Source organism: Ptychodera flava, chromosome 8 (assembly GCF_041260155.1).
Source record: "Ptychodera flava strain L36383 chromosome 8, AS_Pfla_20210202, whole genome shotgun sequence".
Taxonomy (NCBI): domain Eukaryota; kingdom Metazoa; phylum Hemichordata; class Enteropneusta; family Ptychoderidae; genus Ptychodera; species Ptychodera flava.
In genome coordinates, this window is record NC_091935.1 from 12,669,832 (window position 1) to 12,774,071 (window position 104,240).

The following is a 104,240-nucleotide window of genomic DNA, read 5'->3' on the forward strand; positions in this document are numbered from 1 at the left end:
AATATCAGACTCAATGCCTCAATTATCATAACAGTACTTTCGCGACGTTGAGACCATCTTTCCATCAGCCTCGGGCACGGAATAAAGGCCAACATGCAAGTACAAACATAAAGAGGTTGATGGATGGCGCACACATGTTTACTCGTTCATCTGATCACTCTTACGTTAACATAGTGTTTGCGGTTTCAGCTTTTCAAACATTAGTGTCGAAGGGGGTTTTAACCATTAAAACACTGGACGTCCCCCCTCTACTATCTATATTTAAACGAAAGCAAAACTAACTGGTTGACCGTTAGAATCAATACCGTTGGGATACCATCATAAAATCACAGCGATAAAAATAAGCAGCGAATAGCGCACAAGGTCTCTAAACACTCTGTTTTGCGACGATCTGTAAGATCACTTTCCCTTCGTGTAATAATCGTTTCAATAACGATTTGAATTTTACCCACCGATCGACTACTCTAAAACGGTATTAGCAAATTAGGGAACTGCTCCATACCTCTATCAAATTCAAGGCCACCTTCAACCGAATAACATTGCATATTTCGAAGCAAGTTAATAATGTTCCTCTGAAAAACACGTGGCAGTACAAATTGGTAATTTCATTCTTAACAGCAACACTAGATGGTGGAGAGAGGCAATGGGGTACTATATTATGATACTTTCAGAGCCTATATGTCGTGAATGAATGATTTCAACGCTGAGAAGTTACTGCACGACGTATCGGTCACATTTTGCGGTCACATTTTGTGAGGCAGAGCATTGTTGGCTTCCTTTAGTGCATCCGCTGTGCCAGTACTCAGAAAACTCGCTTGTACCTTTCACGGTAAAGATGGCGTGAAAACATGGCACGATTCATTTGCGTGCACGGGACACACATAAACCAAGTATTTTAAATGACTGTATGGTACACGCTTTCGTCCGACATGAGATTCTGATAGCTCCTTTGCTATGGACTATTATGTTTAAGCCCGGAAGCCAACTGCACGGAAACTTACTAAAGTTGCTAGATGCTTGCAGTCTGGCAACCCGTCCGAACATGCAGTTGACAGGTACACTAAGCTTATGCATGGGGTTCTACCTCCATGATTGGAGCAAACATTAAAATAGAGCGCAGCGTGGCAAGAGCAAAACGCCGATGCCAGCTAATGCCACTAGTAAACTTACAGTTTCTATGCCCGTTGGAAGAGGGAGTCACCGTCCGTTCAAAACTGGCTTTACTTACCCTGCTGTTCAACAAACTCGAGATTTGAATCAACTTCCAGCTATTCCAAGGCCCAGACGCGTTCTGGTCTACGCCTGATAAACAAAGCGTTGTTTTGCTTCGCTCGATTCACACATTCGAAATGGTCTTCGGACATGAAGGACAGTGCGCGGCAGCTTGAATAATAATCGCGTTCGGTCTTTGTAGTTTCGAAGAATGCGATTGAAAACTGTTGCATAACCGGTGTGCATAATTTAGAGTGAAAGCGAAAGGTTCAAAGGTCGACGCCCCGACTTTGTCAAATCATGGAGATAAAGAGAGAGTTTTTACAAATGCTAAAATGTTATAGCGCCTAGATAAAGATTAATGCTAATTCTTTTCATTGTTTGTAGGGTTAATATTGACCAAGACAGTTTGGTGTTACATTGAAAAGCGGCAATATAAGTATTTACGACTGACTTGGGACGAATACTACCATCCCCTTAGAGATATGACTCGGTGGCCATGCTTCATAACTTTTTGGTACTTTGAGCTAAGGCGTGGCGGAAGACATCCCCAATGTTAAAGGGACAGTTCTCAATCCCTGGTTCTGGCATTAGTCGATGTTAATATTGAGTATTTACATGGTGTAAACCAATTGTTTTCCTTGGAATTGTTTATCAAATTGGCCAGTTTGCTTTTACATAAAGCTAGTAAATGACCTACCCCTTTAAGGCACAATTGGCCTCGGGGTAGCCGACGTTCAAATTATAACAATACATAATGCCTTGTGTATGGACTTATCTCAAGGTCTATGGAGTATATAGTTTTGACCACTTTTATGAACTCAAAATTTAATTTCTTATCCAAGTATGGCTCCGGGACCTTTAAATGTTAGGTAGATTATTTCTCCAGTGCCACATTCTCACGGTGACCGCTAACTGTTGTTCTTATACTTGTGAAAGAGGTAGGTTTACGCATGGAGGTAGGCCATGGTTTACGTGAGACAGTTTAAAAACTGTAAGTTTGGAGGACCGCACTGTCTGAACGTTTCAACAAACAGTTTTTGCCGTCAACAGTGACATGTCTTGCACCTTCAGTGCATATACAGTATACATGTAACATGGAAAAATATATGCGTAGGATGAAGTCACTTTGACGCATTACAATGGACGGCCTTCATGGGTGGATGTCAATGATCTACTAAAACGTACTTCCCCAAGGAAAAAAAACATTTATGAGAGCTACCGTTGGTGCATCGATGAAATCACAGAGATAGTCTGTATACCTCCACGGTGAGAGCAATGCAACACCACCGAATCTAACCAACAAATAAAAAAAACATGGGCGTGATAATGTTTTCGCGGAACCCAAGAAGACCAGTCCGCCATATGATTCATGCAAGCTAACCTAAATTTTCTTTCTAAACTTATGGATTTTTACAAATGTTTTATCTTCTTGGATCAAAGTCGCGAGACAGAGCAAAGAAAATTCGCCAAATGTCAGTGAGTGTTATTCGAGATACTGAGATTGTCAATGGAAATTATTTGTGCATTTTTTGAGGGTCTTATCAAACGAAACCGACCACACCTAAAACGTTTGACAACTGGCATGGCGTGCTCACAAAACGACGTTTTTGCTTGTGTGTGACACGTACTGTTGCAAGGACTATCGACCTGTAATTGATAGTAAAAGTGGTAAACTCGTACTTTTTTTTCTTACCTTTATCTTGACCAAGAAAGCTGTTTACGACGGATCAACTATGTCAGACAGTGTGGATGTACCTGGGCAGGACTACGTTGTGCGACGCACTATGTACACCCGAACAAAACTCGACAGATAATGTAATCTGGACCCGATGAATGCGAGAAACGCGCGTCAATACCTTTTGAATGGCTACACAAAAGACAGGCAAGAATTAACCATTGTCTTGTCACTCTAATTAAATCCACAAACGATTCCCACACTGCGATGCAATTAACTCAAGTTCCCTCGCTTCCTAGCACTTTTGCCAGCAAACGCAAAGTTATGTTGCAACAGACACGAACTGTGAAAGACAACCACAAGTGCTGCTGTCCAATTTTGCAGATGGCCGTTCGTCAGTGTGTATGTGTGTTTAGTTTGCTTTTGTCATTCGCCAAGAAATCGATTTCAACTGGTGATATAATTGATTGCAAGGCGGGTTTGTGGCCATTGTAGCTTGAATTTTCAAAACCATGATTTCAAACATTGTAGTTATTTTGGTTGCCTTGTTCACATTATTGGAGTGCTAAAACATGAATTCTTCAGAAACAGAGGGGCTGATATAAGATTCACCATTGATATACCCAAGCTGACCTTCAAACACTCCCTTACACCCTGTAAAATACCCGTCGTCAAAGTGAGGTTACTGGTGACGCAACGAGGAATGGCCCGTATACCACTGCAGACGAACAGACTAACCAACCGTATAAGGTATCGATCGCATTCCGGACAAAACCGTTAAAACGATTTGTTCAATCAAAGTCAACGAGCGTTTCAGTGCGCAACACAAAATATTGCTATAAGTGAAGCAGATAGGATGCAAACATTGCTATATGCGCACTTTCACTTTTTTGACATTTTGGTTTTGGCGGGAAGATGAATATCTCGGTCGTTGCAGGGCAAGCGAAAGAAAAGCAAATCGTTAATCATGAATCACAGCTACTTATCGAAGCTTTAGACAATATCATGACGATGGAATCACCTTATGTTAATGGATTGCTCATGATTAGCACAAATTCCAAATCTTTCAAACTCCACCCAACTCTGTAAAAAAAACTAGTGCAAATTTATGTTAATGATTTCAAATTTATGCCGATTCATGAAAATATATGCAAGGACATTGTCTTTCCAGTCACAGTCTGCCGGCCTGTCGTGGTCAGATAATCGAGCACCCGTTTGCTGTTTAGAGGTGTTCACTGTTTTCTCTGCATGTTCACCGATGGAGATAATTTCTGCCCCTTTCTTTAAATTAGGGGGCAGACTTGACACTTTATGGGGCAGAAATACTAGTTTACTATGCGCTTGGGTCACCATTATATGGACGTATTTTCTTGCTGTGTATTGTGCGCGATTTTCGCGCTGTTAGTAACTTTTAAAGGACAGAAAGTGGCTCAAAATGCGCAATTTGCGCAATTGCACAGTCGAGAGAAAACCCTGGGTGTTTCGCATCTACCTACACAGAATTTTCAATGCGGTCTGACGTTTCGCATCTACCTCAACAGAATTTTCTAGGCGGTCTGACGTTTCTTGTTGAACAACTTTGCTGATTGTTTACAAACACACTCACGCAAACTCCAAAGTGTCACTGGGGATACTTTAGGCAGGTATGTACTGTCCTTGTTCCGGAAATCATAAATGCCACTAGACCAGCATTTAATGAGGTTACGACTCTCTTCCGACTATATAGGCCTGCGAAAAAACAATGCCGAAATCTGACCTACTTTTAAGGAAATAAACGTACTCCTGCCCTCTTCAAAACTTTGACGCGCGAACTACTAAGGGAAGCACCATGGGCCAAAGTGATAAAAAAAGATCAGCTCGGTCGGTATATGCCGACTCACAAAAGTTAATTGGCTTGGGAAGCTGCTTTCCAGTCTTCGCATACACTGAACATTGGTCTAGAAGACTGTTTGTTGAAATACTTGAAATCATTATTTAGTGTCAGTGACGTCAGTCCCTTTGTATGTTTACAATCCGAGGGGACAACAAAGCGAAAGTAACGTTTCTTTTTTACACAAACTGCGCAAATATAAATCGCTTTCTAATGTACACATATTTATCATAGCGCCAGGAATCTCTTTTCGTTATTTGTTGTATCCTGTGCGTCATAGATTTGAGTCTATATGACAATTGTTGACGATCCTTTTCATGGATCGAAATACTTCTTTTGTTCAAAATAAAAATAGTTTTATATGTGACGACTCGTTTGTATAACGTGTTATCACTCGAATTTGACAGAGAAAGGAGGGGGGGACTTTGTGAGTGCAGTAAACAAGGAGACAGGCGCAAGTTGGTTTTGGAGAACTTATTTATTTTCATTTGTCTACCTATAGGACGTTACGATTTCAGCTATATGGTGGATAATCATTATGACATATCGTCAGTTTATTTTAGCAAATTCTACACTCTGTGAATTTATCAAGAAAATAAGTATTCCCACGAATGATTGTCTGTCAAATCCTGCATTATATTCATGAAAACCGGTCACACCTCTACAAGTTATTGAGACGAAAACTATTTTAGGGTAGTATGATTACTTAAACAAAATGGCGGAAAGATGCAGTTGTAACCTTTAACCTCAGAAGGAAATGAATGAGGTATATATCAGTGTACCGATCATGTCGACAGACGCTGGATGCCAGAGATCACACACCTTTTTGCATTTCTCAATGGAAATATTTAAATTACTAAGTCATGAGTTTGGATACGTATGGAAAACATATAATGTTCTAATATCTGACCATCGAGGATGGCGCGACATTGGCAATGTAGGCACTATCGAATAATAATGTTTGACTAAGAGTCTAATATTACCAGAGGGGATGATAGATGCCAGACATGCTGTTTTATAGGATAATTTGGATAATGTCGATAATATTGTCTAGTAACTTCTGGGTTAGATTCTAATGTAGAAGGATTGGTAAGTTGGAGATGCCCGGCATGCTCTTCAATCAGACAATGGTAATACAGCATGTGCGGCGTCCGCCACACTCTCACCCGTCTTACATGAGACTATGCCAGAAATTATGTCTTTATGTGATATTTTCCTACAAACTATCTACTTCAACCTCTGTTATCTAACATAAGACTTTATTTTAGAAGTCAAAATTTGATATTAGAAGTGAGCTTTATCGGGTGATATCGGATCAAATCGAAAATATCGTCCAACTTTTTAGAGTCTAATATTTGAAGCGCGATGGGGTAATAGATATACGATTGTCAGATCTCATCGGATAAAAATCCATAATGTCGTCCAACTTCGAAATTACGGTTTAGCATTAAAAGGATGAGGACGGTCGTTTTCTCGACCTGCCTTCATGTTTACGATAGATTAGAAAAAAAAACAGACACTTTCATCTGGCGATGCTGCTGCCCTCAAGTGACGAACATCAACTGGGGCGCATTTATTTCAGAGTCGTATCTTCATTCTCTGCGGGGTTTTCCTGCATTTTGTATTGTAAAAACTTCACTTAAACTGAAATTACCGTGTCAATAAAATATTTCATTAGGAAGATTTTCTAAGACAAGTCTGATGAAAAGTCCAGATTTGTAAATTATAGGCCTACACGCGTTGTGTCGGTTTCTAGGGTTGTCCAATTATTGTTCTGACGATGATCATGTGTTCATATTTCCTCTAATTTCCAATTTAAAATGAAAATCCATTAATTTTTATTTTTTGTATATGTGATTGGAAACATAGACGCTACATGAGGTACGCATCCGATGACAGACTAGATTCCAGCTGTCCGAGTTTTAAAAGTTTGAAGGGAGCTTGCCCATTACATTGCGTCACACGACTTCAAATTGGTTCACATCGACGCAGTAATGCATGTCAGTGCCACTGTAATTCCCACCACACCAACAGAGTGTAGCCCTAGTAGAAATATTGCCATCCTCGAACTCTATCGATGAAATGTGAAGAAAGAGAACAGAGGAAGTATGTAAGATGGAGAAAAGTGACAAGGAATTGATAAACTCAATCAACTCTTCATGTCCAGTCAAAGTTCATTATCGGGTTATGCGGTCAGACCCCGGGAATTGAAATATAGATTATGCGCTCAAGACACTAAGATTATCGAGACATGGAATTGGAGGACTGGTGTGAAGCAATTTGTACATGACGTTTTGTGGGCCATTCTACAACTTCCCCAATTACTTTCGCATCCAATGCGACAATTGAATTTCCTTGCGACCACTACCCCACTTAAACGTTAGAACACTTACGGGAGGAGTAACTTTCTCATCTCCGACCAGTTGGTTTCTTGATCCAATTGGCCCGGTCCGATCCTGCAGTTCGTAGTGTTCTCCCTGTTTCCTGGCAACTGTGCAGAGAGTAAATTGTTGTTGAGTCAATGACGTCGGCTTCAAATTGAGTAAAAGTGTCTGTGCCGAGCTTTATCTGCTATGTAGAAATCGTCGTCATTATGTCTGTAATGGGCCACTATATGCCAGTTTCTTATTGCACATACACAAAATAATTCAATGTCAAAGTCATGCATAACAGCTCTCTCTCTTTGGCTCTGTTATATGCTTTGTTTGTTGTCTGCACGCAACGTTTACGTTTTCTGCATGCCCAAAACCGACACACAAAGGCTCTCTCTCTCTCTCTCCAGGTGCAGCCAACGAACAATGCACTTTTAAAGGGGTCCTTATTATGATAAAATATATTGTGCATGACAAGTAATGTTAACTGACTAATTTTAAGTCAAGAGGGTAATTAATTAGCTGTTCATAATTTGCCCTCCAACTGAAAATTTTTCGACTTACCCTCCCGCACTCAAACTTCATTTTTACCCACTCCCACTTATTTTTGCCTGTTTCCCCTCCCCACTGAATTTTTGAAGCTCCCCTGCCCTGTGGCGAAAAAAACTTGCCGATTTCCCCTGCCCTGGAAAAAAGTATCCTCAAAATTTTGTCATTCCATTTCCCCTGCAGACATGAAAAGTTATAAGTACTTGCCCTGTGTCCCCATCCCGGCCCGGAAACACCATGGCTCAACTTCCCCTGTCCCCGTTTTAAAAGTAGCTTACCCTCTCCTCGTTTTTCGCAAAGCCCTGTCCCCAGGACAATCAACCGATATCTGCCCTGCCCGACAATAAATCTAAAATTTGCTCCCCTGCCATTTTAAAACATGTCCCCTGCCCGAGCAAAATTAAAATTTCCCCTGCCCTCAAAAATTGCTCCTGGAACAGCTTTTTCGATGAATAGCTCCGTTGGCTGCACCTGTTTCTCGCTCTCTCTCTCTCTCTCTCTCTCTCTCTCTCTCTCTCTCTCTCTCTACACACACACACACACACACACACCTACCTCCATTGTCAGCGACTCCTATGACGAGCTTTAGGAGGATGTAGGTAACTGCATTTAACAACACGTATCCAACCATGATCCAAAATGTGTACTCTGGAAGGTCCAGCATTTCCAGATCAATTCCAGTAAACACACATGCAACTGTAAAAAGTTGAAATTTCGTTACTCAGTTACTATTTAGGGAGCCTCAAAGTATGCAGGAGATGTTAGAACTTGCCGAAATACAGCAATATGGGTTTCGGATTGGGTTCAACTTTACTTGATGAGAATTCACACCCCATAGATCGACCACGGTTAAAATCGGGATCCAGTACAATTAACTAGGGAAGCTGAAGGCCCGACCGCTTGAGGGCCCCACTCGGCAAGGTGGATGCCTGTCGTTTATGTCTACGCGAACAACGTACTTTTGTAATTCTTAACGGATTTCGCGGACGATTAGACATAGCCATATACGTACTTGCCAAAATGAACGATGACATGCCAAGAAACCAATGTGCCCAGTTGAAGTATGGACGTCTGTAAACAGGTAGAGATTACAAGGTTATACAACTGTATATCAAGGTTGCAGATAACAATTAATTTGCACTTGAAGTAATGATATCCTCTTTTGTATTGAGCATTCTAATTTCCTGCGAAGACATCTTAACACTAAGATGTGATTGAAGATATTCATTAATAGATGTACACAAAGGTTGAAGAAAATGCAAAAAAAGATTTATGTCCATCATATGGATGGATGGATGGACAGATTATAACTTCGTCGCTGACTGCGGTTACGGTTATTTTGAATAGGATATCGACATTTGTTATTTATTGAGAGAGCAAACGCCTGATTTCTTGCTGTGTTGTTAAAAATTCGCCAATGCTTTAAGGGATACAGTCGTCGGGACTGAGCTCAAAGGTCTTATGGGACCAATACACCCAATGAAATCACTATATCCAAAGTACGATGGTGATTGATGAAAGTTAAAACATGTCTGTCATAATCTACATCGTATAATTTAAATGTTGCAGCCATGATGATTAGGTGCATCTAGATATTGCACACAAAATTTATCGTTTGTAAACAAGAAAATCGCACAGGCACAGTTCTGATGACTGTTTCCCTTTATCATTGGATGGTGAAAGTCTTTGCCATGTAATAATTATATCATTGGCCTCACTTCTCGGTTCCCGTATGTGGTCGAAACAGCGCCATCACCGACGTGATCAAACTCAAGGCCGTCGCCGCTATACCACAACAAGTGTGCACAAAGATTGGCTAAATAAAGGCACAAGAAAAATATTTGGTGAGGCAAAAATCAAAATGGTGTGTATCGATTAATCAAATCAAAACAAACAAAAGGGATATTTTGGCATGGTAGTTTTGCTACAACAAACTACAGCAGACGCAGAGACACGACTAACCTGGTACATTTTCTTGTAGTGAACAAACCCACCGACATAGATGAAGACAGTGACGAAACCAGCAACTGTGCATATGACGTTCGTCAGCATCAGAAAGCCGTGCATCTGTAGAAGCACAAGGAGCACTAAACGTTACAACGAGAAAATTAGAATTTAGGATCTTTCTGCTCCTCATTTTTGTCTGAACACAATGTGCTTACACAGGATGTTTAAAATTTTGGTCACCATGGATTTTGAAGAAATAGATGGAGTACATCCTTTTGGATGAGAAACTGAGCTACTTATGTAACACGGGTTCCATTGATATTATTCAATCTATGAGTACACTTGTTGCGATATCCATGATACATCCCGTCTCTACCCTTCACGAATTGAGCTTCACGTTTATTACGCAACACTTGTAAATAGACGATCATGGTTACACGCGTCACAAACTGGACTTTCACTAGAGAGAGATGGGATAAAGCTGTCGGTAAATCGTCGCTTTTTATTTAGAATCGAAGATTAGCATTTAATTTACATAGCTTGTCTGTCGATGATATGTATCTGCACTACACTCACCGCAAACCAAACCTTGTGCCCACAGAGTGTGGAATTGGCCAGCTTCCTTTGAAGTACTTGGCAAAGAAGATGGCTATGCTGGCACAGCAAACCCATCCGGCAAGCATCGTCACAGCTGGCAATAATACAAAAATATCATAATAGAACATTTATAATACCAATTAAACCTATACTGGGTATGTATAACTATCATGGTTGATAATTTATGCGTGTCTGGGCGCGCATTTGCGCGCGCATTGTTAATAGTCGCGCCAGCGGCTTACTGACTACGCATGCGCTTATTCATAATATACTATGCGAGTAACCGGAAGTGTACCCTTCTTTCTCATTGGGCGCCGCCATGATTTTTTTTTGAGTACTCGTAAATAAACAAATACGAAACAAATTATTATGATATAACATGCCTTTTATAAAATATACCTCTTTTATTAGCCAGTAAATGTTATTATACACCTTGTCGCTGATACAAAGTATCGTTGATACAGATAAACGGAGAAAACTGTCGTGCATATGAACGGGGGCATACGCAAAGAATGCTGGGATTGAATTATAGAAGAGCGCCCCCTGTGTCAATAATTAGATTAAAAAATTGCAAGTTTTTGGACGGAACGCTGTAGTTTTCAGCTTGCAAGTGGAAGGTGGGCAGTGCGGTTATCATTGCAATGATAATTATTGCATAATACGTCCCTTGTTTAACGCCATAGGCTGTTATCATTGTAAAAATTGCCAATTTTTGTCCAAAATTTTTACACGCTACAGAAAATCTATACCTGCCCTGCTGCAGGGTTTGACGTCGTGTAAGTACGTGAACTGCTTTCATCAGAGGGAAACTGGGCATAGTTGTCATATAAACGTTTATGAAGTAACAATTACAGTTAATCATGAATCAATACAAATAACATTACCAATCTTAACCCCTGGCGCGACACCAAGGGCTGAGCCCTATATAATAATACAGTGAACAACATGGAAGCGTCTCTTCAAAGGTGGTGTAACGTTCTTACATATTTTTCGCGTCACTTTTTGAAAATATTCGCGTCGGTCAAATGCCTTGCTTACCGTGACATTTCAGAAGAAACGGTCGCTTGGCAACGCTGGTTTCGACAGCAACGGAGTTGAAGTCCATCTTGTTGGCGGAGATAATCGGCAGGACCCGATGTTTGGCTAAATAAATCGCGCCTACAAAGATTGAACAGAACAACATGCACCATTAACGTGTACGACTCTCGACTGGAGACCTTCTCACTTCAAATTTGATGTGGCCACAGTGAGCTAAGGAAACTGCAAAACGTAGGAAGTCTGTTTCTCAAGAGCCAAAATTTGTATGGTGACCTCCCCCCCCCCCCACCCCGATGTTTATTCTTTCTTTTCAAAGAGAATGGTTGAAAGTTTTCCTGAGAAAAAGTTTCAGCAAAAGTTTGTCTTTTAAGTTTCGAGGGGCACACTGCTTTAATCGACACAAAAGATGAGAACTTGCAGACAAAAGTGGCAGCTTCACACGTGCCATTATCGTGTTCGCTAAGAGTAGACATAAAACTGACGTTTTGATACATCACAGATCGTCTATTGCTTTTTCCTACGTGATCAGTATCCTCGTTTCATCGGGGTCCTATGGTAAAACCAATAGTATCTCTGCTAACCTGCTCGTTTCATGGCGAAGGCTCGAACGATGAAAATGTAGTAACCGTCGCCAAGGTTAAAGGTCATGTTTTTCAACGCACCCTCTTCTATAACAATCGATCTAATCAGGGTAAAGCGACACTGCATAACGGAGTCAACCACAGCACCGGTGAAGTTCGTTACTGTTCCCTGGGAGTGAAAGAAATGCAAATTGATTATTTCTTTCTCGATTCCACGTTTTCATTTTCAGTAACTGAAAATTCTCGTCTGCTCCTACTTCGTTGGAAGTCTGTGCAACCATAATAACCATCGGCGAATCGAAAGAAGGATTAGATAGAGGGCGCAATTTAGACTTTGCACCTTCTACAACTTGTTCTGAGGACGTATGGGAAGATGGCGGATTTCGAATCGTTACGTATTTTGTGTGCGTACTGAGTACCGAGGAAATTTCTGAAGGAAGATTATCGTCAGTGCTTGAAACCTTCATAAAATTTCGTAAGCACCGGAGTCCGATTCATCATAGAACATTTAAAGCTTCTATGTAGTAAAATTATGATGTTTTGTTTTTGTCCGGTCTCTAAAATACATTTCCTTGTTCTACTATCAAAGTCATGTCGAAGTGCCCTGTCTACATCACGTCAAGGGCAGCAATATTTGTGAAATATTGGATGTTTTTGTGTACAACTGAAGTTCGTCTGATCAGAATTCACGTGGACCACAGTCCCTCCTGTTGACCAATAGCCCTGTGATCTTGTGTACTGTACACAACGTCTTGTGTTTGCCACATCACACAATATAATTTAACACCAGAAGAACATGAGAATATCTTTGAACGCCCAGAACAAAAACTAATGAAAGTTTTATACACATTTACAATTAAGCTTTCTGTCCCTGTACACTGCCTGTAATGTTTCGTACAGCATATGTACTCACAGATTTTAATTCCAGTGCATCGTTATGCAGTCCATTCTTAATTGAATGATCCAGCAAGACTTCATCCCTGTACTGTACACACGACCAAACATCATCGTCACCCTATAGAGAATTGAGTCAATTCTGTCAGAAACTTTCGTTTTATATTTTCCACTAGAGATTGTGGATTTCAGGATAAAATGTAGAGTATTTCTGAGATGATGTTGGTGAAAAAGCGAAAGTTATCTCAGTGTTCACTAAGCATTTTTTAATAAATGGCTATCCGTTTTATTGTCAGAATGTCTTCAACTTTGGTTCTACTTTGATAATTGTGCGTTAACTTTCGAAATGTCTTACTTATGAGAGAGTTCTTCTCCACAAGACTTGGCCAAACAGGGTATCTGCAGTGAAGTCTCCGATAAAAGTATACAGTATAAAGTATTCTGTATATGAAAGCTTTCTGGAAACGAGTACGAGCATCAATCAATCAATCAATCAATCAATCAATCAGCAAAGTTTTACATCGCCAAAACAGTGTATTGCTCTTTGACGCTAAATGTCTATCTTCGAAGACAACAACAAGCTGAGAGGAAGACGGGAAGACGGAAAGAGATAGGTTGGAGAGAGAGAGAGAGAGAGAGAGAGAGAGAGAGAGAGAGAGAGAGAGAGAGAGAGAGAGAAGAGAGAGAGATCATGTTATGCTGCAGCTATACTTTAAATAGTAAAAATGAATATTGATACAATAATTACCATATATTTATCATGAGAAAACCCAATCCCAACGTAAGCTTGATCGGGATTCATCTTGCCGACGATCTCAAAAGTAATCAACGATTCAGAACCAGTAGCAGGTGCCCACGTGACTATTACGTCACATTCATCAACTCCACTGCATTTTGGTGGATTCTTGAAGCACCCTTTTGTTGTCCCACAGCCAACTGACGTCACCAAAGTTTCCTGTTATTTGAAAGATGCAAGCGAATCTTATGAAGACGTGCATTTATGAAAGAGCCGTGGCATGATCAGATGTAAGCATGCTAGTGCACGCCCTAACTGTATGTATGTATGTATGTATGTATGTATGTATGTATGTATGTATGTATGTATGTATGTATGTATGTACGTACGTACGTATGTATGTATGTATGTATGTATGTATGTTGTATGTATGTGCGTGTGTCCGTTTGTCTGTATATGAGTGTATTATGTTGTTTTTTGTTTTTTACGTTTATATCAGTACACTGAATTTGTGTCTTTGGAAAACTAATCGAAAATGATAGTCTCGTGAGAGTCGAGTAAAACGTAAACATTAAGGCTTCCACCCTCTGCTACCAGTAAAATCAACCAAACTTAAACAGAATGCAATAGACGATTCAAAATATCTAACTTTACCTTTGCAAACACGAATCGGTGTAACAGCAGCAAAGCTATAACTCTGAGCATTGTGTCCCGTCTGGGCTTTCTGTGAAATACAGTGAGCATAAATTGGGAACAATGACAATATCAATCCAAATTGAATATTAAGACTTTGCATGTCGGTGAAATGTTAAGATTTCATGCTTTCCTCCTTCAGATTAATGGCATTTTCAATGCCTACTGTGATAAAGGATGTTTTAACACGACCTGACTCCAAAGCTTGGATACCATGGTGGGTCAGAGTAAACTAAAACTTGATCTAATCGTATGATAACTTTCTGCCCTCGCTTCCAATATAAACATAAGAGTGCGCTGAATGTTGCTGTACAGATCTTGTTCTTACCTTAGTTGTCCATACGTAAAAGACTGGTGATGCTCGTGAAAGTCCGTCGTCAGGGTTTTGCGTGTGTCCAAAACGCAGAATGGTTGACCGAACTGAGGTTACCGAACACACAACCGTCGTTATGTTTTGACGTACACTGAAAAAAGCATTGCAAACAATAAGTTTACCCTGCAGAGAAGGAGAGTAGATCTTCCCTTCTGTGACAGATTGCTGGTTCGAGAGGAACCATTCATCGTCTGTATGACTCGGCCGCAGGGATGGTAAACGCAAAAATGTAAAGCTCTTTCATTCGCGTTGAAGCTGATCCCTGTTCAGTACACACAACTTTGCAGTGCCAACCTTTCCCCGGGGCAACACGTATAAAATACAAATCACTCAAGTTTCACATGTTGAATCGAATCTATTTTACCGTACCTGCACCATTGCGATTGTGTTTCCTGAATGTTAAAGGAAGACTGCGCCTCGGGTACGGATTTTCGGACATTCGCATTCTTGGTTCCCGCTGGTCTGTGATCTTGACAAGTTTCAACTCACTTTGAAGCTTGGTAGATGTTTTAGATTGAACTTGTTTTGTGAAATTCGAAAATACCAATTTTTTCCAAAGGGGTTAACATGAAGGAAGGCGGCCATTTTGAATGTAAAATATTTGTGAAAATTTGCAATACAACGTGAAAACTGTTTATTGCCTCAGAGGTCGTGCTTTTCGTACGCATCTTGTAACGCCATCCGAGAACACGGATCCAGGAACACGTCCAGCGAGAACGTGGACTTGTCATCGAAACAATGACTGAATAGGCCATGGGAGAAAGTATGTACACGTACGTGACACACATGCTTGTGAATAAGTTGAAGGACTATCAATAAAGACAGACAAGAAAACTTTTCGTCGTGCAATTTATTCGCACCAATATTACTTTACTCTGATCCTGTGACCTTGCCGTAGGCGGCGCTTTTTATCTCACTGTGGGATGTAATGTATGGGAACTGCCAAAGTGAGATATATTGAGGCTATTAAACACAAGTGAATCTAAACCAGGCTCCGGACTCGCTAAATCTAGAGGCTATTGTTGTAGCCTTTTTACTCATTGTCACAACTGAGCCGAATGGAATAATGCATTACCTTAATGCGCGACAAGCCTTCAAGGCAAAAACTAGCATTAAAGCTCATTTACACAGGCTAACAGCGAAGAACAATAACCTCAAAGCTGTCTCGACGTAACTCGACGAGAACAATTTTAAAATTGTGATGTAAAATTGCTTTACATATAGCTGTCATTACTCCTTTGTGTGTGTGTCTCTATATTTCTGTCTCTGTCTGTCTTTATGTCTGCCCGTGGCAACTGCGGGAGTATGGACATTTCATCTATTTACAACCTCTGTCTTCCTGTCTGTCTGTCTCTCTCTCTCTCTCTCTCTCTCTCTCTCTCTCTCTCTCTCTCTCTCTCTCTCTCTCTCTCTCTCTCTCTCTCTCTCTCTCTCTCTCTCTCTCTCTCTCTCTCTCTCTCTCTCTCTTATAGAAAAGGCCCACGCGACTGATGTTATCATGATGTTTCGGACGCTGTTTTGGTGCGGCAAGCTATAAAGGAGGTGTTCAAAATAATTTCGCAAAACTAGTAAAAAAAATCATCAAAAGTTACAGTTACTGGCCCTTTAAAGTGAGTATACCCTGATGACAAGAAACGTGGGTCTTAATTCATCTTTGTCGTCACTGTTATGGCCAAGTTCTAACTTTTGCAAAAGAAAAAAGTGTATTGGAAATTCCAAACGGAGCTTCCATCTCGATAAGAGTAAGATAACACAGTTAAAGGGACAAAGTCGCCCATTTTGTCATGAATTTTGTTTGATACGAGATACTACTTATATTGTTTGACATGATGAAAGATACTGAATGAATGGGTGATCATGCATATATTCGACCCCGGTTTTAGACACGATACATGAAACCATCGCGAAAATGAATTAATGGTCATGACCATTAATTCATTTTCGCCATGGTTTCATTTAATTTGTCTAAAACCGGGGTCGAATATGAAGCAGTCGAGAAGTCTGCGTTGGACTTGTGAGCCGGGGTGAAATTGAGCTCAGCTGAGGTTGAAAACGTGGCAAAACGTCACCTCTGGATTTTGAGATGACTGAAAACAAACGTGAAAAACAAATTAGACTTGCTTCACCTTGCTCTTTATAAAGACATTCGGAATCTTTGAATGTTAAACTAAAGGGGTAGCGAGAGTGTCCACGTTTGCTTTTTTTAATCACATGATCAAAGAATAACAAATGAGTGCAATATTTCACTGGTTTGTTTATTCTTGTTCGTTTTCTGATGGCTATCGCATCCCACCTTAGCATCAAAGCTAGATTGTTCACTGGCTTACCTTTATTGTAACCGAACAGTCAGGTACTACGGCATAAAGTTTGTTCCCGGAATGCCCTTTCACGCGAAGAACACAATATATGGTAAACTAGAAAACCTAAATTGACTGAAGGCATCATAAGACATGTTCGAGGTACCATCGAACGTTTTGTTTTCCGTGTCTTCATCTTTCTCGCTACTTTGCAAGTATTTGTATTATTTCAGTAAAGACCACTTCTGCACGTAAGACGATGGAGCCCGGTTTGGCAATATCTGTGTTACTACGCGTGTAATTGTTTGTTTGTGCTCTTTGCTCACTTCAACCGTGTGATTACTCACTTGTGTCTCTGTTCATGCGTTCACATGATTGCTCATTGTATTTCACTGACGGTGACCATTGGAATCGAGCGAGCTGTCGAGTAAGTAATCTCTTCATTGCCGCGGAATATGCTTCTAGCCACGCCCGCCCCATTATCGACTTACGGAAGAACACTCAACAAGCCCTGAGGATTTGAGTGATCGTGGGAGCAGGGAGTTGATCAAGGTTATACGTGCACCTGAATGATCTCGTAATGAATAGTCTGTTTTAGTAGTCAATGGATGTTCAGTTTCTTAAAACATTTTAAATGCAGTTCACCAATATTACAGTGACATTGGCTGTGAACGTTGTTCTTCACGAAATAAGTTAATTTTCAATTGTTCTCTCAATCAGAACGGTGATTGAATACACATTATCGACCGTGCGCATGCCGTACTAAAAGTAAGACCTCAACGTTTGCACAGGGTGAAATGGCAGATTTAACACTTGAAAATTTCCACGGGGTTTTGGGAGTAGCACAAGAAACAAACGAAACGAAAATAAAGGGAATCACATCAAAAGGTACAGACAATGGAGTTGAGATAATGTTGTTGTTGTAATTTAGTAGAAACTGATAGAAAAAATACGCTAACGATTCAGAGGTGGTCCTTGTGGTTATTCTGTCACTTAGACATATTCCTGTCCTGATTATCAAGAAATACATATATACACACACTTACGGAGAATGTTTAATAAAAATTTAATGAAAAAAAATCCTAATACGTAATATCTTACATCGATATAAAATGTTTACAGTCACTGTAAGAGGTAAAGACATTCAAAACTTGCGGCGTCAACTCAATATTCTACTACGTTGTTAAAATTCTTTTTGAGTAGGTTTGTTTTCACTGACACGTTAAATCTCGAGTGGACCCCGGGTGTGTCAATAGATGTGTGGCATCGTGCGTTACCCGTGACTGTTTCATACTTCAAAGGCGGACGATCAATAAGTTATTTTAAAATGTGAACCCTAACAAATCGTGATGATGTAATATTTATACTTTTGAAGACAACAGACAAAAAGATCAGACTACAAAATATTTCGAAACGGTCAGAAATTCTATATGTTCGATGTTAGATTTTAAAAATCTCATGGTAACGTTTATGGTTGTCCTTTACTTGTTTGTTCGTCTGATCTGAACCGAAACCCTAAATTAAAACCGTTCTTATGGTAAATCTTAACAGATTTGCTGACAAGAAATTGTTAGTTAGTTCTTTGGACTCGTGAAGACGACCATCTTCATGGTATCGTGTAATAAAACAAAGATAGTTGTTATAATTTCTATTGCTATGGTTAAAAATTGTAATGATTTTAAATCTTGAATGAGAAATTCAATTTTATCCTTGATGACAAAAATGCTATGGTCAAAAATTGTAATGATTTTAAATCTTGAATGAGAAATTCAATTTCATCCTTGATGACAGAAATGCCGCAGGACTTGTTATGATCTTACCTACATTTGTTATGAACTTTGTTCGCCCTATCGAACAAGAATAAGTGAGTCCTAAAAGTCCGAGGTCAGGCAGTCGACTATATTTTCAATATGGCGGATTTCAACAGGTAAAACACATAAATACTATAGCAAAAGTAAAGTTTCAGTTATAGTATACAGGAATTTAATGGCAGAAATGCGTAAAATGATGAAAGCGGTTAGCTAGTCTCATGAACAAACAGAACTTTTTGCCGTGATGGAGTGTTAAAGTGGAGTGTTAAAGTGTTAAATGTATTTATACGAAAACTTTCTCAAACTCTTGCTGTTGTGATAAGTCGACTTTTTACCAACAATGCATTCTAATATCATGTAGTTTGCCCCCCCCCCCTTCCCAACACAAGAAGAAAACAGTATATAGGTACCAAGATTTACAGCCGTATTATAATTATTTTAGAGAGAAGTTAAGACGTTCATCGTAGTTTCCCGTGGTCGCATCATGAATCTGGTTTGAAACTAGAACGATGACACAGTTCAGGTGGTGTAATCTTGATGACGTCAAACGGTTACACTTGTGACTCGGTTACATCAGAGCGATGATGATGACTAACGCCGACGCGACTCCCATAACACCAATTGCGTGGATGGACAGAATAAAAGTGGCGACACTCGACCCCTGTGGACAAAATCATGTAAAGAGAGAAAAATATGAATTGATGAACTACTCATTGGTAAGGATCTTTTGAGGGTTTTGCATCGAGTTGGCTGAATGTCTTTACTTAATTCCAGCAAGTATGTATCTTACGTCACTATCGTATTACGTTTAAGCGAAAAGGTAGATCTATATAAATTCAAATGTACGACGTATAAACTATGTGATCCTCTAAACAGCCTCGCTAAAGGTGCAGACTGAACCGGAGAAAACATGAAGCAGCCAAAACCTTTAAAAGATTCATAACCTTTGTAAATTTCAGCTAATGCTGTTAAAATGATTTGTTTTCTGGATAAAATGTAGTTCATCAATTAACAGCACGCCCATTCTCCGACCACTTACCGGCGGTGTCGGTTCCTCGTCGCTGATCAGCTGACGAACTGATTCCCGTTTGTTCTGCTGCATTTCGTACTGCTCTATACGTTTTTTACGAGCAACTGCCGAGAACAAGAGAAGAAAAGTCCTGCATTTTAGAAAATATGCCCCTGACAAGCGCTACCATGGCACGCCTGAAAGTCAGCGTGTTCCGATAAGACTGTTGAATACCAGGCCAATATTCCGCTGTGGTAAAATTTAATTTTGTCTCAGAGATATATTGGTATTTATTCGCATCCTCTGACGAGATTTATTTCTCTTGTGACGTTTGTTCAAAGTAAAAGTAACATGACTGCAATCTTTTGCTTGTTTGATATCTCATTTTGGCGCTATGGTTTAGCTGCCCAGTTACCCTTCTACCCGTGTCCAAGCATTTTCTTATTCAATAAATGTTTCTTCTTCCTTCTATGCTTCGGTCACTATGTAATATTTTAAAGTACGACTTTACCGTTTTTCGGTTGTTTATTTATGTGTTTTGTTTGGTGTCTCTCTCTCTCTCTCTCTCTCTCTCTCTCTCTCTCTCTCTCTCTCTCTCTCTCTCTCTCTCTCTCTCTCTCTCTCTCTCTCTCTCCTACCTCCGTTTTCAGCGACTCCTATGACGAGCTTCAGAAGGATGTAGGTAACTGCATTTAATAACACGTATCCAACCATGATCCAAAATGCATACTCTGGCAGGTCCATCAATGTCAGGTCGATTCCCAGAAATACGCAGGCAACTGACAAGGGCGAGAGCAAGGACGTGATTAACTATGATCTGATCAAATCATGGTGATTAACTTTTGATAATATTATTATTTTTGTCACATATGAGGAGCTCATGATTTATTCGTCTCACGTACGTAGGGGTAAAAGTCCTAGCCGTGCCATCGCAACGCGTCGTATACAAACTGTACAAATGACAAATGAATGTTATTCCGGACTAATCGTCTGCTGTCATTTGTATATTATTAAAAATCACACATATCAGTCGGAACGTTGGCACTTTTTATTTAATTTTGGAAGTTGTACGAAAAAAGTCGACAAAAAGGGCACGGGGAGATGTGAAAAGTTACAGCTAACGAAACTTTGATGTTTTAGAGAGGAATGAAGGAGACCATTGGATCAATTTATCAAGTTTCTATACAGGGCATGTGACCTGAACATAAGACATCAATGCGCCATGAGCGGCCAAGCCGCGAGAAGCGCACAGCCGCGACTATGTTGCTTTTGTGCAGTGGGTATAGTACCAATGCAAGTGATGACCTTGTTATCGGCCTGTCGACATACATTGTGGATAATGGAAAGGCAGATTCGAGGTTTGTCTGCGAGATTATAATTTATCTTGATAAAACCAGAATAAAGTAACTTGAAATGCGACCGACCGTGGCATTCTCTCTATGTACTCGGTGCTACAGACCCTACACAGGCCATTCCTATGTATTCGATTCATGATCGGAAAGGATCTAGAACTTCGGCTACAATTAAAAACAGTTGGCCCTTACCAAGCACAAATGGACAACAAATGATCTATATTGCTGAGAGGCGGTTTGTACCAAAATATACCGTTCAGCCTATGTATCTAAGAAAACGTGACTTTTGTTGTAGAATTAGGCCTATGTGATTTTGAACATAAAAGTTCAAATAAATCTGAAAACACGAACAGGATGAGTATTTTATCACTTTCAACCCGTCAATCGAGAAACTTACCTGCTAAGATATACGCTGAAGTTCCAATAGCCCAGTGAGCCCAATTGAAGTATGGACGACTGTGAGAAATAATCAGAATACATACAGCACAGGTAAGCTCATATAGGCTGTACAACAGCCCTTACTCAGAAACAAAATTCATTTCCGATTACAGTATGGCTTTTACACTGAGGAAAAAAAACCGTTATGAACAATGATTCGTCAACTCGATACACAAGAGGCCAGTTGTGTTTGAAAGAACCGAAAAAGGCGAGACCGAACATTTTACACTCCCTACACAAACTCACCTAATCTTTTAAAAAAAAAGTATCAAGCATGTAATAAGTAAATGCAGAGAACGAACATTACACATATATTGCTCGCCATGTAAAATTAACTTACACCCAATCATGGCCACTATTTCTGGCAATAAAGTTTATGTTTTGAAATTATGACATTAAACTCAGAACTTGTCTGAGTTTTAAAAGACCAAAATGAATGGACCAGGACAATTGGATATTAATGATGTCGGAGCAGCTATTTATCATAGCAACCAGACAGACAAACAGACAGACAAACAGACAGACAAACATGCAGTCAGTAAAAATTTTCTCAGTACATCTACAAGGTATGGATTGATGTTACTTACAAACATATCGGAATCGATCAATTAATTTACTTACCGAGCAGTTTTACAAGACCGACAAAAATACTGCCTTGTTTTCATTGATATTACTATCATGATTCTTACTTCTTGGTTCCCGGATGCGGTCTGAAAACGGCCAATAGTGGATTAGTAATACCGAGGGCGGTTGCCGATATGCCACAGGCAGCGTGTATAAAGACCGGCTGCGAAAGAGAGATAGGAAGATGGTATAAGGAATGCATATTTGGAGTAATAGCTATATGTAAACGAGTTTCTGTATTCAGATTGTGCGCATAAACACGAAAAACTGTTGGATAAGATTTCCCTTTATGTAAGAACACGTTTCTTACTTGATGCCATGATACAGTGAAGAAACCGTCACACTGAACACTTAACAAGAGAGTCGTTGTTCCCCCCTCCTCCCCCCCCCCCAACGAGTGAACTTGATGAACACATGCTACGTACCTGGGTCATTAATCGATAATGAACAAAACCGCCGACGAAGACAAATATCACCACAAAGCCAGCCACGAAACAAAGAACGTTTATGATCATGAAGAAACGATGCATCTGTGAGAGAGTAAAATATAAATAAATAAATAAATAGATCGTTTATACTCCGTAGCCATCTTTTAAGTTCGCTTTTTCCTTCATACAACATTCATCATCTGTTTATTTTTACTTCGTTTCGGCATGTGACGCAATTAGAAGTAACAGAGGGACAAACCTTTCCACTTTTTGTATAAACATAAATATCAATTTCTAATATTGCAAGTACATCTTACTGTAGTAATGTTACAATGTAGTATGGCAAGTGTTATCATTGTATGAACAAACGATACAAAACACGGTCTAAAACAGCAGTAACAATTTCCATTCTATGTATGAAACATGGCCAATTAGTACTAATTTGCATGCATAAAATTATCTACGCATTCTGCCAATCCACGCAAAAGTATTTGCAAAGTCTCCTTTGTCGTTTTGTTTGCTTTGTTTTTCTTTTTTTGTTAAAACTTACGGCAAACCACACTTTTTCTCCACAGAGTTTAGAATTCGGCCACATTATTTTGAAGTACTTCGCTAGGATAATGGCGATGCTGGCACAACCTATCCATCCGAATATCATCAGACTTGCTGCAAAGGAGAAATAAAAGTTATCATAATGATGATACGCAGGATTTGGTGAAACGATTTTTCTTTGGTACACAAATATCACGACGATAAGAAATTATGGGAACTTGACAGAAGCTTTGTGTCAGTGTGAAAAAATTTTCGGAGATGCGATTGAGTAAGGTGAAATGTGTTTTGATTTCAGTTATTAAAGCACATGGAAATCACGATGGATGGATTAATGCTCTTTCTTATATAGAGAGGGGAATTTTGTTTTAATCATACGAAATTGCCCGTAATGGGTCACATTATGGGCTTGGTACCCTTATAGTTCTATATTACTCGTGAACCCTTTGATCCAGTTGAGCAAAGAGTTCTCTCTATAAACAAAATTATTTCACTTGTAGGAAATGCATGGTGTTACTATGTATGAGCAGTTTAGAATAGAACTCGTTAAAGAACCATTTAATCTGTATCCAACAAATTATGATAAGTGTGTGGCATTTAGCATATAAAAAACTACATTCAGTATAAATTATCACTTTCTGTGTATAGATCTTTAAGTTAATAAAAAGTTTATCTCTTTTTAGATCAGATTAATTTGATGTAAAATGTACTGTTTTGTCTCTCGGTGGAAACTGAGCACGTAACACTTTGCGTAGCTGAAATAAAGCAAGAAATATCCATTGCCAAATGTTTTATATTTCAATTCAGGTAGTTCGATCCTCGACTCTGAAAGACTTAAACTTCTGCTCAAAAATCATGGTAAGGAACCATTCACTTTCGAAATCAAAAATGAAATTCAGGGGTCACCATATGAAAATTGGTACTGGAGGAACAAATTGCCAAATATTTAGCGACACTTGACATTCAAAATGGTCGCCATCCCTGTGCTAAAACTACGTGAGTGAAAACTCTCTTTACTCCGTGAGCATAAAAATGAACCACAACAAGCGGCAGACCAAAAGAGTATTGTAAAAGTGAGGCACATTCTCGCTTAGGGCAGTTTGCGCCTCAAAAGTGAAGACTTAAACTTTTGCTTAAACTTTCCTTAATGAAACTTTTGACCATTCTCTTACCAAATAAAAAAAATCAGGGGTCACCATCGTGTAAAGATTGGAATTAGAGAAAAAAGTACCTAACATTTACCGATATTTGAAATTAAAAGTGACCGTCATCCCTGTTACATGTATTAACTCTATGGGGTAAAATAAAAAAAGTCGATTTTTTCAAAAACTAAGATGGTGAAAATTTAGTCTTACTGCAAGAGCTTTAAAATGAGACCCCCGTAAGTGATAGATCATAAAATATTTAAAAAATCGAGTCCATTATCTATCTCAGGGGCGCATTTTACTGACCTTAAGGTAGTTCGCGCCTCGAAAGTGAAAGACTTGAACTTTTGCTCAAACTTTCCTTGAGGAATCGAGGAATCTTTCCACCATTCTCTTTCAAAATCAGAATAAAAATCGGGGGTCACCCTGCAAATTTGGATATTAGGGAAACAAATAACCCAATATTTACCGATATTTAAAATTCAAAATGACCGCCATCACTGTGTTGACTCTATGGAGAAAAATATTGTTTTCGAATTTCGAAAAAACTAGCAGGTGAAAAGTTTTCTAACACCAAGCGCTTTAAAATGAACCCCTACAAGTGGTATATCAGAAAAGAATTGTAAAAGTTTCAGAGTCCAAATTGTGTCCCCGAGCTCATCTTTGTCAGTCTGAGTAAGAATGGGTCCTTGCCACACATTAAACAGCATTAGTTGCTTTTAACGCTTTTGCCAAGTTGTGTAACATTATAAAGACAATATATTTGCTTATTTGCTCAGTCAACTTCTTTATCGTAAGGCAGTCTAAATCTTAATCGATACTCACCGTGGCATTTCAGCAAAATTGGTCGCTTAGCAACACCAGTCACGATAGAAGCGACGTTGAAGTCAATCTTGTCAGGTGAGATGTACGGCAAATTCATGTGTTTAGTTACACGAACCACATCTTTAAAAAAATGTTACACATTTGTCATTTGTCTACCTATAGTTCATTCATTCATTCATTCATTCATTTATCCAGCTATCTATCTGAATATCTGCAATTTGGATACAAAGATATCCTTGTTTGATATTGACAACAAGCTTTTGATCGGCATCAGAAAAAGGCATCTTCGCAAAGAGTGTGAGGCCACGAATACGTATGGAAATTACAACAATAGCGCTCGTGTGACTTTGAAGCAAGGAAGTGTTTACATGGGTCGGTCATCACTATCACAAAACGCCTTTAGGCTGAATCCCGCTGTCGTAGCATGACAGCTTGAGAGAGATGGTCAAAAACGAGGGTTTCAAGAAATCATGACCTGCTGCTTTGCAAAAGATTAATCAAGCGATTAAAAAGGAAAAAAAACGAATGGTCTTTTTCTGCCTGTACATGTAATGCATTCATCTAAATAAGATTCGAATCTCCGACGGGGAAAAGAACATTTTCAGTAGGTTTCTCCCAAAGAATTAAGGTCTATCTCGAAACTGCTACCGAAAAGTTGTAGTCAGCAACTCATAGTAAGAATGGTTGTGATAGGCCTACTCCAAAATGCATGTGTCTGCACGTTATTTCTTTATATGTACAGACTCTAAACTCTAGGCGAGGTTAGAGAAGTATGGAGACAAAGTAAATACTACGAAGAGACTTACCGCCCATTTTTATAGCGCCGGTCAGGGGAATAAGTAGATAATAATCTTCGTCAAGATCAAACTCTTTCTGATCAGCGCCCTCTTCTCCTATTAAGATGGTTTTGGGCAGAGTAAAGCGGCATTGGACCACGGAGTTGTAGAAGGAAGTCACCTCGTCTGTTACGTCTGGTCCCTACGGGATAAAGATACATTCAGTGTTATTACTGTGTCCCGTTTCCTCTCTAACCATGCAAACGCGACAAAATTGTTGCACACTAATATGCGGTGCTAGTAAAACAAATTACCTGACATATACCGATCTTTGAAATTCAAAATGGCCGCCATCCCTGTGTTGACTCAATGAGGAAAATGCAATTTTCGAAAAACTAACAAGGTGGAAATTTTTTCTCACCCAAGAGCTTTAAAGGTATACAGTCACCTGTAATCTAAATATGCCCATTTGTGGTCAAAGGGGCGTTCCTTGGTATCCAAAATGCCCATGTGAGTCCGCTTAAAATCTGTGATTGGTTAGATTTTCTCTTTCCATGGTAACTGTGGCAAAATTGGAACAGGTGACAGTATACTTTTAAAGTGAGATGCCACAAGCGGTAGTTTGGAAAAGATTTTTTCAAAAAAGGATCCGAGTATCTATCTACATTTTGGAGGGAGTGGATTCAGTATTGCATGGGATCCAGTCGCCAGTTGAGTGAACTTTACATATCATGAATAACAGTTTCACAGAGAAAACATGTCGACCAGTCCCCAAATTACAACCAACGTGCCGAATGCAAAGATTTGTGTACTCACTGTCGGTGCCGCAACAGGATTGTTGTGTTTGCCTTCATTGTATGAATGGGCAACGTAAAGATCACCTCCAACATACGAACATGACCACACGTCATCGTCTCCCTAAAGACAGGGAAATGAACAAAAAATACAAAATATGGGTCATAATGTTGAAATTAGGCCAGAGTAAGTAAATTCTTTGTTTCGCGTCCACTCAAACTTGTTAAAGTTATGCGGGGTAAGGGTTTAAAACACATGACGAAATTTACAAAAAATCGATTCGCCATCATTACTACTTATCTCTGCTTATCCTACTTAGCCTGCTTATCTCTTTACGGTGCACTGTTGGAGGATAAAATTTTGCTCGACCACAGGCTTAATAGTTGCAATTGAAATGTGACTGCTATAAGGAAGCATTTCATCACTGCGTTGTTTAGCGGCAGAAGATCATCAAGAATGGACAATTCTGCCAGAAAAGTTTGTGTTTTGTTCGTTTTTTCCCCTGTGAAACTCCGAAAACCTATGCGCGCGGACGCGAAACATATAATTAATTGATCTGGCCTCGTGAACAAATATATATATATATATATATATATATATATATATATATATATATATATATATATATACTTATACTTATATATATATATATATATATATAATATATATATATATATATATATATATATATATATATATATATATATATATATATATATATATATATTGATATTTTGCTTTGTTATTCCGGCAAACTTAAGGTTTCAAGTTTCAAGTGACTACTAGGGAAAGTAAAGTGTTCAGTGCAAAGGTCCATAATGTTATAAAGATGATTTACTTTTAAGTGTAAGTATGTCTGTAACTAAAGTATGACTCATCATAACTATCATTTGACGGTAGTAAACCACCCAGAGAGAGGGGACAGACAGACTGACAGGCAGACAGAGAGACAGACAAATGAAAAACGAAAAAGTGCATGTGAACTTGAACTTTCCGCCGGGAAACGATACTTAACTAATTCCCCGTTAAACTTACAAACTTACCAGCCCCGAACAAGTCGCTTTTCGAAAAGACAGACGAGACGGCTCAAAATATAATATAGACAGATGTTCAACTTGTGCTCAAGAACGAATGACCCACATTACATGCACACTACGATAAAAATTTGAATTAGGCCATACCATGTACTCGTCTTTGGAAAATCCAATTGCAACGCTGGAAACTTTGGGTAGCGCCACTTTACCAAGTATTTCAAAGGTGAACGAGTTTGAACCACTGACAGGCTTCCACGTGACCATGATGTCACAGTCGTCTGCATCCTTGCAATTGGCTGGCATCTGGTAACAACCTTTAGAGGTCCCACATTCTGTTGACGTCACAAGTTTGTCCTACAGTTGTCGATAAATAGAAAAGGGAAATTTGCTGCATAATTTAGCTTGTATGTCGGTCCGACATCGGCAAATGCGACAAGACTGTCGGGACAAAATCAAGAATTCAGAAAATTAATATTATATACTGTAGAAAATAATTTTTATCCATTCTTGGAAAGCCTTGAAATTCAAAGAGTTACCGCGGCGATGTGATGACTTTTGGCGGGAAAGGACGATGGGTAGTGTAGAGACAGTGGAGGGTCATGAAATCTCCGTGTGTAGAGGCTATAAACATCACGTGACATTCCAGGACGTCAATACGTTTTAAGTTCCTGTCGCCCTCTAAATTTAGGCATTTTGCACCAACTCTACGGAATACTAATTTTTTCGGAGAGGAACTTTTGGATGTCATAACTTGCAACTCTGTTTATCGCTTCTTTGTCAGAGATGAATGATCCTGCAACGTAAAATTAACCGCCCTCTACAGTTAGCATCCGGCGAGGAGAGAGAGAAAGAGCTTGTCGCAACAGAACCTCAATGAAACTGCAACTAAATTTTCATCTATATGAAAAAGAACCTTATCTTTATATACTTTAAATACGTAAGACTTTATTTTAAAGGGTAAAAACTCGTTAACGATGACTCGACGATGTCGATAATTTTCACCGTGACAATTTCTCTATCGATATTGGATAAACAAACTGCAAAATAACTGAGAAACAAATATTTAATCTAATTCGAGATAATGTCTGACTATTGCGTGGTGATGGAAGGTGAAAGTAAGCTACTAGTTTACTTTTCCTTGATGACAGTATAGAAATGAAAAATGTTCTGTACCACGAGTATTGTTTTTTTCTTAGCTACTATGAATGCAATATAATACATTTCAACTCATACAATTATCCCAAAATACATTTGTAGTTACAACCATGTCACATATTGCTGACAGCCGTTCATAACATGAGCTTTGAAACTTCACTCAATTTTAAAAGAAAGATGGAGTAATTTGTACTGACCTGTGCACACACCAATCCATGCAAAATCAGGAATGTTATGATCCTGATCATCGCGACTTGTAGGTTTTCTGTGAACGGTGAAAATGTGTTTGGTAAATATTAATGACTATTCAAGGGAACAAGAGATGCAGCGCACTATGTGAATGTTGTAATGTTAGAAACACTATCAAACGTCGTTACTTTGATCGTATAATTGTTTGCAAAGTCTGGAAAATGACAGAATGTGTTGTCCGTGCTATCAACAGAATGTTTTCTTTACTTGGAATATTGTCATTTAGGGTGCTCAAGTCGAATGGATGTGACTATCAGGGTGCTCGTGTCGTATGGATGACACTATCAATAAATGAATTTATGTAACAGTGCTGATTGTAGACTTGGTTGAAGTCTGTGATTTGTGAATGTTTGAGTGGGATAAACGCGATGATTTGTGTTCTGTTTTCGTGTGAAACGCGTGAGTGAACGCAATGAGTGGCGTGAACACTATACAGGGGAGTTTCTCCCATGCAGAATCCGGCGGAAACTAACTCACGACTGCGCAGACTCAAATGTAACGCGTTCAATCGCTACGAAATACCTGGCCTGGGCTGCCAAATTCCAAAGAGGTTTGTATGAAAAAGGAGAGACACATAAGAAACTACTGCAAATGATTTATTTTAAAATTCACCGACTTGAATCAAGTCTATGCTGATTGCAGAATGATTAATCCAAAAATGTCGATCATTATGTCTTCATGTAATACAAGTACCGAATTTTTTGGTGTTTTTTTCCCAAAAATATCCTCCATTGAGTTTTGTCTATATTAAATTTTTTATGCCTTATTTTGCGAATTTCAAACTTCAAAATAACTTCTTTAGTATAAGTTATTAATTTGATCACACTGTGGTCCAGGCTCTTTCTTTACATTTACGAAACATACTATACACTTTCCGATGCAGGCAAGTCCTGTAGCAGATCACGTATTTCTTGCTGTGGTGTGGGGATTTTAATGTATACATATTTTGGAATCTCTGATAGTATGCATTCATGCAGCAGTCCCGGGTCACAGATCGCATTAGTTGTGGATAAGTCCATACTGTGGCACTGAATTCGGGAGTAAAACCAAAATGGCATTCCTAGTCGCTGTCTTCGGTATGCACCGAATATAGTCCGATAAGCTGACGCCCTTATAATGATAGGGAGGATTTCAGTGTTGACAATCTCCTATCAGAGTAGCATTTTTTGTGTGGCCAACATTTGATCAATTTGAACTGTCAATTCACTGCAGCTTCCATTTTGTTTTACGAAGAAGCTTCTGAAAACAATAACAATGTTTAATGGTAAGCACTCAAGGATGAGTTTGTTATATTATAGTTGTGTCATTTTTTCTAAACGTATAGAAAACGTCTGAATATCTACGCCGCTGTACGGTGGCTACAGCAGCTTTTTTATCATGACCAAAACTATCATTTTTCCCCTCAAACCCCTCTAAAAGATTCTTGATACAGCCATAGATAGACATCTCTCATTTAATATAATATCATCACTGAATATGTTATTTAAAAAATTGACAATCGTAGGGGTCACTACCCGCTCTAATTAACATGGATAACATTCGTTGAAACAACTATGCGATATTATATATATATATATATATATATATATATATATATATATATATATATATATATATATATATATATATATAAATATATATATGACAGCATACAGCGCGAAACTCAGAGTCACAACTCAGATGCTTTGTCACTCCAGTCAACCCTGAAGTACAAATCGCTCTGCGGAATGACCGCATCGAGCACTTTCTCAACCAGCGCGTACAACCTAACCTACCTACCTATATATATATATATATATATATATATAATATATATATATATATATATATATAATATATATATATATATATATATATATATATATATATATATATATATATAGATATATAGATAGATAGATAGATAGATAGATAGATAGATAGATAGATAGATAGATAGATAGATAGATAGATAGATAGATAGATAGATAGATAGATAGATAGATAGATGAGGAAAACCATCGAGAACAAACTTTTTGTCACACACACATATACATGGAGTGACAACAGGCACACAGCCAAAAAGGCGACTACAACATTTGAAGCAAAGTTTACAAAAGACATCAAATCACGCGATAGAAAAAATATGAAGGCCTTCTGTAAATCATCATCAACTCAATGTTTTGGCAAACGTATTTATAGACATTTTAAATTAAGAAAGTCCTTTATGCCTGTTATGTATTTTAAAAAACTTAAGAAATCATGAAGTTCTGCGCTTGTATAAGCCATCAGTATTCGAGTTTCTGTCCCATAAGAGTATATGGAATAGCACAAACACACAGCAGGAAAAACTAGATCAATAAAAGTAATGATAAAACAGTATGTATCTGCGACACGCTGTGGTATTAAGGTTCATCTATTTTGTTTGTCTTCGTATATCTGGGGAAAGCTGGCATTCCATCTGTCTTCAACAACACATGAAAGGAGGTTGTACCACGACTTTCCCACAACCGACTGAGTGAAGTGACGTGTGAAAAGGGAAAGAAAGTGAGTGGCAAAACGAGGTCAAGGTTCAATACAAAGAATGGGTCAACACAAAGGGCTGGCGCAGCTTGCAAAAAAAAATAAAAATAAAAAACAACATCTTCCTCGCCTATCTGGCGACACTGAATGCACGACCAGCCAAGGTAAAAGGGGCATGTGAAAAGGCACTGAGGTCAATAAAGTGAGTTCTGCTGCCATGGGATCTTAAGAAATGGTACAGATGGGCGGAGACATCCCTGCTTGAGTAATCTTTTACACTCAAGGACAAATCGTTCGTACTGCCGGTGTTTGAAGGTATGCTCAGTGAGGCTGTGAACCTTGCCACAGCTCAACACACTATTTCAGTTGTCAAGAGACATTACATCGCCTGGAGTACATCGCACGTGTTATGAAAACACTATATGGTGTCAACCCCGTTAGAGAAAGGGTATAGCTAGACATTTTATGCATAATTCAGCGTCAACCAAGCAATTGTAACATGATTGCAATATAGTCATTCTTTGATGTGGGCGACACTGAGACTGTAACAAAGAAAAACATGCAAATTCGAGTGATGACGTCAGTATCTTTGATGAGAAAAATTTCGAGGTCATAAATCACCAAATAAAAGTTACCGAAACGTCCGCCATTAAGTTATTCCTTTTCTATTTTATATATGGGTGTAAGCACGTGTTCAAAGTGCAAGAAGTGGCTACCAGTAAATAAATTGTTAATCATTGCGAACCAGTAAACAAATGAATCACCAGTCTTTATCGTTGTGAAAGGTAATAACTGTACACGCTATGATGACATACGTTGCTGTAAGAACAGCAGGTGCTGCCAACTAAACTGTTCGTGCAAAAAGGTGTTCGTGCGAAGTTTTTCAGCGGGCGGGCAAATTTCAAAACTAATCGGCGGGCGGGGATCGAGAAAAATCGATATTTACTGTGGGCGGGGAAGAAATTTCACCATTTTCTGTGGGTAGGGAGAAAATTTTTGACAGTGGGCACCGGAAGATACGTAAAGGGAGGGGAAAGTGGCGTGGTTGATAGAACTTGAGGGAAGATTTAGCGCCTAAGGGATGGACCATTAGATCTTGGGAGGGGGGGGTGGTCACAATGAAATTGTGAAAATTTTTTTTTTGCTATTGTAAATTTCTGAAATTTTTTTTTTTCCAATTGAGATTAGCTGTGCAAATTTTTTTTTTCAGAGTAATTTTCAGATTTATAATTTTTTTTTTTAGTTCGTCGCTGTCTGAAGATAAAGAGGGCAAAGATGTGGTGCCAAGCACCACAAGCGGCCACGAAGCGGTCACGGGGGGGGGGGGTCAGGAGAGGGGTGTCCCCCTGCTGCTGTTGGAGCTTTTGAAAAATAGAGATTAAAATGGTGTTATTTGGTGGCACTTGGGGAGTATTTTTGCGGGGGGAGGTCAGGAGAGGGTGTCCCCCTCCTGCCGTTGGACCTTTGAAAAATAGAGATTAAAATGGTGTTATTTGGTGGCACTTGGGGAGTATTTTGCGGGGGGGTGGTCAGGAGGGGTTTCCCCCTCCTGCTGTTGGAGCTTTTGAAAAAAAGAGATTAAAATGGTGTTATTTGTGGCACTTGGGGAGTATTTTTGTGGGGGGAGGTCAGGAGGGGGTGTCCCCCCTCCTGCTGTTGGAGCTTTTGAAAAATAGAGATGAAAATGGTGTTATTTGGTGGCACTTTGGGAGCATTTTTTTCGGATAACTCATCTTCCTCTGAAACATGGTCTTCTTGCTCCTCAGTAGCTTCCTATAAGTTTTGAAAATTGACTATTTTGGTTTCCTGGCTTCCCTTTCTACTGCGTGGTGAAATGCCTACATTCACCCCACCAAACATCATGCATATCTCATGATTTACAATTGATTTTGACAAGCTGAGAAGCTAAAATAAGCTAAATAATATAGTTAAATTTGCATATTTGTGTTTTTAGAGCAATTGATGCACTTTTTTGATCAAAACTCTATTTCGCTGTAGCAGCATGTCCAAATTGATTGGATGTGTATAGATGTGTTGAAATTTCAATATTTGTCTTTTTAGGACAATTTATGCCATTCATGGTCAAAAAATCTGTATTCTCTGAAAGGGCTTGTCCAATTTCTTTGAAATTTGCTACACAAAAACGATTATTCATGCAGATTTATTCAGTATTTGCTATCGAGAAACTTTCAAAGTTCAACCTTTTTGTGTGTTTTTGTGTTGGGATTTGTTGGATAGATGGCATTCTACGTAGTGTATTGTTGAATGTTAAACCATGTGTTGCTGTTGTTTTTTGAGGCTGTTTTTTGAGAAAAAAGAATTGAAAATGCCTTTTTAAAAGCAAAATAATACATAATGACTTGATATGTTGTTTTATTACTATTGACGTGTTTCTACTTGTTCACCCATTCTTGCATTCATCATTGCAATAAAATGCTGTGAAAAAAATGAAACTGATGTGGCCTGCATCTGTTTACCTTGATCTTAAAAGGCAAATACAACTTTCAGTCTTGACAACCATACCATAGTTTCAATGTTTTACCTAGTGTACCTGCTTGGTTTGTACGCAGGAAACAAGTAGAAAACAGGCTCTATAATTTCATAATTTTCAAGTGATCAGAATACAAAAGTCCTGAAAAGCTAAGATAATCACAACTTCCAGTATAAGGGATACAGTCACTCTAAATGTATAAATTACAATTAAAATGTGCCTGGAGGATGTACTAAAAAATACAGAAAGTTGCTTTCTGTCGGTAAAATCTAAAAAAAATTCAAATTTTAAAGACTTTTGCAGATTTTTTTTTTACGCCTTTGTCTTCTGATTTATTTTTTTTTTATTTTGCAAACTAGTTTGAGATTTTTTTTTTCCTAACTTTTTGCTCTGAAAATTTTTTTTTCTGTTTTTGACCACCCCCCCCTCCCAAGATCTAATGGTCCGTCCCTAACTTAGAGGGGAGCAATGTTCCAAGCTATACTGCCAGCTGTTCCCATGGTTTGCGTTGATCTGGGTTGCCTAGTAGGCATCTAGTTGGAAATGGGAAATTTCAGCAGTGGGGAAAGGGCAGAGGGGAGCTTGAAATGTTGTGGGGCGTGGGGAGCGGGCAGACTCAGATACTGGAGGGCAGCGGGCATCAAAATTCAGTGGGAGGGCACATTTTCCGTGTATGCCAGTGAGAGGGCAGTTACGAACAGCTGTACTTTCCCCTCCAAATTTTAGGTCAAGGTCAAAAATAAGAAAATTCGGTATATCAACCTTCAAAACATGTTTTGTGATGATTTTGCGAAATTCATGAAATTTACCAGTTGGCGGCACCTAGAACAGGTTCCATGTTAACATCGAACAATTAATTTGATACGTTTAGGCAAAAAAAAAAAAAAATATGTGAGTTTTCAGTAACCCGACCTACCCTTGAAAAACCCACCCTGAACATTTTTTTCGCATTTTTAAAATTTCGAGTAAATTTTCTGAATTTTATCGTATTTTTTTGGTCTCAGCCTATAAAAAGAAAGATAAAAAAATCTCCTACCCCACTTTGTTTTGAAGCATGTTACCGAATCGAAAAACGGGTACAGCAGAATATAAAGGAAAATGCTACGAGACAGATTTCGAAGATTATGAACCCTTAGACAAGTCAGTAACTTTGAATGCAAGGTAATAGACTTATCGGCGTGTAGTTGAACTTTCGCGGTCGAAATTTGGCGATCGCGTTGGCACCTACAGATGCCCAGCTTTCCGATACAACCAAAACATCACAAAAGGCTCTGACAGGACACGACCGACCGTATACTCGTATAGCTGTCATCCTAGTCTCAGCATTACGCATAAAAGTAACAGTAATGCGTACGATCTGCTGAAGTGAATATAATTTGCAAACTCACCGACTTAAACCAAGTCTCCTTTATTACAGCTTTCTCGAGATCGACAGCAAATGTACATGATAAACACAGTTGACAGTTGTCAAGTTGCCTATGTCACTCATATACTCTATAGAGAGGGGAGTTTGCATATATTTCACAAGCATCCTTTCCCACTGAACGAGAATATGGCAAATTAGTTAAATTGGTTTAACTGTTTCAATGGAGATTCGCATAGAAAGCATATTTAGACTGCAATGACAGAACGAAGGGGCTCTTTGTCATCCAAGCACATACAACATAAACACATTTCATTTTAGAAATTCTTTTCTATCAAATATTTAAGTATACCGTTTCATGAGATCTTAAAGCCCCCGTGGCTGTATCTTTCCGCATTGTGTGCACTAAAAAATACCATCAAACTTCGGAAAGATGTTTTTGAAATGCGACCATTCCAATCCTTTGCGATGGATTCCATCAATCGTTCACAGTTTTTGTGTATATCGCTCCCAAGGGCCATGACTTGCAAAATATAAGTTGCTCGTTAGTCGCAAATGTTTGAAAATTGTCCTGTGATCACACTTCAATAAGCATTTTCACATAAGTTGCTTTTGATTTCAAACTATCTTATCGAAAAAATAAAAAAAGGATACAGCTACTGGAGCTGCGGAAACCTGTCAACCTCGCGAGGAATGCGTGATTAATCCAATAATTCCAACCTATGAACTTACAAAATGGTTGGAATGCGAAAGGGTGCGACTGGTACCTTAAATCACTTGGGGCGTGGTGATTGTCGCTTGGTGGAGCGGGTTATTGATATTCGCCCGTCTCTGTGATTGCTGAACTTCACTTAAGTATATTGTATATTGTGGGAGAATGATTCAGCAAAAAATTATCGTCGTCAATAGGAGTTTCAAATGCATTGCTCCTACATAGGTACAAGAATATTCTTGACTTTTACATTCTCGTACAACTTTGATTGTGGGCGACTTATAATCGACGGGAAACCTACACTGCAGTCATGTGCAAACAAACTGGACAGATGAATGTGTTGGCCTGCTTACAACATGGTAAAGATACAACCATTGACATTTTACATATATGGTTGTATGTATTGGTGTTAACGAATCATCGTTGTGTATCAATGATATCGTTGATAAATTAGTGAAATAGGACATCTTTCAGAAAAGTTAGATCAGTGGAAGGCCTCTCAATTAGCAAGCTGCCTTTTGGTGACCGGATTGGTGACGCAAATACACAATGAATACTTCTGTCCACAATGATGATGACCCCCTTCAGTGGCAACCTTGACCGCGGACTGGTCCGAGGGCAAACTTATTTTATTCACATGATTAAAACGACAAAAGGACCAATTGAAGCTATTTACACAATATTTGCTGTTGCTACTTGTTCAGTGCATTGTCGTCGTGACTCATATAGCTTCCCATAGATATGATGCTTTACACGTTGTGACAGTAAACAACGCGTACACTCAGGACGTTTTGTACGTAAACCTCCTTGAATGGACTAACTTGCGCATGCTCAGTCTTGACTGGCTGGAGTTTCTATGACTTGCGTTATGGCCCTTTTAAAGCATATATACACGCTATTAGTGTGTTGACAGGTCACCACAGTCGCTACCCTAGGTACACTACTTTCCTTTTACTTTCAACATACTCAACGCAGCAATGTGTTCAAGACGCAGCTTGTTTGCCAAAACTTCCCCTCCTGAAACCTAAGCTTATATACCTTCAAAGACCTCCGTATGGTTGAACCTTATCATTCACTACAATGTGATCAGATCTGTCACGTAAAAATGTGGTGAAATTGGTTGGATAAGGCTATGCCCGGATAGGTGACATCAGCGCATCATCTATGCTACTTTAAATCTTTCAAACGCCTTTAATAGAATTTACTCTCGCCTGTTGTAATGGGTAAGTCTCCAAGCACAGTGATCATGCTATTATGTTGAAGATATTTACGGGTCAGAGTTGCTGTTCAGTCTAACTTTTTTATGACAATTCGGCCTACTTGTGAGCGCACACTACACCAAACAACAACAAAGAATAGAAAACTCACATCAGGTCCCACGCTGTCAGTGAGTGACAGTATAACTGAGAGAAATAGTAAGGCGAAGCTATCCAAACTCGGAGGAATGCAGAGATGCAGTATCCAGAGATAGTTTCCGCTTTTTTTGTTTGTCTGTCGTGTATTCGAACGTTCACGCTAGCGCGGAAAATAGCAGTGATGCCTCAACGACGGACTGGTAGAAGTCACAGCCTAAACGGTCTAAAATTTATCAGTAAAACAAACTAAACTTGTTAGAATGAAATAAATAACAACAAAATACGGATCTGACACATCTGTTTAGGCGGAGTGCTAGATGGTGCGTGGTATTTAAGTAACTAAAGTCGTCCCGGTCTGACTATGATGTAGTGTTGGGGTCAGTTGGGTTCCTAACGTTGTAATTCATGTCTTTGTGTTTAACGAAGCAACAACCATAGTGCATGTCGCTTGCTAGACAACAAGACCATTGCGCATTGAGTCATCACTAAGATCCCCTCAAACTTTTTCAACGTTTTCAAACAGGCAAAAGCACAACTAACTCCGTGTATTACAGTGACTAACTCAACATCTAAACTCAAAAATGGAAATTGGCACGCACAAACACATATATTATGTACACAAGTACCTTTACTCGCCTGTTAGAGAAGTCGATGATTTCATTATATATATTATTGCAAAGCTTCAGTTAATCATGTTTCATATACCCAGTATTAATCTGTATTTTGTTGAAGACAACGGTAAAGCTGTGCCTTTCAAGAAGAAGTACAATGACGACAGAACAAAACGCTCCGCAAGCTACACAACTTGGCGCATTCTCAAGTATCAACGCACAGACAACTTCCATGCAAGGTAACCGAATCAGGCCGCGCAGTTCTCATTTTGAGCTCATTTTCGTAAGTTTATGACATGTTGCAGTAAAGCATTTCCAACAAACTAATGTTCTTACCTCTAGTCTTCAAGGGGATCAAAATGATGTGAAATTCGTGAAGGCTAATTCTGCCAGCGGGCGATACTTTCCAAGGTGTGTCCCAAGTACAACGTGGAACCGTTGAGTGTACGGCGGGCGTTGTCCACCGTTTTTTTGTTTTTTTATAACACAACCTGACCGGCTATGTATTTGATTCGCTTCTGTGTCGATAGACCCGCGCCCGCACCTATTGAAATACGAGACAATAGCCTCTCCGTTAAAGAAAAGTGTCACGTGAACAGTACTTGTATTTTCAAAAAGTTCAATATGAACCAATACACAAAACAAAGGCACTTTCGTTCGGCGTTGTAAGCGTGAGCTTACTTCTTATGGACATTTTCTTCTTCATTTGTCTAAAGTCACAAAGTATATTAAATATGTAAGTGTATAGATGATAAATATAAATTGTCTTTTTGAGAAAGTGGTGTTAAGCGGGCAGAACGGATTATATTATTTACAACATGTTCGCGGTAAGTCCGTTGGGTTGAAAAAACGCGTGCTATGAATCACCCATGACCTCTACAAAAGTGTAGAAGGCCCTGTTCACGAAGGATATGAGTCGGGGTCTGGAAGCGAGCAAACAAACTAACAATGAACAACTCTCACCTTATGCTGGGTCAAGCATTGTGTGCAGGTTGCGTATTTCAATGTCTCCCCGACTCAGACTCGTCGAACATATGTTGTCGTAAAACCACAAGCCTCTTTGCGGTACCTGTAAACTGTACACTGCGCGCCTCATACCAAATAGAATTGTTTGCGTAACTGAAGGGATAGAACCTGGAAGCCTGGCCTGGCACTTTATCGCAAACCTCTCCCGGAGAATGTTTATGTGTACTTACTCTAAAAGTGTGGACAGAATTGGGGCAGACAGGTCTGTATGATTTACAACGATCGTCGGTGACATCGTTATGCCACAGACGGCACCTTCGGAAAGTTTCAGCCAATTTTGATGATTCGTGATTTAAAATACTATTCACGAAAATTGTTTGATTTGGTTGTTTGAAAATGCGAGCTTTGTTTTTTGTTCAGGCTCAAAATTGCAGTACTTTCAATATGCGGGAAAGTGGAGTCCCTGTATTAGATGTGGCAAATTGTCGTTTGGCATGGCTATTGATTATTTCACCATTTCTATTCCCAACATTCACCAGCGTAATTAAAAGGTTATTTACCTGAACAGGCATGCAACCCGCTTTTCCTTCGACTAGCAATACAGTAATGTTAAGTAATGGTTCACTTAGATGCCCCTTGTCACAACACGACCTCATCGGAATTTTATCGCCACTTGTTTGTCGAAACCTGGGAGTTTTGTGGTCATTTTTGCTTTGTTCAAAAGCACAGTCCTTGATCACTGCTTCTCACATTAGGTGTTAGCGACATGGTGTTAGTTTTGTGTTTATCTTAAAGTTTGGAAGTTTCGTGAAATCGGCAAGTTTTTTGCCCACAAAGCGAATAAACCGTTTGCTCCTATGATGACCTCGTCTTGTTAACCTTTTTTTTCAAATACTCAAAAACTGGATATCGCTGAATATTTACATCGTACCATCTCTGCGATCCTACACACCAGTAGAGAGTTGCTGGTCCTTGTCCCCAAAACGTCACGCCAAACCGTAAATTACGAGGAGTTTGTTGGTTTATTATCTCCAGGTTTGCAGTTTCACCCTGCAGAGGAAATTCATTCAGAAAAATGGGCGTAAAAGGCACATCTGGGTCGTAAAGGATCAGTTGTAAGACTCGCGATCGTACCTACGTCAACGGGGAAAACAATACCATTTTAAGTCTGGTCGAATCCGTCATGGCGCTATATTTGACTCTATTGCGTTGGTGTTTTTTTAACCTGCAGTATATAATGTATCCTGCCAGAACGTTCGCATATCTTCCGTTGATACACTATTCTTGAAAGTAAAGTCATATGAAACAATGAAAAATATTATGGTATGCTGTGGGTGCGATGCCGATGGTGTCTGTGACAGTCTTACAGTGGAAAAGCTTAACGCTTTAGCGCCGACTGCTGCGGATGCTGCACTTACTTCAGTTATATATTGCCTTTACATGTAACTACCCAATGTCATTCGTTCAAGTTCTTAACACTTGTACATTTTTCTTCTTCACTGTGTTGCATAATTTAATCAACATTATTTTTGCATACTCCAAAATATTTAGCCTTGTATTAATCTTCTTTATGTCCTCGCTACTTTGTGGATGGGGCTCGCTCCCTCGTTTTTTTGTTTTTTGTTTTTTTTTCCTCCAAACAAATGATCGTTTCAGACCGTCTAAAAAGAAACACAAAATGAACACTTTGGATAAGCTTACGTCAACCAAGTGGAACTTTACGTCTTGAAACGTGCACAGTGCCTCCCTCCATGGAGGAACTGCCGCTGTTCACCAATTCGTCTAATTTCGAAAAATGATCGCAATTTATCGTGTGAATCTTAATTTTTTTGACAGAAATTGACCGCAATTTTCTTAGTGGTCGGACAAAAGACAATCGTTCGTTGTTTTATTCTGCCTTCTCTCCTGAGCAAGGTAAAGGTGAAGCAAAAACTACCTTCTCCTCATTAAATATAAATGCAACGCTGTTCAATGTGTGATATTTTATTATTGATATCCTCACCCAGTCATGTCATCTGAACATTGTTCCCCCTCTCAAAATCGTGATGAACTTACTTTTATTTAATTGCTTTGCCTTCCGCGTTTTATATACATTGGTCGACAGCTCCAGTAAGCTTAATATTCCTCATTGGTTGATTCAAGCTACCCGTGTAGGACCTTCATGGCCCCTCGCACTTCAAACAAACTGGTATCAGCTCGAGACATGAGAACAGCGCCCTCAAACGTCACTCTTCTGGTTTTCTCGAACACGTTTAATTTTTCCTTTTCATAACGTTCTGTATGACATTTGTCATACGTCCACGGTAACTTCTTCTGAACACCAGGAATAAACCCCGGGATAGATCTAGGTCAATGACTCAAAAAGGTTACGAGCCGCGAACGATAACTTTTTCTAAAAATACTACTTTTTATACCTAGCCTCTTCATCAGACAAGTAAACACGTAAGTCGCTCATTAGGGCCTATGCCTAAATGCGAGTTTTCCTATGAAATACCCGATATCTACTTAAAGTTTATTCCTGGTACCCTGCATGACATGGTTTAATAGCCCATTTAGCCTGAATTTTACCACACTTGTCTCAAGTCTGTGGGTATATCAATATCAAAACAGCGTAAATTGAGAACAATTTGAAGCATTATACTCTGTCAGGCTGTTGCGTGGATCATGGGTGAACCTGAAGGCTAGGCCAGCCAGTAACTGCTGCCAAGAAAAGCCAAGCGACTGTGGATAGTCTACCTGAATTTCAGAAAAGCCGATGCGTGGCCGATCTGCTCATCCAACAAATGTCCGGGGTAGGTGTTTTCTCGATCTTTTTCGGATGTGTGCCGCCAAAGTTGAAAACATCGTCCCATGCATATTCAAAAAAATGACCCTTTGTCGGAATTTTCTTGACAGATTTGGGAAATTTCACGTGAAGCATGGGGACATTTCCCCATGTTAAAAACCAATTTTGCTTACATCGGGTGTAAAGTTTTCTCGAGCCGAAAAAGTGACCTATTCTGGCGGCACACACCCATTCACCTATGTCATATGGAACTACCCATTCCGTTTACTACGAGGCGAGAAATTTATTCTTTCGACATTCACCCAAAATCTTGGGATTGATATGCCCAACCACAAGGAGGCCAGGGTTAAGAAATAAACAAACAAACAAACAAACAAACAAGAATTAAAGTAATTGTCTGTACAAACACATACAACACATTCGAGATGGGACGTGAGCACATTGTGAGTAGTGATACTGACCTCGCATCTTGAATACGTTCCATGTATTGTTCAGTCAATTATTTCAATTCTTATTCAATTTATTATTTTCCTTATATTTAATTATTTATTTCTTATTTATCTATTTTGTTTGTTTGTTTATCGTGGATTCCCTGTGGTTCAAGAACACAAGTTCGCGTTGAAAATAAAAGGGGAAACTTGAGATCACGTTTTGTAAAACAACTGCCCCCCGGCCCCTCCCCGTGTTCAGACATTTGTGGCTATAACTAAGAGTATATATGTGAATATCTATCAAACAGAGGATAGCGGAAGTTTTTGATAATTTTTCTAGCGCCTGCAACTCATAGATTGTACGTTCAAACTAGTACGAATTATAGAGGTAAAAAAAGAGATCTCTGTTGAGCTCCACCAATGCAACTAGAATCGTGTGCACAGTGTGCCGCTCAAGTGTATTGTCAATTTTCCTTGATATGAAAGGTGGATACATTTGTATGTTGGGTCACAGGAAAGCACACGAGTGGGCCTGAAAAAAGATCTCCTATTAGCAAAAGGAAACGCACATATACTAAACACAAATTTCAATATACAATTAATAACTTGGACGAAAAGAAAGCTGACCCGCGGCCCTCCTCATCTCAGTCTGTCCCACAGGCGCTCCTTAGCTGGGTCGTCTGCTAAATAGATCGATTTTCGGATCGATCTATTGATCCCGTAGTCGATATGCCCGCCACTGCAACCTATTTAGGTTGCAGTGGCGGGCATATCGACTACGGGATCAATAGATCGATCCGAAAATCGATCTACTTAGCAGACTACCCAGCTAAGGAGCGCCTGTGGGCCCTCCTCATCGTGTCTTGCAGCCTGTTAGTGCGCCACCAACGACGGGAGATCGGAGGAGGTCGACCTCTAGGTCAGCTGTAGCTGTTATGTATGTTGTCTGATCAAGTCAACAACAGCGCAATGCATGACACAGCATAGTACGAAACGCTCTGAACTAGCGAGCGGTTTTGAAACAGAAAGTGTCTCGAATTCCCCGCCAAACATGGACCAATGGTGCTAGGATTTAATGCAAAGTTTATGTAAGTCGTATTTATTACTGCTTCTATCAATCTGCCCGCAGAATTTGTCCCCGGTCTTCGCTCCCTTTTGTCATATGACGTTTGTTGCACAATTCAGAACAGTGTCACCTTGGTAATGGCAGTTCGTACTCTTTTTTTTGAAACCAGTTGCACATTTTCGAGTAGTTTAGCTCTTCTCAGGTGTCAGCCTTGTTTGAATTGTAGATTAATTGATCACAGGTACATAATCGAAGCACCATAAATGTGTGGGCTACATGTAAACCGGCGTGGGGTGGACGGCCCCCGTCAGTTTGAGCATGGATGTCTCTGAGGCAACTGATGCACTGACGTTGTCCTCGACTCGAGTAACAACCGTCTTCGGCTGATTGATGATCCAGGCAGCGGATGTACACGTGTACACTGTCTGCACTGCACTATTCGACCGTAGGGCCTGGGTAGACCTCCAAGACCTCCATGGTTCGACTCAGTTTGCAAACTTTTATTACCTGACTCTAATTGGAAGATTGGGGAAAAACTCGAACGAATCATAGTCAGAGACACAAATATTTTTTGTTAATCATATATTACAGGGCTATGAGCAGTCGAGTGGATATGCGACGTCATCTCTTGATATTCCTTCTCTGATCTTAGCCATATCGCTTAAAATACTCTCATTATCGGTGACACTCGAAAGTTATTGTGTTTGATGTTTTGATATGTGTAAAATTTATTTGAAATATTGTGCCAGTACTCCTTATACACGTACATTGTATAAATTTTACTATTTCCGATATACTTTCGTTATCTAACTCATGATCCCGGTATGGATAGTCACTGACTACATCCCATCACCAACTGTCGAATTTAATTAAACAAGTGGAATTGTCATAAATCTCTTGACATTCATAGACCTTTCAGGAAATTCATATTTTACTGCTATTAGTAAGTTATGAATTATTGGTTACCCAAAATTATAGTCAGCAGAAAACTGTGAGTGCCAAAATATAACTTTCTTTTATATTCCACCCAGAATGACTTGTCGACTTCTTTGAAGTGCAGAGGAAGTTGTGTAAAAGTACAAAGTATTTGTTAAGTAATAAACCCTAGGTTTTTCTCTATGGTCTACAAATGCACGCGGAAGTTCTTTTGGTAAAACTTGACAGGGGACCATAAAATGGCTTTGTTTGTATTTGCTACTGAGCGTAACCACAGACTTTACCCTACGGCCCGTCTATTGGGTTACAAAGCTTCCAACATTAGAGCCATGCATAAAGCAGTGAATTGTTCAGAGCATACAGGATATACTTAGTAGTGATAAAAATCACTGAACAAATTAATGTAGAGATACTGCAAACTGTGCGGGACCATTACATTCTAAGTCCCTCCCCCTCCCGTGAATACAAGTTTTGAATCGCAACTATGGGACTCTTGAACAACAAATATGTCAGAACAAAAGCTGAACATTCATTGAGTACCACACATGCACACAATTTCTACAGATTGTCTGTCACTGGCCACGGTCCCTCTACAACATGCACTGGCACATGTGCGCACTATAACCTTATACATCTCAACCTCCTCCCCTCCCCGTAAACGCAACGAGCTTTGTTAACCATGGGTTTGTTTTCCTCATCCACTGCCTCTAAAGGTCAACATCAAGATGAAGAAAGTGGCTTAAGGTCACACTTGTTGAATTTGGTGCATCCATGGGCTGTTGATAATATCTTTTTAAAATTAAACTGACATGATGAATGGCCATGTTTACGTCCAAGCCCTCTTCCTCCCTTCCAGTGAATTCCCAGTACAGAACTAAAATTCATCCTCTCTGGAGCATTTTAACAAAAGTTGTTGTTTTATCAGGCCGGCATGTGCAAGTCTCCATGGCCCATCAACATAATTAGGGACAGATACTAATATCATCAATTGCCACAAAACTAATCATAGATAGTAGCTTAATTTGAAGATGTGAATAATGATAATAGACACAAGGAAAATTATTTCAATTTAATGAAATTTTCCTAATTTATTTCCCTTTTAACAGATTTGCCATGGCAACACTGGATTGATATTTACAACAGAGATTCAAGACACCTGGGGTTGATTTAGAAATTGTAAATTCTCTACTTTTCATTTCAAGTTGAAGTTCATATATAATTGCTGGTTTTATTGCCCTTCAACATCAATATGGAGTTCTTCTCTCAACTGTACCTGCTGTCCTGGAAGAATTTCACCCTTCGTCGCAGACACAAGGTGAGAATGGAGTCAGAATATTTTTCTTCCCAAGGTCAAAGGTCCTCAAAGTCTAAGTATTGGTCCTTCGTCAATAAAATGACAAATGCTTTCCTGACACAGTAATAGGAAAAGTTGTGTCATTTTGGGTCATATATGAGCAAAAATGATATCATGTCATGGTGATTTAAGAGAGACGTCTTATAGTAGCATGCATTGTTTCCATGGTGAAATAACAAAAATGAATGTAGACAGGTGCAGCCAACGAACAATGCTCTTTTAAAGGGGTCTTTACTACGACAAGATATATTGTGCATGACAAGTAATGTGAATTGACTAATTTTAAGTCATTAGGGTAATTGATTAGCTGTTCATAATTTGCCCTCCCACTGAAATTTTTTTAACTTACTCTCCCCACTCAAACTTCATTTTTACCCACTCCCCACTTATTTTTGCCTGTTTCCCCTCCCCACTGTCAATTTGTGAAGCTCCCTGCCCAGAGGCAAAAAATTTGCCGATTTCCACTGCCCTGCAAAAAAATTCCCCTCAAAATTTTGTCATTCCATTTCCCCAGCAGACATGAAGCTACCTTATCCTGAGATAAAAATATTGTCGATTTTCCCCTGCCCTGTGAAAAAATTTCCCCTGAAAACTAACATTCCCCTGAAGACATCATACAGTACTGCAATGGCCTTCTATTTGGTTTCCATCCCGAATGATAAGGTTGACTGGCTCCTGTACTTGCCCTGTGTCCCCAACCCTGGAAACACCATGGCCCAAATTCCCCTGTCCCCGTTTCAAAAGTGGCTTCCCCTCTCCTCGTTTTTCGCAAAGCCCTGTCCCCTGGAGAATCAACCAGGGCTCCCGCTACCCGATCGCCAATTAGCCAAATGCGAAAGAAAGTTTAAAATGGCTACAAAATTCCAGTTTGGCGAACATAGTGGCTAATGAATTTTTCCTGCCCAGGTGCCACCTCAACAAAAACTACAGCTAACAATAAAAAAGTCGTAAGATGTTGAAACAGTTTACCCTACTTCCTACAAAGTTGCAATGTATTGAAACAGTTTACTCTCCTTTCTACAAAGTTACAAATTCCCTGGTACGTGGAGCAGACATTGTTGCTGTTCCGTCTGCGGTACATAGAGGCTTTGTTTTGCCTCCTTGAGTCCCTTGAGTCCTAGTCTATCTAGAAGTTTTACCTACTTTGCTAGAATCAAAATTTGGCCTGCAACTACTCAGTTTGATAGTAAAAACCGTAATTTAAAAGGGAAATTTCACAAACGGAGCAATAATACGAAGGAAGAGGAGAAAAACTGAGGTTTTCTGAAAGGTCAAGTCTAGGTCATCTCATCATGTGATGTCAGGCATGAAGACCCTTTAAGTGCACAATTATGGTTCAAAAGAGCCACCTAGGGTGGTCAATAGGTAAAAGGTAATTTTCAAATTGGTGTCTTCCAATTTAAATGGCATTCAGCTTGACTGTCAGTTTTAAATTAAATTTATTAAGAGTCATTGCAAAGGGATATTGTCGACAGTAATTGCAGTAAGCATATCCATTGTCAAATCATCACATTTGTGAATTGCAATTTTGCATGTAAACATTAAAGCAACAATTCATTAAAATTGTTAATTCGGTCTATTTCAAACTGTTATAACTTATACAAGAAATTATGTGATTCTGAATTATTTTAATATTTTTGTAGATACCACCAGTTTAATGATGTAGAAGTCAACATCACCAGACATTTCTTTATCATATCAAAATATCACATGAAAATATATCTGTGTTAAAATGTTATCATAATCATTAAAACAATGTATACTTTCAAACAGTGAGTAATTTAAATGAACATATATCATTGTGTTTTGTTTTACATGAGCAATGTTTTGCCAACCCTTTGGTCTCAAGAAAATACTCATACTCAAATGCTATTCAGCCTGCTTGATCACAACTATGACATACAAGTAACACCGGGGCAAAATTGTATCTACACTGCCAGTGTGCTACTAAATGCTTTCTCCTGCACCATTTTTTTTATTCTTGTGGCTAAAACATTTTGGTTATGGAAGACTGCATAAATTTGCCACATGAGAAGCTTGTAGCTTATGACAAGCTATCATACTGTGAACACTAAATGAATGCGGCAGAAATGTTCTGTACCTGTGGTAATATACGCTTCACTTTGCTACCAGATTTTTAGAATTCAATTGATACCTTATTTTATTTCTGGTGGTAAAAGTTTACCATCTGAAATGAAAAAGTATTTCTATCCTGGAAATGTCATAAAAACACAGATTATTCAATATAAACTGAATAAATATGTCTTTAATGAAAAAACTATCAGGAACATCATACAAAACATCTCGATTTGTAAAATTAGGAACTCCTGAATGCGGAGAAAGCTGTGCCACGCTTGAGATCATAAACTGGCTAAAAGTTGCTCAAAGTGGCTACAAGAGTTTTGATTTGGCTAATCAGTTGGCTAATCATTTTGGTGACTTAGGGGGAGCCCTGATCAACTGATATCTGCCCTCCCCGACAAAACCTAAAATTTGCTCCCCTGCTACCTAAAAATATGTCCCCTCCCCAAGCAAAATTATAATTTCCCCTGCCCTCAAATATTGCTCCTGGAATAGCTTTTTCGATGAATAGCTCCGTTGGCTGCACCTGTGTAGACCATTTAAGCTTATACGCCTTTTAATTTGAAATGAAAGAGGACTTTGGCGCAGCGTGACAGAATTTCTTATCTAAATATTATGGCAATTTATATGAAATCTGATGACAGTAGCTGGGTCATTATTTGTTTTATTGATGCTGCTGCTTTTACGCATGCAGAATTTGGAAGTGAAACACTACAGGCAGAAGTTCTTGTCAACATTTCAACGTAGCATGACCAGCGTACAACCCACAAAATGATATATTGTAAATGGAAAACAATGAATGTTACTGTTCCCTGCTTGCGTTTATTCTCGTCTATTTTTTTACATCAGTCCTTTGTTACTTATTCATACCATGAGTTCTATTTTTTCTTTGAAAGGGTCACTTTTTGTTTTTAAATGTCAACTACAATGCCATGTTCGACTCCCCAAAGCATGTTGAAATACACAGTATTCAGCATGTCAATGTGTGTAGACTGCATTGTTATTGTTGACAAGTGAATTGTGATCTGGACTAGAATTGAAACATAAAAAGTAACATTGAACTGACAAGCTAAATAAGTAGGTGTTTCAACATGCTTTCGGAAGTAGAATAAACTTTTTGATTGACCCATGAAACAACAGTAGAAAAAAATTGTTATTGACTCAAAACGTAAAACAAAACCTGGGGGGAAAAATCACCGAAAGTTACAGATACTGGCCCTTTGAAACTATCCCATAATTCATTAGAAACACATTTTATACTTGCGTCATTTTAGAAGTATGCTTACATGTATATGCCCCATGATATATATCGAATCATGCAATATTTTATGTACAGCGTACGAGCATGACATGAATATAATTGAAGGACTACAAAGATATTTACTCAACAACTTAGGTGTGTACTCAGTTCCATTAACTTGATAGATGGCTAAAATACGGAGTCTAACAATCCATTCGAAGATTTATCACCTGTCATGTGGTTTGTGCATTGGTGAGTCCTTAGTTTGTCAACAGATGCTGATTGTATTCGGATAACAATTATCTGCACATCATTTCCTGATGCGTGATGCAAAGTCAGACCCCACCTTAACCTTTTCACCTTCGACCCCATTTTCTGTCAAACCATGGCAGTGAACTCTAAAGCTCAGAACCTTTCAAAGCATTTCTGTTACCACATTTTTCAATGGCAGTGGTTCTTGAGGCCAAGGTCCTGGCGATGCAGCAAGATGCCATCATTCTTGAATTAAACATTGGCAGATTTCTCATGTTATTTTTTGAATTTTTAATCAAATATTTCAATTTCAAGATTTATATTCCACTATGAAAATGTCTGCACAGTTTTCAACCATCAAAATGTCTGTATTCCTTCATTTATATCTTGTGTGATTCTGGTCAAAAATTATACAAAAATTTTGATTTTTGACATTGAATATAGACATTTTCTTCTTCTTGTCCCTCAACTTTCCATCCTTATCCATCCCCCAAGCACTTTATCTAGGTCTATATTTTGTATAGAAAACTACAAGTACAAACTAACAGATTGTCACAGAAGGGATGATGCCATAAGGCAAAACAGTAATGAAGGCTGTTGCTTCCACACCCACCTGTTGCCCCACTTAGGGGCCATTGACCATCAAAAGCTGATGCCCTAGAAATATATTTCCTCATCTAGGGGGTTGAGTGATGGACCTAATTGGTTTTCTGTACATTAAATTTGTAATAAGGATTCTGCAGTAACAAAAAATAAAAGAAAAGAAATTGGGACCATGAAACCATATTATGATTTCACAGTCTAAATGTAAAGTTTGTTTATCCATATTCATTTATGTAGATTTTGCACTACATGTGCCTTAAAAATGGTCTGGTATTCTCCATTCATAAAATCACAGTTTTGGTAAAACCAATTTTTCGTATGAAGGAGTTTCTTTTTGTTTTGAGGGGAACAGGAGATTGACACCAAATTAAAGAATTACATTTCTTGTGGGTCAGCTTTTACCATTGACAACCCCTTATTGATATGATGATTAAGCAATTCATGTCATCTTTACAGAATTAGATTTTGCGACAAAAAGACACACAGCTTCTTCCACTATTTCTTTTTCACAACTATTAAATTACGTTTTATGTTTCCATGAATATAACTAGACTGAAAGATTCCGTCGCGTGCGGGCGCTCCGGCGCACTGCGACCTACGACCCTTTAAGGGTCGTAGGTCGCAGTGCGCCGGAGCGCCCGCACGCGACGGAATCTTTCAGTCTAGAATATAACCTGTGTAACAGGAATTAGAGAAGGGATGAGGATATTTTTTGTTTTGAAGTTCATACTTTGGACAAACATTTTGGCTGAGTATTAAAAAGCAAGGTGTACTCACAGAACCTTTTTCTTGTAAAAAATTTGACAATGAAATAAGCTGTAACTCTCATGATTTTTTTTCACTATATTTGTATTTGATTTGTATGTCAGTTACCAGCTCTTGCTCTACCACACAAAGCATGTTGAAATACCAACTATTTAGCTTCACAACACAGCATCTATGCATGCAAAATGCACTGTTATTGTTTACATTTGAATTCTGGTCCAGACTAGAATTCATTTGTCAACAATAACAATGCAGTCTGAACATGTAAAAATTAAAATTGAAAAAAATGCAGCGGGGAAATAACGTTACAATGATAACATTGTGCGTTTCGCTGCGAAGATGAAGAAGGGTTAATTTCAAGGTTCATTGAAATACAAGACGAAGGTCATTATGAGAGTTCATCAGGTTTCGAACATGAGAGACCTGTGAGAATTGGGTCAGATGTATTCAGTGTTTATACTTTGCCAGAGAGATATATAGCAAAAAAGCACATCGAAAGAAACTAGAAAGAAAAAATAATATATTGTAGAAATTGAGCAAAGAGATAAGTTTGGAGTCTACTAATGAAATGGCCTCATTTAAATGAAATTTTGTAACATTCTATGGACCAGTTAAAAAAATTATGGCCATTGTAAACTTATGTTTAGACAAGCAGAATAATTGTGCATAACTAGTTCTTATCAAGAAATTGTCTCTGTTGATTTTATGTTTATATGAATTGTGTGTTAATGTCTGGCTTCTTCTCGTAGAATCTTTCAAATTATGAAAGTCTGTTGATTTTTCAGCTACCAATGCATCCCTATTATTGATATTTCTCTGTTACCAGATCCACTTTTTCAGTAACAGACAGTGTTCACCTCAGGGACAGAGCAAAGGCTTTAAATCTAGACTTACCATTCTCTCCAGAGCTAAGAGCTTAACCTTTTACCTGCCAGATAGTATCACTTCCCCATCAGCCAACTCAGTGAAAACCGGTATTGAGCCAAAACCATAAGTATTTCTGGTCTGTTCCAACAGCTTTAGTCCATAAAAATCATGTTTAAAGTATCTGTGATTTCAAGGGCCTTCAAATGTTCAATGTTTTTGTTACAATGCAACAAACGAGACATACATGTTGAATTCAGTTGTGCTTCATTAGTTTCAACAAACTTGACCATGGTGAAATATGAACTTTGCAGAAAAAAGGGTTAACTAGAATTGGCCTTGGGGAGCAACATTCAGATTCAAAGTTTTACAGTACTTCACTGATCTACCACTGTGTGGGCTCATTTTGAAGCTCTTGGAAAAGGCAACATTTAAACTGTTGTATTTTTCGAATTAAAAAGTTAATGTTTTCTCATCGAGTTAACACAGGAGTAGCAGCCATTTTGAGTTTTAAATATCAGTGAATTTAAGGTCATTTGTTTCTCTGTTATCAAAATTTGCACTGTGGCCCCTGATCTTATTCCTTATTTTGAAATAGAATTGTTGAAACCTTCCTTTAGGAAAGTTTAGGTAAAAGTTTAATTCTTTCATTATACAGGTCCATACGTGTACCTGTAATGAAAATAAAGTGCCTGACTGGTTGGTCTGAATGAAACTTTAAAATTATTTTTTCCCTGAAGCATGTACATGTATATCGATAACTCAGTCAGACAGCCATTTTTAGTGTGGATAAATACCGACTATTTGTGAAGGAAATTTGCTTCTCTCCACCAGAACTTTGTGAATTGTACCTGTGAGAGATAATTTCCCTTAGTTGGGTGTTACGGACAGTATTTTGAAGTTTCCCTGAGCAAAATGTAGGTGATTGTCGAAAACTTCAATTTTTGATGTCTGTGTACGATATAACAAAGGAGTCGATCACAATGGGTAGACAAAAGAGTCTGAAAGGTCAAAGGTGATACCGATAGGTGCACAGTTTTTCACATTCCATAAGCTCCAACAATGTCCAACAAATCACTCAGCTGGAACAATTATTACATCGTGTTTCCTGTAAATTTGATGTATTGCCAGTAAAACAAATATACGTATTGCACAATAAGCCTTTGTCTTAATGGTATTTTTGTCCTGGTAATAGTTAATAGTTGACCACAAGGATTTTTTCATTTTTGTGATTTTTGACCAAACAGACTTCATACCATTTTAGCAGTTAATTTGATTAATTGTTGCAAGCGTGTAAATATGTATCTGAGTTGTGTCAAAGTTACTAAAAGCTGCGTTAAAAAGTGAAATTAATTTTCATTTTAGCAAGAGATTTATATTACATAAGAAGTTAATAATCAACATAATCAAGGTTCTTTTCAATTTTATGTAGTGTTGATTTTGCTTCAAAAGAGTACATATTATTCATAGCAATCATTATGTATCATGTCATTTTTTTGTTGTTTTCAGCTTCGACAGTGTGTAGAACTGTTTTGGCCCTTGATTATTTTTCTAATTTTGGTTTGGGTCAGAGGTCGGAAGCCTCCAGAACACATGCATGAATGTAAGTACATGGCATCCTGTGTTTTCAATAATCACTGGGATTCATAAGAACATACTTGACAGTAAAGAACATACTTATTATTTCAAACTGTAGTGCATGACTTTCAAATAGCAGATTCCATTTGCTCCTGGTACTAACAGTACCAATAGCTTTATCATATTTACCATGTTGACGTGTAGGATATGAGCACAGGATGCAGATATAAAGTGGAAACTGAAAGACAAACCAGCAAACAGACAGACAGACAGTAACAGACGGAGAATGACAGCAATTTCCTGTACTTTCATTCTTTACACAATTTTCTAGGAAGGCAGGTACAATGGAAGTACCAGTGGGTCTTCTTGCTGCTGAGTGCCTGTATTTATTTTTATTTATTTATTTGATTATTCAGAAATCCTACTGGATCAAGTTCCTTGTACAGGTTCCTCGTAAGAATATAGTTGTATAGGAATTGTTGCACATGTCGTGCTCTGTAGTCTCAAATACTTTTTGGTGTAATTTTACTGATATGATGTTAATGGTTAATGGTTCATAAAGTTTGATTTACAGTACTGTCTTTGACAGTCCAGGAGTAAGAAATGTTCCTACAATATATCTTACAAGTTACATACCATGGCTGTGAAGATGATGTATTTCTTATGACAATAAATATCATTGCGTACATTTGAAATTAGTTGTTGGAACCTTACCGAATACTTGGATAGCAAAAGCATTATAGAAGTTTATGCAGTGTAGTGGACATATCTACATGATGATGCCTGTGTGAGGTATTGATGTACTAAAAAGACGTCAAGCTGCCATTGAGGAGAATCTGTAATACACAAATGTGTGCGTGATCTAAACCAAGTTTTTAAAATGCCACTACTGACATCAAAAGTCGCTGATAAATTTAGGCTAAAAGAATCTTCCACAAATTCTTAATTCTCTTTTTGTGTATATATAAAGGAAAGTTTTGTCGTTGTTGTTTCTCTGCATGACAGGTCATTTCAATGGAAAAGCCATGCCCTCTGCCGGCTTGCTTCCTTTTTTCCAGTCATTGCTGTGTTATAGCCAGAATCAGTGTCACCGATATCCGGTTACCAGTGAAACATCCGGTGTGGTCGACTCATTCAACAGCTCTGGGTAAGTTGTAACATAATCTATTCTGCGTTCAACCCCAGTATTTGAGGACACAAGGTTGAAAAATCCAAGAAACGTTGATCTGCTTGCAAGCAGTGTACTCAATGAGGCATGAAAAAGCACCTTGGAGAGCCTTGTTTATTGCCTCTCAGCTCGGTTCTTTATTTTCTTCTGTTGATCATGATTGCATAATTGCACTGAGACTCATTTTCAAAACTGGTGAAGGTCAACAACACACACAGTACTTCAGCCTGCCGTGTCACTGACAAATGACACCTTGGTGAAGTATCTGGTGCAGCAGTTCTCTCAATACATGCACATGGGTTACATTCAGTAAATTCTTGTTTCAAGAATCAGTCCAACCCTCAGTGCTCTCATTACCCCGTCAACAACAGTTGCCAATATACAGCGTCCATATGCATAAAAGTCTGTGTGCTTTTTAGGATAATTTCTTTCAATAATTCATTTACTCACTCACTCACTTACTCCTGCTTTTCTATTCGTAGTCTTTTGAAAAAAATGAAACCGTGCAGCTTTCTATGTCAAAATTGAAGTCAAAGTAGATGTAGTAACTTAAAAATGTGAAACTAAAGACAAAGCAGCTTATAAATTATGATAAACAAACATTGTCTCTTTGAGTGATACTCTGAGTGTTTTCAAATGAACTATGACACTCTATTGCGTCACGGACATCGATCAGTGTTGTTACACGATAGCTAGTCCTTACAAGGAGACAGATTAGTTTCCAAGGAGATGCTTGTGTGAACTGACTGCAGAGACTGACATACTGATCAGATTTCAACAAGTAGAAATTTGACCCGTCTTGAAAATCTTGGCGCCACAACACCAAAGCCTCTCAATATCTTTCAAAGGACAATGGTAGATAGATATCGCTCCAGAGATTGAAATAATTGGAATGAAGAGGGTTTGAAGTTGTAATTTTAGTGCAGGAGTCCGTCAGTACAGACCATCTGAAAAATATTTTGATGATCCAAATGAAAAAGTTAGGGGGCCATTTTAAAACAATGTCAAGGTCATATTCTGCCCACAGACCTTCCTTTTACAACTTCTGGTGAACTTGAAATTGTTATAGATTTATTCAAAGAGGCTATCTTGCAGCGTTCAAAACATTTAATTTTGCTCGATGTAAGACAAAATTGAACATCTGCTGTTAACTTGAAGCAGGATTCTGGCATTAGTGATTGTGTTGCATGAACTGTTTATGTGATAAGTCTCTTGTTTTCCTTTGAAAGATGTGCACATTAGACAATTTGCTCTTATATACATCTGATAAAAAACCCGCCCCTTTAAGGTTTTTTGCCAAAATGGCAGTTCCAAGGTGTCAAAACTGCTATCTAACCTCATACAGACAGTTTCCTAAGCTCAATCACACTGATGCAAGGAAGTTTGCCCAAACTTATTTCAAAGAGAAGCCAATATTTCTATGAGTCTTTCCAAGTCCTCCATTGTAAAGTGACTGACCAAAAGGGCCTGGAACATAACTTTTATAGTGATCCAGAGAGTGAAAAGTTGTGGTTTTGGACTCAACAATTATTTGAATTATGAACCTTGGAGAATGAAGCCATATTATTCTCCCCCCTTTCCTATCTTTCCCCACCCCTGTTTTGCTGTATCACCCTCCTCCATATTTGTGCTGCTCTTTATATGCAAAGAAAGAGTAAAACACATCAAGATATTTCTCAACCAGTAGAACATCTGCAACTGCCAAAAAAAAATTTCTAAAATTGTATTGCTTTACTGATATATTTTTGTCATGTTTGATATTATGAAGAGTGAATTTTCGGATGTACCTGTTGATTCCCCCGGGTTGATTCACATGGTATTTTTTAAAAATTTGTTTTGGTTTACTTCACTTTTAGGTTAGCAGAGTTCTATGAAGCTCTACAGGATGTTGTATCAAACCAGACTCTGATGTGGGACCTGATATCATTGTGGAATATGACGCGACCTTTGCCAGGTGTAGTATCATGTTTAATACAAATTTCTCATTTTCATTTGATGTAGAATATGCTGTGTAGTGTCTCTCAGTGATCAGGCTATTTTATTTTTTTAAATTACCCTTTATTGAGTCTACATTTGAAAATGCATATTCCTTATTGTCCAACCTCATTTCCCTGTATAGAGTTCAAATGTTACCATGGAAACCATTCGGACTTTGTAAAACCATTGAGGTGAAAGTGATAAGAAAGTGATTCTCGATTGTCAGTTGCATGATGTCCAGAGACTTTGTTGACCTCGCACATCTTCCATAGAGATCAACCATCAACGCCTGCCTGTAAAATTGGGCAAGCTAAGATGAGTGGATGTACACCTTACTAAAAACTGTTTATCATGAGGTTCCCCTAGCTATGTACTCTTGCACTAATCCAAACCCTCATGACCCCTTAGATTCATGGTGATTGTTGTGAAATTCTGTCTACATTCAGTAATCTTTGCTCTTGCCACCTTACAATGTTTGTGGATTTGTGTGTACCTACTCTATCCCAGAACAATGATATAGATTTCAGTTTTACTTGAAATTTTTACAAAAAGTGTTTTCCTTTTAAAACAATCATTTACCATTATTTCTCCTCAGCTTATTGTGAATAAACATTTTTATGTCTGGTCTACTACTGCATATTTGTAAATTTGAACACAAAATTGTGACTGGTTTTGTTTATTTCTGTCAGAAAATGGGCAAATTATGCTAAGTGCTTCTCGCTGTCAGATCAAACATCAACCTTAATGTGAACATTTTATCAGAGAGTTGCTCTTCAGTAAATGAAAACTAGCTATCGGTGTGTTTGCGTTCTTTTTTACAGATAATTTCCCGCTGGGCAGTATTCTCTCTGATCCGGATAAACTGAGACAGGTTCAGTTAAGTCCAGATGTAATGGATGCTATCGGAAATGCCGACCTGACGCCGGAGAAGGTAAATAAAACTAGAACACCCAAGCCTACGTTTCAGTATGCAATATGCATATTATACCTAATCAATATTAGGTAAAGCGGGAAAACATATTTATACATGCATGCATCAAACAAGGATTAGAAAGGATCAAAAATCAAACATTAACCTTAAATTTTTTTTAATTTTTAACATCCATATATTTATGACATTCAATTATACTCTTGCCTTATCATATTTTTACCAATTTATTAGCTTTTTTCATCATGAAAACCTTTAAGGTATTCTATGGTTTCCAATGAGAATACAATTAAAAAAATATAAACTGCTCATAAAATGTTGACAAGCCAGGGCTGGGTGTATGTCATTTCTTGTCTGCAGGGAAAGAACAGTGATATTTATATCAGGGGGAATGTTTTCAAGGAGTTCCCTTGAGAAACCTCTTCTCCATGATCAAGTAAAAACTGTGTCAACTGATGATAGCCTGGCAATAATTGTTTTTGTTAAATGTCAGATGCAATTTGCATATTGAAAAGGTCAGTAGGTAGTTCAGAACCATATTCACTCATTAGCGTTTTGAACTAAAAAGGTAACAAATGTTGGCACTTCAAATATGCAAGTTTATTGTTAACCCTTTGAGTATTGTAATTTTTCCCGCCAAAAATTATGGTGCAACATTATACCAATTTTATTAATTTTTATGTCATTTTTTCATAATTTTGGACCAAATAAATATCACATTTCATGGGCTACAGATTTTTATCTAAATTTTAGCAAAAATTATTGACCGGTGTTCACATGATAAGGCGACAATCGCTATTTGACCTTGGCACTCAAAGAGTTTAGGTACAGTGTACCTCAACAGATATTCATACTCTCAAATGTTTTACTCTACCACTTGTGGAGGCTCATGGAGTAACTGAGTCTTATTTTGGTTAATATCAAAAAGTTCGTTTATACCCATAGAGTTAACACAGGGATTTCGGCCATTTTGAATTTCATATGTCAGTAAATTACTAAATATCAAGATATCTGTTTCTCTAGTAACAAATTTAGCACAGCGACCCCATATTTTGATTTCTTATTTGAAAGGAAATGGCGTAAAAGTTTCATTGAGCAAAGTTTAGGTTTTAGTCTACAAAATTAAATAAAATGATGTCTAATTATATTAATTGTTGCTGATAAGCCAAATGTTACGTAGAGGCTAGACCAGGACAAGAAAAGTGTATCTGAGATGTAGGAAAAGGGCAATGTCAGTTTTTCATTTTGAGTGTCTCTGATTTGTATTTGAAGTTTAACAGCTGTCAGAGAATGAAAAGCATGGATAAAATAAGTACAGACTGGCTAGACAGTATGGCTATGTATACTTCCATGTCAATGTTGACATGTGTTTATTTGTACTTTACCTTCCAACTGTAGACTAAATCAATCTATCTGTGATTGCCGAGAACTACTGAATAAGGAATGCACCTCAAGAAAACTGGTTCCAAACATTGTTATTTTTGGAGGGGTATCCCATGTTCAGGAAATGTTCCTCTCCCCCCCCCCCCCCCCCCCCCCCCCTTCCCAATTATTTTCATTTGTAAAATTATTCAGTGTTCATTCAGTTTTGGCAAGATAGAGGATCACAGTGGCCTAGACCCCATCTATTAAATGTGACTGTTAATTTCAACATGCAACATGCACTTATCTCAGTAGACACCAAACTCAGAACTTACATAAATGCATTTTGAATGGTATCCACTATGTCTTAAAGGTCTGGTTAAATGCCCATGTTGCAAAATCACAGAAATACAGTTGATGGTCTATAAAACAGTTACATTCATTTCTTTTTTCGTTTAGCGCGCGTGATTATGAAATATGGTGAAAGAAAAATGCAATGTGGGCGTGTCCCCCGAGCCTCTCCAGTCGACTTTTTTCGGCTTTCCGAAGTTTGCCCGACGCCGTATCTCATAACGGGAAGTAAAGTATTTCACACCTCCGTAAGCTCCCTACGGGGGGTAACTTCTAGGGTTTCCGCTTACATGATCAGGACTGTGTCCTCCTTCACTATGGGAGAACGTTGTTCTTTTGGTGGCTGTGACAGCGGCAAGAACATGACGGCTAAACTGTAAACTTTTTCAAGTTCCCGTCAAGTGTTGAGTGTTTGAACCCCCGGGTTTGAACCATAATGTGCTTGTCTCTGCTGGTTCGTACGATCGGCCACGGTCCCTCGGCTGAGCCTGCCTCGCTACTCGCTACACAGAAGGTTGGGACCTCAATGCAAATCAACAGCATGAACACCAACACTGAACGTTGTGACTGCCATTAAAATGCACTTAAAACGTAAATGGGAACGTGATTAAAATGCACTACAACCACAACACGGAAGGTTGGTTGGGACCACGATGCAAATCAGCTGCATGTAGAGATCGCGATACAAATCATGGAGGTAGAGTCCTCCTTGATACAAATCGACAACAACACGGAACGCGTCGTTGGGACGGCAATTAAATTGAAGAACAACGGCGAATACCGGACCACGAGGACCGCGATGCAAATCGACTGCAACATGGAATGTTGAAGACCGTGATTAAAATGCACAACACAGAACATCTAGACCGCAATGTAAATCAACTGCAACACCGAACCTTGTTGCCTCGATTAAAATGCGTATGTCTGCTATGTATAGCAAAAGTTTCAATTCTCGCGAGCGAGCGTTCCTATGCCCGCTGCACACTAGACAAAATGACCTCAAATTTATCGCGAGGGCTCGATTGCGTGTGTCGAAGTTTCAATTCTCGCGAGAGCGATTTATGCATGCTGTACACTAGACTACATGACGTCAAATCTCTCGCGAGACTTGGCTCAATTGCAAATACGTACGCCTGAAAGAACGCAATAATACGGAAGTAGACATAGTTTTTGCGAATCACCGAGAGAGAAGCGCAGATTAAACAAAAGACTAAAAAACCCACGTTTTTTCTTTATTTTACCATATTTTTTAAACAAAAATCAGTTTCGCCGCTGTGGCAAATTAGGATCGATTTTTTTTCGCCACTTCGGATTTTGATTCGCATTGGCGAACGTGGCAAATGGGCAGCCCGAACAGTGTTTGTTAGCGGATACCTGGCAGAGATAAGGCGGCGTTGGACCGCTATTCGATGTAAATGAACACACCTGTGACGTCACAGACGGCCAACCATTATCCCCGCTATGGGCGTGACCTGAGTGTCGCAAAATGACCCCATGAAAGTTGCGTATAGAAATATCAAAAAATTAACACTTGCGCGTACTTTTAGGTTGCAATTCTATTGCGAGTGTAATAGTATTGACCCCCTGGAAGATATTCAGTCACACGAACGGGACCATTTCACCAGACCTTTAAGCATATACATCTGAGACTATACTTTGAGAGATCCTTGAGCTGAGCTTGATTTTCAGAAAGGAACCATGTGATATTTTCAAATACATACTCACAAATTCCTGACTGTTTCTCAAAAATCTTGTATAGACTTAAAACCCAGATGTTTACTAGGACTATATATTCCCTCAACAATTCCACAATGGTATCCTATTGACGCCGCCTACATTGTAATGAAACAGTATTTGAACATTTACATTGTAAATTAGGTCAGGTTATCATCTGATGAGAAAGTTAATTTATTGACTGTAAAAACAAAATCACTCTTCATTTGTGATGCAAGGATCAAACTGCGCAGTCTGTCGATTTTATGTGGTCAGCTGAAGTAGTGTGACCGTGTGGCCAAACAGGTTGCCACTCCTGGAATTCTAACTAAACATTGACAGACTCAAATACTTGAATAACATAGGAAGGAAAGATGTAAGTATTTGTTTCAAAGAAGCAAACAGAAAGTCTGAAATTGAAATGTGTTTGTGAGTTACGTTGAATTTCAATAGGGATCAATCAAAATTCAAAGTCATACTGACATACACCAATTAGAGGGGTAGTTACTTTTTAAGTGTCTCATGTTTTTCTCTGAGTCTGTGTCGTAAAACTTTTGAGTAGAAGCTTATTAGTGTTCTGTAGAACTCTGAGTTGTTGAAGTATGATAAACATCAGACTTTACTTTGTTTTGCATTCCGTTCCAAAGCCAAGCAGACTAGGAATAATGTCGATAGCTCCTTTTGTCAAGACTGCAGAAGGGCAGACTGCAGCCTTGGTTACTTATAAGTCCTTTATGGAAGACTGAAAGCTGAACACAATAGACCTGCCTTTGGCTAAACATCCGCTGTGCGTAACCTTTAGTGTGTGTGTTGGGGAGGGGGAGGGGAGAAACATACCCATGCTCAATCGGACAGAAATGATTTCTATTTCAAAAAGATTCAGATAAGGGAGAAAGTCTGAAATGTTCGTGAAAAAAATGGAGCCAGTTTCAGCCACGCGACTTTAATCAAAGTTTTCCATGCATGAACAGTTGCCATAATGTGTATTTCCACAACCATTCGTAAGATCTTTCAAGAAATGCATTCTTGTGAGAGAGCCATGTTCATATTTGCAAAAATAGCAGAGGATTACAATTCTTTTTTAAGTTTTGTCTCAAAGTTTTCCCCATTTAGTTCCTTGAACTCTGAGTATATAGATCTGTAGTTCAGTTGTCAGCAAATTGTTTGTTACAAGGGCAATGGGTCACCATAAATCTTGTCAAGACTCTGAGAGTTGTACCGACCAGTTCTAATATTTGCTTTTTCAGTAATGAGTTCCCAACTCATTTTACACCCAATTTTTAGTGAACATTTCTCTTTTAGTTTCTCTGAAGGAAAATACATCATTTCATGTTTTTGAAAATGTACCTAGGTTTTGTTGAATAGGTTTTGTTGATATGCAAACTTTGAAAAGAGGGGACAAGGCCAAGGAAAAGAACTTGTATTATATCTGGCAACCTAACCAAGTTTTGTATCACAGCCCTAAACTTCTTTTTTCACATTTTCAAAAAAAAAACCAACACATAAATTTATGAGTAAGCTAAAGACAAAAGTATATCGAAGAAGTTTGCAGCTAGCCTGCCCTTCATTTTTGAGCCATGTTACTTGAAACGCAATCCCATATAAACAAGTATATATAATTATCATGCAGTGCACAATGCATGTCATGAAACGGTACATTCTATTAGCTACCTAACATTTTTGCCGATACAAATTATTGCACACTCAAGATTATTAGTCATCCCAAATTCTCATGGCCAGTGACGTTGTTCTGGCTTTGTATGAAGAGGTTAAAGGTTACATACTCTTGTTAAACCATGCAGAACCTAGGTGTGTTGAAATACCTGTACTTTTGGTATGCTAATCACGTGCATGTGTCACTGTCCCTGCACTGTGCCAGTCAGTGACCTTGTGACCTGTGAGATGGCTATTTGTACTCAGGCCACAACAGCTTTACGTGATGGTCATATCTGACAAGTAGAAAAGCCATGTGCTTTATACAATTGTAAATCCATCCTATTGTAAGTGCAGGCCTCGAAAGTGGGATGCTTCTACTAAAAATTGGAAGATCAAGTTCATTTGCCAATTGATACGGCAAAAACAAAGTCAAGGCAATGAATTTGTTCAGGGTGGAAAAACCTGTGCCACTGCCACCATAGTTTATCAATATTCCAGCTCGTCATACTAACCATTCCAATGTTTTGATAGAGCATAAAGTTACACTCTCTTTCATCTTATACAGAATGGCGTACGGTGGAGTGCTGACTTAATCATAGACCCAGGAGCGAGGTCTATGACTTAATTTTGTTAAAAAATGCATGTATACATGACTTGGAGTGGAACGCCACCAGTGTTTGCGTTTTGCCATGTCTTTTGTTTTTAATGGCCAACAACTCATTTTCACTTCAGACTTTTGTAAATTGATAACTTAAGCAGCGAACCTCTTTAGGGAAGTACACATGTGAAAACAAAAGTACTCGTGTGGGAAGCATGCTGATAATCAGGACAGCTGTGTATAATATATTTATAATGACTCGGCCATTTCCTGATATCCAATATCTCATAAAATAAATCCAAAAAAAGGAAGTTGACCGTTTATTTATCACCAGTTATTCAGAAGTGTCCCTGTCAGCAGCCCCAGTTGACCTTTGAACTACTCATGTATCTGTACAACATAGCATTGCACAAAGGACGATGCTAAGTCACACCTCATCTGGGAAATTATTTTTTCTGCAGTTTTAGATCCTACGAGAGTATCAGGTTTTTCCTTTCTGGCATTTTTATGAATACTAACACTTGATTTCCGGTACTGCTACACGGTGTCTAATATGCTTCAGTTCCAGGAAATCCTTGGAGATCAAGACTGGCGTACAGCTCTGTGCAGTGACACGGCCACCCTCAGAGATCTGTTACAGATTGACAACGATGCCTTACTCAGAGAAGTACAGCATGAACTGTGTGACTTGAACATGTTTGATATGTTGATAGTGCTGATGAGGCTTCAGGGACTCAACAATCAAGAAACCTATCAAAGAATAGTGAGTGAAAACATTAAACTGTGTCTGATCTGAATAGATCAAAATGAAATGCACATCATGGGTAGATTTATGAAAAAAATCTTGAAATGTACATTATCGACACTTAAAAAAATATAAACTCATATAAGACTAATAAAAAATATTGAAATATACAATAACCCATCATTTTGGACATACAACAAGTTCATTTGGTGACAGTATTAATTCTAGTCAAAGAAAAATTCGGCGTACAGAAAAATTAAATTCTAATGAAGTGTGATGCATGATTAAAATGTTTTAAACTGTTATACTTCAAGTGTTACTGGCGATTTTTCAGAGAAATGAGCATTGTCTGAGTGTATCAATAAAATGACGCATATCAACAAAGAATACTCATAAACCTAAACTCCTGCACTCCATATCTTAAATTGGCAATTCACACTTTATTTCTTTTCTCTCCAGTTATCTGCAATCAACGGTGAAGCAGACTGGGGTGATACCATCTCAACACTAACAGGTCAGTCATTGATATTCAAAACACTCTTTGTGTGCAAATGTTAAAAATAAAAAGCTTGGAAACCCACTGTTGAGGATTATTGATAACAAGTAACAAATGGAGTAATGGCTTTCAGGATTACTTTTAAAAAGTCATCCTGAAATCAGCATTGGAATAATGTCAAGCAACTGTCTAATTCTCAGAGTATATTTCAGTTGTTACATGATCATCATCATCATCATCATCATAAATAAAATCCCTGTCTTCTAAACTTCCTCTGTAGTATCCATGTTGTAATCCTAACTCAAAACAATTTGAATTTTGTGTTGCAGATGGTCTCCCTCTGTCTGATCTTCTGTCTGACACTGATGCAGTACGGGAATTCCTGGAGCAGAATATCAGCCTCTCTGAAAATGTCACAGATTTGTTGTTAAACAGTCCTCTGACCCCATCACAGGTAAATAAGAAATAAGGGTCGTACAACCATTTCCATAATGACTGATAGATGAAAAGAAATGCACATTTATTTTCTGTGACTATGACTCACTCTCTCTCTCTCTCTCTCTCTCTCTCTCTCTCTCTCTCTCTCTCTCTCTCTCTCATTACCAAGGAACTTTCATGAATAATTATTTTTTTCCATTTAATACACATTAAGTGCTGCAGTTTTCATTCGTCAAATTCTGAAGAATGTATTTTACATGTATTCTTAAACAAGTTAGTTAATTTTCCACAGCTTATTATCATCTCTGTCCTCATTCTTTGCAGCTGAGATCTTTAGTTGATCAAGACAATCTGAGAGAGATTGTGTGTAATACCACATCACTGGGTCAATACGTGGACATGAGTGACCCAGACACTTTGAAAGAACTGAGTGATCAGCTGTGCCAGCTGTCTGACAAACAGCTTGAGGAACTTGCTGATGAACTGGCCGGACATATCAGAAACCAGGTAATATACATACTCAGTACCTGTGTACGTCTTTGGTTCATTTTCTCCAGATGTTTGTAGCTATCTGAATGGACGATTGTAATCTATGTAGTAGCTAAACCCCTTCACCAGTGTGGTTTGAACCAATCCCATTGTTTTCTGCAGAAAAGTTGGACCTCTAGACAGGGAAATAGGGGTGAAAGGGTTAAATATTAATTTGTGTACATTCCGGGCCACCCCTACTCAGACACGGTTAATAAAAGTTGATTGCTTGATATGTTGGGGACCACTCAGTACATTTGCTGTCAGGTGTAAAATGATTTGAAATTTCATAAAACAGATACTTCAAAGGAAAATTGCATATTCTCTCACCTACGTCAGAAACAAAGACGTTCAAATTGAGTAAATTGCTTTGTCTTTGCATCTTTATCAATTGGTTTATCTATTTATCAATTTCTCTGTTCCTTTGTTCCGTCCATTTCCTGTATTCTAACCCCCATATGCTCTCATTCTGCTGTCCCATGCTCTTTGTATGAAAAATCAATGTATGAGAAGAGTAGACACAATGTTTTTCATATTGGCCAATGTAGACATGCTGTTTTCTTTTATGTTTCAGTTGAACAACACAGATTATGAAAAATTATTTAATGAACTGCGGACAAGACTAGAATTGATAGACTCAGAGGTAAAGTGAAATTTATTTTAAAAAAGCTGAATTCTGCTCTTGTACATATCAGCCATGTCTGTTTGTTTCAAGGAAAGAACTTGACCTTTAAGTTTTTGTACCATGTCTATTTGTTTGTTTGTTGTCGTGATGATAAATGCAGGAGAAGCTGCATTGAAATAACTGCCAATTAGATTAAAGAAATGTTAGAAAAGAGACAGTTATGAGAACTTGGTGTATAAACTTGACATTGGATAACAACAGACTCAGAGACAAGCTCACCATTAACATCTTTGCTGTGTTTCCTGTGATAATCTGAGTGTACAGGATTGTCATTGTCTGTTCAAGATCTGGATCATTTATGTGAACAAGCAAACTAAGTGGACTCTAGAATAAGTGTGTTTACAGAATAATTAGTATTTCAGAAACTCAAAACATAAATACTCATTCCTCTAAAGATTTTTCAGGTTGTGATTCACAGAAGATTTTGCCTCATGCGAAGGAAATTCATGGCATGCACCCATGATAACAAATTCTATCCTGCCAGAAGTATTTGTCAGATGTTTTTAGGAACCATGATATATTTTCCAATCCTTGTTCTGGTGTTTTTGGCAATTCTCTTTTCAACATTCATTATACCTGTCCAGTAATGCTGTATGACCAAAAGACTCTCTCTCTCTCAATCTCTTTCCAGTTTCAACTTCTTGAGAAGCTATCGGACGGTCTTCAGGGCTTCTCTGCCAACCAGACCATGGAGTCAATCTTCCTTGGCCTCTGCGGGAATCAATCCGACGCCATGGAAGGAACCATGATGTATGGATTACTGGGTGGATTAAGGGGATTGGATATCATGAACATCACCAGGGATTATGACAACTCCAAAAATAATGAGATGCCCGATGAATATGATAAATATATGAAACGGGAAGAAGATGAGAAGAATGAACATGAATATGAATATGACAATGAAACTAGTAAGGCTCAATTTTCATTTTATGAATCACTTCAGTCCCAAAATTTTTAAGAAGTCACCAGCTAGCATATCTATATGTCACTAAAATAGTCTTGTCATCAATAAAGCCACTTTTTTATGTGTTTTCGTGTAGCAGTGGAAACATGCACTTTAGTACTTTGAAGTTCCTGTGTAATTTAAGTAAACAGCATGGGATGTTGCCAAGTTCCTTGTAATATGTTAAAGGTATTGCTCCATAAGCACAATGCCAAAATAAAAACGAGTAATTCCTAGTGTCTGCATGTGACATGCAGGATTCTACATCCTGCTGGAGTATGACAATATTCCCAGCAGCTTCCCATTTTTGGAATCTTGGTGTATCATATGGCCTAGTATGGTGCTGACTGAAAGATATGGATAGATTTAATGTAAAAAGAAAGGGAGGAACTATGTATCCAAATTCCTCAGAGAGAATCGTGCTGGTGACCTTGGTATACCGTGATCTTTTTCATGACATATTGACCTCCTTTGTATACCATATGATGTGCTTCGTGACAGCTTCATGATTTGCCTGAGGTGTAAAGACAGTTCACGTTTTTATTTTCAGCTCCATTCTGTAACTCCATGTTCCGGTCCATTGAATCTAACCAATTCACACGCATACTGTGGACCAGACTCAAACCCTTGATGGTTGGCTACGTGCCTTATTCACCCAACTCTAAAGCTGCTAAGAGAATCATTGAAAAGGTGAGTTTTCAATATCATGGATGAATAACAATATCCCTCTTACTTCTACAATATTGGTATATCCCATCATATTCTATGATGTGTATGGAATCATACACTAGGAATTGGGGGGATCTGTGGTCAACTATTGTAATCTTAATCTAACATGAAATTTCAATCTCTATGATTTATTTTCTTATCTTTTCTTCAGGCAAGCTGGCCTTTCAAGACCTTGCAGAACATAGTTGATCTGTCCCGTGACTGGCTGGAATACTCACCAGAACTCGTTGAATTTCTGAACAGGACTGAGTTGCCCCAACTACCAAAGTCTTTTACGGTGAGATATCTCACATTTTCATCAGTGTGCCTCACTCATGACATTGTTCAGTAGGTCAAATCACGGGATTAGGTTTTGATATGTATTTGACTTTACACACATAGTGGCTTTTATATATTTTTCTTGTGGTTATGTACTTCAACTGTTGTGGTCAATTTTATCGTATTTGTGTATGTTTGACATTTCGTGTGGCCTTCTCACTTTGTTTTTGTTCTTTTTGTGCAGCCTATGTAGTAGTCAGCAACAAATTTTAAAGCTAATCGTAGTAAATTTGTTTCCGAAAGCGTTTTGAAATGATAATACTTAGAAATGGTAGAGTATTGCCACATTCTTCTGTTGTTGATGTTTTTAGAGACCTGCTCATTATTACTTGTTGGTTTCAAACTGTATTCTGTCTTTCTCCAGGATTCTCTGAAAAATTACAGCTGGTATGAAGACTTTGTGGATGTTTACAATGAGACTCTCAGAGACAAAGACACATGGCTGGAAGCTATCAATGTCCTAGATCAGCTGGCTCACACAGCCATTGATTTCCTTCAGGTAATTTCAAGTAACTATTCTAACCAGTCAACCATTTCTTATATTGACCTGGGGTAGATTTGAGAGAAACTATGTTCACAAAATACTCACTCTCATATTTGTGTAAACTATACATTAATGATGGTGAGACTTACGCGATCAATCGTATCTTAGTGGCAAGGTGTAGCCCTCCTTAGACAGCATTCCCTATGTTATTGATGAAAAGTCAGAAGATCCCCTAGCTTTGTGATGGAAAGGTTCAGAATCTTTAGATCAGTGGAAAACCTAGGGATCCTTAGTTTGTCACAAAATGTCTGTTGTGCCGGCAGATGTGTATCTTAGGTTCCATAAACTGCATTGTAGCATTAGATTCTCTTTGCTTCGAAAATGAAAGTGTCGCTGGGTACAGAAAGCATACCACCTTGTAGTTCAGTACACTTTTACAGTCTTCAAATAAAGAAGCAGTTGTCACTAAAATCATTCCTGAAGAATTATCTGGTCAGCATATAGTCAACTGTAATATACATACTCTTGAGTTCAAACAACAAACTTATTTCACTTCTAATATTTTATAAAAGAGGGTATTAATGTTTTCAAAATGTATAGCAAAACCTTGTACTTGTCCAAAAAGACCAACTTTTAGTAGCCAGGTTGCAAATTACTGTTTTGTCTCTAAAAATCGTTCAAAAGTTAATTATCAATATTTTTTATACTTCATGTTTCATAATCTTATGGGTTGACATGTGAAATCAGTTAATTTACAGTGAGTCATGTTATTTTACTCAGTGATTCCCACAAGTTAACTATTTCTGTCTTTTCCTTGCAGTGCATGAATCTGGACAGATTTGTTGGATATGACACAGAGGAAGAAGTGGCCACACAGGGATTGAAACTCATGCAACAAAATAAATTATGGGCTGGTCAGTATTTATACATAAATTTAAACTTGTCTGTTGATTGACTTAAAAAAGATTTTGAGTTCATCACTTTCTTGTCAGTGATAAACAAACTATTGGAATTAGCATAATGTCATATTCTTGATGAATGTTTAATCATACTTATTTCAAGTATTTGTCACAAAATGACGTAGAAAGAAGTCTAATACAAAATACTTATATTAACAAATTTAAAATCAGACAAATGTGCAAAAGGTCATGGAATTATAAAAGTACCATTGTTACATGGTTGTTGACTGATGTGTTTCCTTTCAGGGATTGTGTTTTCTAACTTTGACCAGAATCCAAAATCAAACGTCATCCCCAAGCATGTTCACTTCAAAATACGTATGGACACCGATGTTATCGAAAGCACTTTCAAGCTTGAAGACAGGTAAGTGACAGATGCAAGTTACACATTCTAACAAGCTGGCTAGAGTAATTTAGCAACATTGATATCTTTGAAGCCAGATTTTTCTGGCATGGCATCACAACAAAAGTTCATAGCATTGATATTTACAGAAGTTGATCACAGCAACATGTCAATGTGTTTCTTCTTTATGGAAGAATATTTTAAGTTTTTGATATATATATGTATATTTTAAGATGTTTTTCACTTGAATGTCAATATTACAGCCCAACATATCGCCTGTCATCACTTCCACTTCAAAATCTTTCAGTTCAACCGTTTCCTTTTGTGATCTCATTCATGATCTTATTTCTGCGATAAGGATAAACCAACGCAAAGGCATATGTTCTAAAAGCTCCATTGGGTAGAATGCTATGAACTGAATAGGAAAAGTGCATGTATACTTTTTAAAACATTAAAAATTGAAGATCAATGGCTGTAATAGTTTCATAGAGATTACATGGTTGGAATTAAATTACTCAAACTGTTTACAAATTAGAAAAACAGCAGTTTAACATGCACGCCAATGACGCCACACATTTCTATATTTTCAGATACTGGACTCCAGGTCCAAGATCCAATCCTGCCTTTGACTTGAAGTACATCCAGTCGGGCTTTGTCTTCCTCCAAGATATGGTTGAACACGGCATCATTGAAGCTACAGCAAACTTGGATAAGCTGAACACTGGTGTCTACGTACAACAGTTTCCATACCCGTGTTACATAGATGATATGTAAGTAGGGTGCAGAAATGTGAACCTATTTACCTCTCTGTTTCCTAACAACATTGTTTCATTGTCATCGTATCTGAACTCAGACATAGAAACCATATCATGTGAGTTTTTTTCAACTTGTGCAAAAAAAATCAAGAGGTGATCCCTGGAGCAAATTTCAGATGTTGTGAAAATAAATGCAGAGAATGCCATAAGTTATGGAGACATTATAGTATCACTCGTAATGTTGCAGTGTTTTTGTAGGCTTGTTGTACAGTTGAATATCTTCTTTGTACTGTGACTTTGTACATGATATTTATATCTATACTGTAGAGTGAAGGGCAAAGAACAAAAGAAAGTATTATTATAGAGATGCACGAAGAGAAAAATCTTCCCTGTGGTAGTCATATGCTTGCTTAAGGGTGCCTCATGACACCCTAGAATGGTTTTGAATTGCAGTATGGCTGTTTTCATGGTGCTTTCCATTTTAGCCAAATGCATGTTTTACTTCATGTTGGTCATCTCAATGCAATGCTATAGTTTTATTGATGTAACAAATACAAAACACATTTTGATTCAAACAATGTGATGTTGTTTTCGTCGTTCCAGGTTTATCTTTTTTCTGTCGTTTGTGTTACCCATGTTCATGGTCATCTCATGGGTCTACTCCGTGGCGATGACAATCAAGAGCATTGTCTACGAGAAAGAACGGCGTCTTAAGGAGGTGATGAAGGTGATGGGGCTTGGTAACGGAGTACACTGGGTGGCTTGGTTCATCAACAGTTTCATCATGATGTTCATCAGTTCAGTCTTGCTGATTCTGTTGATTCAGGTGAGTCTGTGTCAAATCACAAATAGATGAAGTATGAACCCAGTGAACACAGATATCATGAAAAATTTAGATCTCAATATTTTGCGTATTTCATTCATTTCAGTAACAAAGTGTATCTGTAGATTGTGGAAACTTTTCATCCAATTTCAAAGGAAGTCAACTTTTACTGTCCATTTGTAATCTCAAAGAGTGTCTGAATTTTTAGCAATTTGGTCCCAAAACAAAAACCCTTACTCAACACCCTTCAGTTCTTGCTGTGACAAAACATGCAAACTTATACTTTCTTTTATCTTTCCTGCAGTATGGTGGCTTGCTTGTGTACAGTGATCTGTCACTGGTGCTGTTTTTCATGGTCACGTTCTGTATTTCCACCTTGATGCTCTGCTTTCTGATCAGCACGTTCTTCTCCCGTGCTAACCTGGCGGCGGCATGTGGCGGCATCATCTTCCTGGCCACCTATGTCCCCTACGTCTTGGTCAGCGCCTGGGAAGATGTGATGAGTCCAGCCCAGAAGATCCTGGCGGTGAGTCTCTCAGGCCCTCAGGTTTACAGGATGTAGCAGCAGTCTCATTGGTGACTTTCAACCCTGGGTCTAAATATCTATTCAAGTTCAAAACAATGTGAAATGAAGATGTTTGATTTATACACTTCTATAGCCCTCTTGTTAATCACAACTACATCTCTCGATTCTGCAATAACAAAGTCATTCAAAGCACTGAATGTGTAAATCACAACCGTCAAATTCAATGAGAATTCTTTCAAATGTCACATTAAAAAATCGAAGAGAAGCCAAGGTTTTTGGAACTATCAGGAATCCGATTCTCAGTACCTGAAATCTGCTCGTGGATTTTGCAGTGTTAGATATCTCTGCTGTGTAGTGTCCCGGTGGAGAAATGCAATTACTTGTACCACTCACTGATAATTCAACACCAATGATTTGTTTCCAACTTCACACACAGGCCCTGGTCAACACGGTTGCCTTTGGATTTGGATGTACCTACTTTGCCATCTATGAGATCCAGGGATATGGGTTACAGTGGGATAACATAGCGACCAGCCCTACCGGTAGCAATTTCACATTCCAGATGTCGCTGATCATGATGTGGGTCGATGCCGGTATCTATGCTCTGATCACATGGTACATTGAAGCAGTATTTCCAGGTACGGCTCTTCATTGCTCAGCAAATCACTGCTGCATGGATAGTTTTTGTGATCAAAATTACAAGAGTTCGTCAAGCTTTTCCATGTCAGCATTAAAGGTATACTGTCACCTGTTTAAATTTTGCCACAGTTACCATGGAAAGAGAAAATCTAACCAATCACAGATTTTAGCGGGTGGCTGCTTCTAAAAACAGCACCCTCACAAGGGCATTTTTAATACCAAGAAATGCCCCTTTGACCATATATGGGCATATTTAGATTACAGGTGACTGTACATCTTTAAGGCAATATATTTTTGTTCCTCTTGAGCTTACCAAGTTCATGTTTCAGATTTGCCTCAGTAAAACTGCCTCTATTTGCATTAAATGGTGCAATATGATATGATACACAAAACGATCTTTATCAGCAACGTATGTGACACAATTACCAACACAGATTCATTTCTGACGCGCAAGTGTTAAATTTTGGGAGGCACTATGGGGCAGTGGCTGGGGTACCAGTCTCACTATCCCAGGCTTGTAAGTTGGAGACCCTGTAAGTCCAGAGTGATGGACTCACTGTTGGAGTATGGTGAGGTCAATACTCCAACACGGTGTTGTGCCCTTGAACAAGGCATTTTACTCCTCATTGCACCATTAGGCAGTGGGTGATGGGTTCCTCATCCTGTAATTGGGCAATGCCTGTTGGATGATGGACTGAATAAAAAAAATTCCCTGAAGAAAGCCATGTGATTGGTCTATGAAGGTAGTTGCTTCCTATTACTGTTCACCACAGAGAGATATACACTAGAGCTGGATCAGATTAGTACACAATCAGGATATGTGACAAAAGTTTTGATTTCATTTTTGTGTCATATTTAGGTCAGTATGGCATGCCAAGACCATGGTATTTCCCAGTGACCAAATCATACTGGTGTGAGAATGCCAGAACCAACACGGACATGACAGTTGACAATCCTACCTATGAGATGGGACATAGGGCAACAAATGATGAACCGCAGCAAGGTGAGGGAAATTGTACATTAACGGTATAGTTGCCTAGAGTGTGAGCAGACATGGCCAACCTTAGATTGAAATTTTCTTGATAATAATTTTCTGTTATAAGCGTCTCACATGAAGACTTTTTTATGAAGTACATAAGTTCAGAAATTAACGTATGTACAAAATGGAAGTGCCAGTCTATGTGATTTTTTTTAATTCATCGTAACAAACAAAATGTTTTCGCTATGTGCACAAAATGAAATGAACTACTAGTAACCCCGTACCATCTGAAAAGCATGCAGTTTCATTAATTTTTGTACAGACTGTATCCGTATACAATGAGCCACGGTATTATTACATAAATGTTGCACAAGTGTTCAGAGGGTCACTTCCTGTAGTATTATACACTCATACATTGATTCAAAAACTGATGTGCCATGCCGTTTTCCTCGTGGAATATTGTTCATTCTGATAAAAATAGATCTTAGATAGAGATTACTGTTACTGTATCACTTAAGAAATTGTTCAGCTTGACCTGCTATTTTATTTCCAAATCTCTTGTATGTGTCCTAGACAATGACAAGACTAGCTTTGAGGCAGAGCCCAGTCATCTACCCCTCGGTGTCAGCATTCGCAAACTTGTGAAAATCTACAAAAACGGTAAAAAACTGGCAGTGGATGGACTCTCTCTTAATTTCTACGAGGACCAGATCACCTCATTCCTTGGCCATAATGGAGCTGGCAAAACCACAACCATGTGAGTATCAAATTATGGTTAGAGAACTTTTCTTTATCCTGTTCTATGCACAGTATTCGGCTGTAGAGGGTATTTGTTCACGTGAAATTTAATATCAAAACCTGTGCGGTATAAATATACATTTTTTAGTCCATGAATGAAAAAAGTGATCAGTTAAGTAACACCAGATTGAACAAAGTCTTCTGCTTCAGTCTTAACCCTTTTACCACAATGGTTTGGCCCAAACCCATTGTTGTCAACAGTGACGTGGACTTGACTACAGGGAATGGGGATGAACAGGTGAAACTTTGTCCACAAGCAAATTCATAACAATGTTCGATGGTTATACTGTGACACAGAAATTATTTTATGGCCATTGTAAGATTAGAATACCCATTCATCACAGATTTGCATATATAGGTACATAGATGTAATATGGTAAAATAAGTGTTTCAGGAACACCATGCAGTATTGCACTACACGTTTTTGCATGGCCCCAAGTGAAAATCGATGCTAGGCTACTAAAATTAAGGTTGCTGAACACCATTTATTGATTATTGCCACCTTCCGTCAGTATCAAAGTGCTGGTATGAAGATTGTATCTAACTGTCAAATACGGAATATTCCCAACCCTCAGTGTACCCACCTCACACCTTGTGTTTCCACAGGTCCATCCTGACAGGATTGTTCCCACCAACTTCCGGCACAGCCTACATATACGGAAAGGACATCCAGACTGACATCAACTCCATCAGGAAGAGTATGGGAATGTGTCCTCAACACAATGTATTGTTTGATCAGTAAGTTTAGGCATGGACATCTCATTCCTGTCAACAGTATGGAATCATATGGACTTCCGACAGATATTCATTGTTACACAAATAACCCCTCATACCAATTTGCAACCTCAAATATTTGATTTTCGCAAACTTTTTAATCCACCATATGTTTATATTTTAGAGCTTAAAGATACATGGAGCTTCATCCAGTTTTGATTTCCATTGCCAACCCTTTCACCACCAAATTTTGGTTCAACCCTATTGTTTACTGTAGCAAAGCTGGATCTCAATATTTGAAAATAGGGGTGGAAAGATGAACTTTAAAAATGTATGTCTCATCCACTGTATGATACCAGAGATGACTCACAAAATATAACTTCTAATAATTCACTGTCATTGCAGCCTGACTGTAGAAGAACACATGTGGTTCTATGCCAGACTGAAGGGAATGTCAAACAAGGAAGTAAAGGTGGAGATGGAACAGATGATCAAAGATGTCGGACTGCCAAATAAGAGACACGAAAAAACAAAACATCTGTCAGGTATGTGTGCGCTTTTCTCAACTTCTACAACTCTTTGCAACAATTCAAATTAAGAAAAAGTGAAAATGAAGTCACCAGAATTAGAAATACAGAATTATATTTGGACTTTGTCATTGGTCTGAGAAGTAATGTTTTCCTTTGAATAGTGTCAGTTTGCGTCAGCTATGTTCTGCATGAACCAAACATTATGTAGGAGATATGTGAAAAATACCGCAAGCAATGAATAGGATGTTTCGCACATGAGTAAATACATCATGATCTTACCTGAAGGATAGGAATTTTCTTTACATGTGGCAAATGATAGTCACAAACTACTGGCAAGTTTGCGCAATCAAAGTAGTGACAAATTTGATCAAATTCTTGTACAGAGAAAAAAATTACTAAATCTGTTCCTGTTTGCATTTTTCTCAATGCTAGGTGGTATGAAAAGGAAGCTGTCAGTTGCCATAGCGTTTGCTGGTGGCAGTCGTGTTGTCATTCTGGATGAGCCGACTGCTGGTGTCGATCCGTATGCAAGAAGAAGCATATGGGATTTGCTGAGCAAGTACAGGAAAGGTGAGACAACAAACAAACAAGCAAGCAAGCAAGCAAACAAACAAACATTCATTACTCCTGTGCTTTCTTTGTGTGTCTTTGGTTTACAAGCTCTAAAAGATAATGACCAATGACAGGATGCGTAATAGAGTTATTTGCAAGCTAATATGCAACCCATGAACTATGTCAGGTGCTCTTAATGTCAGAAACTTAACCCTTCAAACCCAAGACTTGAGTATTTTCTAATTGCCTTCAATAGGATGGATAGATCTATATTCAAGGAAACAGGGGTAAACTGGTTGCCAGTTCATTAGACTTTTAACTTCTAATTTTTAGTTGTTTTCATTGATTGAGTCAAAGTTATTCACTTGAACAGGTCGTACTATCCTCTTGACAACACATCACATGGATGAAGCTGATATCCTTGGCGACCGCATCGCCATCATCTCCCAGGGCAAACTGAAATGCTGCGGATCCTCGCTGTTTCTGAAGAGCCAGTTTGGCAATGGCTACTACCTGGTGCTGGTGAAGAAATCAGACAGGCTTAGCTGGAAAGGAAGTGATAGTATGATTGAAGTTAATGAAAACCCTGCAAATCACAAAGAGGTATTGTATTTTGTCAGGCAGTTTTAGACTTCTCGGGTTTTGAACCTGCTCTTTCAAGTTTCTGAACATTTGCATCAACACTGCACTGTTACACCATATGTTAGGGTGATTAACATGTAAGGATCTATACTCCACATGACAAATTGGTGATAAATATGGAAATATATCAATAGCATGCATATCATTGGGCTCATGTGCAGCATCTTAGAAGCTGCCAGCCAATCAGTCAGTCGAAACTCATTGTTTGTATTGAATTATTTCCAAATAACCAAATAGCTACTTAATAGCCCTAGTCTGAGAACCCTTAAAGGCACTGCTCGCAATCCCTGGGATTGCCTTTGTTCTAGTCTGTAAGAGGATTATGGAGGTGTAATAGCCTTTTGTTTTCCATTGAAATTGTAATCTTGTGGGTAAATTTTCTGATGAGACAATCTGGTGCCAACGCTTGCCTTTAAGTTGTTTTTAATAATGACAGTTGACCAATCGGGTACAAGCTGCCAATATGCTGCACAGTACCACATGACTCATTAGGCCCTTTCAAATCACAATGAGTGTATGAATTTCCACTTGGTGAACACCAAGTACCAACATTCTTACTTTAGCACTTCTAATTGTTGCATGAGCAAGTCTGAATATAGAAGAACATGCCATGGCAATCACTACATCACTTCTAAGCCATCTCAGACAACATTAGTTGTTGCTTTCCATAACCCAATAGAAAAAAAATATTCAAAGAACCCCACAAGTGCATATTTGGTGAAATTTTAATTTTTCAATGAAAGTCATGTCACTTATTTTAAGTGCTTTCTAATGGTAGATCAGTCCGTGTTCTGTGTGATCATTACGTGTTCATAGAAATGAATATTTTGGTTCATTTCAGGACTTGACAGCTGGTGAGGATGACGACGAAGGCATCGGATCAGAACTGAGCAGTCAATGCAACACTAACTCAACAAGGATGTCATCATCATCATTATCATTATTATCCAGATCATTAAATTCCAATTCCACAGGTTAGTGTCACGCACAGCAGGTGTATTTCTAACTTATTAGTTCCAGAGGGCCTGAAAGGGACCCCTTGAACTATTGTTTTTTGCTGGAGTTCTTTGGACATTTCTTTGTATCACCTTTTTACTACATGCACAAAGGTAGTTATGCAGATTTTCAATGTGATGTGATAAATACGCCAAAGTGTCCACGGTTTGTCCAGAATCATTGCAGTTTACATATTTTAATCAAGTAGTAGGTAGAAGTTGCAAAAGGAAGAATCTGTTACATGTTTTTTTGTAATTACTCATCAGAGCTGACGTAAATCAAGTCTGATGGTATGATAGTATGCACAAAACTAGAGAATTTTTCCTTTGTTTGCGTATTTTTATATATATTATTGTATATAATTTGTTTTATACATGTTATATGGTTTACGTTGAATCGTTGGCAAGACGGGAACTGGACGTACTGTCTAAATTGACAAGTTGCCAACACGGGTCTAATTATCATCTAGGGGTAATACCAGTCGATCACAAAGAAATCAACTATTTGAAAGTTGAAACATTGTCTGGAAGTAGGTTAGGCGTAGTCAAAACAACATCACCAGATCTGTGCAAAGGACGCTTGCTCATGATGTGTTCTGGACAGTTAGCAAGATGTGTGTTGATGTGTGGTGTTGTTTTGACTATTCCGTGACATCCTTCCAAACAATGTTTCAACTTTGGCAGAGTTGATTTCTTTGTTAATGGCTGTTATCACCGCCTAGACAATAATTATGCCTGACGGTGTTGGCAACTCAACTTTAGACAGTATGTCTAGTTCCCATATTGCCAACAGCTCAACACAAGCCACTGTAATTTACAGAAAAGCTGAATTATACCGATTACTTTGTCTCACTGATGTATGAATATATCAGGTTAGGCATAGAAAAGCAGTGATTATCTCTCAGCTGTAACTTCAGTGGTAAGGAAATAGTAAAATAAATAATGCTCAGCAATAGTAAACACTCAACAGATTTTTGCAGAGGTCTGTATGTATTTTTCTGTCATTTCAGTGAGTTATTTTGATGAAGGACTGGTCACAACATTCATCCAAAGCCACGTACCCGGTGCAATGCTAGCTGAGAGTACGGGAACAGAACTAACGTACTTGCTGCCGGAAGGGGCCTCCAAGAGCGGAGCTTTTGCCAGACTCTTTACTGAGCTGGATGAGAACATGAATAAACTGAGCATTTCAAGTTATGGTATCTCAGATACCACCTTGGAAGAGGTAAGCCATCTTGTGTCCAGTGGCTGCTGGGATGAAATCCGTTGCCAGCAGCTTCTGTAAACAAATGCTATGTGTAAGTCTAGTGATAGCTCAGTGTGTTTCTGTGTATCTGCAAAAGCATGCTGTTTTGACAAGATGGAATGCTGATATACTGCGACATGATTCAAGTGTAGTTGATACAGATACAGTCAATACGGAAATAAAATGTCTTCAGTTTCTAAGGTATTGAGTAGTGATGTATCAGTATTTGCATATGCACTCCTGTCAAGATCAGTTCAGTCGTCTCAAAAATTGATATTCATGAGCAATATCATTGAGTCGACATAAGTGTCCTGCTGATTGGCTGCAGAGAATATTGTTACTTTTTTAAACAAATCACAGAAGGGCTTATAAAATCATGTGTACATATTGCCCGTCAGATCTATCTAATAGATGATTTCTGTATTTGTAGATATTTTTAAAGGTAGCGGATGAGAGCAATGAGCCAGATGACAAGGGGAAAGACTCAGTGAATGATGCTGGACAGTATCCCAGACCTTTCATGGGACTCAGAAGTCTTCGAAGGAAGTGGATTGAAAAGAAACACAGAAAACAAACTGACAGGACACAGCTGTTGAGGGATACAGATGGTGAGTTTGATCAAGGGGACTTTGATGTCAGGGATGGGATCAGTTGAAATCAAAAACATGTATTTCTATGCATTTCAGCAGAAGGGAAGAATAAATCTGGGTGGAGTTAACATTTGGGAAAAGTACAGGTATGATCATAAATGAAGTATAGAAAAATATATTTGTAGAGGAAAATCTGTCTTTACATCATCTGATGTACAAGCACTCTAGGATGGAGAGTGGCTGGAAGCAATTTGTATCAATGTTTTATTGTTGCTATTTCATTTCTGTCCTGTCATGTCATGGCAAATTTCTCATCAGTTTTACAGTTTTATTGCCAGAAAATGGACATGTGCCATCAAATAGCCTACAAACGCTAATACTGAGCAATGTCATAACATAACATAACATAAAATAAAATAACATCTGTTGATATTTTTAACCCTCATGCCACCAAGTACTGATACGCTATAAATGGTTTGTGTAGTGATGGTCTTATCTTATACACAAATTACAGCAACACGTGTTCAAAGTGCAATATTCAAATTAACTCCTCGAGTCTCAACATGAGTTCTGAATTCTAAATGTATTACTGTATTCAGAATGCAACTGAATATTGAAATTTCAGTTTGTAGTGATAGCAGCTATGAAAATAACTACAAGTATATGCATCTATGTATTAAAATTTCAATTTATGGTCATAGCTGCTATAAAAATAACTGCAGATATATGAGGAGCAGTATTTTTATGATGTCATCAAATTATTTGATTGTGCTATTACTACCGGTAATTTCAAACCAATAAAATCTGAACTCTTGTGATAAGCAATGCATTCTGGGAAAGCAAATTATTTGCCACAGCCACAGAATTTATCATTTATCTTGTACTTTAATAGCATATCTCATATTTTCAGGAAATTTCATCCATTTTACAGGGATGTCATTTCAATACAATTGTTTGTAACGCATCACATAAATAGGTCATGAAGAGCTGGCTTGTCATTCACTGCTTTAGTCAGACTTTTTATTTTATCATAGGTTTGATTCTGATGAATTATACAAGCTGTGAACTGCAGTCCCTAAATATGCTGTTTTACTTTGCTTTGCTGTAGTAAAAAAACTTGCAGGTACCCCGCTGCATGCTGCATGTAGCCCTGGGAAATCAGCAGAAGCATCCCAATCAGAATCAGGCTCAGGCTCAGGCTCAGTTGCTGCACTTGTTGCTTGGAAAATAGCTGATTTGGAATCAGAATCAGAACGTGATTCTGTTGCTGTTGCTGCAGCACAGGCATCCAAAACTGCTGATGAAGCGCCATTGTCACGGCAACAGTCCTCCACCTCCTCCTCCTCATCATCATCATCCATATCATTGGCATCATCAACATCGCCATTGTCCATTTCGCCATCAAATGATAATGTACGCTTCCAGCCAACAAAGAAAATGTTCATCAACAATTCGCTAAAAGCAAAGTTTCAAAGGGGTATGAATATGCTTTTCATGTTATCTCACCTATAACATGCTGCTTTGTCAAGGAAGAAGATGTGAATGTGGTGTTTGAGCAAGTTGCAGCCAGAATGACTCCCATGGAATGAATTACTTTTCATGTAGATTTCATAGTGACCCAGGGAGTCTCTACTGTAGTTTTTAAATCCCATGAATAAGCTTGGGTAAAAGATTGTTTTCCAACACGGAGGGAATATAAATTATGTTATCATTGATGTACTCATGATTCAGTAATACATAGCTCCATGTCTACAGTCGACAAATGGGGATAGAGTTGGGGGCCAATATTAATTACCCACAATGCAACTCAAACACCTTGTTCATTTCTTCTTGCCAGTTTGCATGTAAGCTGTGCTTTGCTCGGCTGGTATTGGATAATTGTGCGCTTGTGCGTCACATTGCCACTGAACATAAAAATAGAATAGAATGCCAAGGGAAATAATGAAAGCCATTCAAGTACTGTAAGACCACAGGCAGAAACAGTATATCAGTTCTGAACAATATCATGTGAAAGGTGAAATACACTCAGGACTGCGTAGTTGTCATCAGCTACCAAGACCATTGACTGACAACACAAATTTTTTTGAACTTGGCATGCCTTGCATAATCAGCCAAATGTCTGATAATCTAACATAAATAATTTTAGAGTTAGATATCTGCCATTCTCCATCAGCTGACTTCGTTCACGTTACTTTTGAAACTTACCTTCAACAACTTTTTTCAACCCATGTGGATTAAAATTTGCTACGAAATTAACTTGAGTCAAATGGATAAGGTCATACATCTTAACAGTCCTTTGAATTCTGCAAATGAACTTCTTCAACCTGTCTAAAATGTATTTGCTGAAAGTGTTGAAACTTAATGCATATATAAAAAATAGAAAACAGCAATTTTAATTTAACATCACACAAAGTGTACCGTAATATTTTACCATCACGCAATCTCATTTTCTCAAACCATATATGAAGTCATTTGATTGATATGTTATTAATAACTGTAATATCATCCTGCAAAAACTAACTCAAAAATAGTGTTTTAAAAATGCTTTTAAAACACCATCTTTGGTATTGACTGGGTAAACATATGATAAGGAATAGTTTAACTTATTGTTACTATTAGCCAAGCTCAATTCATTATGTGTAAATGTATTGTGTAGCTTTTTGATTTATTTATAAGTATGTATATTTTTACCTGTAAGTGTTGCACAATTTAAACATATCACAGATTAAGAGTTCATCTCCCTACTCATACTGTGTAGAGTATTGATTCCAGTGGTTTTGCGGAGGATTGGTGATGTCATTAAGACATCATTCTTTCTTCAGCAGAAAATCTGTCGCTTAAAAAAATCAGCGAACTGTTAGAGGCGATTAAATGAAACTAAACTTTTATTAGCTGTTTGAAAAAACAGAGTCATCAACTTGCTGTCTCTCAGTTTGATTGTCGTCTGTGCAACACTTTTGCATCACTGCCAAAAATGATATTAGCAACTGTAAGTTTCAACCTCACATGCTGTAAATGATTTCGTGGATCTACCCTAATTGAAGCATCAGAATGGGACTAGAGACTCCTACCTGTGTTCCCAAACTTCATTCAGTCTTTTAGTGAAACCATAGACGTCTTCCCCCTCTACTGTCTATGGTGAAACAAAGGTATGAACAGCAAAGGGTAAAAGAAAACACACATGTATTTGCTCCTCACCCAAGGAACTGTCAGTGTTGATTCCCAACACAACACAATTACCACCCTTAGCAGAACCACTGGATGTATATATATCCATAACATTTTGATATTTGTCATAATCATATTAACAGTAACTGTAACAGTGAGTTTTGTGTAGAGGGTGATCACTCACTCCTACTAATTTACACTTTAATTTAGATGTTTTTGAAGTACTTCAGTCTGTCGGTACATTTCAAACATTAAGCATAAGACAAAAAAAAGAATTATGTATGTTTTCATTTACCTAGCCATGGCTGTGGTTGCAAGTCCATTCCCATCCACATCCACTTCATCCAATGTTGATCTGGTCAAATGCGAGAAGAAAGAATCAGAACCAGTGGCCGATGAGGGCAGTGTTCAGGTCGCATCTTCAGCCCTCACCAACCCAACGGAAGCACAGGGTATATAATGTTAATCTACATGAACATACATCACAAAACTTCCAAGTTCATTCTTTCAGTCAAGTTAATGGTTCAACATACCCTACACATCTTGGTGTCACTTTCCTAGTCTGTGTGCTCATGAATCAGCTTTCAGTTTGAAGTTTAAGTTCACTCTATGTACATATTTCATCGGGTCAGCCATTCCAACCACCAAATGATGGGAGTTTGCCCCTCTGTATAACAAATGGATACATTTTGAAAAGTTCGTGAAAAAATATGGGACATTCCAATTTGAAGAAGGTGGTTGATTGCTTTATGAGGGACTTATAAGAATATGAAACCCTTGCATCAGCACACGGCACTAACCTAACTGCTTTCACAGCCGTTATTGTGAATCAAAAATCTTAAGCCGTACACTAGTGAGCTCAGAGTATAGCAGTTGGTTTTGATGGCTAACCTGATAACATTACATTTATTATCATTGGATTACCTTCCTTTTCCAGTTGAGTTTTTTGTTTGTTTGTTTGTTTGTTTTTTTATTTCACATAGAGCTGAATTCTAATCAAAGACCATAGCCATTGATAATTCACCATATTCACCATCTCTTTGTCTCTCAAGTTAATGTTCTTATCATTTTTCCCTCACAGTGTTTAAGATTCTTTTCTTTGGTTTGTAATGCAGACAATATGCAAATTTGCAATCTTCCAAGGGTCACAGGGGTCGAATGTACCAATTTTACGAAAATGTCACAAGCATTCCAGAGGATGTGTTTCTGAAATTCTGCTGTTGCCATATATGATGTACAGCAACTTTGAGGCAAATCATTATCACTGTTTTTCTGACTTTATTACTGTTTATTTTTATCACCAGAGTTTGAAAATGTGAACTACTGATTTTTAGTCCCCACGGACACCGTCCGGGGGGACTTATAGGTTTGGTCATGTCCGTGCGTGCGTCCGTGCGTGCGTGCGTCCGTCCGTCCGTGCGTCCGTCCGTTCACGCAGATATCTCAGAGATGCCTGGAGCGATTTCATTCAAACTTGGTACAAGGATTACTTCATATGTCATACAGATGCACGTCGATTTGTTTTGTAATGCGATCCAATATGGCTGCCAGGCGGCCATTTTATTACGATTTTTTCATGTACAGAGCCATAACTCAGGCATGTTTCAACTGATTTTATTCAAAGTTGGTACAAGGACATTGACCAATGTCATAGATATGCACGTCAATTTTTTTTGTGATACGATCCAATATGCCGCCGTGCAGCCATTTTGTTACGATTTTTTCATGTACAGAGCCTTACTCAGGCATGTTTCAACAGATTTTATTCAAAGTTGGTACAAGGACATTGACCAATGTCATAGCTATACACATCAATTTGTTTTGTGATACGATCCAATATGGCCGCTCTGCGGCCATTTTGTTACGATTTTTTCATGTACAGAGCCATAACTCAGGCATATCTCAACCTATTTTATTCAAACTTTGTATAAGGACATTGACCTATGTCATGCATATTCATGTTGATTTGTTACGTAATGTAATTCAATATGGCTGCCAGGCGGCCATTTTATTACGATTTTTTCATGTACAGAGCCATAACTCAGGCATGTTTCAACTGATTTTATTCAAAGTTGGTACAAGGACATTGACCAATGTCATAGATATGCACGTCAATTTTTTTTGTGATACAATCCAATATGGCCGCCGTGCAGCCATTTTGTTACGATTTTTTCATGTACAGAGCCATTACTCAGGCATGTTTCAACAGATTTTATTCAAAGTTAGTACAAGGACATTGACCAATGTCATAGCTATACACATCAATTTGTTTTGTGATACGATCCAATATGGCCGCTCTGCGGCCATTTTGTTACGATTTTTTCATGTACAGAGCCATAACTCAGGCATAACGCAACCGATTTTATTGAAACTTGGTACAAGGATATTGACCTATGTCATGCACATGCACATTGATTTTTTGTGATACGATCCAATATGGCCGCCGTGTGGCCATTTTATTACATTTTTTCATGTCCAGAACCATAACTCAGACATGTATCAAGTGAATTTATTCAAAGTTGGTACAAGGAGATTGACCAATGTCATACATATGCACATTAATTTGTTTTGTAATACGATCCAATATGGCTGCTGTGCGGCCATTTTGTTATGATTTTTTCATGTACAAGCCGTAACTCAGGCATATCTCAACCAATTTTAATCAAATTTGCTACAAGGACATTGACCTATGTCATACATATGCACATTTATTTGTTTTGTGATACGATCCAATATGGCCACCGTGTGGCCATTTTATTACTATTTTTCCATGTCCTGAACTACAACTCACACATGTATCAAGCGAATTTATTCAAAAGTATTTTTATCACAGACCTAATGAAGAGGACTCTATCCTCTCTGAGGACCTGTAATCAAAGTACCCATTAACAAGTGGGGACTGTGTCATCAACGATGACTTGTTACAAGGTGTTCTGTGGGTATGTTTGTATTCATAGAAGGCTTTGGACTACGATACCATCCAGTCTTTGTATGGATTTTATGATTGCAGTAGAGAAGTGACACTTACTTGGATGTGTGTTTCTGTTGATGTAGATGTCATATCTCTGATCTCAACACGTCCCTGAGGACTTCTCACAACAGCGTAGCCAAGCCCCTCATAGAAATGCATTTTGGGATAAGATAATCAAGACAATGTTGTGTGTGTGTGTTTGTTTGTTGACAGATATGGACTTTTCTATGGATTCAGATGCCGGGTCGTCTTACGAGGGTGACCTGACTGGAGATCTCCGTGGTGTGAGTCCAGCCAGGATCACTGGACCAAAGAGAATTTGGCGACAATTCCAGGCCCTGGTCATCAAGCGATTTCACAACTCCCGAAGAAACATCAAAGCCTTTGTAGCTCAGGTGGGAAATGAAGCCAAATTTTAATCAATATTTATTTATGTCCCTAATTAGTAAAACATAATAATTTTCAAGATTAGTCTGTTATTATGTTTGACAGAAGCAACATGGATAGTCTTCACTTTGACAATCTCAAAATCTTGAAATTCCAAATAATAGAAGCATGAGAAGAAAAGTTGTAGGAGCGTGTTTTTGACATGGTTCACCCATTGTTCTACACATGCTTATCTAATTCACAGTGTACAAGCCTTAGTTTTCCATCGAATTTCAAATCAACTGAAACAATTCACTCTCGGTTAATCTTATCAGGAATATGCCTCCTTAAAGGGGCAGCTCTCAATCCCTGGTTCTCGCATTAGTGGTTATTTCAGTCCATTTGTTCTCCTTTGAAAAGTTTTGACAGTTAGTCAATTTGCTCAGAGATAAAGCTGATGAAGAACCGGCTCCTTTAACCCTTTCACCCCCAGTTCCATGTATACAGGTCCAACTTTACCATAGAAAACAATGGATTTGGGACAAACCATGATGGTGAAAGGGTTAAGTAGCTGTGATTGGTAAACGAAGTTGCTGAGTAAAATCACACGGTGAATTATTTCCTTTGTCATTGGATTTCAGGTCCTAGTCCCAGTTCTGTTCGTCCTCTTCATGCTGTTGTGTTCGTTGTTGGTTCCTCCAATGAGGCAGCCGCCGTCCCTTCAGCTGATGCCGTGGATGTACGAGAGACAGCTGTACATGACCTACAGTCAGGATTCCTCCGACAGCCCCTTCTCTCAGAGTCTGGAACAGTCGCTGCAGTACAACCCTGGTGTTGGCACACGGTGTATGGAACCACAGCCTGTCATCGAGTAAGTGCTGGGTTTGAAATCTGTATTTCAAAATGGATGACTTCTGAGTATACGGGTTTTAATGTAATAGGGAAAGGGGCTAGTTTCAGTGAAATAAAAGATACTGCCAAGAAATACTTTGTCAGTCATATTTGACTGTATTTAATATACTGGTAGCAAAATAGGCATGTAATGTAAGCTGAAGAAAATGCTATACCCCATGAAGAAAAACTGCCCTACTCGTACGACTTTCTATAATAGCTAAACAGTAATTTAATCCTTTATTGAAATTTCATCCTTACCAGATTTGAAAATAAAATATGATAAAGGTCTCATAGAAATAAGCTAACAGTCTAAAGGACCACAAAAAATTGAAATAATATTTTTAAAAATAGATTCAGGTTGAAAGATGCTGGATTTCATGCGTACATACACAAAGACAGATAGATATACGTGTGCTACTACTTCCCTGCAAGTGATTTTAATACAGACAGAAACTACGCAACTATCAAAAAGTTACAATTTGTCCATGAATCTCTCAATATTTCCAGGGGTCTTCCGTGCATGGAGACAGATGCCAGCCAGTGGATAAAACCAGATATTTCCCAATCAGTCAAGGATTCCTATCACCGTTTCAACATCACGGATGAAGAGCTCTCCCCTCCTTGTGACTGCAGCTCGGGGTCTCAACAGTGCCCCGCCGGCGCTGGGGGACCACCACCCAGCTACCGTGTCACCCAGACCACGGAGATCATGTACAACCTGACCAGTAGGAATGTCACCGACTACCTGGTGAAGACGTCCAATGATTACATCGGCAAGAGATTCGGAGGTCTCAGCTTCCTGGAAGTGAACGGACTAGCAGTGAATCCTGCCACTTTGGCCAGAGCTTACAACAACGTGTCTCAGAACCTGAATTTAACACAATTCAATATGACAGATGATCTCCCCGTGAGTTTAAAAAAGTTTCATTGTACCTCCAAGATTAAAGAATATCAACTTTCTGACACTGAATGACGTGAATTCGGCCAACCATTTGTGAAAATTATTTTAACTCAATATTCATTCTTAACTTGATCAGTAACAAAGCATATTCAGTTTTTGTTGTAAATAAGATTGTTCTCGTACCAGTCCATTCCGCATCCATGAATCAATATTTTCATGGTGTTAAGAATTGACGGTATGAAGCATGGAGGTAGTATACTGGATACCCAACCAGTACTTGTATCATCGAGAGCTATGATTAATTCACCCCTAAACTATGTATTGACCTTGACCTTGTTTGTTTTCCAGAGTTTTGAGAGAGTGGATGAGTTACAGAAGCTGTACAGTGTTGTCCTGAACATGGCTACATTGAACAATGCCAAGGTAAGACATGTACATGTAATATATTACAAGTGGAGATGTGTCACACACAACAGTGCTGTACCCAGTGAGTTGGCAATTTATACAGTTAGATGTGTATTCAGTGTGCCAGAGGATTGATAACCATGTAAAAGAAGCCAATCATTGTATTGCATTTATGTATCAATGCAGTTCAACAAAGTTAGTTAATTTTCCTCAGTGAAGATGATGCGCCACTTGTCTATGTCATGTAACAAAGTCTTGCAAATGTAACAGCCATTCATGCTCGTGTTAAACCTTTGAGTGCTGTAATCTTTCCAACCAAAATTTTAGTGCAACATTTTTACCAAATTTTATGATAATTCTTTTGAAAATTTTTGATCAAATGGATAGCACTCTACACAGACTCCAGTTTTGGGTCAAAATTTTGGGAAAAATCAGAAAAAAATGTTTGGACCTGAAAAAATATTGTCTGAGTTGTATTTTATAAAGGTGACAAAAATTGACTCGGGCACGCAGAGGGTTAACTCTCATTCATCATTGGTAGCTGTTGCCATGTTGTACCTTGCTGCTTCTTTACATGGTAGGAAGATACCAAAAGCGCAGTCCCTCCATCACTCCTCAAGCAATAGTTTCAGCTTCGTGCACCCCTTCACTCACTGGACTATTCCATTTGATTGCAGGTGTGGTGGAACAACAATGGGTGGCATGCTTTACCCACATATCTCAACGTGATGAGCAACATGTTATTGAGGGCCAACGTACCCAGCGGTGAGAAAGCCTCGGAATATGGAATCACTGTGTACAACCATCCCATGAATAGAACAGAGGAACAAATGGGATATGTCCTATTGTAAGTTGATATTATGTGATGAATAGTTCGGAAGTCCAAGGCCTTTGATATGGTTGAAGATCATGTTTGAATAAAACATTAGACGTCAGTCAGTATGATTGATTTAGGATATTAAATATATCAAATATATCCTTATCATTTTAATGTGGACATCAGCATCATTTTAAACTTTAGTGATACTTTTGGTACATAAAATGGTAATTTGAATATGATAATTTTTTTGCCTTTCAAAAGGATATGCAATTTTGATGAACTCATGTCCATGTATAATGTAAATGCAATTTATTATGGCACTCTCCAGCTCTGGGCATTGCCACATTGTGAAAATATGTTATCTTAATAAGGAAAACTTTTGATTTGTAGCATTGAATGTTGCTTCTTATCCTGATTGCAAGAGAGTCAATACCAGATGTGCTATGGTAACATATGATTTTGATAACATCATCAATTTTTCTACTTACAATGTGTCTAACAGGCATCATGTCACAAAGTCTGTGTATGTACATCACTGACATTCTCTCTTGAATACATGTCCCAAAACATATGCAACCTGAACAGCTATAAGTTCTTTCCATAACATTTTTTCTGTTTATTCTTTTTTACACAGCCTATACTCATCAGTGGATCTAAGCATAGCCACATTCACTGTCTTTGCCCTGGCCTTCGTACCGTCCAGCTTTGTGGTGTACCTGATTCAGGACAGATCCAGCAATGCCAAGCATCTACAGTTTGTCAGTGGTCTCAACTCCGTCATCTACTGGGTGACACATTTCTTCTGGGATTTGGTGAGAATCTTTCTCTCATGATTGATGAAACAGAAGTTCTTGACAGCGATATTTGGTTGAGTGCTAGCATTTGAACCTTATACAAATCAGAATTAAAGTAGTATATGCCTCGAAAGTGAAAGATTCAACTTTTGTATAAACTTTCCTGAATGAAACTTTCAACACTTCTCTTGCCAAATCAAGAGTACTACATGGACTACTGTCCTCATTAAAAATGTCAATGAGCACACTTTACTAATTGCTTTTGTCCACTACGTTTGTCTTTTATAGTCTGTGACTGTACAGATGAAATTGCACATCATCGGTGTTGTCAATGTAAAGCTATGTGTCAAAATTGGCAACATATATTATGATGAGATGTTAATCTCTATTTCTTGTCTTTTATTTTGCAGTGTAATTACTGTATCACAGCATTCCTCATTATTTTCATTTTCATCGCGTTTCAAAAAGATGCATATGTATCATCCAGTAACCTGCCGTGTCTGATGGCCCTGCTCTTGCTATATGGGTAAGGAATTCACAATATTTTACATAAATTTGATATCAATCATAATTTCTGATTTTCTCCGGAACAATGCACTGATTGACACTTTGACATCTAACCCTACCATAGCACTGTAAAACCAATGTGACCTGTTTTCCGTAGTTTTGTATTTTGTTTATTAGTTTGAAGAGGCCATAAAATTTGACAGGCAGATTTTTGCTGGTAAAGGTTTTCTGTGGCAGATATTAACCTTTCACTAACTTTATAATTTTCCAATGAATTTTTAATAGATAAGATTGAAAGCTTCTTAATTTTTGTAGAAAATTTTCAGTTGCTTTATATGTTGACTGTTAAGTACCCAGGGAAAAACGTTATCATCAGTAATTTCACTCAAAAAATAACTTCATAATCTGATTATTTTCAAAAGAGTGACATCTTTGAAACATTCACATCAATGCCTTCCATGTAATTTTAACATTTTAGAGACAACATCATGTGTCATCGATGTTTTCACTGATTAAATTACGTGATGTATGTCGGAATGCCTATAGATGACGGAAAAAATGATTTCTGAACACAGTTTTCTTTTTCTTTCAGCTGGGCTGTTGCACCTCTGATGTATCCGGCCAGTTACGTGTTCACCATTCCCAGTACAGCTTACGTGTTCCTAGCATGTGCCAACGTCATCATCGGCATAATAACAGTCACGGCCACTTTCATCCTAGACTACATGGACGACGAAGAGGTAAGTGTGGTCACCGTCAGAAGTTCTGTAGAATCAGAGATGTTTTCTCGAGGGGCAATGGTATAATGAATAGTTCACTGTAAAGGTAGACATGGAATTCGCATTTCCTGCCTCAACATGACTGAAACATTTACTGAGCATTTGTGCTTTACAGTGTCTGTTTGTAAAATTCAGCATTTCCTTGACTAATAAAACATTCATTTATGTAAAGTTTATTAATGAGCACTGTTTAATTATGCAATCAGATGATGATAACTCATGATCCATGAAGAATATTTCTGGGCATGAAATATTGCTTAATATATCATACCAGTATATTGATGGCACAAATGCAGCGATCTGATTGGTCCAGACACGAAAAGAACAGTGGTATATTTGCGATATACCACGGCTGGCACACGCGCGAGCTCTCGGCAAGAGCCAAAATCCTTTTTTGACGTTCCATGCGAGAATTTCAATATACTGTGATGATATAATAGCAATAAATCACACCCAGCGACGGTATACCACTCGATTTTGACCAGTTCACTTCATATATGCACTCGCTATCGTTCGTGCATATATGTTGTGAACTGGTCAAAATCTCGTGGTATACCATCGCTGGGTGTGCTTTATTGCTTAAATACATAATTATTACATAAAATTGGATTTCAGGTCTTCATGCATCTGTGAATGCAAGTTAACCATATGCTTTTGGCTATTTAAATCTATGTCACTTGTTTAATGTCAGCATTCTTTATGTAAGTAAGTGTTTCAATAAATTTCTTCCTTTTGTGTTTGTTTGTCAAAACTCACTTCTTTAAATCTACTTACACTTCTATGATCATTAGAATGTCTTAAGTAATAAATCCTCTTGTTTTCAAATTATACGTTTGTATTCCTGAAGACATATGTCATACCCTTTCATTTTATATTTTCAGGATCTGGTGAGAATCAACAGTATCTTGAAGAAGGTCTTTCTCCTATTCCCACATTATTGTCTTGGTCGTGGCATGCTGGACATGGCTACGAACCAGCTTTATGCAGATGCATTCTCACAATTTGGTCAGTACTGAAGCTAATGCTCTGTCATTAACACTCACTGAAGGAGTTACCTCTGGTGACCTTTTACCTTAGCAGTGAATGAGTGACCTTTTGTGACCCTTTACTGTACAGCCAGTTTTGTTGATATCAACACACGGAACTGTTGACAAGTGAATTTCAGATGCAACTCTTGGTGACTAAACCAGGAACACAGAAAGTCTGCAAATACAGAGTCATAGCTACGGCATGTGTATGCTTTCCTACTCGCAATACATACATTTGGTTAACCATGCATGTCCTGCATTGTAGGACCAATATTAGATTTGCTGGCTGCCTGTAAATATATTACCAGAAAACTATCATAATTGAAAAAAATTGTCAGCGGAAGTTTCAATGAACAGCTTAGCTGTTCTATTTCATTTATTCCAACAACAGTCTCTACTTTACAGCTTTATATTCAGAATATTTTAGCTTCAGTCGACTGTATGAAGGTAACTTCTCTGAATTATGTCTCTGTATTGTGATCTCTGCAGGGGAAGACATATTTGAGAGTCCATTTGCCTGGGACATCTGTGGAAAGAATCTATTCTTCCTGGCAATTGAAGGTTTTGTGTTCTTTGGTGTTGTCCTGTTTATACAGTATATGGCATTTGTAAATATAAGGTAAGTGAATCATGGTTCTCTGATATTTGCTGTTAATGACATCATTTTTTTCAAGTTTGGCTTTTGTGTCCAAATATCCAGAAAAAGATTACCTGATAGGGCTAATGATAAGCTATGGGAAATAAATAATTTCCCAACGTTCCATGCTGTAACTGGAAATGAATGGATAATTTTCTTTCAGCTAATGTTGTTTAATGATTTTGGAAGCAAATACTGCAGGAAAGAACCAAACAAACTCCTGTAGGCATGCTATACAAAGTACCAGTAATAGTTTGTGAGGAGTAGTAGACACACTTGGCTCTTGAGTCCCTAATGACTCCCTAAGCTCTTGGTGATTAAATGCAAATCATTTTCTATTTGAAAACTTAACTCTAATGACTCCCTAAGTCAGTAGTATGAATGCACAACACTGTCAATGCCAAATGGTTTTTGCTGTTCTCCAAGTGAGTAAAACTGAATGAAATATTATGCACGTCTGAATGTATCTATCATAAGTTCATCTGTCACTGTTGTTTGTTGGTAGGTGTGGTAAAGATAATGCGAAGAGTAAGCCAGACCAAGAAGAGGATGATGACGTCTACCAAGAGAGACAGAGAATTCTCAGTGGCAATGCTACTACTGACCTACTCAGGTTGGAAAACTTGGCAAAAGTAAGTGACGTCTGGCCGTTGACAATGTACATCAGGCACTCATTTCAAAGTCTCTGAAACATTTTGCCAAACTAAAGTTTGTGCAAACTAAAGTTTGATGTATCAAACAAGAAGCTACTATATTTAAGCGATAAAGAACACCCAGCGACGGCATACAGAGAGATTTTGACCAGCTAGGACGTATATGCACGAGCGATAGCAAGTGCATATATGAAGTGAACTGGTCAAAATCGAGTGGTATACCGTCGCTGGGTGTGATTTATTGCTATTATATCATAACAGTATATTGAATTTCAGGCAAGGCACCTCAAAAAAAGGATTTTTGCTCAAGCCGAGAGCTTGTGTGTATGCCAGCCATGGTACATCACAAATATATGGTTCTTTCCACATCTTGACCAATCAGATCACTGTATTTGTGCCATCAGTATACTGGTATGATACAATAAATGGTATATGACTGACTTATCAAACTAACCCGACCTGACAATTCAAATCTAACATTTTGTGAAACCGTTTTGTTCTGTTCCTCATTGTTTACAGGTGTACAGAACACACACTGGTAAAAAGAACCTTGCCGTTGATAGTCTCTGTGTAGGCATACCAGCAGGACAGGTAAGATACAAGTATAGAGTTAAAAAAACTACTACATTCAAATTGTAGGATGTTAGGCTGAAAGGGTTAAGTGAAGCAGAAAACCATGAAGCTGAACACCCTAAAAATTGGTCAAAATTTGTCACTCACCATTTGTCACCAAAGGGGATATATTTTTTCTCATTTTTAATCAGTCATTACCATGTAACACCTCGGCAATTTTATTTTGCTGGCATATACTCTGGCGTCAGTGAATTCAGACCTTATCAGTTTGGAATAAGGCAGCTCATATTAAACATTTCAGGTAAAATTCATGCATATACCAGGAAATAAATCCTGACTTTCTCCTTGCAGTGCTTTGGTTTGCTTGGTGTCAATGGAGCCGGCAAGACAACTACATTCAAGATGTTGACTGGAGACATCCGTCCAACGTCTGGCACGGCATACCTCAACAACTACAACATACTCAGTGAGTTACAAAACGTGCATCAGAACATGGGCTACTGTCCTCAGTTCGATGCCCTGGATAACTTGATCACCGGCAGGGAGCATCTGGAATATTATGCCAGACTGAGAGGAATACTGGAAAAGGACATTAAAACTGTGAGTGGATGTGCTACAAGTTCTAAATCTTGGAGTGATCTGTTAAGTTTGTTTCATCATTGATGAATAATGGTTCGTGACCTTGATGTGAAATCTTTGATCAAAGAGTTTATTCATGAAGTAGGGCAATATTATTAATACTTACACTACTATGTACTGTAAGAGACGGTTTTTGCTGGTTTGAAGATCGCTTGTTATCAGAAATGAATGCACTAATTTATGCAAAATTTACAATTGAGCATTGTTTGAGCATTCAAATCATGTAATTATTACACATTTCCAATGGAAAATGTTCACTGGCCAAAAATCCTGCCCTTTGTATTTATATTTAAAACAAACACTTATACACATGGATACGCATCAAGGAAATGTCCAATTATATATATCGAGATTTCAAATAATTGATGTTATCCTCATTTGTATTCACTGTCTTAGGTGGCAGAGCTTGGCATCCGCAAACTTGGATTGGTCAAGTATGCTGACAAGCAAGTTGGAGATTACAGTGGAGGAAATAAGCGTAAACTATCAACTGCTATATCACTGATTGGAAGTCCTCCAGTAGTGTTCTTGGTAAGTCAAATTTAACTAAGTATGCTGCATTTGATATCTTGTAATTTCTTTCAAAGTGTGATTTCAATCTGTATATTGCATTTTGTATCCATTGAAATTATATCAGCGTCATGCCGCCTCAGATTCAAAGTTTTCAACCTTTTCCCCATGATCTTCCAATTGGTTCATTTCCCATACAAAACCATTTCTCCATGCATTGTCTGTCACACTTTTTCTGAAGCTTTCTTTGGACATGCAGGTGCACCATTCCGTAATTACACTCACCAGATAGTCTGCCTTGGTTACTGCCAGTTTCTTGTGCAGGAATATTTTATTATTTCATTTTAAGTATATTATACCCATACTGTATCGCTTTGTATACCTATATCTTAAAATTTTAATTTCACACAATCTTGAAATCCTAATTTTTGGTGATGGTTACCCTGTCTGTTCATTAGATACCATGAAAACACAAGGTTGTTCCTCAAATTTCTGACTGCAAAGGGTCTCAGAATTTTTTTTCAAATTTTGATGGCAGGATGAACCAACAACTGGTATGGACCAAAAGCAAAAAGATTTCTTTGGAAGTGTATCACAAATGTACTGAAAGAGGGCAGATCAGTTATACTGACATCACACAGGTAAATTTTGAAAGATTTTACTGCAGGAAAAAAGAGGATCCTGTTGTATTCACATTTTAATCAGGAATGGCTCAAGTTTATACCGTTTGATATTCATATATGGTGCAGTGTGTATAGCAGAGTTATGATTGTCATAATCACTGTGTCTTGAGGTTAATTAGATGATTTTGTTTCAAGTACAAATTTGATTTTCAAGTTTGTGAATTACAGACACAGCACTACTTTGACTTTGTCAGTGGGGCATGCAGAGAGTATGATACTATTGTGAATCCACATTGAAAGAGGTCATAAAAAAAATTTAAATCCTGTACAAAAGTCCCTGTTAAAGAATAGTCTTACCTTTGTTTGTGTTCATAGTATGGAAGAGTGTGAAGCCCTCTGCAGTCGTCTAGCTATCATGGTCAATGGTAGATTCCAGTGTCTAGGTAGCACCCAACATCTCAAGAACAGGTAAGAAACTGCCTTTGTACAGGCTGAATCAAATCATCTTAGACAATGATATACTTGAGAACTAAGTGTTGGAAGTGACTGGGAATACTTAACCTACAATCAATATAATGCAATTCTATATTTTCTATTTACATCGTTGCGATGTTCATATTGATTTCTGTGTATGTTGTATATACCATACCAAACCGTATTTGGTCATTCTGCTGCCATTTTGGATTTTTTTCACCGATTTTGAAGCATATCAACTTTTCTTTCCCAGCTAGTATGTTTTCAATACTCTTTGCAGTTTTGACATACCACACTTTTTCAAAGGGTCGCTTGAACACTTAATAGGAGGAAACCAACAAGCTGTTACTTGCCTTATTAAAGCATAGAAATTTTTTCTCGTTTATGTTTGTTCGCTGAAATGATGCTGGTGGAAATATTCAAAGCGATGATTTCTCATTATATGAAACAACAATAGCTTCACTCACACTACCATGGGTAACCGACTGTATTCTGATTTGTTGACATCTGCAGGTTTGGAGACGGATATATGTTGATAATCCGCGTAGGGAGAGGAGCGGAATCAGACACGGTCAACTTGAAATCCGTGGCCGAGTTTGTAAAAAGAAATTTTCCCGGTGCTGTGTTGAAAGAAAAACACCACAATATGCTGGAATATCAACTTCCATCCAGTGGGACATCATTAGCTCACTTATTTGGTGCAATGGAGGCAAACAGGGCCCAGCTGCTTATTGAAGATTATTCTGTCAGTCAGACCACCCTGGATCAGGTGAGATATCTTACTCAACTCTGTATCAATATTCTGGCAGTCTTTACACTCTAAAATTGCAGAATATGCAGGTGAAAATTCTGTTAGCATAATTATATATACAATTAAGTGTGCAATCTCTCCAAATTCTCATCCAAGTCCGAGAGCTTTATAGATGTGCAAAGTCTCAAAGGAAGCTCCTAATTTCACCCCAAATTTGTATCATGATATGAAAGTGGGCATGCACTTTAAAGGTATACAGTCACCTGTAATCTAAATATGCCCATATATGGTCAAAGGGGCGTTCCTTGGTATTCAAAATGCCCATGTGAGGGCGCTGTTATTAAAAAGCGGCCACCCGCTTAAAATCTGTGATTGGTTAGATTTTCTCTTTCCATGGTAACTGTGGCAAAATTGGAACAGGTGACAGTATACCTTTAAGCCCATGTTGCACAAATAGGAGACAAAATGTGAGCCAGATTTGCATGTTTTTTTCTGTGAACGTCTCCACGGCAGTACCAGCTCAATTTCTGGCTTAGTCAAAGTACCTTTACTATATAAATGTTTTATGAGGCGTGTGTCATATTCTGAAGTTTCGTATCGTATTGAGTTGTGGATTAGAGTACAGTCACTGGTGTGTGGCAGCAGTGAATTCTATGAATGCACCGAGTCCAACAGCTGGTATCACTAGACACTGTGATTATGTGAATTATAGGAGACCCTGATAAAATACTGGAAACCCTGGTAATGATTTCATTTGTATACCAAAGAGAACCTGGCTTGTAAGATGATGTGGAAAGTCCCACAATGTTTACCAGCTGACTGTCTTTGGCAAAAAACTGCACTTTGGCCATGGTGTTAATTCTTAGAAAAGACAGAGCTACATGAAAATGTCTTGGAAAGACACTACCACCACTCTGTCACCGTGTTGTTGAATTAAATCGTCTTTTACTGTACCTCATCCAGGTCTTCATCAACTTTGCCAAGATGCAGACAGACCTTGATGACGACTTGATCACACGAGACAGAGAGCTGGATCTTGATTTCTCTCAAGACACACCCATCCCTTCTCAAGTTGTCATCGACAGCAACCTGGTTATGCCCTCTGTCAAATACAGTACTGATCCATTGGTACACAAACCAAATGAAGGTAAGTCATATCACAGTGGTTTCACCCAGATTGACATTACATAGTCTCTGGTCGATTATCATCATGATCAGTTCAAAGATTTTAGTTTTCTTCTGGTACTATTGTAAAATTAAATCAAAAACTCAAGTTCACTTCTGAGTCATTGTCACTCATTAAACTATGATGCTTATCTCAGATGATACACATTACCTTAGAGCCCAGTGTTGCTAACTTTTGATGATAATTTCACAATTTCAATTTTATTAGTACTTTGTGCCCTGTGGGCACAAGGTACTAATGTGATGGCGCGGCCCAATACGGCCAACATAGTGGGCCGTATGCTGTGGACACAGGTATCTCAGAAACGCTTCAGTAACTTTTTCTGAAATTTGGTCTGGTGGTCACTTGGGCATGTATCTCAAACGGTCTTTTTTCTTTTTTTGATTGAATCATTTTAAAGTCACTTTTTAGCTTTTTTCTGAAAACCACTATTTTCACTTTTTCCTCAAAACCACTGATTTGATTATTGTGATGTTTGGCATGGGTGTTCGTATAGTTGAAATACCGTCAGAAATGTTCAAAATTTGGTGATACATGCCTTACATTATTTTTAAACAATATTTTTATCCATTTTATTTTATATTTACTTGATTTTGCCTCACTTTCGCTAAAGCTATCGTCTGCGCATGCGCACAACTGTAGGACAAAATCTGAGTTGAAGAATCGAAACGGACGCCATCTTGTTTCTCGGTTTGGGCACATTTTTTACATTGTGAACGTTTCACTGTGTTTTTCAACATGTTCTATAGTTATGAAGTTGACAGTGATGCACTTTTGCAGCTGTCGTGTATTTTTTGGTACGAAAGGCGCCTTTGATCGACTGAAGAATGATGGCCTCCGTAGGCGATAAACACCGGTACTGGCAGGCATATCAGTTCTACTGAGGAAGTAATCCACTGGCCCGTATAGGTCAGGGGCTCACTTAGGGGAGAACCACTTGATTTCTGGGGGGGGGGTATGGAGGATTTCGAGGAAAAAAAATTGTCACCAGGTGAAATAAAAGAAAAAAATTAAGCCTGTAATGGCTTGAGAAAAAAATATTCTCATAACAGACAGAAATAAAAAAGGAATTGTCACAATGCTGTTGAAATGAGCAAAATTTTGGAAACTTCATTCGCATGTATTCTTTGCTGGCATGCTGCCAAAGGCACGCAAATGTTTTTACCACAAGTAATTCTTATGTGTTTTTTTTCCAGCACTTATGATATAAGCATTCACTACTGTACACCTCGGTGCACTTGATGTTTTCCTTCCCTTTTCTGACCCAAGAAATCATGTTTCAGGATTTCTGTTGCAATATCTCAATGGTATAGGCAATATCTAGATGGGACTATTTGACTTCTCTAAATCGTGAAAATTTAAAACACAAGATAGGAGTCAATAAACTAGTGTTAAAACCAATACATTATTCTCTCAATATAAATATGTTAGAAAGATTACAAGTTAACAATGAAAATTGAGGAACAACAAATATAATGAAATACAATGTGTGAGCCTTGTTTCTCTGACCACAAAAGATAACATCTCCCCTGAGAACTTAAAAGGAATTGACTGTTTTAAAGAAAAGCAGGTATAGTACTGATCACAGTTGATTTGCCAAAAAAGTGTTCTATAATTTAAAGTTGTATATATAATAGACTTTCCATTTTGTTTGTCATTTGTTGGAATGTAAAATGAATAAATAAAAACATCCTGTGATATGTGAAACACTGGCTTAAATTTGAAAAATTGCACTGCTACTCCATTTGAAAAAAAAAATTGATGCAGGTCTGACTGTAGAAATAAAAAAATGCTGTCTGTCTAACAAAAAAAAGTTCCCATACCCACTTCCTGCATACCCCCCCCCCGAAATCAAATGGGTCTCCCCTTAATATGCGCATGCGCACATAACAAGTTAGCGTTGTTTTTCAAGGCCTGCCATCATGTTTCTCGGTCAGTTGCGGATTTTGACGTTTTAAAGGTTTTAGCGTATATTTGATTGCTGTCATGTATTTTTTGGCACGAACCGCTCCTTCGATAGACTGAAGAATGATGGGCTCCGTACTCCCCAGTACCGGCGAATCCATTGCTTTTAATAGCGAGGCAATCCCACCGGCGGCCCGTACTAATAGCTGGGTGAGAGCGAGGGAATGCTCTGTCCTTCTACCTCCGGCCTCCATGTCATAACAAACTAGCGTCTTTTTATGTTGATATACTGTCCTTTCGACACAGCGATAACTTTTAGTTTTCTGTTGCTTATTTTGGGTAATTTCGACAGTTGTGCATTGATTTTGACATCATCTTTTACTTAATAACCGTCGATGTCGGCAACTCTCTCGCTAGCCCTGCGTACGATGCTGTGTGTTAGGAACGCACACAGGGAATGCATTGCGTACACTGCGTACGTACGCAGGGCTAGCGAGAGAGTTGCCGACATCGACGGTTATTTACGAAAAGTGAATAAAAGACTGGCATTTTTGGAAGCGATCGAGTAGCTGAGGTGGGCAGGGATACGACTTGGGCCCAAGAACGCTGAATTTCGGCAGTAATTTGGCTTTTTACGTCAAGTCTCAAAGTGGATTTGAAGTCACCGACCCTACGTACGGGTCTTTGCAGGGCTGTGGTGAGCAGGGCGAATAGCTGTAGCGGAACACACAGCATCGTACGCAGGGCTAAATCCGACATGGTTAATTTGGCATGATCATCAGATCATACATGATCCGAGATTGCACTTTAGCAAGGTCACGATAACTAATGTTGTTTGTTTCACTGTCGTTTAATACCTATATTTCCACTAAAAGACCATTAGAATTTCCTCCTGGCTACTTTGAAATCGTGCACTGGCATGCATGTAGTTGTCAACATCACTATGCTTTAATCATGGAGGTAGTACACATACACAGGCCTACCTCAATGCTTTAATGTACAGTAGACTCTCATACTATGAATATATCGACTGTCACTGCATGTGTGCAAATCACTCCATATCATATCAAAAAATGTAGTATTGCGACGTTTGAGCTGCCAGAAGCCAGAATTTACAGTTTACGAGAAAGTTATCTTACATGTAAAACTCAGTTCTACTATGAACAAAATGCAAGCTATGTTGTATAACTATCGTGAATAGCATACTATTTTGTACCTATCACCGTGTCAGAAAATCAGAAGGAAACAACCAGTCAGATAAACTTTGGTCAGGATGATACTGTCCGATTTTAATATTTGTCTCTCCGCACACACCAGATACTCATGACTGTAAAACAACATTTCCATATAATTGTATATTAAATTTTTATATTTAGTTTGCTTTTCACCATATTGTATGTCCTTCCCTGCACTACATAATTCAAAATTAAATATTGTTTTGGCCTATACATACTTGAGGGTAAGCTTATTTAGTCTCATACATTAAAGATGCACTGTTGACCTACAGAGTCCAAACTTTTTATCATTGTATTGTAGATAGGTGTACACTCCAAATACTAAGTACAAGTGTGGTGAGTGTAACAAGCAAATGTTTTTTAGTCAATGGTTCATATCAAGGTTGTTGATACTTAGAATCCACACTTGAACTTATGCTGGAGCAGTAACCAACCAGTTCAAATAACTTTCATTTTAATATGTCCAAACAATTTGACTTTTTGCCAAATTTCACATTTATGGCAAATACATGTAATAAACAGTAAGGAGGTACAAAGGACGTCGGTGCCCCCGGGCCCCATGTTTTGAATGTGTACAATAATTCCTTGTTCTTCTCCCCATAGAATATTTATATACACAATATCCAGCTTTTCAACTCAGCCCCTATGGTTGTAAACTGCATTGTTATTGTTGAAAAGTGACTTCTAGTCCGGACTACAATTCATATGTAAACAATAAAAATGAATTTAACACTTTTGAACGATAAGTTGACAAGCTAAATAGTGGGTGTTTCAACAGTCTTTGGGGAGTAGAATAAGAAGTTGCAATTGATTTATAAAATAAAAATAATGAAAAAATCATCGAAAGTTAACATTACTGGGGCTTTAAATAAGAACCATGGAGGATTATAAGTTGATTTAAATAGAGAATACAAAAAGTAAAAAGATAGAAATGTAAAGAGACAAAAAAGAATTAAATGGAAACAAACAGTATTAGGGAATATAAGACTAGACCACAAATATTCCATCACTGAGCAAAAGTTAGAAATATGGTGACCTAAGTTCCTGTCTTACATTTGATTCCAGGGAACCCTGCATATGTCAATCTTGATCTCAGTGAGGAGGAGACGATAGCAAAGGAAAGTTCCACAGATGGACCTCTAGAGGGCTCTCTTGCTGTCAGTCCTATCAACATCATTGTGAATGACTACAGTACTGAATGCTAATCGAGTACTTTTGTTTTTTGTTGCCCATCAATGTATATGTATTCAGATTTCCCTTTTTAGTCATTTCTGAAAGTACCATGGTAACCTAGCAAGTGATTTTGCTAAGTCCTCTTTGAAAACCCATCCATCCCATGAACCCTGAACTTCATACAGACAGCGATGTCTTTACCCCAGTGTGGCCAAATTGTGGTTCAACCTTATTATTGCAGGCGAAGTTGAACTTACTGTATATGTAGGCCCATGGAATGTGAAGGGGTCAGTTATGAAACTTTTGAATGAATATTTGTATGAACGGGTCTTGCAGCATCATTCATCTAGTTGTCCGACATAAGACAAACCAGAAGTCTTTGGTTTCTGTGTTTATAAAATGTTTCTATTATGAGTTTCACACTGTTTGAAATATTTTCATATAACAAAAGGGACCAAGTATAATTATTGGTACTTCCTTCAGGTACAATTTCCTGATGAGTGATTGCTCTGGTGGCTTAAAGTCTACCAGGAGTTTGGCTTTTTGTATGCCAAAAATCTACCTGCTCTGTCTTAGTATATTTCTTGATGTTTTTTATTGCAACATCCTTGACAGATCAGCATTATCAAGTTCATTGAAAAAAGACACTTTGTGTTTTATAATCTTTCTGGTGCAGCTACAATTGTGTCTTTAGCACACAATTAGAAACACTTGATGGTCAGCATTGATCAAAATGGGTAGAATCTATTTAGGTCAACAATCATACACATAATATCCAAAATAGGTTAATCTGGGTACAAATGTAGGTTGTACTTTACAGGTTTATGCCCAAGTGGCTTAATCTGGGTAGAGCCATACTTTACAACCTTGTGTCCAAAGTCATCTTATGGTGTTCCAATCTGTGTTACACATTTTACCCACTTTCCAACTCAGGTTAAATCTGAGAGTAATCTGTGAGAAACTGAAAAATAATATGTCTAAAAAGGGGTAAATATGGGTAAATCCAGGCAATGACCATGCATCCAAAATGGGTGTATCTGGGTGTAGATGTATCTTACCCTGAACAAAGGTATGTCCAAATGGGTTAATCCTGATATTAGCTGTATCCATTTTGTACCTCAGGAATGTGTAGTCTGTGCATATTTGGTGAAATCTAAAATTGGTGTACATACTCTCATTACATGGCCTTATCAAGGTGTGTCCTTGACAGAATATGTATGAACACAATCTGAAATCTGCTTGAAGTCATTTAATATGTTCAATTGAAGCCTCTGTCTTTCCAAATCTTAGAACTATCTTTTATCATGTATTCCTACTGCATAGATATAAAAGCAATGAATCTCTTTACAATTTTAACTTATCTACATCATGAGCCTTCCTTATCTCATACCCTTACTTTGTCTCCAGTGAACCGTATTAACGAAATGTCTCAAAAGACCGGATGCCTTCCTTAGATGTATCAGTGTCTGGTTTCAAAGAGGCTGCAATGTTTAAACTACTGTCACGTATATTTGAAGTCGTGGTCGCAGAAGACTTGGTCATTGGTGAAACGTCTGTGCTTGAAGGTCACTTAGGAATGTGACAAGTCCAATCAACAAAAGAAAATTTCTGTCTGAATCGACAGAGAAATTTTGACAAAGTGAGTGTCCATCATTAGCAATGACATTGTTAACGAAAGATAGATATGTGTGTACACTTATGTAAATAAGGTTTTATATAAAACTGGTATAAAAAAACTTGTCTGTATATAAAGAAGCTAGAGTCTTGTGAGTGAACTGTGTTTATATATAATGAAACACATGCTAGATAGAAGATATATACAATGTTCACATTTACACAGATTTTTATTATATCTTGATGTTATGTTTTTGTTTTGCACAAAGACAAATGTTGTCATTTTACTACTAGTGTGATTTTAGTCCGAGCAAGAATATTTACATACGTCAGTTCTGATTTTCAGATTAGAATTTACAGAATATGGTGTAAGGATTTCTGTACTCTCTCACAGCAGATGCCAACAAAGACATTGCTTACACTCTCAGTCTGTTCAGT

At 38.2% G+C, this 104,240-nt stretch overlaps 3 protein-coding genes across 3 annotated transcripts; 1 reads left to right on the forward strand and 2 right to left on the reverse strand.

Moving 5' to 3' along the window:
- Positions 1-6,547: 6,547 nt before the first annotated feature.
- On the reverse strand, positions 6,548-14,693 carry LOC139138515 (putative ferric-chelate reductase 1). The gene is made up of 13 exons (XM_070706920.1): positions 14,496-14,693; positions 14,129-14,198; positions 13,487-13,693; positions 12,758-12,859; positions 11,845-12,013; positions 11,264-11,383; positions 10,205-10,319; positions 9,644-9,748; positions 9,400-9,497; positions 8,694-8,752; positions 8,237-8,377; positions 7,154-7,251; positions 6,548-6,831 (listed from the first exon to the last, which is right to left on the reverse strand). Exons 6-13 carry the CDS (start codon positions 11,269-11,271, stop codon positions 6,739-6,741), a joined length of 717 nt encoding a protein of 238 aa, XP_070563021.1. The 5' UTR covers positions 11,272-11,383; positions 11,845-12,013; positions 12,758-12,859; positions 13,487-13,693; positions 14,129-14,198; positions 14,496-14,693; the 3' UTR covers positions 6,548-6,738.
- A 3,186-nt stretch (positions 14,694-17,879) lies between these two features.
- On the reverse strand, positions 17,880-39,097 carry LOC139138516 (putative ferric-chelate reductase 1). Its single transcript, XM_070706921.1, has 14 exons — positions 39,025-39,097; positions 38,398-38,605; positions 28,976-29,043; positions 27,771-27,977; positions 26,611-26,712; positions 25,825-25,996; positions 25,019-25,138; positions 23,050-23,165; positions 22,497-22,601; positions 22,137-22,234; positions 21,407-21,465; positions 20,296-20,436; positions 19,688-19,782; positions 17,880-19,309 (listed from the first exon to the last, which is right to left on the reverse strand). The coding sequence occupies exons 3-14, from the start codon at positions 29,024-29,026 to the stop codon at positions 19,217-19,219; spliced, it is 1,359 nt and encodes a 452-aa protein (XP_070563022.1). The 5' UTR covers positions 29,027-29,043; positions 38,398-38,605; positions 39,025-39,097; the 3' UTR covers positions 17,880-19,216.
- Positions 39,098-43,191: 4,094 nt separating this feature from the next.
- Positions 43,192-103,623, forward strand: LOC139138517 (phospholipid-transporting ATPase ABCA1-like). The gene is given in 52 exon segments (XM_070706922.1): positions 43,192-43,331; positions 45,352-45,560; positions 52,915-53,008; positions 53,989-54,130; positions 56,008-56,105; positions 56,950-57,059; positions 63,299-63,499; positions 63,941-63,995; positions 64,307-64,431; positions 64,740-64,922; positions 65,518-65,586; positions 66,260-66,539; positions 67,125-67,264; positions 67,455-67,580; positions 67,986-68,120; positions 68,926-69,019; positions 69,311-69,428; positions 69,998-70,177; positions 70,766-70,988; positions 71,290-71,511; positions 71,948-72,149; positions 73,010-73,153; positions 73,703-73,886; positions 74,534-74,665; positions 75,047-75,186; positions 75,604-75,741; positions 76,097-76,326; positions 77,207-77,339; positions 78,371-78,585; positions 79,037-79,214; positions 80,305-80,673; positions 82,664-82,816; positions 85,549-85,730; positions 86,343-86,572; positions 87,103-87,502; positions 87,845-87,919; positions 88,579-88,748; positions 89,356-89,533; positions 89,926-90,041; positions 90,615-90,762; positions 91,683-91,806; positions 92,319-92,448; positions 92,972-93,098; positions 93,639-93,710; positions 94,044-94,292; positions 94,728-94,862; positions 95,380-95,398; positions 95,401-95,482; positions 95,840-95,932; positions 96,452-96,707; positions 97,653-97,836; positions 102,081-103,623. Coding segments are annotated over 51 exon segments (7,989 nt in total). The 5' UTR covers positions 43,192-43,331; positions 45,352-45,494; the 3' UTR covers positions 102,221-103,623.
- The last annotated feature ends 617 nt before the right edge of the window (positions 103,624-104,240 follow it).

Coding starts and splice junctions, on each gene's coding strand:
- LOC139138515 (XM_070706920.1), bottom strand. Junction 8,378..8,693: donor GTCATCGTTCATTTTGGCAA/GTACGTATATGG, acceptor AACTTTTTACAG/TTGCATGTGTGTTTACTGGA. Junction 6,832..7,153: donor ATGAGAAAGTTACTCCTCCC/GTAAGTGTTCTA, acceptor TTTCATCGATAG/AGTTCGAGGATGGCAATATT.
- LOC139138516 (XM_070706921.1), bottom strand. CDS start 29,026: ATGATCAGGATCATAACATTCCTGATTTTGCATGGATTGGTGTGTGCA. Junction 25,139..25,824: donor CGGCGCTATAAAAATGGGCG/GTAAGTCTCTTC, acceptor ATTTTTTTAAAG/ATGTGGTTCGTGTAACTAAA. Junction 23,166..25,018: donor AATTTTGCTGAAATGCCACG/GTGAGTATCGAT, acceptor TCTCCTTTGCAG/CAAGTCTGATGATATTCGGA.